Raw genomic sequence first — 137,205 nt, 5'->3', positions numbered from 1 at the left:
GGACCCAAGAACCTGGCCCTATGGTCATCGCCAGCCTCACCGTGAACACTGCCACCACCATCACCACCACTGCTGCCCTGATCACCAACACCAACACTAGCACCAATATTACCACCCATACCTCCACCATCATCCATTACGCCCAGTGCCTCTACCATCGTCATCACCAACAATATACCATGTCACCACTGTCACCGATACCATCACCACCCGTTCCCATCATCAATACCAACACCAACACCAACACCATCATTACCAAACCCACACCGGCAACACTGATAAGCATCACCAAGAACACAGCCTTTGTGATCAATACCAAAACCAATGCCACCATCATCACAAGCTTCAGCACTGGTACCAGCACTGCCAACACCAGAAACATCACCTTTACCCCCAGCACTCACATCATCACCCATCAGCACCACTACTGCCGCGATTTCCATACGTACGAACATCTCCGCCATCACCACCAAACCCCACACCAACAACATTGCCATTACGCCAACACCAACATCCTACCCCAAACCATCACCAATACCAATACAATAATTACCGATGCCCAGAACACTGATAATTATCACTAACACCAACCCTTCAAACTTCATCATCCGTACCACCAACAGCACCATCACGTTGGGTCCACCATTTTTATCAAAATCATCCCCACTCCACCATCCTCAATAATGCCACCACTTCCCTGCGAGCAGCTGCACACCACCACCATTATCATCACCACCAGCACCAGCAGTCATGCTGGCGCAGTCATACTCTCATCACCACCATTACCATCAGTACCACCATCACCAACTAACTCAGAATAGTTTCCTCTTAATTTGAAACACTTCTTTATCTCTGGCCTCTCTGTAACCTCCCTGGGCTCCCAAAAGTCAGGGAGGACCAGAAACAGTCATGGGTCATCCAGGCCTTTTGTGAATCTTGAAACAGAGAGGGCAGCTGAGCAGAAGCCCCAACCCCACTCAAGAGGCCAGGACCCTTGCCCCCTCCAGACGGTCCCTTGTGCAGACACTTCCTCCCCAGGGCAACAAGCCCCTATCTCCCCCACTCTAGGAGACACAGAGGGGCTCCGCCTTCCTCTCCCAGGCCCCCATTCCTGCCCCCATCTTCTGGCCTCACTCACAGGTACTGCAGGTGGGACAGGCCCGCAAACGCATCGTCCTCGATCATGGAGAAGGAGTTGGATGTGAAGAGGCTGGCAAGGAAGTTAGAAAGACATTTTTCCAGGGTTGCTGCTCCCTACCTGACACGTTAACCTTGCCCCCTCCCAACCCCAGCCCACGTGGGCACGGTCACACACACATACGCATGCCACGTGAGTATGTGTGTGACACGGATGCTTTCATGGACACGCACATACGTGTATGTGTGCACACTCCCCCACGCGCACGGACACCCCTCCCTCAGGTGGCCGTCGCTAAGCCGGGCCCCACTCACAGCAGGTGCAGTGACGGTACCCTCAGGAAGCTGCCGGCCTTCAGCTGGGTGACTCCAGTCCTAACGAGTGAGCTGGGGATGTGGGCAATGGTGGGCGAGGAGAAGACTGCTCCAGTGTGCCAGTCCCATCCCAGAGCTGTCTCCTGTGTCCGGGGGTGGGGGGAGGGGACCCTGGCATGCCACCTGGCCCTGGGTGTGTGTATTTCCCCTACATCCCAGGGGAGACAGGCATTTGCCCTCCTCGCTTGGCAAGGATCCTGGCAGCGCTCAGCCCACCCCACGGCTCTCCTTCTTCCCAGGCCCCGATGCTGACCCTGCCCTTTGGAATTTCCCTCCGGCTCCTTTCCAAATCCCAGCAGCCCCCTTTCAGGCCTCCCGACATCCTTTGCTGCCCCCCTCCCAAGATCCTGATGGGTCCCTGTTTCCTTGGGGAGCCAGCACCCTGCCCCCCAACCCCTGGGGTCCCAGGACTCCCATCCGCAGCCTGAGGCCTCCAGAGGGCCGGACACTCACAGCGACAGCAGGGTCGGGGAGAAGCTCTCGGGCAGGTCCGGGGAGCCCTCACACAGGGCACTGTCTTTAGAGCAGGAGCAACTCAGAGGACACTTTCCCTTTGGGGGTCTCCAGGCCCCCCCCACACCCACCCCAGCCAGCAGCAGCAGCAGAATTCCTGCCCCTCCCATGCCCCCTGACCTCCACTGAGGCACCGGCTTCTCTCTGCCCACCCAGCTTGGCCCAGGTCGCGGCCACTACATCTCCCACGCCAGGTGACCCTCCATGCCGCCCGCTGGCACGCTCTGCCCTGGCTTCTCTCTCCTCTTTCTTGGTCTCTCCTCAGTCTGCTTTGCTTCCTGTATCTCTTTAGTGTCTAATTTTCTGTTTATTTCTCTTTCCCTGTCTTTCTGTCTCTCTCCCTTTTTATACTTCTGACTCCGTGAGTTAGTCTGCTTCCCACTCTCTATTTCTGTCTCTCTATTTCTATCTGAATTGTCTCTCTGTCTCTGTTTCTCTTTTTCTCTGTCTCCTTCTGTCTGTTGGTCTCTCTTTCTGTGTGTGTGTGTGTGTGTGTGTGTGTGTGTGTGTGTCTCCCTCTGTCTGGTGTCTTTATTTCTGTCTCCCTACCCCCCCTTTCCAGCTCCTTGGAAGTTTCTTCCCCTCCTCCCACGTCCCTTCTCCCAGGAGGTTTGGGAAAGGGACTTGCTGGGCACCGGGTGCTCCAGGCAAAGCAGGGCAAGAAGGAGGAGGGCGTCAGAGGCCATAGGAAGAGCAGCCCTTGGGAAGGGGCCAGAGGGCCCCATGGGAGGGGAGGGGCTGCGGAGCATTGGAGCTGCCCTGGCCCCTCCTGGCCAGCCCCCTCCCCAGATTCCCCACTCCACCCCACTCATGGAGTGTGAGGAGGCTGTCACCTGGGTGGGGACCGGATGACTCTGCAGGCAGGAGGGGGGTGGGAGGAGAGACCACCAAGGGCTGGAGCCGCGGTGGCCACTCCCAGCCAGCCCCCTCCCCTGGCTCCAGTAGGGCTGGGTGGGCACTGGCACCCAGGCTTGGAGGGACCAGCTCAAGTCCAGCTGCTCCCTCTGGTGGCGACACTCAGCAGGGCAGCCGCCCTTCCCCAAACGCACAACCTCTTTTGCCCGAAATTAACTCCTTGAGTACCCACCACTCACTTAGGGGTAGGGAGCCAACCCAAGGGAAAAAGGATGGTAATGATGCCATCCCCTTCCTTCAGCACTGACTCTGTACCACGCCGTGTCCTACAAGTTCATCTATTAGCTCGTGCTGACCTCACTACAGCCCTCCGAGGCTGATACATCATACAGCTATTTTACAAATGGAAATACTGAAGCGAGGGGTCAGGTCATTTGAGATCTAGGTTATCGAGCTGAGGCAGAGTCAGGACTCAAGCCCAGGCAGCTGGCTGCACAGTCTCCCAGTATGATTTTGCATTCCTCCTTTGGAGATCAGAGCCCATGGATACTGACTGTTTTCGTTTGGACTAAGCTTTTAGCAGTTTGGATAGATTCTGTTCATTAAATAAGAAAAATAAATAAATGATATTACCCAAACTGAAGTAGTAGTAATGATACTCACTGAACCCTTACTATGCATCAGTCTTGACATGAATTTACTCAGTCCTCACAACAACCCCTTGAGGTGGGGAGTATTATTAACCCCCACTTTACAGATGGGAAAACTAAGGCATGAGGAGAACACACAGCCTCTCTTGGCACTGCTGCACACACCCAGAACACTTGGAGGACAAGGGACCTAACAGCACCAGCTAGGGGTCGCCGGTCACGAAGCAGGGCACGGGGTGGGCCTGGCACGCGGGCTAGTCGGGGCTTTGGAGAGCACCGGGCAAAGCTGCGGGCAGATGAGGCCCAGGCAGCGTTGGGTCAGCTTCGGGTCGGCATACTCAGGACTGTTCCACTAACGCCTTTTACAGAAAAGTAGAAATGTGTGTCTTACTGGTAAAGCATAAATTATTAAACTTGAATATTTTTTTAAAAGTATTGAAAGTGACCCCCCCTGACACCAGGTGGGGTCACTCAGATCAAGGTCATCCCTGATCCTCAGTTTGCCCATCTGTCAGATGGGGCAATCGTGTCACCCACTTCTCAGATGTGTAGAGAATTCCTCCTCTATCCGAGAGGAGAGAGAGTGTTCAGAGCAGGGTGGGCACTCCCCAGCTTGGGGTGGATTCCGGATCCAAGGGCTTGTCCTGCACCTGAACATCTCTGTGATTTGAGCGAGGCCCTTCAGGTCTCTGTTGCCTCAGCCATAAAGCAGGGATGATAAACTTCTTTACAGGGTCTTTGAGAAAGATAGATAAAGAGCTTTGGGCCAGGGACACCGAGGGGAGACAGATGGGCCTAAATCCATACTCACAGAGCGTTCAGCCCAGCAGGGTTCTCCCTCCTGTTTATGATGAGAAGAATGACAAGGATGATGATGGTGACAGCTTACTTTTTTTTTTTTGTGATCACTTACTGTGTGCCAGGCTTTGTTCTCAATATTTTCCATGGATCATTTCAGATAATCATCTCGACCTCCCTCTGAGTTGAATAGTATTATCATTTCCATTTTACAGAAGGAGAAACTGAGCCACAGAGAGGTTAAGTCATTGGCCCATCACCCAGCCCGAAAATGGCTGGGCCTCTCCACTCCGGAGCAGCTGGCCCTGTGAGGGGAGGGACCCCAGCACTGGCTAGAGCTAGCCAGGTGCCCCCCTCCCTGCTGGCCCCCCTTGCTCCTCTGTCATCCCTTCCCAGGGCTACATAAGTATTAGGGTTATCATTAACCAGGGACTGCTGGTGACTCTGGGGTATAGGGCCACAAGGGGCAGAGGCTCATGAGGGAGACTTTTGAAGGTGCCGGGGTCCTCTGAGACCACGTGCACACGTGCACGCGCGCGTGTGTGTGCGTGTGTGTGTGTGTGTGTGTGTCAGGGCCACCTGTGCCTGGGTGTGAGTCGTCTACCTGCTCCTGATCTGTGTCCTGCAGAGTGTGGTATCTGGGCCCAGGTCTCTTTCAGGTGGGGGCAGTTTCTGTCCTTAACCACCAGAGGGACCTTGGGAGAATTATCTCCACTTTGCTAAACATTGGTTTGCAGATATCTAAAATGGAGTTAATAATAAGACAGCATCAGGGGGACTTCCCTGGTGGTACAGTGCTTAAGACTCTGAGCTCCCAATGCAAGGGGCCCAGATTCGACCCTTGGTCAGGGAACTAGATCCCACATGCGTGCCGCAACTAAGAGTTTGTATGCCACAACTAAGGAGCCCACGTGCCGCAACTAAGGAGCTCTTGAGCTGCAACTAAGACCCAGCGCAACCAAATAAATAGTAATAAATAAGTAAATACATATTTTTAAAAACGACAACGTCAGGTTCAGAGACCTCTGAGCCTGGCCCAGGGTGATACATATTACCTTAGTGATTTCTCCATTTTGTAGGATGGGAAACCAAGGCACAGAGAGGTCTCTTGGGCTGCTCGAGCTCTCACAACTAGGAATGGCAGAGCCCAGAGCTGATCCCCCTTTTCTCTGTCACCAGTGCCTGGTAACCTGGTCTGCCCATGAGGACGCCAGGTGTGTTGTCCTCCAGGGGGTTTTAGGGGTCACATGAGCTCAGGGACGGGGAGGTTCTGGGCTAAACACATCAGCGTACATTTGGTGGTGTCTCCAAGTGTGTGAACACAGAGCGTAGGCCTGTATGTCTGCGACTGTATGACCAGCTGTGTGCCTGTTTGCCGGTGCATGAGGATGTGTGTGTGTGTGTGTGTGTGTGTGTGTCTGTTTTTATGGTTATGAAACCACAGCGTGGTTGGTTGTATGCCTGTGTCCTTGACAGTGTTTCTGCTTCTCCATGAGCCCACATAAATGTGTGTGTGTGTCTGTGTACAAATGTACACAGTTTTTGTGCCTTCACATGCCTGAGATTGTGTAGGAGTGCTGGCTGTGGCGGTGCCTTTGAATGTGTTTATGTTTAGTGTGCATGTGTTGGTGTGTTTCTGTACAGACATTTGTCAGTATTGTCCTCGCCGGAGTGTGTATCTCTGTGACCATTTGTAAGAGTGCACAGTTGCGTGGTTGTGTCTTTGTGCCTCTATACGGGCATCCATCTCAATGAACACGTGTGTGTTTTGTGTGTATACAAGTGTGTTTGTCTTGGTGTTTTGTGACTGGTGTGAGGAGTGCTGGTGAGTGTCTTTGGGCTTCTCTATGGGTGTGTCATTCTGGATTTGTATGTATGGACATGCATGTATTTGTCTTGTTTTGTGCCTGTTTATCCAGGTCTTTGGGTTTCTGTGTGTGTGTGTGTGTGGTGTGTACCCCTGGGGGACCTCACAGTCAGTAGAAGACAACCTACATACACGCTGAAATGCCCTCCAAACGGCCCTGTGGTGCTGACGAGGGCCCCGCAGGACCCTGGGGTCAGGGGTCAGTGGACTCCTAGGCACTCAGGCCAGGTGACCTTAAGCCCAGGCTGGGCCCAGTTCCCAGGGAGCAGCGTGGAAAATCATTGACACCCACCCTGCCCTCCCAGCTCCGAAGCCCTCTGAGGTGCGGCCGAGGCTCACGTGTGAGTGTGTGTGTGTGTGTTTGTGCGCCTGTAACACAGTCCTCCCTGCCGGCACCTCTTCTCCTCAGCTTTCCCCACGGCTGGCTGCCTACGATTCCTCCCTCTGAGCTGAGAGAGTTAACCTAGCGGGCCAGGGCGGTCTGGGCTGGGGGCCGCCCCCTGGCCCCCCTCCAGCCCGGCTCCAGTTACAGCTGCCGGTTGGGGAGGGTAGGGGTGGGGTGGGGCGGGGAGGGGAGACGGCTGAGGGCAGCGCGGCCAGCTCTGGGCCAGGGGGTCCAAAGTGCTCGGCCCCAGGGCACAGCCGGACGTTTGGGGCCTTCTTTCGGCAGGGGACAGCCTGACTGGGGTGAGCGTCCCCTGCCCCTCCCCTCCAGGCCTCACCCCTGGCCTGGCTGGGCCGCCTATTTTGGGAACAGGAGTGGCTTCCCAGGCAGGCCAGACCCAAGAGGAAGGGAGTGTGGTTGGGACGTTGGGGTTCTCCCAGGGGTGGAAGTGTGGGTGCAGCTCCTCCCTGCTCCTGCTGTGGCACGTGCACCCTGGCTGGGTGTGGGTTTTGGACACTCACGTGTGTAGGGTGTAGGTCGGGCTGCGTCATTGTTTGGGGGTGCAGAAGGCCCAGATAAGGAGTAACGTGTGCCTGGTTCTCCACCCCATGTCCTGCTCCAACCAGAAGTTTAGGGAGTGGGCGTCGTCTCCATTCCAGCCCCACTGTGTGTGTGTGCGCGCGTGTGTGCATGTGTGCGTGCGTTCCTGCCCCTGGCATCTGTCTTCTATCTCTCAGCCCCACTGGCTTGGGCCGCAGGTCACTCGCCTGGCGTTGTCCGTTCATGAAAGATGTCACCTAGAGGCAGGCAAAGGGGACGTTTTCCCTGTTCTCATCTCTTCCAGGAGAGGAGAAGGGGTGGCCTTTCCCACGGGGGCAGCCCATGGCAATGTGGCAGCCCAGCCTCACCCGGGCAGGGTTGTGCGTGACCCCCAAGGGGGGGGAGGAAGGCTGTTGCCATGGTGGCCTGTGCGAGGCAAATTCCTCCAGGGTGAAATGGGAGATATTTATACCCAGGGTCAGGCAGAGAGTGGGCCAGCGGCTGAGGGCAGGAGAGCTGGGATATTATGGACGCGGTGAGGCTGTGGTGTGTGGGCAGGTGGGCCCTTGGGCATGTCCTGGCTGCCTCTTCCCTGGCAGCGTGTCTGTCTCTCCACCTGGGTGGGGCAAGGCATCCAGGGTAGGCATGGGCAATCTGGGGCCTGCTGTGGGGATGGCCCTGGCCTGCGGGAGGTCCCTGTGGACTGTGTGTGTGTCTCACCCCTGTCCTTGCTGCTCTGTGACCCCCATGGTGTGGGTTGTTTTCGTGACGCTGTGTCCCAGTGAAGCAGGAGGGTGCCTCTGTTTCTCAGGGTGACCAACCTGGATGATGGACGCTTTTGAAATTAAGTCCCTGGACTGTCTCTGACTTAACAGAGACAGTCCCCTGAAGAGAGTTCAGGCCCCAAAGGTGGGGGAATGAGGGTACAGGTTTCCTGACCCTTGTTGTCCCCCAGGACAATGGCATCTCTCAGCCACATCTTGGTTCTTTGTGTGGGTCTCCTCGCCATGGTCAACGCAGGTGAGTCCGGGGAAGGCAGCCCACTACCCACTTCAGCCCCAAGGGTGGCAAGGGTAGGGGAAACACTGCAAGAGAAACAAGTTGGAGACTCCAATCTGAACTGAGTCAGTTGAGGCACCAGGAAATTGGGGTCTCACGTGGGGTTCAGTCACAGGCTGGTATCTGGGGGAGGGGAGAGGATGCCCCAGGTCAGGCAAAGGTGGAGGGCGGGATGGAGGCCTGTGAATGACGGAATCAGAGACAACCTGTAATGAGACGGAGAGCTGAGGCAGTTAGGTGCCTGCTGCTCCACCCAGGACAGTGCAGCGGGGCAGCTAAGACCCAGAGAGGGTAGGCAGCCTGCTCAGGGTCCAGCAGTCCCCAGACTCTCGGCCCAGGAATGTAAAACCCCAAAAGGTCTCGTTATGCCCCTCCTTGTCCAGGATCCCAGGAAGCATCCGACCCTGATTTCTTTCTCTCTTTCCAGAAGCGCCACAGGAACACGACCCATTCACCTATGGTGAGGGAGGGAGGGGCACCTTTCTTTGGGAATTAGGGGGTGCTGGGCTGGGTTTGCCTGTCCTCTCCTCATTCCTCCCCTCCCCCCACCTCTCTCTGTTTCTGTCTCCATCTATCTCTAGACTCTCAGTGTTTATGTCTCTGTCATTCTCATTCTCTCTCTTTCTCTTGATCTGGCTCTCCGACTCTTTCTGTCTTGATCTCCCTCTGTCTCTGTCTCTCTGTTGGTCTCTATTTCATCCCTCTCTGTATCTCTGAATCTTTCTCCTTCTACCTCTTAGTATCTTATGGCTCATCCTCTGCTGCCACCTGCCTTTCTCCTCTCCCTGATCCTCACCATCATCCTTCCCTACTCCCTTGTCTCCTCCCTCCTCCTTGCCTTGCCCACCTCCTCCCCTCCCTTTTCTTTACATCCTCTCTTCTCCCTGATCCCCCTTCTCCCACATCTCTCCCTACTCCTCTCATTGATTTCCTTTCCTCTTCCCCATCCTTCCTCCTTGCCCCTTCCTCCCCATTCTGCCCCTCTACTATCCTTCCTCCTCCCCTCCCTGCATTCACGCTCCTCCTTGCTGCCCACAGACTACCAATCCCTGCGGATCGGAGGCCTCATTATCGCCGGGATCCTTTTCATCCTGGGCATACTCATCATCTTGAGTGAGTACCCCTACCCAGACTCCAGTCGCGAATCTGCGGGTGTCTGTCCCAACCCCGTCCAGTCCCCGCTCCGCCTCCAACCCCGCCCCTATCAGAGCCCTTGGCCCCCGCCCTTATTTCTGCCCCCCACCGGCCTCACGCCCTCGGCTCCGCCCCTGTTTATGCCCCTCCCCTATCGCAGCTCTAGGCCCCGCCCCTTCTACTCCGCCCTCGGCCCCGCCCCCGCTTCTATCACCGCCCCCGGGCCCGCCCCGTTTACGGCCCCGCCCTCGGCCCCGCCCCTGTTTCTGCCCCTCCCTTTTCCCTGCCCTAGGCTCCGCCCTGCCCCTTCTACTCCTCCCTCGGGCCAGCCGCGTCTCTATTGCAGGCCCAGCACCCCCCTGTCCCTGCCCCACCCTTATCCCCCCCGCCGCTCCAGCCCTGGCGAGCGCGAGCTCTGGCTCGCTGTGCCGCGTAGAGCGTAATCTCAGCGCACTCCTCCCCACGCCCCCACCCACAGGCAGAAGATGCCGGTGCAAATTCAACCAGCAGCAGAGGTAAGAAGCCTCTCTGGGCTCTCACTCATCTACTCCCGCTCTGAAGGAGCACTGGGGGTGAGGCCGGAAGTCCACTCAATCCAGAGCCAGAGAGACCCCTCGGCAAATATGTATCAAGCACCTACTACGTGTCCAGCCCCAAGCCAGGCCTTGGGACCAAGCCACGAATTAACTGCCCTCCCTGCCTTGCTGAGCGTCCGGCCCAGTGGGGGCGGTGGCGATGGGCTCCAACAGACCCACAAATATAAAATCACGAAGCGCCGTAAGTGCTGTGAAAGAAAGAGCCGCGGCGAAATGAGATCACCTCACTTGGCGGCCCAGTTTAGCTCGGAGTCCTGTTTCTAGCTCTCTGATTCATCCTTAAATAAAAATGTAAAGCCCAGGCAATGTATGAATACCTTGTCGGTATTAAGATACTTGTAGATGTTATTATAAATAAAGGTAGTATTTATTGGGTGTGTCCCACGTGCAGGATGCTGTTTCATGATGTGTTAGTTACCCCTCACACCATATCTATAAGGCAGGTGCTTTTATTAACCTCATTTTACAGATGAGGAAACCAAGGCACAGGAAGGTGGTCACACGCCCCAAATCGCTCAACTGCAAGATGAAGGCTCTAGGTTTCTAACCTAGGCCGTCTCCAGGCAATCTGCCCTCAAGTCGCTTTGGCTATACCTCCTTTCCAAATTCGAGTTCCTTCTCCAGCACTCGGGGAGGTACTCTCTGTTACCGGCCTGGAGCGCCTCCTGCCAAACACTTAAACTGCTCCTGGGTGCACTGGATTTTCTGGCGGCCCGGAACCTGCTCCTCGCCCATCTCTGGGTCTCAGTACACAAGTCTGTGAAATGGGGGCTGCACTGGGGTTTCCCGGGTGTAGCTGCCTCTCTCCTTTTCCATCCCCAATTCCTTCTGCATCTCTTTTCTCAGGACTGGGGAACCGGATGAAGAGGAGGGAACTTTCCGCAGCTCAATCCGCCGTGAGTTTGGGGAGACTTCGGGTGTTTGGGGATGCAAGCTGGTTCCAAGAACCCCTTTCCTGGTCCTCCGTGGGCGCGTGGAGCGGGGGGCTTGATCTGAAACCCGAGGTCGGGGAGTTGCCCTGCTGTGCTCCCACCTTCCAGAGGAGCTGGGGTGCCCCTCCTGCTATCCGAACTCTATGTGTTCCCCCTTAGGTCTGTCCACCCGCAGGCGGTAGAGACACCTGGTGCGATGGAAGCCAGCCAGGTCCTGCAGCTCTGACTAGGCTGGAGGGGGGAGGGGGGGAGGAGGAGGGGGCGAAGGGCTGGGATAGGGGGCTTGGAGGGCTCTCCTGCCTCTTACCCTTTTCACCCACACAGAATTCCCCTGGCACCTGACGCCTCCCACCCACCTTCCGCGCGCCCACCTCCATCTGGACTGTCCTCTTTCCCAGCCCTGCCCCCACAGACTCCCGTCTGCCGCTCAGATTTCCAATAAAACGTGCTTTTCTGTCTTGACAGAGCGGTGTGGATCTGTCAGTCCCTTCGCGCGGAAAGCCTGGGCGCCCCCTTGGCCCCGGCAGAGGGCGCCCCCACCCTTGGGGAAAGGGCGGGGACGTCGGCAGTGGGCGGGGGCGGGGGCGGGGGTGGCCGGGACGGGGGCGGGCTCTCCGGGCCCCCATTGGCTACGGCCCCCTCCACACCAGGGCTCCCCCCATCTCCCCCCGACAACAGTCCGTCCCGGTTCCAGCTGCTGCAGCCGCGCCTTCACCGCCTCGGCATCCAGCCGACCCCTGCTCCGGCTTGGCATGGCGACCCCGACCCAGGTCACCACAAAGGGTGAGCGTCGCCTGGGGAGAGGGCGCAGGGGGGGCTCCGGGATCTTAGAGCTTAGGAGAGAGGATCTGGGGAGATTCCAGTACTGGAAGGGGAGGGGAATGGGGAAGGGGATGTCCCTTCCTACCATGGGCGGAGGCCCCTGCAGTGCACCCCTTGGCACCCCTCCAGGCCTCTTGGACACCTTCTCCCGGTGGTGTCGTTCCTGTGCGGGACCCGTGGTTGGAGAGCGGCAGTCCCCGGAGAAAGGATGCTCGGACCGGTAGCTATAGCAACCGGGTGGCTGGTCCAGCACAGCGGTGGTAGTGGACTCGAAGAGATGGGCTTCGAAGGTGGGAGCGGGTGGATCTGCAGCCACAGAGGTTCTCGCAGATTTCAGGAGGGTAAGGGGAGGGGGTCCATATGCCTCTTTTTTTCCTAGTGCTGGCACCTACGGTGGGTGTTTCCTGAAATCTCTGACAGGCAGGTTCAGTGGGAAGCAGGGAGAAAGAGGGACAGATAGGAGCTGGAGGAAGTGAGAGAGAGACAGAGAGAGACAGAGAGCAAGAGAGAGGGAGACCGAAAGGAATACAAAAAGAGACTGACAGAGAGCCTGAAAGAGATACAGACTGAGAGATGGAGGGACTGAGGCAACTATGGAGGGAGGCATAAAGACACAGAGGGGGAGAGAGAGAGAGATGGCCCCACAGCGTGAGAGGGAAATGGAAAAGAGAAGGGGAGGTGGCACAGGGTGGGGCCCGTACCACTGCAGTGAGCCCCCATGGGCAGGGATGGGTGTCAGGACCCTCCTTCCCAGCCCACATTCGGGGTGTTGTCTGGTCCGAAAGGTGCACTTGGGTGCGCACACAGATGCCCCTCTCTACCTCCATCGCCCACACAGATATTCACATTTCACACCATTAGCCCAATTATGCACCCCCGAAATACTGACCCCCCCAACAGCCCCCTTTCTTGAGCCTGCTTCTGCAGATGGGCAAGGGGAAGGATGCTTCCATGGTGGGGGAGAGGTGGGCAAGGGAGGGTCTCTTGCGCTGAGAGCAGGGCCAGGGGAGAGGCCAGCGGTGCTGAGGAACCTCTGGCAAGTGAAGGGAACCCCAATTCCACTCTGATCTCTCCTCCCTTGCCCGCTTTCCTGGGAGGTGGGGGCTGCTGCACTGAGCCATATCTGCAGAATTTGAAGCAGGGCGGGGGGGTGGGGGTGGGGGGGCGGCTGCAGAGGCTGGAAGCCACCCTAGGGAGAGGGGGCAGGGCTGAGGCAGCAAGCCTGGCGGGAGCCTAGTGCTTCCTTTCGCGGAGATGGTGGTTAGCAAGATCGATGGCAGCAGACAGGCAGAGGTGGGAGGACAGATGCCTCCACCTCCCCACACCCTTTCTCCAGTCACAGCAGGAGAGGGGACCACAGGTCTTGGGAAACCCCGGGGGAGGAAATGCATGTTGCCTGTTGCAAACCACTTAATGAAATTAATTAATGAATGAATGGATTGTTTGGGGGCGGGGGATGGCTCCCGCATCCCCCCATCCCCCACCCCATCAGAGAGCAGGAGGGTGTGTTGGGGAGAGACAGAAAGAAGATGCAGGAGCACAGCTGGGCCTGGGTCCCTATCCCTAAGAAGGACCCTCCGCTTGGCCAGAAGCCAGTCCTGCAGAGGCAACAACAGGAGGTACAAAGGGAGCAGAGGCAGTCAAGTTTGGCCCCAGAGTTAGAAACCCAACCCCCAAGTCCCACACAGGACCCTATCCAGCCTGGGGTACCCAGACCCATCAACTCTCTTCACCTCTCAAGATGCCCCAGTTGCCATAGTAACCACCTCCTTCCTGATGTCTCCTTGGCAACTGGCCAGGAGTGGTGCACATTCCTTCTCCTGCCTCCTGGCTCCACCCTTAGCTCAATCTCGTCCTGAGGACCCAGATTGCTGGGGCAGCAGAGACCAGAAGAGGAACTTCTGCATGGAGCAAGGAGCACCCAGGGAGGAACCAAAGAGGACTCTGGGGCAGGCGCTCACCCTCTGGGCTTCTGTGATGGTTTGGGGAGGCAGGATGTGTGGAAGCACAGGAGACAAAAGCAGGATAATTCAACTGCTCCACCTCTGATGCAGTCTCCCTGCAGCCTAGTAGGAGCTCATTCATTCATTCATCCATCCATTCATTCATTCTAGAAAACTTCTTTGAAAAACTTTATAAATGCCAGGATTAACAGTAGAGATGAATCCAATAAATTTACTCTCCATCTGGTGGGGGAGCTAAGACAGAGCACAGATGGCTCTAAAATGTTTCCCCATCTTGACACTTATGAGTACCACCTTCATGATTTCTGCCCTGTCCAAATGTTCCCCACACTGATATTTATTTAACATTTTTCCTTCAAAGAATTAACTTTTAAAAAACTTTGTTAGCTTTATTTTATACTGCCACCACAAATGGAAAATCAGGAATTTTTTTTTTTTTGGTCTTACACTGAAGGCAAGTATTAAAATGATCTTAAACAGGTGACTTCACTTTTCTGAGCCTCAGTGTTCCTCTTTTGTGGAATGAGGATGAAGATAGCGCCTATATCAGAGAGCTGCTGTGAAGATAACTGTGTTAATATCTGTAAAGTGCTTAAAAGAGAGCCTGGCATGGACTCAGTGCCATCAAATGCTGCCTAGATAAATAAATAAAGGAGAAAAGCAAATAACGTCATAACAGTCTATTTAGATATTGTTGCCTGCTGAAGGCCCTGAACCCAAGGCCTGTTTCATCTTGGGAGATTAACAAGGGTTGGAAAGTGTAGCGTCACATCAGCTCCTATTTAAGACTTGCTCTTTGAAGACTGGACAGGGAACTGAGAAGGTGAACTTACACACTGTGAGTCAGTGCTAATCAGGGTCTTGCCTGGGTGCCACCTGCATGAGTCAGTTTAAACGAGAGTATACTGTGGTAACAAAAAATCTCAGTGGCTTCTCACAATGAGGGTAGATTTCTCATTTAGACTACATGGCCACCACAGGTCAACTGGGGGGTGTCTACTCACCAAAGAAAACTGGAGAAGCCACGATCTTGAGCATTCGTATCACCAGGCCAAAGGCAAAAGAGAGCTCTTGCGCGGGCACTTAAATGCTGCAGAGTTCATTGGCCTGAATTAGTCATATGTCCCCCTTCCCAACCTCAAGGTAGCCAACCTTCCTGAGCCTGGATAGGGGAAGAACATTAATGACAACATCTGGCATCTCCCTGGCACTCCTGATACCCCACCCCCACCCCCACTCCCCTAGTGGTGCTTGTTTTGCAGAATCGTGCTCTAATCAAGGCAGAGTGTACTAAAAGCTGTCAGAGGAATTAGGGAAGCATCAGGGTGGGTTTCTTGAATGGGAAGGATGTTCTGAGCTCTCCTGAAGGGGAATATAGTTTGAGACAGGGAGGTGGGAGTTGGGGAAAAGTAAATCCACAGACACACAGACACACACACGTTTTATCCACATGTTAACGTTTTTGAAATCAGAGTGAGTCTTCCAATGGATGAGTATGTTTTATGTGGTACAGCTACACACATATGCGTGCATATACACACACACTGGGAAAGTTATTACAAAGTCAATTTTGAATCTTTAAATTGATGTCTGAGAAATAAGTAATATAGGATATATATATATATAATATAGTATGATATAATATAATATAAAATTTTGGACATCTCTGCTCTGCTGGGTTTGGTGTCAGGAGCAAGTGGATGAGAGCCGTAGCCACAGTGTCTGCCTTTTGGGGCTCTCAGATGGCTGAGAAGTTTCAGGGAGTGTTCAGGGGAAGCTGATACACTCAGCAGTCCACCCAGCAGTGGGATTGGAGTTTCAGCATCGTATGCAAACGGGAGTATATATGTGTATTTCAGGAAATGAGTCCATGCTTGCGTTAGACCTCCACGGGGGGCTAGGACCAGGACCGCCATGTATGGTTAGGTAGGTTGTACACTGTACAAGGGAAGGTATCGACCAATGGAATGAGTGGGGGCTGGAATCCAGCCTATGCTCCTCTCTTTAAGCTTTGTGTCTGGCCATGAGGCCATGATGGCCATGAGGCCATCATCCAGAGCAAGACGTCTCATTATCTGATTTCTACACAGAAACCACTGGACCAGTGGCCCCATCAGGATCCTCAAAAATGTTAAGAAGCTCATTGTTGAAGTTTTTTTCCCCTCTCTTTCTTTCTCTGCCTCCTTGCCACAGTTCCTCAGGAACCTGACCCATTTTACTACGGTGAGTGGCAGATGCTGTGCTGAGGGTACCCTGGGGCTGGATGGAGGGGTGGCTCTAGATCCCCATGGGTCACTGCTGAAGTGGCTTCAGCTATGGCTACACGCTACGTGCTGGCCCACTGGCCATGTGACCATGTGGATATAATTCACATCAGCTGGGCTCATGGAGGGCCGAGTCAGACTTGGGGAGGGGGTACCCTCTGTGGACCCTCTTTAGGCTTCAGCAGCACTCTGGGCTGGTGCACTGGGATCATCAGAGAAGCAAACAACTCTGACACCAGGCTGTCGGGATTTGAATCCTGGATTATCCACTCACTAGCTGTGTGGCCTTGAGCAAGAAACTTTGCCTCTCTGGGCCCTTCTGTAAATAAAGAATAGTAATGGTTCCTACCTATAAGGACTGTGGGAAAGAGTTACTCGGATGATATCATTAAATCTTCCCCACAGCACTGAAGCTCAAAAAATGACTCCAGGTCTAGCAGAACTGACCCCAGTTCTCCCTCTAAATACCCTCCTGCCCTCTCCCATTGCTCACTCATACCGCTTCTCCATACGCCAAGTTCTTTCCTGCCTCAGGGCCTTTGCACTTACTGTTCCCTCTGCCAGAATACTCTTCCTCTAGCTCTCCACACAGCTCCTTTTTCTTCTTCAGGCCTCAGATCAAATAATGACTGTCTACTAGGAGAAGCCCTCCTGACTCCCCAGCAAGAGGGGCCACACCCACATCTAGCCATGGTCACATGACTGAGGTTTTTGGTTTTCTTTTGTTTATCACAATATGAACGACAACTCCCTGAGGGCAGGGGCCTGGGCTGCTGCTGGTACGGAGTGGTTGCTTTATAAATTAATAATTTTATAAATGTTTACTACAGCATACTAGACAAGAATAATTCTTATGAAGGAAAATAAAAGAAAGAATGAGATTAGGAAATGTTGAGGAGAGCATGAAAAATTCTAAATGAGACAGTCAGAGAATGTGTCACTGACATTTGAATAAAGCCCAGAAGTTGGTAAGGGAGGGCTATTTGGGGGAGGAGCTTTCAGGCAGAGGGCCCAGCAAGTGCAAAAGCCCTGAGGTAGGACCAAGCCTGATAGGCTCCAGGAACTGCAGGGAGACTGGTGTGCCTGGAGTAGGGGATTGAGGAGGAGAGTGGAGTGGGATGAGCTCTGAGAAGGGATAGGAACTAGATGGTACAGGGCCTCATGGGCTGTGGGGAGGACTTTGGCTTTTCCTCGCAATGCAGTGGAAGTTGGAGGGGGTGGAGTGGTGTGCTCTGAACTCAGGGAGACCCTGATCAGACTCAGGTGTTAACAGGATCCCTATGGCTGGAGGGTTGAGTAGGGGGATGGGTGACAGAGAGACCACAGAGAAGGTTGTTTGCTGAAAAATATACATATATATATATATATATATATGCAATAGAGGAAGTTCATATCTTTATCTATATCTATGGCCAAACAATCCAGAGAAGGGTAAGAGAAGGGTAAAGAGGAGAGGTTAAGGGGAGCGCCCAACGCCCAAGGCCATGCACTTGATGCTCACATTGACCTACTGGAGGAGCCTGCAGCCTTGAACCCAGGCCAAGGCTCCGGGGGAGCTGAGGTGCTGCCCCCACTTTGATGTCCTCCCATATCTTCCCCAGACTATGACACTGTCCAGACCGTGGGCATGACTCTGGCCACCATATTGTTCCTGCTGGGCATCCTCATCATCATCAGTAAGTGTGACCCCTTCTTGGGCTCCAAAGCCCTGGGCACCTGCAGTTCCCCTGCTGGCTTTTGTCCAGACCCTTATGTCCTGTCTCCTTGTTCTGTTCTGTCTCTGTCCTAACAGGCAAGAAGATGAAGTGCAGGAAGGCGGACTCCAGGTCTGAGAGGTCCGGCAGCAGTGGGGAGAGACGGGGAGGGGTGGGAGCGGCCTGGGGCACAGGGGGGCTGCCAAACAAAAGGGCCCCCGGGGCCTGCCAGGTGCTTCCCAGAAAGCCTGCGCAACTGAGCCTGTTTATGCTTTTCTCTCTCATCTTTGCTTCCACAGCCCAACATGCAAATCCTGTAAGTCGGAGCTTCCCTCCTCAGGTGAGGGTGTGAAAGGGTGTGGTTCTGGGAAGATGGGTGGGAGCAGGGAGGGGAGTCAGAGGGGAAACTGCACTGGATGGCCCTAAGAATGGGGCCACCAGCGATGGAGCTGAGACCCTGCCGATCAAACATGTTAAAACATGAAGTTAGCGGGATGTGAAATGTCCTCAAGGGTCCTTGAAACAGCCCAGAAACAAGTACCTAATCTCATAAAAGCAAGGATGAACTAATTCCCCAGATGAGAAAGCCACAGCCTGTGGAGAGAGGGGTCCACATGGGAAAAGGATATTGGCAGTCAGAATGAAGGCAGAGTTGAGCACTAGAGAAGGCAGGAAGATAGAATGTTTTCCAGACTTTAGTGTTCAGTTGGGAAGATCTAGGATGAAATGACTGAGAAAAAGGGAGGAAGGAAGGAAGGAAGGAAGGCTTGTGAATAATTGTATCAAAAAACAAAAAGAGAGACATATAGAATACAGGTTTTAAAAATTGATATTGGAGAGCTTCCCTGGTGGCGCAGTGGTTGAGAGTCCGCCTGCCGGTGCAGGGGACCCGGGTTCGTGCCCCGGTCCGGGAGGATCCCAACATGCCGCGGAGCGGCTGCGCCCGTGAGCCATGGCCGCTGAGCCTGCGCGTCAGGAGGCTGTGCTCCACAACGGGAGAGGCCGCGACAGTGAGAGGCCCGCGTACAGCAAAAAAAAAAAAAAAAAAAAAAATTGATATTGGAAAAGAGACAATAGAGGAGAGAATATGAGTGTGAGGATGGAAAGATGGAAAGTATAGGATAAAGAGTGAAGAGAATGGGGGTGTAAGAGGAGGTGAAGGGTGCAGGAGGGGATAGAGGAAGAGGGGGAAGGAGTCCCTAGAAGGGGTGGGGAATGGAGGAGGAGGGTGGAATGTGGGAGGGGGTGGGGTGAAGGGGGGGTGGAGGGGGGAGGGGGTGGAGTGAGGAGGAGGGGGAGAGTGAGTGCAGGTGGATAGATGTAGGATGTAGGAGGGGGGATAAGCATGTAGATGAAAGATTGTGACTCCTTGGGGGTGTTAATTTTAATTATGTAAAAATATCTCGACCTGTTTTTAGTGGAACTGTGTCCTTTCCAGGGACTTTTAAAAAATCAGAGATGGGAAACTCTGCCTCTTATAAAGTTTTTAGAACTAAAAAAATGGGCCTTGGGGTACTCCATATTTGGAGGATTTGATGTGGAATTTCATGTGTTTAGTTTCATGTTTATTTAATGAGATTTAAGAACATTAATGGGTCACTTTGTGGATGATGGGGGGGTACGGTTGGCCTGGGTACCTGGCCACAGTCTAAGAATATGTACAGAATTCTCACCCATTCCACTTGAATGATGGGCCCAAGTGGGTGGGAGACATAGGAATTCCTGTTGTATCCAAATGTCCCAGAGATGGTGTGCTGGAAAGGAATGGGGGTATAGGAGGACGCTGGGAGCATGGGAGAGGGTTGGAGACTCCTTTTCTGGTGGGGGGACACCACAGAAAAGCCCAGGCTGGGCCAGGGGTCTTCGGCCTCGTCACAGATGTGTTCCTCTCATGACAGTGTCCTGTGGGACAGGACAAAAGCCCCAAAGGTATCCCTCTATGGACCAGATATTAGGATGCAGGGAGGCAAGACAACTTCCCAGGGCTAGCTCTAGGGTGACAGTCTGGAGATCTGACTTCCATGAAGGGGGCCTGGCAGTGTGTGGTGGGGGGCTGCCTGCACCCCTCTTGCTGCCACTGGAGCTCCATGGCTCTCTCTCTCTCTCACTCCCTCTCACCCCAGCCCCTGGAGGTGGCGGCGTGTAGACCAGCCCTGGGCACCTCCACTACTGTCCCTGCCTGATTGCGGGAGCCTGAGGACCAGGTGGAGGCGGTGGGGACCCCAGCCTTGCCCAGGAAGCGCTCCCCTGAATGAGCCGTCCCACCTACTCCAAGGCTGGAGCCGCTGCACCTCCCCAGGCCTTGGCAATTACGACCCCCCCAAAGAGCCCGTCTGCATCCCAGACCCAGGGACTCAGGCCTGCAGCTCCTGGGGTCCCGGGAGCCCACCCTCAGCCCCCCACAATCCCTGTGTGCTGCTCCCCGGCACCTCCCTGCTCCCCGCACCCTCAGCGTCTGTGTCTTGAGCTTAATAAACGCGCATTTGGTTTTCCCCTGTTCTGTCTGTGTGCTCTCATCTGTGGGGGCCAAACTGGGGAGGGGACAAAGCTGAAGCTGGGGAGCTGTCTCCCCCATCCCCAGATTTTCCCCCTTCCTCTCCTTCCCCTCCCGCAGCGCCACAGTGGCCGCCTTCTCTCTCAGAGCCCCTCAAGCTTCCCTTCCCTCCCTCAGCGCCACCGCCCCCAGCTGCCCCTTCCCTTCTCATCCCCAGACCCCAGAGTAGACCCCTCCCCCGCTCTCCCTCCCTCCCCACAGGAGCCCCACCCCGCCCAGACCTGCCCGCCCTGCTGTTCCCCACCCCCACCCTCCCCTAGGCCGGGGGGTTGGAGGCCTCCGCCCAGCCTCTCACCCCAGCCCCCCCATAGCCCTCAACGTCTCCCCCTCCTGCTCCCACCCCGGGCTCTGAAGCCAGGAAACCCAAGAGGAAATGACTGAGCCCGTCTCGGTCCCCGCCCGCCAGCGCTCCCCTGGCCACACCCTCCGCCTGGACTCAGCCACTGCAGCTGCCCTCTCCGCACGAGGCTGCCGGCGGCTCGGGACCACCAGCTCTGACGTGAGTCTCTCCTCCGATCTTCCTCCGTCCGCTCCCCTCTGCCCAGGGGCCGGGCTCAGGTGGGTAGAGAGCGATCTTCTTGGCGCCTCTCCGCGCGCCCCCCCCATGCATGCTCCCTGTCCCTCCGGCTCCCCAGTACCTCCGCGTGCGGCATTGCTTCTCTCCTCCTGCCTCAGTCTCCCCAGCTCGCCTCCATCCCTCTCACCCTCCCAGATCTGCCCAGCATCCTGCTCTATTGTCCCTGCAGGGAGGCCCCTAACACCAGCTCACTTTTTCCTCTGAGATCAGGAGCACATTACTCACTCTTCCTCTTTCCCCCTCCTAGCTGACTCCTCTGCTCTGAGGACTGCCCCGGAGGGAGGGACCGAGGTCCTCAGATCTCCTCCGGTGCCCCAGATCCCTCCCCTCGCCCTGCACGGTCAGTCCTGCCTAGCCCTTGAGTGCTTCTCTGCCTCAGCCCCGTGCAGTGGCTGCTACTTGAAGCCTGCTTTAGTCTGATGCTTCTTGTTTTCTTTGGGGACCTGCAGAGGGAAAGAGGGAGTGACTGCTGGCGATCCCCACTTCTGAGACCCTCCCCCTGGCCCTCCTTCCCGCAGCCAAAGACCCTGGCAGGGGTCTCTGAAGCCAGAGGTGCCTGCTCAGGGTAAGGAAGGGGGCTGCAGGGTCCCCGCGGGTTGCCCTGGGCCTGCCTCACTGACATCATGGCTGACCCCCGCTCTGGCTTGCTCTAGATGTCGCCCTTTGGTCGCCTGTGTCTTCTGGTCTTCGTTGGCCTGATTCTCCCCGCCAGAGGTAAGGCCCAGCCCTGACTCCACCCTGCTGCAGAGCCCTCAGCCCCGCTCCGGGTGCATGTGTTGCTGGGTGGACGGCTGGTGAATTTGGACGCTCTGTCCTGTGTCCTCAGTCCCCTCCTGAGCTGGCACCAGGAAGTGGGGGCCCCAATAAGGGGGCCAAGGTTACACCCTGTTTAGGTACCTCAGACCTGGGTGGCCGCTTCCAACGAGTCTGGCCAGGGCCTGTCCTGCTGAGCATTTCACCTCCAAGAAGGACTCAACGGAGTTTGATTTGGCGGGGAGGTGGGTGTCGGTTTCCTACTTGGCAGCCAGGAACACCGGACTCACAGCAGAGCAGCTCCCTGGGATCCCCGGGTGATATATGATTAGGGAAAAGGGTGAGCTGGGGCCAGTCCAGGAGTTGGAGATGTCTCACCCTTACCTGAGAAGTGTTTTCTGAAGGCAGTCCCTGTGGGGGGCCTTTGCAGGTGCTTTCTACATGACAGGTGCTTGTTTCAGCTCCAGCTCTACTCTGTGATGCTGTTGTCATGACCATTTTACAGATGAGGAAACTGAGGCCCAGTGAAGGAAAGTGCCCTGTGCCAGAGGCTAGTGAGTGGAGGGGCTGGGCTACAACCCTGGAACCCAGAGCAAACTCTGCACTGAAGCTGCCCCATTTCTCTTTGATAAAATGGGTTTCCTGTGTTCATTCAGTCATTCAACAAGCGTTCACTGAGCAGATCCTATTCTAGGCACTGGGGAAACAGCAATTGCATAAAACAGGAGCTCACATTCTAGTTGGAAAGACACACAGTAACTGACACATCAGTAAATTATATAGTATGCTAGAAGGTGAAAAGTGCTATAGAGAAAAACAGAGGAGAGAAATGAGGATTGTTTAAATAGGGTGATCAGGTAAGACCTCACCAGAAGGTGACATTTGGGCAGACACTTGAAGGAGAGGAGGGAACAAGCCAAGCAGGTATGTAAGGAACGAGTGCTGTCTGGAGAATGTGAGTGACAGCAGGCAGGCCAGGGTTCAGGTTCGGGTTTGGGTTAGGGTTAGGGTGGGAAAGGGCAGGGTGGTAAGAGGAGAGGTCAGAGAGGTGACAGGGGACCGGGTGGAGGGGGGACTTATGGGCCAGGTGAGGACTTTGGCTCTTACTAGGAGTGAGATGCAGCCAGAGGAGGGCCCTGATCTGACTCGGGTTCACAGGCTTCCTCTGGCTGTGTGTGGGGAGCAGACTGTAGGGGCGGGATGGGAGCAGGGACACCAGGGAGGAGGTTGTGTGATGGTCCAGGAGGGAGAGCATGGAGGCTGGGCCAGGGTGGGGGACAGTGGCTCTATCCAGCACTGACTGCATGTTAAGCAGTGCGGGAGACCTCCATCTCATTTCACCCTCTCTACAGTCCTGAGTAGTAGATTCAAGTATTATCCCCACTTTGCAGATGAGGCAGCCGAGGCTCAGAGAGGGGCTTCACTTGCTCCGGGACACACAGCAAGGAAGTTATTGGGAACAGATTTTGAGATCAGGGCCCTGGCTGAGTCTAGCACCTGGGCTCCTAGGCTAAACTGCCTCTCTCACCCCACAAGGATGGGTAGGGAGAGGCAGCTGCAGGTAGGGTGCTGGGGTATTAGCATTTCTTAAAACACTTCCACCAAAGCTGATCACACATCTGTCTGCTGCTCCAGGGCTTCCTGGTTATCCCCCAAAGTTTCAGGAGGGAGGGCGGGGTAGGGGTTTCGGTGAGAGAAGGGGGACCAGAGGCTCCTCCCTGACTTCTCATCCTTGATTTCCCAGGACAGACATTGGAGGAGGCCACCTCCGTTACTCTAGCAGACCCAGTCACTGAGAACGTTCATGCCCTGACTCCAGCCCCAGGTGAGGAAAGAGGGACAGGTCTGTCAAGATCCTGTCATTGCAAATAACAATGGCAACAAACATCTCAAACTTGGACCAAACGGGATTGTTTGGATTTGTGTAATTGAAAAGTTCAGGGGTAAACCTTCAGGCATGGCTCCGTCTAGGCTCAGATTATGCTATCAGGAACGTGGCTCCATCTCCTGGTTCTGTTTTCTCTGTGGTGGCTTCATTTTCAGGCAGATTCTCCTCTTATGGAGCAAAGATGGCCCATAGAGACCTGGAGCTTCTATCCTACCTGCTAAGAATCCAGAGGAAAGAGAATTTCCCCTTCCCCAATCCAGCAGATGCCCCAGAGCTGAGTGTCAGTGACCAGGCTCAGGTCACACACCCACCTGTGAGCGGATCATTGTGGCCACAGGCATAGAAAACTCATTGACCAGACCCGGGTCTTGTGTTTAACTTCCAACAGGGCTGGTGCCAGGCCTGTTGAACCAAGTGGACTGACAGTCAGGGAAGGATGGTTCCCCAAAGGAAGTTCAGGGGGCTCTTACCAGACGCGGGTGGGTGTTGAGTAGGGGAAAAGACATCTGTGGGAGGGGAGGGCCTGAGGCCAGGGAGATACTGGCATCCCATTTGGGCAGTTAGCAAATGGCTGGATTAATTCGTTTCCATGACATCAAATTTGAGTTGCTGTGGAAATCCCCCTGTACCTCCAGCCATGCACCTTCTCTGCATCTTCTCTCTTTTCTCTTCCTGTTTCCGGACTCCAGACACCGTCCAACCAGAACTCCAGCCCACTCCTCAGACTTCAACCCTGCAGGCTGGTAATGAGTTGGGCAGGGGCAGAGGGTGGGGAGGTGGGCCTGGGACAGACATTGTTGCCCCTCTTCCTCTGACACTCTGGGTCCTTGATTACCCATTTCAGTCCCCCAGTGCTGAATCCCCAGGTTTACTTTGTCGTGGGGCAGCCAGCTAACTCCATTCACTTCTTGTAAAAATTGTTTGAAATCATGAAAAATAACATGCCTATAGAAAAATATAAAAACCATAAGTGTACAACTTAAATTACTCTAAGTTGAACCCATGTAACCATCAGCCAGGTCAAGGAATAGAGCTTTGCAGACACCCCAGAAACTCCCTGTATGCCAACCCCTTCATTTTCTTCCTTTTATCTCTTTATCTTTTTCCTTTTTTGAATTTTCAAATCATTTCTTTCACCCTTTCTTGGAATATAACATCATTCAAAAAGTGTTCACCAGTTTTGTCCATTACTGTTTAGTGGTACCTAAACACGTTCTCCTTGGAAATAAAAAGAATATTGCAGGTAAGATGAAATCCCTTCATCCACTCCCCATTCTCATTCTCTTCTCCCTCTCTGAGAGGTCCCCACCGTTAGCGTTACATTGGGAGTAGTTCCCCAGTGATACTGCATCACGTGTATTAACTGGGGAAAACATACTAATTGGGAGGTGTCGTTGTGGGAGCTTAAGAGTACTGTATGACTGTTGTTCAGCAACTTGCTTTTTTTCCCCCATGCAATAATGTGTTTGGAAGCTCTTCCCACAGTCCTATAGAAGCATCCATGTGGGTCTTTTTCACTGCGTGGCATTCTGCAGGGTGCCGGTGCACAGCTGATGAAGCCATGCCCATCTTGATGAACATATTGGTTGCTTCCAGTGCTTCTTGTTGCTTGCAGTGCCGCAATGAGCAAGGCTGTCCCCTCCTCCTTGAGCACGTATAGCACAAATTAAGTGCCGGTCATGGTTCTAAATATTTCACCCTCATTCACTCATTCAATCCTCACACAAACCCTCTGAGATAGAAATGAGCATTAGCTTCGCTTTACAGGAGGCTCAGAGTAACTCACCCAAGGTGTCACCGAAAGTCAGTGACACGGCTAGGATGAGGGTCCAGGAACCTGGCTGTAAAGTTTACCCACGACACGGTGGGGCAAAGGCACACTGATTTGCCCTGCCACCAGCGGCGTGTGAGAGAGTCCCCCTCTCTCATCCCCACAGCAGCACTTGTACATGGATGTCTTTGATTTTTGCCAACTTGAGGAGGGGAGAGGGCCCCTTGCTGCTTTCTGCAGGTCCCTGATTCGCTTCTTTCTTACCCTCCCCTCCTTTCTCTTCCGACCTGAGTAGAAGCAACCCCGAACCAGATGGAGATCCACACCCAGCAACCGACGGAAATGGATGTGCTTCTAACACCAGGTCCGGGGACAGACAAGAGCAGCACGCAAGGTAGAGCCTGGGACTAGAACAGCAACATATGAGTTGTGTTTAATTCTCCATCTAGGTCGGCATTTCCCTGAGTACGTTTCTCAGAGCACCTGTTTGGGGAATTAATACATTTTTCAAAAAAATTTTCTCGGTTTGCGGTCAAAGGTATTCGGGAAACTCTGAGTTAAAGTTAAACACGTTTCTATCTGGCAGGACTTCTCGGAGTCGTAATAAAGCTTGTTTGTAGCAGACATCCCAAGAGGGAGCATCTAGCTTGCAGCGTTTTCCAAACTTGGTAGACTCAGGAACCCTCTTTATTCAGATCCCTTCGAAGGGCTGGTGCGGGAAATGTACCTGTAGGTGTTTCCTTGGTGTAGATCTTCTTAATGTTAGAGCAGGAGCTGTTCAGTTGCAAAACTCGGAAAACCCAACTGGAAAAAAAAAAAAAAAGATGTATTAGCGATATACGCTCTGTAAAGTACAGAGGCACCAATTTCAGGCACAGCTGGGCTCAAGCACTGTCATCATGACTGACTTGCTTCCTCTCTCAGCTCTGTTTTCTTCATTCTCAAGCGGCTTTTCCCCTCTTAGTGACAAAGGTGGTCCCGTAGCTCTAAGTTTAGGCTACAAACTCAGCAGCTAGAGTGCATCTCTAGCTGAAAGGCCTAGAGTTGACTCTCATTGGCCCAGCTGGGGTTATGTGCCTATGTCTGACCAATGGGAGCCTGGGAAATGAACAGCTCTGACTGGTCAGGCCCTGAGTCTGTGCCCCATGTCTGATCTGCATAGACCAAGAGTCAGGGAAGAGGTGGCTCCCCTCAGGACAAGGGAGTTAATGTTACCAGAGGCGTGGGAAAGGGGGGATGAGCAAAAATAAAGGTAATAGGGGGTCTCTAATGCCTGTGTGATGATCCATATTTGAGAGGCAGCCCCCACTAGAAAGTACTATAGATTAGGCCACTCCCAGGCTGAGTTGCACGCATGGTTGCTCAGACTGGGCACTGCACAAGAGCACTACCTAGAAGGTCACACCATTCTGCTTGTAGATTTTTTTATCATTGTTACAACTTCCCAGTGATGGCAGTAAAGCATCTCATTCTGAAAGAATCTGTCTATTAAAACAATTTTACAACAGATGGAAATACGGTGTCTTGGGGAAGGGAGCTTATTTTATTTTGTACAACAGTGGGGTTTGGGGGTGTAGCAGCTGTTTCCACATTTTCCAAATGAGAAAACATCTTCACATCTCCGGATTCACTCACTCTGAGTCCTTGCTGACCTGGGTTACCCTATGTGGTATTCCTTGTTCCTGGTTGTACGTGATGGAAATTCAACTGGGTCGAGGGGGGTCAAGGAGCCAAGTGGTAAAAGGCACTGCTGAGCCCAGCGCCCCCAGAGCCTCTCTCCCTTCTTCATCTTTGTCTCTCTTGCCCTGGAGCTTGTTTTCCACCTGGCAAGGAGATGGCCAGCTCAGAACTTCCGTCACCTAGCGTCCACTCAAAAGCCCTACTTGGAATTTGAAAGGTAGGGAAAGGTGAGACTGGGTCACATGCTCCCCCTTGTGGCTGGGTTACAACAGGAGACCCAGATGGTCTGGGGAAGCAGGAACATTTCCCCCCAAAGAAAGGGGACTGTTGCCAGAAGAAGGGAGGAGTGAGAGCCAGGTAGACAATAGCAACAACGTGCTAAGGGTTTGCTCCATGCGGGACACACTGTGCTAAGCTTTCACGTGGTCACTCGTTCACTGCTGACAGCTACTCTATGTGGGAGGAGCTGTCAGTACCCCATTTTACAGGGAAGGGAACTGAGGCCCAGAGAGGTTACTTGGCTGGCCCTAGGCCACACAGTGCAAAGTGGCAGAACCAGAATTTGAGCCCAGGTTCCCACACACCGGAGTGGCCGGGGTGAGGGCCGGGGGGCGGGGCATGAGCACCACATACCACTGAGGCTGTGTTTTATTACATGTCCTGTGGTCCCTCCATCTTTACCCTGGATCTGGCTCATCCCTTTTCTTGGAAGAACTTTTCCTGAACATCTCGTAATCGGTTCCTATTTAGGGAACGAGGTGCTGAGGCTGGCCTGGGGAGCCAGGTCATGAGGCAGCTTCTCTGCATGCTGACTTCACACCGGGGCATCAGGCAGGGATGGCCGCCTCACTGAGGACATTTCTCAGTGCCAGAGCGGCAGGTCTTCCCTTGGGTATTGAATTTTTTTTTTTTAAAGAGAGGAACCCGCTGGTGTTTCTGGTCTGGGAGCAGAGGCAAAATTCAACGTGTTTTCTAACAAGCATCTCCAGGCTCTGTAACTGGGTCAGGGTTCTGGAGGCCCCTGTGTGGCTCTGACAGATGTGACCCTTTATTCCTGATCACGGGGTGGTCCGGGAGGTCCTAGGAGAGGAGCCAGGGGTTCCTCGGGAGTCGGAGCTGTTGGTCCTAATCGGGGGGTGCAGGCTTATTGCAGTATTTCCATACCTGCCACTCCTGGCTGCCTCTGTGGGTGGGAGGCGGGGATACCTGGCCTGCGCCCTGAAGGTAGGCGTGGGAGAGGGGCTTCTCCCAGACGCAGACGTTCAGTTGTCTTTTGTTTCCCTCCACGGCTCACTCCTGCCCTCCACCATCTTCTGGCCACTCTCTCTGCTGATCCCACTCAAGGCCCCACGCCCCCCAAGACTCAACTCCCACGCAAAAACGCCAGGACGGACCCCGCCCTCAGGCAGACTGGTCAGTAGCTCCCTTCCCAGACTGGACACAGGCTATTTCCTACTCACTGTGTGTTTTTAGCGCCTCAGTACTGCCCAGCACAGAATAGTGCTCAGTAAACAGGGGTCGGGCGAATACCTGACTTCAGGGCTGGTGTTCTTGTGGGTGGGCACAGGGTAGACACACAAGAAATGTCTGAATAGATGAATGAATGCATAAGTGAGTGCTGCATGCCGACGACCCCCAAACCCAACGGCTTATAATGACAATCATTTAGGGACTTGCCTGGTGGGCCAGGGGTTAAGACTGGGCGCTCCCCACGCAGGGGGCCAAGTTGAATCCCTGGTCAGGGAACTAGTTCCCACATGCCACAACTAAAAGAGCCCACGTGTCGCAGCTAAAAGAGCCTGCATGCCACAGTAAAGATCACACATGCTGCAACTAAGACCGGACGCAGCCAAAAAAAAAAAAAAAAAAAAGATAACCATGTATGTAGCTCTCAAGTTTGCAGCTTAGAAGTTTAGTCTGGGCTTGGCTGGGTGCTTCTCTGGTCTCAGCTGGACTTACCTGTGCACTGGAGATCAGGTTGGGGTCAGCAGGGAGCTCAGTTTGCAGGGGCACCCTGATTCTTCCGCTCCCGGTCTTATCTTCCATTTCCTGTCCAGCCAACCCCAGTGAACAGATGGAAATCCTACACCCACGGGTCATATAGAGAGTTCATTCGTTCATTCAAGCAATATTCATTGAGCATTTATGGTGTGCTGGGCACTGCTCTAGGTGCCAGGGGTACAGCAGCGAATGAGACAGACAAAAATCTCTTCCCTAATGAAGGAAACGTTTTCATGGGGAGAGAGAGACAATACATAAGAATCATAATAACTATATATGAGGTGGTTTTAAGCTGCTGTCAAGAAAAACGAAGAAAAAAAGGAATAAAAAAGAAAAATGAAGCAGGGTTAGGGTGAGAGAACGACTGGAGAGTATTTTCTGTAAACGGCCAGGGAGACCTCACTGAGAAGGAGCTGAGGGGGAGCCATGTGGCCATCTGGGGAAGGGAGCTTCAGGCAGCAGGAGCAGCCAGTGCAAAGGCCCTGGGGTGAGAAAGGGTCTGCATGGTCACCAGCGGGGGTGGGGGGGGTGGGGATGGAGCCCAGTAAGTGAGGGGGCAAGTGAGGAGAAAAGGTTAGAGGTGAAGGGAACCAGACTGTGTGCTGAGTAAGGACTTCAGTTTTGCTCTAAGTGCACCAAGGCTGAAACCCAGGTGTCTCTGCTCTGACTCTGACTCTCACTCACCGATTCACTCCACAAACCTTTGCTCCCTTCTGTCCCCTCCAGGTTCAAGCGAGGACGACCCCTTCTCCTATGGTAAGTTACCCATGGGAGGCTGTGGGGAGAGGAGGGTGCAGGCCCCTCTCGCCACACGCTTCCATTTCTCTCTCTGCAGATGAGGGCACCCTCCGGAAACGGGGCCTGCTGGTGGCAGCCGTGCTGTTCATCACCGGCATCGTCATCCTCACCAGTGAGAACGGGGGTTGGGGGGGAGGGGCATCAGGACTGGGAGGGAGGAGGCCTTGGCTTGGACTCTGACGGAGGGTAGGTTCTTGAAGGCCCCTGAGCAAGGTTGTTTTAAAGGAGGCGTATCCATATAAGCCTCCCCAGAGTTCAGTGGCTTAAGATGATAACCATTTACTGAGTTCTCAATTCCGCAATTTGGAAACTTAGGCTGGGCTCAGCTGGATGTTTCTTCTGGTTGCAGCTGGATTTATTCACGTGTCTGAGGTCAGCCGCGGGTCAGCAGGGAGCTCTGCTTCTGTGGGCACCTCAGTTCTTCACCTGGTGGTCTTCTCCAGCAGGCTAGCCTGCGCTTGTTCACACAGTGGTGGCAGGGGAATGCGATGGTGCAGCTCCCCAGGATTAGCAATAGCGGGAAGCTTTGATGGCCCCGGGCTGCATGAGTGAGGAGAGGTAATGGCTGCGCCAGGGCCTGATGAGAGATGGAAGTGGAGGAGGGGGCCCCAGGCAGGAACTGTGGCTTCAGAGAGAGGTTTCCAGCCGTGCCTCCTGGGAAGCCCACCGGGAGGGAGCGGGGCAGGGGTCGAGGGGATCGGATACCTCAGCCTCTCTCTCCTCCTGCCCTCCTCTCTCCCTCCAGGGCCTGTGGGCTGCGGCCTCTCGAGTCAGCCTCCCAGGGCCCAGTGTCGAGCAGGGAAGGGGGGCAAAGGGAGATTAACAAGTGGAGAAACTAATTTTTTAAGAAGTTTAAAAAATGTTACAGATTAAGGGGCTTCCCTGGTGGCGCAGGGGTTGAGAGTCCGCCTGCCGATGCAGGGGACACGGGTTCGTGCCCCGGTCTGGGAAGATCCCACATGCCGTGGAGCAGCTGGGCCCGTGAGCCATGGCCGCTGAGCCTGCGCGTCCGGAGCCTGTGCTCTGCAACGGGAGAGGCCACAACAGTGAAAAGACCACGTACCGCAAAAAAAAAAAAAAGTTACAGATTAAGTAAAACACGAGGGCAACCAGTTTGCAAGCTCTCAGTTAAGCTGTACAACCCACGCCAAGTTTTATGAGTGACCTCTCTTGTCCAACTTCCTCATCAGGAAAATGGGCACAGCCTCAGCTTTTTGCTTTAAGGTGGGAGATGGAACACTGATAGAATTAAAAAGAGATCGCTGATGCGTGTCTGATCCTGTTGAATCAGGGAGTCAAGCACTGTTGCCTCAGTTGTTCAACTTGTGCTTATAGATCCTGACTTAGTGCCAGACCCTGTTCTCTCCCCTGTGGGAAAAGTGAGGCTCAGAGAGTTGAGAAGTTTGTCCAAGGTCACACAGCACAGAAAAATCAGGGAATGACTGGACCCAGGTCTGTGTGAGGGCAGAGCCTATATGTTAGCTCTGGGGCCATAAACTGTTCCAGTGACATTTGTGAGCACCTACTCTGTGCCCAGCCTGTGCTGTGATGCTGGGGGCCCTGGTCCCCACCCTCGGAGAACTCACAGCTGGTGGGGGGATGACAATAAACAGCTCAACACATTAATGAACAGAGTGGAGCAGAGGTACAGAAAAAGAGAATTACCAGGAGGAAAATAAAGATGGATTGAGAAGGACGGGGAGAGGTACTCCCTCTAAAGAGGTAAAATCAGAATGGATTCTGATAAGGAAGATGATTTTAAAAAACAGGTAGAGGGAGCAGGAAGTGCAAAGTCCCAGACACAGGAATGAGCTTAGCGTGTTGCAATAACCACGGGAAGAGGCTAGGGTGGCTGGGGCAGTGTGAGCGGGAGAGGGGTAGGAGGTGAGTCTAGAGGGACAGGGAGGTGTAGGTAAGGGTGGCAGCCAGGAGATGGGAGAGGGCTGTTTTCTGAAGTCCCCTTTGTTTTCTAAGATCCCCCTCATTTGCTTTGGCCCAGCCCCCTGGCCTTCCTGCTCTCCCTTAACCCCACCTGTCTACTTCTGCCTCAGGGCCTTTGCATTGACTGTGCCTTATGCCTGGAACACCCTTCCTCCATATGTCCATGTGGCTCCCCCCTCACCTCCTCATTGAGGCCCCTCTAGTCACTGCCATGAGGATGCCCTCAGCTCCTGGGTCTCCCTGCATCCTTCCTTGTTTTATTTTTCTTCCCAGCATGCATCACTGTCTGACACATCACTGTATGTGCCCTTGACTTAGTTCTTTTTCTCATTGTCGGTCTCCCCCACTAGAAAGCTCTACTAGGGCAGGGATTTTATCCATTCTTGCTCCCAACTGTGTTCCCAGTGCCTAGGTCACTGCCTGGCACAGAGTAGGTGCACAGTAAATGTTTGCTGAACACATGAATGACACAGAAGCTAGGGCTCCTCTGCGTAGGGGTGGGGGGAGGTCCCCCCTGCGGACCTTTGCACCAGCTCTTCCCCCGTCAGCTTCTTGTCACTTGCTCAGAGTTGCCTTGGAGCCTCCCGAGGGGAGGCTCGTCCTCCGGCACCCAGATCACCGCAATAATCGATATTGTTCCAACTCATGACTGAACCATTTCCTTCACCTACAGGTGGCAAGTGTAGGCAGTTGCCCCGGTTATGCCGGAGTCATGACAGATGAGTCCGTTGGAAGTGGGGGCTGATGACGCGATGGGCACCCCGAGACTGAGCCCCCGCCGGCTCACCGTGCCTGGCCTCCTCCCTCCCCTCGAAGGACCTACAGACTAGTCAACAAAGCCCAGCCTGAGAGGTAGGACGTGGATGGAGCCAGAGCCGGAACTGGTGGCCTGAGCCCCCTACTCTCCCAGCCCTGCCCTCCCTGAAGGCTGACTGGCTCCCCATTTATCCATTCTGTTCCGACAAGAAGTAAAGCACTGTGGTCTTTGCGCCATGGTCTCTGATCATTCCTGACCGGGGAGTGGAAGAAAGCAGCAGTGGCTGGGGCAGGGACCCCAGGAGTAAAGTGAGGGAGTCACGAACTCCAAAGCCAAGCTGGGGGCCGCAGTGAACGAAGCCAGCCTGGGTGAGGTGGGAAGGATGCGGGCAGGGGCGGGCCACAGGGGAATCTGGCCAATGGGAGGGTCAGTGTTGGATTCCACCCATGGCAGATCGAGACCCCTGGCCTGGTCCTTGTGCAGAGCCTGGTGTCCAAAGCCAGCTCACCCCTGACACTGAGAGGCAACCCTGCTAACCGGGCAAACACAGAGGGAGGGCCCAGGCCCACGGTGACCCTCTTTTTTCCCACTCTGGGTCCCTCAGCATATGAGTGTGGACACCCCACCCTGCACATCCAAGGTCCATCCACACCCCTGGTTGCCTCTTGGTCTTAGGGCTGTGCCCACAAAGAAAGCCACGCAGGCCCTGGAGTGGGCTCAGAGTAGCCTGGGTGGGGAATTCCAGGGTGCTGGGGGCCCAGAGCATGGCTGAGAAGGGGCACAGGCTCCTGAAAGCCCTTAGGTTCTGCAGCCCGTGGGGAGGGACTCAACCAGATGAGGTGGGAGCAGGCCCTCTGAAGTGCAGGGCCTGGGGTGGGGACCTCCGCTCAGGGTCAAGGGTCGTCATGCGGAAGCCAAGAGACAAGGTCCTGTTCAAGGCGGTTGCATAACAGTGTTTCACAAACTTCAGGTCATAGCCTGTTCCCGGGGTTACAAAATCAATCTAGTGGGCTGTGAATAGCATTAAAGAAAAAAAAGAAAAAGAAGTAATAAAACAGAAAATAAAATATCAGAATATATCACAAATAATATGACATTGTAGATAGATTCTTTTCTCAATTTTTGCCCCATTTTTATCCCACCTGTATTATTATTCATTTTTTAAGAGAAGAACACCCTTTTTAACTTAAATAAATATATTTAAAAAGGCATAGTGAGGGGGCCTTCCCTGGTGGCCCAGTGGTTAAAACTCCACACTTCCACTGCAGGGGGCACAGGTTAGATCCCTGGCCTAGAGAACTAAGATCCTGCATGCTGCATGGCGTGGCCAAAATAACCCCCCCCAAAAAAGGCACAATGATATATGGAAAACCAATACTGCTTCATATAAATAGAAGATAGCCAAAAAGATAAATTCAATGAAACAAATACATATATTTTATGCAATATATTGTATATGTGACATATATTATGTATAATATATGTATACTATCTATGTGATATACATCATACATGATATATATATAATATACATATGGGGGGATACTAAAAATATTTTTTGATTGGCACTCCCCACCTACGAATCAGAACAGATACTTAACCAATCAGGAGGGAATATCATTCATATATATATATATATATATATCATATATTACACATATATGTATATATTCATGTGTAATGTGTTATATCTATTAAATTGAAATATAAATTAAATATGAAATTGTCACTATTTAAATTTTTTTGACCTGTAAAAACAATTTCATGTGGTTCAACCTATTGATGATGGTGTAAAACAGATTTCATACTGCAGGTCACTTTTTAAACATATTGAAAAGCACTGGGGAGAGGGAGATATGCCTGTCACATATATGCTTGTCACATGTGGTTGTCACAGCGAAGGAACTAAGGTCCTTTCTCAGAACAGGAAGTGCTGGCAGCCACGTTTGCCCCCTGGCTGGATGGCCACAGGAGTATGTGGAAGATGTCTCTAGTATTTCCCAAACTTCAATCATCACGCATGCTCTTCACAATTTTTGCTGTATTTTCATCCTGCCTGTACTATTATTATTCACTTTTTAAAAAATCAGCTCCCTTTTTAACTTAAATACATTTATTTTAAAAGGCACAATCGTATGTGGAGACCTAGTACTGCTTGATGTAGATAGAAGATAGCCATAGAGATAAATCCAATGAAGACAAGCACGGAGAAGACAGACTGCATTCGAGCTGGATACTGAGTTGCTGGCTGAGGGCTCTGAGCTGGAGGCCAGAGTCTGCTCTGTTGGAGGAGAGCATCAGGTGTCAGGGCTGTGATTGTTTCCTTACCGCCCAAAGACACTGCAGAGTTTGGGAGGCCCAGAAGCACCCTCACTTCTGATGCCAACTATAAGACTGAGTGTGCCCAAGACCGCCCTTGGGTTTGATAATTCACTAAAAGGACTCACAGAACTCACTGAAAGTCATTATTCTCACAGTTATGGTCTATTACAGTGAAATACAGTGTTTTACAGTTCCCTACAGTGAAGGGAACCAGATTAGGATTAGCCAAGAAAAGAGACACATAGGGCAGAGTCTAGGAGCGTTCCAGACATGAAACCCCCAGTTGTCCTCTCCTAGTGGAGCTGTGGACAGTGCTATCTTCTGGCAACAGTGTGTGACAGTGCACATGGAGTACTGCCAACGAGGGCAGCTCCCACAAGCTTTGGTGTCCAAAGTTTTTATTGGAGCTCAGTCACAAAGACATGACTGACCACCCACGTGGTCACCTTACTTTCCAGCCCCTCTGGGGCTGATACCTGTGACCCAAAGGCCCTACCATAAATCCCATTGTTAAAAACTATCTAGGCTGGCCCAAGTCCCCCAGGTAAAGAAAGACACTCTTTTCAGGCAGGACATTTCAGGGGCTTAGAGATTACCTTCCAGGAGCTGAGCACAAAAGCCAGCCATCTCTTTACTAAACAGAGTCTTCCTCCCTCATATCATTTGATGGATTAAATGATATTCAAAAAGCAATTTACTCTCGTGATGCAATTCAATGTGAATTAATACTGTTTGGGGCCTAAAACCATTTCGCATGCCACCACTGGAGCAAAGCCTGAACTTGAGGAATCACCAACACACGAGCATGCCTGACAGCCTCCAGGGCAGAACTAGGGCAGTGCTGACCCACTTCATCATAACTGGGGAACTGGTGCTGGGCGTCCACTCCCCCCTCATTCCATCTTCCCATGGGGTAGAGATGAAAAAGCTGATACTGTTTTTCAAAGATGCCCTTGATATGGAGTTCTGGATGCAGATTCAACTCTGCTAATTAGAGGCCCTCGTATGAAATTGGAAAGCCAGAGAGATCATCCTCTGCTCTACTGGCTGCTTTCTGCTGACAAGTAGGGTTGCCAAGGTGATGAGTTTGGGACCGCACGGTTCCAGCGTCCAGTCGCTAGCTTCATGGGCATTAAGAGGCAGTTATGCACACACACACACAAACGATATCTAAATGGCCAATAAACACATGAAAAGATGCTCAACATCACTAGTTATGAGCAAAAAGTAAATGAAAACGAGAATGAGACACCACCACACACAGAATGGCTAAAATTAGAAAGACTACCAATACCAAATGCTGCAGAGGATGTGGAGCAAGTGGAACCTTCATACGTTGCTGTAAATTGGAGTGTAAATCAGTACAGTCACTTTCGAAAGCTATCCGTTCTTTAAAAGGGTAAATGTACACTTAACCTATGATCCAGCAGTTCAGTTCTTAAATATCTATCCAAGAGAAAGGAAACCAGATGTCCAGAAAAGACTTGTACTACACAAGTGTTTATAGCAGCAATATTTGTAATAGCGAAGGACAGGAAACGATCTAAATATCCATCAGCATAGGTGAGTGGATACAAACTGTGGCATACTTGTGCGATGGAATACTACTCAGCGATAAAAAGAAGAATGACTGGTACACACGACAGCATGAATGAATCTCAGAAGCATTATCCCGAGTGAAAGGAACCAGGTACAAGAGAGCACACACTGTATAATTCCACTTATATGAAATTCGGGAATAAGCAAAGCTAATTGATGGTGATAGAAGTCAGGATAATAGTTGCCTCTACTACTATCACGTTGCCTTTACTATGAGAGCAAGAGGTTGATGGAGAAGGGACATGAGGGAACTTTCTTGAAGGATTGAAATGTTCTGTGCCCTGACAGTGATGCAGATTAATTGAATGTATATATTGGCCAGAGCTGGCTGAACTGTACACTTAAGATTTGTGTACTTTACTACATGTGAATTATACCTCAACACAAAACACAACAGACTGGAAACCAAAAGGGCAGTTATGTCCTGGGCTGCGATGACTTCCGGGTCCTGGATCAGAGATAGAGCTACAAGATTCTGAAGATGCCATGTACAATGGGTCCTCTTGATTGGGGTGGAGGGAGAAGCTCCCCAGGTGGGTCAGTTTGGTCATTGTGAAATGAGAAAAATATATATATATATATTTATATTTGGTTTTGCTCCCAGTTCCCGGCACACACTTCCTAAAACCCTTGTAATTTCCTAAACGATAGGAAATTACATTAGGAGCATCTTTCGTTCTAATACTTGGTCTCTGATCCCAGTTCCTGATGTGGAGCTCCGAAATCCCTTGGAATTTCCTGGCTGATAGGAGTGTCTTTTGTTCTAATGAAGCAATGCCTGGTGGGCTCCTGGATGGGGGCTGGTCACCAGAAAGACCAAGGCACGGTTAGAAGCTTGGAATTTTCAGCCCCACTCCTTACCTTCCAGGAAGGAGAGAGGGGCTGGAAATTGAGTTAATGGTTGACCATGCCTACATGATGAAGTAACCTCTATAAAAATCCCAAAATTATGGAGTTCAGAGAACTTCCACGTTGGTGAGCACATCTACATACCAGGAGGGTGATGCACCCCAACTCCAGGGGGACAGAGGCTCCTATGCTCAGGACCCTTCCAGATCTTGCCTTATGAACTTCTTCATCTGGCTGTTTACCTGTATCCTTTATCACATCCTTTATTATATGATAAACTGGTCAGTGTAGTGTTTCCCTGAGTTCTGTGAGCTATTCTGGGAAACAATCGAATCCAAGGTTTGGGGGGAGTCATGGGAACCTCCAATTGTAACCAAGTTGGACACAAGTTGTGGATGACCTGGGGCCCTGCTAGTGATTGGCATCTGAAGTGGGGGGCAGTCTTGTGGGACTGAGCCCTTAACCTGTGGTGTCTGCACTAATTCTGGTTAGTGTCAGAACTGAATTGAACTGTAGGACATCCAGCTGGTGTCACAGAGAACTGCTTGGTGTGGGAAACCCCCCCCACCACACATCTGGTATCAGAAGTGTTGTGAGCGTGGCAGTAGTGAGAGGGTAAAGCAGAAATGCACAGGAGGAGGGATGAGTTTCTCCTTACAATCATGTTCTGGGAATCATCTACAAAGTCTTAACCTAGAGCCCATTCCACTAGCCTTTTCTTTTCTTTCTTTGCCACTAGCCTTAGTCAAAGAGCTTGTCAGTCCCTAATTCCCTGTATCAAGCCAGCCCATTTTTGCTTAAATATGACAGTAATAAACAATAAAATCTAAGTGGCTTACAACAACAAATATTGGTTTCTCACTCACACTGCATGTCCATCATGGGTCAGCCAAGAGCTATGATGTAACCTAAGATGATGGAGAAGCTATTACGGAAATATTCCTGCTTATCATTGACAGAAAGAAAAGAGAATAAGATGAAACACATATTGACTCTTGTAGCCTCTGCCAGGAAGGGACACTTATTATTTCTGCTGAGATTTCATTGGCCAAAGGAAATCACATGGCTACAGTTGAGTTCAAGAGAGCAGGAAACTACAACCTTCTTATAGGGAGGGAACTGTGATATAGTTCGTGAACAGTAATATAGCTTGCCGCAAAGGAAGTTAATTATCTCACATAGCAAGAATTGCGGAAGCAGAAACCGTATTCAACTGCAAGAGACATAAGCCAGAAACAACAGTGATGTAAGCAAGGTGATTTATTTCTCTCTCACATAACAGAACTCTGAAGCATGTAGTCCAAGGCTGGGGAAGGGGTTCCTTGATGTCATGCGAGACCAGGCTCCTACTGACTTACTGATCTGCCATCCTTAGAATGTGGCTGTAATCCTCAAGGTCACAAAATGGCTGCAGGAGCCTCAGCCATCATGCCACATTCCAGGGGAAAAAGCAAGAGCAAAAGAAAAAGGCAGGGTTAACCACTTGGCAACTACATTTCCCAGAGTCCTCCCCTTCCCCGTGTGCTTCTGGTTAGGGTGGGCCACGAAAGACATTCTAGTGGGAGGATTGCTGGATGGATATTAGAGCAGCAGCCATTTTCTGGCTCACATTGGTTGTCACTTATTTGCCCACTCACCACTGATGAGTCAGCTCCTTTTAAAGAGACTTTTCAGGATCCCTTCCCAAAGACTTCTACTTACTTCTGATTGGCCACTGCTATCTGCAAAAAGAAACTGGGAAATGTAGTCTTTTGGCTGAGTCTGCAACACTCTGAATACCGCCAGGGAAAGTGATAGCCCGGAGGAATTTGTGGATATGGTGAGGAGGATGCTGAGCTTCTCCCAAGTCAAGGGATGGGAGCTCAAGCAATTTTAATTCAAATACAAGAAGAGAAGGTAATTCTTAAGACTGGAGTCTGCCGAGACCTCCAGGGGACAGCAACACTGGATCTCAGACTTGGAAAAGACACTCAGAAACCTCTCCACTAGTGCCCCGGGGCTCCCCAAAGGCTGTTATCTGCTGCCCAAACCCCTTCTAGCACGACACCTTTTTCTGCTGCGTAGTGTCTGAACTGAAGCCTCTTCCTCCACTCTTACATCAGGGGTGAGATTTCTTGCCAATAGCTAATGCAGTGGTTCTTCCCATGCAGCCAGGCTCCTGAGTACGATACTGACAAGGTTCTTGTTCTGGAAGAATTAAGGCCAAATCACAGTAACTGGAAGAAATCTGCTTTGCTCATATGAGGCTAGATTGTGCTTTTCTCGGGGCGTCGGGAGCGTCCTCCAAATGCTTACTTCAGGCAGGGGTGCTGCTTCTGAAGGGGCTGGTGAGTGAATGAACTCCGGCTCCTGCTGGTGGGAGATTAAACAGGATTTGAAACGCCCTCTGAGTGGCTTTGTGATGTGTCCACTTGGTGAGGTTAACCTACATTTCCCAGAGTCCTCCCCTTCCCCGTGTGCTTCCGGGTAGGGTGGGCCACGAGAGATGTTCTAGTGGGAGGGTTTCTGGGTGGAGATTAGAGCAACAGCCGTTTTGTGGCTCACACCAGTTGTCACTAATCTGCCCACTCGTCTCGTTGGCGTCAGGCAACAACCGGGCCAGCAAATGCTCCAGCTTCCCCTGGATCCATCTTCAGCTTCTCCAACTCCTGGGCCAGGTGCGTGCTTAGCCCTGTGATCGGGACCCTCAACTCCACTGGACACCCGCACCATCAAGGTCAAAGGTGACAAGAATGACGGGGTTCACTTCCTACACTGTTGGTGGGAATGTACATGGGTGCAGCCTCTATGGAAAACAGTATGGAGGTTCCTCAAAAAACTAAAAATAGAGCTGCCGTATGATCCAGCCATCCCACTCCTGGGCATATACCTGAACAATACTATCATTTGAAAAGATACATGCACCCCAATGTTCAGAGCAGCACTATTTACAATAGCCAAGACATGGAAGCAGCCTAAATGCCCATCGACAGATGAATGGATAAACAAGATGTGGTATATATACAATGGAGTATTACTCAACCATAAAGAAAAATGAAATAATGCCATTTGCAGCAACATGGATGGACCTAGAGATTATCATACTAAGTGAAATAAGTCAGACAGAGAAAGACAGCATGTGATATCACTTATATGTGGAATCTAAAATAGGACTCAAATGAACTTATCTACAAAACAGAAATAGACTCACAGACATAGAGAACAGACTTGTGGTTGCCAAAGGGGAGGGGTTGGGGGAGGGAAGGTCGGGAGTTTGGGATTAGCAGATGCAAACTGTTATATATAGACTGGATAAACAACAAGGTCCTACTGTATAGCACGGGGAACTATAGTCAATATCCTGTGATAAACCATGATGGAAAAGAATATGAAAAAGAATGTATATGTATTACCGAGTCACTTTGCTGTACAGCAGAAATTAACACAACTTTGTAAATCAACTATACTCTAATAAAATAAATTAAAAAAAAATAAAGAATGATGGGGTTCAGTCCACCCTCGTGGCTTCCAGATTGTTCTTGCTCTCCCTGGCTTTACATCCGTCTGCCCTTCCTGACTTCTGGCCTGTGGATTTCAAGTTTCAGCATCAAGTACAGAGACAACAGCCTTACAGAGACAGCTTACCCAGCTCCCACAATGGGGAAAGGGCAAATCCCTGTAACACATCGTGTGTGTGTGTGTGTGTATCAGTGGTTCTGCTTTGCTGATATAGAATTGGGTCTAAGAGTGGGCAGACTCTTAGAAGAACAGACTCTTAAGGATGAGTTTTGGTTTTTTCTGGAATTGGTTCTCTGATCTAATCAGATTTGAAGTCATTAATGACCCTGTTTCCAGAGGTAAAGGGGACACTGAAAATCCATAGCATGAAGTGGCAGAACAGTTACTCAGATCGTGACCTGTAGCTTCCTGAATCAGTTCTATAGGAGGGAAGGTTCTGGGTGACCAAGCATTTACTTCCATGAAACATTTCAGTAAAACGAAGGAGCGTGCTGGATCGGTTGATTGTTTCTAACTGTGCTGGAAAACATGGGGGAAAGAAAATGATGAGCTCAGAGCTTCAAATTCCCAGTCAAGACCTGTATAAGAGACTCGAAAGCTTCTGTGACTACACTGAAACTTATTTCTCATGGTCACCGGGCCAAGAGTTCTGAAGGCCAAGCTCAAAGTCCGATCCTGTGAGTGGCTGAATTACAACACAAACTGAACTTCCAACCTCATGGGGTCTTTTTTGTTAAAGTTAGGGCATTGATTGGGAAGGACTAGGATCCTGAAAATTGGGATTAGGATGTATGACGAGATTCTAATAAGGCTGGGTACCTCAAACCCCTGAATTTTGCCATCTTCTTTGCCCAAAGCAGCAGTCTGCACCCCTGCTATAGTGGCCTCAGTTTCCCTGCAAGGCACTGCTGATCCTCGTCAGAACCTACTCCCTTTTCTCGCTTCCAACACCTCTAACTAGACTCAAGTCTCAACAGAAACCAAAGGCTGAGGTACAAAACATGACCCATGGGCTTCCCTGGTGGCGCAGGGGTTGAGAGTCTGCCTGCCGATGCAGGGGACACGGGTTCGTGCCCCGGTCCGGGAAGATCCCACATGCCATGGAGCGGTTGGACCCGTGAGTCATGGCCGCTGGACCTGCGCGTCCGGAGCCTGTGCTCCGCAACGGAAGAGGCCACAACAGTTAGAGGCCCGCGTACTGCAAAAAAAAAAAAAAAAAAAAAATGACCCATGAGGAGGTGCGATGTAATACCAAAACAATTGCCAATTTCTGTTTGCCAATTTATATCAAGAGAAAACTGGGGCATATGTATGGAAATGGGTCTTAAGAGTGATGAATCAAGGTGGAAGAATACAGAGTGGGTCAGGTCAAGTTTATTGACATTGGTCCACTAAACAGAGAGGTAGAGGGGCTAAGGAATGGCTCTGACGGTTTACTTGGTTATTTGACTGATGTATGTTCCCAAAGGTGGCCTATCCTGGGTGGAAATGTCAGAAGTTCCTTGGTAACCTGCCGAGCATGAGTCAGCAAACCTTTTCTGTAAGAGGCCAGATAGTACACATTTTAGGTTTCACAGGCCAGTGTCCGTTGTGACTACTCAATTCTCCCGTCATAGCCGGAAGGCAGCCAAAGACCATCTGTAAAAGGAGGAGCGTGGCTGTGTTCCAATACAACTTTATTTACGAACGCTGAAATCTGCAGTTCATATCATTTTTTTAAGTGGCACAGAATATTCTTCTTTTGATTTCAATTTCCATTAAAAATGTACAAACCCTTTTTAGCCTGTGGGTCATACCAAAACAGCCCTGAGGGCTGCTGGGCTGCAGTTTGCTGACCCCTCCTTCACCAGGAGGGTCAGGGGGAGGCAATTTTCACTGTAGCTATCAGAAATAGATTCATGAGGGAGAGCCTGAGCATCCTGGAAGAGCTCTGTGATGGTGCTTCTCTGTAGGTCAGAAATTCTAGCGGGAATGGCTACGATTAATTGGGATCTCTAAATGCAATAGGCATGCAGGAACCCAGAGGCGGCAGGGACCCTGGTGGCACTCATATGCCAAAGATAAGACGGGCGTGGTTACCATAGTGGATAGCGAAGCCAAAACAGTAACGAGCATAGTGTGACTCACAGATCTTTAGCATTCACTAGTTTATCATGGCAGTAGATGGGAAGCCTACTGAAGTCTTGCTTGAACTGAATAAGTGAATGAGCTCTGGGTCTGGCGAATGGAAGCCCGAGCAGAATGCTCAAAACAGAGAGTCATGGACCCTCAATCACTTCCCATGCTTGAGCCCTTGATTAAAGGAGAGGCCAGGTTCCTTGAGGAAGGACCCTGTTACACTGCCAAAAAATATGCTGTTAATCTTCCTCCCAGACTTCTCCAAAGAGACTTGTGGCCATTCACCCCGTGATTGTGCAAAGGGGAAAGGGAAATAGTCAGACTTTCCAACGATTACTGGACACAGCGTCTGAACTGACTCTAATTCCTGGAATTCCAAAACATCACTGAGGTTCACTAGTCAGAGTAGGGCTATGGAGGTCAGGTGATCAATGGAGTTTTGGGGAAGTTCTGTCTCACAAAAGGCCTAATCGGTCCCTGAATACACCTTCTGGATATTTCTTTTCTTTTTTTTTTTTTTGTGGTACGCGGGCCTCTCACTGCCGCGGCCTCTCCCGTTGCGGAGTACAGCCTCCGGATGCGTAGGCTCAGCGGCCATGGCTCACAGGCCCAGCCGCTCCGCAGCATGTGGGATCCTCCCGGACCGGGGCACGAACCCGTGTCCCCTGCATCGGCAGGCGGACTCTCAACCCCTGCGCCACCAGGGAAGCCCCTGGATATTTCTTCAATGCGGAAATGCATCATTGAAATAGACATCTTGAGCAACTAGAAGAATCCCATCATTGGTTCCCTGACCCATGGATGAGGGATTTTATCATAGGAAAAGGCAAGTAGGAGCCACTAGAACTCTCAATACCACATTGTTGGAGGGATTGCAGAGATTGATGTCACCATTAAGGACTTGAAAGATGCAGGGGTAGTGATTCCTACTGCAACCCCGTTCAAATTGCCTATTTGGCCAGTGAAGAAGATAAATGGGTCATTGAAGAATGACAGTGACTCATCATAAACTTAATCAGGTGGTGACTCCAATTGCAGCTGCTGTTCCAAAGGGGGTTTTGTTGCTGGAGCCATTAACACATCTCCTGGGACCTGGTATGTAGTTATCGATCTGGAAAATGCTTTTTAATCTATATCTGTTAGTAAAGGACATCAGAAGAAGTTTCTTTTCAGCTGGCAAAGCCAGCAATACACCTTCCCTGTCCCCCCTCAGAGGTATATCAGTGCTTCAGCCCTGTGTCATCATATGGTCTGGATTAACCTTACCTTCCTTTTCCACAGGACCTCATGCTGCTCCCTTACGTGGATGATATTATGAGGATTGGATCTGATGAGGGAGAAGTAGCAACCCCGTTAGCCACATTTGTAAGACACTCGCATGCCAGAGGATGGGAAGCCAATCCCACCCACAAAAATTCAGGGGCCTGTCACCTCACTGAAAGTTCTTGGGGTCCAGTGATTTGAGGCATGTTGATGGGGAAGGAAGAGTCGCTGCACCCAGCCCCTCCTAACATTCAGAGAGAGGCACAGACCTGGGGAGCCCCTCTGGATTTTGGAAACAACACATACCTCGTGCGCTGTGATTCAGTCACTGAGCGACCTGAAAAGCTGCCAGTTTTGAGCGGGATCCAGAACAAGAGAAAGTTCTGCCACAGATTCAGGCGGATACGGTGGTGCTTGATGTGTCAGTGGTAGATAGGGATGCTGTTGGAGACTACGGCAGCTCCCAGCTGGGAAATCACTGTGTAGACCTCCAGGATTTGGAAGAAAGTTATGTCACTCTTTGAAAATAATTACTCTGCTTTTGAGAAACAGTGTTTGGCTTTCTACTGGGCTTTAGTAGAGACTGAACACTTGACCACGGGCACCAAGATACCATGCAATCTGAGCTACCCATCATTAACTGTGTGCTGTCTGACCCAACAAGCCATAACATTGGGCACACACAGCAGAACTCCGTGGAAGTGGTTTATGCAAGACTGGGCTCTAGCAGGTCCTGAAGCACACGTAGTTTGCATGAGGAAGTTGCTCGGATGTCCAGATCCCTTATTCGTGATTCGTTGTCTTCTGTCTCTCAGACAAGACCGATGGCTCACGGGGAGTTCCCTGTGACCAGCTGATTGGGGAAGAAAAAGCTCAGACCTGGTTTACATATAGTTCTGCAGGACACGCAGGTACCACCCACAACTGGACAGCCATATCACTATAGCCCCATTCTGGAACATCCCCGAAGGACTGGCGTAAAGGGAAATTTTCCCAGTGGACAGAAATTTGAGCAGTGCATCTGGTTGTCCATTTTGATTGGAAGGAGAGATGTGCAGAAACATGGCTGTACATCAATTCACATGTTGGGACTAATGGTTCTCGGCTAGATGGTCAGAGACTGCTACAGAGTCTGGTGAAGAGGTATGTGGATAGATCTCTACAGAGTGGGAAGATATTTGTGTCCCGTGAGAATGCTCAACGAAGAGTGACCTCAGAAAATAAAATTTTAGGAATAACCCACACTGTGGGTTACTTTAGGGTAACCCACTCTGTGGACACCAGTCAGCCACTTTCTCCAGTGACTCCTGTATTTGCCCAATAAGTTCATAAACAGTGTGGCCAAGGTGGCGGCGACGGAGGTTGTACACAGGCTCAGCAACAAGAACTTCCAGTCGCCAAGGCTGATCTGGCTCCTGCCACTGATACGTGCCCCATCTGCCAGCAGCGGAGACCATCACTGAATCCCTGCTACGGCACCATTCATTCCTCAGGAGGATCAACCAGGTGGACCATGGCTGATTGATTACATTGAACTCCTTCCTTCATGGAAAGAGCAGCATTTTGTCCGTTTTTTTTTTTTGGTAACAGGTTTATTGTAATATAATTCACTTGTCATACAATTCACATCTTTAAAGTATACAAGTCAAGAATTTTTAGTATAACACTACTATATATAAAATAGATAACCAACAAGGACCTACTGGATAGCACAGGGAACTATAGTCAATATTTAATAATAACCTATAAGGGAAAAGAATCTGAAAAAGAATATGTGTATATATATATGTGTGTGTGTGTGTATATATATATATCTGAATCACTATGTTGTACACCTGAAACTAACACGACATTGGAAATCAACTATACTTCAATAAAATTTTTAAAAAAACAACAAAATAATAATTTTTAGTGTATTCACAGGTATGTACAACCACCACCACACTCAATTTTAGAGCATTTTCATCACCCCAAAAAGAAACTTCAGGAGCATTCTTGGAAGATGATGGAGTACGAAACAGCAGGAATGTCTGTCTCCCCGTCTAGACAACATTGTACTGGCAGGATCTGTCTGATGGAACTAATTTGGAACTCTGGCTCACAACTACCAGGGGAAGTCTTGGATGGTAAATTGCGGTTAATTTTAGGTAAAAGCATGACTTTGTTGCTCTATTTGGAGATTAAGTATGGTTTAAGGAGATGTGTATGTGCAAGTTGACAAGGGGAGTACTGTGGTGGCTTTGTAATGGTGGCTTTGTACTCACTTAGATTGAACTACATTTCCCCGAATTCCCTTTTTGGGATGCTTCCAATTATGTTGAGCTACAGGAGAGATTCTTTTTTTTCTTTCTAAAATTAATTTATTTTATTTATTTATTTTTGGCTGTGTTGGGTCTTCGTTGCTGCATGTGGGCTTTCTCTAGTTGCGGCGAGCGGGGGCTACTCTTTGTTGTGGTGTGCGGGCTTCTCATCGCGGTAGTTTCTCTTGTTGCGGAGCACGGGCTTCAGTAGTTGTGGCGCACGGGCTTAGTTGCTCCGCGGCATGTGGGATCTTCCCAGACCAGGGCTCCAACCCGTGTGCCCTGCATTGACAGGCGGATTCTTAACCAGGAGAGATTCAGGGATGGGGGAAGTAGCAGCCATTTAGTAGCTCATAATGCTTTCCCTTTTCTGCTGGCTCACTTCATTAGTCCTGCCATTGCTCCACCTCCGCCCCCTCCCCCCACCAATCCTTCTTCAGCTTCTCCACTTCCTGGGCCAGGTGTGTTTAGCCCCATGGTGAAGCGCCCTGGCTCCTGCAGGACACCCACGCCACCAAGGTCGTCAGAGGCAACAAGAACTGACAAGGGGTTCAGTCCAGCCTCACGGAGTCCAGCTTGGGCTCTGTGTTCCAGCTTATTATTAACTCTCATCGATCTTACATCCATCTTCCCTTCCTGACTGCCTGCCCTGTGGACTTCAAGTTAGAACATCAGACTCAGAGACAGCACCCTGACAGAGACTGTTTCACCAGCTCTCCAGATTACATAAGATCAAATCCAGGGACAAGTCCCTTCATAGCTATTTACCTATCTATAGATATATCCTAGTGGTTCTGCTTCTCTGGTTGAATCCTGATATACTCACCAAATTCTTATTATTTCAGAACCAGAACCTGGAACGTGGGCATGACCCATTGGGAGTAGGAGAGCTGGCCAGAGGAGAGCTTCTATTAGCATCTGACAGAAGCCTTGATCCAAAAGGAAAAAAAAAAAAAAAGGAGGTTGAAGTCTCAGAAGTCTCACAGGGAAGAGAGGAGGAACATCAGATTCAAAGTCTGGAAAGAGGGGACTGTAGGAGGAAGATTGAGAAAAGAGGGAGCAAAAAAGAGAATCTTTCACTCCCGACACCTTCCTTTCCAAGAGGCAAGCCTGGGTGGCTCACTTTCCTTATATGGTTCAAGGAAGCAAGAAAGGTGGATAAATTCACACCCTTGAGCCCTCCAAGCAGATATCTATTTGACTGTAGGGGATATCTTTTGCTTCCCCCTGCCCAGTAACCATTCTCTCCTCTTTGGGTAAGAGAACCCATATTTTCCTTTGGGGAACACTTGTCCACATGTTCAGCTCCTAGAGTTTGGGGTGTGACCCCCTTTCCTAGATCCAGGAATGGGCATATGCACCGTGCCTAATAAATTGTACCCCTGGCCACTGTCATTGTTTCTGCGATGGGTGCATTGTTAAGCTGGGCCAATGAAACAATTCTGGAACCTTTGCTGTTATTTTGTCTCGGTTCCTCAGCTGATAGGATCTGATCCTGGAGTTGCTGGGGGCCTTTGCTTCCCTCAGCAGGGAGGAATCACCCTGAGAATGAGGTCAGCATAGAGGCAGATTGAGCAGGTAAAAGGGACAGAGACACACTTCTAATGTGGTCCTCTGAGCGCCTGGATCCAACTATGCCTGAAGTCAAACACATCTGGACTTTTTAGTGTACCAATAAGTTCCATCTCCCTTGTTGTTGTTGTTTTTCTTTTGTTTAACTCTGTTTGAAAGTAGGGTTCTGATGTTTGTAGTAGAGTCCAAACTAATAAATTGACCCCTCAGTAAAAGAACTTGTGTGTACACGCCTCGCATATAAGATGTTTGGTTTGAGGGACAAGTAGGGAGGCTGGAGATACCACCAACAATGGCAGCTAACTTTATTGAGCACTTATTATGTGCCAGGTGCCCTTTAAATACTACGTGTATTATCTCTTATAATCCCAGAACAGCCCTATGAGGCGGCTACCAAGATGGCCTGCATGTTTCAGATGTGGCAGCCACCTCAAGGTTACACAGTAAGTAAGAAGCAACAGAGGGAAAGGGATGCCAACAACGTCTTGACAGCAGTGACTGAGAGGACTCCTCAGGTGTGGAAATAGGGAAAGGTCACATCCCCCGATTCCCCCGGTACAGGTTAGCCAAGAACAATGTCTTGCAAGGCAGAACTGAAGGAGTCCTGCCTCTGGCTGGTCAAGGAAAACCTTTTACATTTTGGGTGAAAAGCTGCCCCCTTATAATTGCCATCTGGCAGTCCTCATTCTGCCCTCTATGGTCACAGGTAAGTTGGCTCCTAGTCTCCCACACCAAGACTGGCTGATGCTGGAAGTAGTTTTCTCTCCATCGTCAACCCCTGGTTTCTTCACTGCTATTCTGGCTGCCCTCAACGGATATCACAGGTGTGGGCTGATGAGCTACCACACTTAATCACCTCCCGACATCACCTCAAAGCTCACCTTAGGCTAAAAGAAAAACCATAAAAGCTCCTCACTTCATTACTCTTAAGGAAACTCAGTTTCAGCCTTTCTCCATTGTGCCAGCAAAGTGTTGAGCTCTCCAGAGCTGCTGTTTGCTCATGATGGTCACTTCTGGCCTTCCAGAGGTTTATTTTAAAACGCAAGTCTTCCTCATTAACAAAAGGCGCATCAGGAAGACATGGAAACGTCTTCCCTGCCCTGAAGCGGCGTGCAATCCGCACCATAAATCTAGTTCACGGAATCTGATGGAAGAAGGTATAAAACAGGGCATTTACAAGAACATCTTCCATGCAACATGGGAGTCACCTTGTGTGATTTCCTCTTGGGGTAAATACCAAATGCCCTACCCTGCCACCAGCCCAGCTTGGCCTGGCAGCCCACACCTCCAGACCCATCTCCCCATATCTCTCACTGTCCCACGTGCTCTCTGCTCCAGCCAGATTGCTGAGTCACCATTCTCTCTCTTGACACAGGACTTTCACACATGCTATTCCTGCTCCCTGAAATACTTTTCCTTGCATTCTTTGTCTAGTTAAATCCTGCCATCCTTCAAGCCTCTGATCAAATTTCATGTCTCCAGGGAAGCTTTCTTGGAGCCCCCTTTTATATTATATGGTCTCATGGATTCCTATAGCATCCATAGCATTTATCAAGTTTATTTTATTTTTGTGGTTATTTCCGTAAACTATGCTCCTCACCCCACCCTCTTTAGAACATAAGCTCTGTCCAGGCAGGGACCAGGTCTTGGTCACTGCTGACCACCAATGTGCTCATGAATGTTTAACAACAGCCTCTGGGGCAAGGTGGGACAAGGTGGGGTGGCGGCGGGGTTGTGAGTGCTGATTGATAGCATTTGCTGATTTCCATGGTGTAAATCTCCCACCATGGACAATTTCAAGCCACCAATGTGATTTCAACCAAAATTCCTGAAAAATTTAACAATAGGCTCTTGCCACCTGGTAGGAGCGGGCTCCAGCACACCACTGCAGTCGACACCCCAGCACCCAGCACAGATTTGTTGAATGAGTAAATGAATTCATGAAATCAGTCCCACAGAATTAGCTTCCCCTCTCTGTGCCTATCCTTGCACGCTCTCCATCAGTGTGATTTTTTAAAAAGCAAACTATGGTGTTTTCATCAAGTACAATGTATTCAGTATAAAATGAACTTATATACAAAATAGAAACAGACCGACAGGCACAGAAAACAAACTTATGGTTACCAAAGGGGAAAGGTGGAGACGGATAAATTAGGAGTTTGGGATTAACATATATACACTACTATATATAAAATAGATAACCAGCAAGGACCTACTCTATAGCACAGGGAACTCGACCCAATATTTTGTAATAACCTATAAGAATCTGAAAAAAATAGATATATATGTATGTATAGCTGAATCACTTTGCTGTACACCTGAAACTAACACAACATTGTAAATCAACTATATTTCAATACAAAAATAAAATAAAGTACAAAAAATGTATTCAGTATAACGGAATATGCTTTGGGTCCAACCCTCCCACTTTTTCCTGGTGTTAAATCATCCTTTCTTTTTTTTTTTTTTTTTTTTTTTTTGTGGTACGTGGGCTTCTCACTGTTGTGGCGTCTCCCGTTGCAGAGCACAGGCTCCAGACGCGCAGGCTCAGCAGCCATGGCTCACGGGCCCAGCCGCTCCGCGGCATGTGGGATCCTCCCGGACCGGGGCACGAACCCATGTCCCCTGCATCAGCAGGCGGACTCTCAACCACTGCGCCACCAGGGAAGCCCTCATCCTTTCTTGCGTGTAGTTAGAGCTTTGCAAACTACAAAGTGGGTAGTGACTCAATAGTGGCTCACCAGATCCACTTAGAAGGTCACGACAAGCATTTTTAAAAAATGAAATCAAGGAGAAGAGAAGAGAAATTTTAAAGTATCAGTGTTTGTCTCAGGCTGTCAAGGAAGTGTTGTTTTCGGAAACTTGTTGTAATCCTGTGTTCCTCCTGAGTTATGACGTAAAGTGAGTTTCTTAGAGTCAAGAAAATTTGAAAGTCACTGTGGTTGATAGCAATTTTTTAAATTAATAACTTTGTTTTTTAGAGCAATTTTTAGGTTCACAGCAAAATTGAATAGAAAGTACAGGAAGTTCTCACATACTCCATCTCCCCACACAGGTACAACCTCCCCATTCATTATCAGCATCTCCCACCAGAGGGGTCTTTTTGGTACAATCGATGAATCTACACGGACACATCATAATCACCCAAAGTCCATGGTTTACATTACGGTTCACCCTTGGTGTTGTCCATTTTGTGGGTTTGGGCAAATGTATAATGACGTGTATCCATTATTGTAGTATCATTCAAAATAGTTTCACTGCCCTAAAAATCCTCTGTGCTGTGTCTATTCATCCCTCCCTCACTCCTCACCCCTGACTGATCTTTTTACTGTCTCTGTCATGTACCTTTTCCAAATGTCATAGAGTTGGGATCATACAGTATGTAACCTTTTCAGATTGGCTTCTTTCACTTAGAAATATGCATTTAAGTTTCTTCCTTGCCATTTCATAGCTTGACAGCTCATTTCCTTTTAGTGCTGCATAATATTCCATTGTCTGCCTGTCCCACAGTTTGTTATCCATTCATCTACTGAAGGTCATCTGGGTTGCTTCCAAGTTTTGGCAGTTATGAATAAAGCTGCTATAAACATCTGTGTACAGGATTTTGTGTGGACATGAGTTTTCAGCTTCTTTGGGTAAATACCAGGGAGTGAAGTTGCTGGATTGTATGGTAGAGTAGGTTTAGTTTTATAAGATATTGACAAGCTGTCTTAAAAATGGCTGCTCCATTTTGCATTCCCATCAGCAATGAGTGAGAGTTCCTGTGGCTCCACATCCTCACCTGTATTTGGTGATGTCAGTGTTTTGGATTTTGGCCATTCTGAGAGGTGTGTAGTAGTGTCTCACTGTTGCTTTAATTTGCATTTCCTTAATGACATGTGACACGGAGCATCTTTTCATATGCTTATTTGCTGTCTCTATATCTTCTTTGGTGAGGTGTCTGTTCAGGTCTTTTGCCCATTTCAAAATCAGAGAGCAATGCATTTTCGTTTGGTAGTTTTGTTTGTTTTCCATGTCTTTACTTGCAAATTTTTTTTCAAAAGTAAGGACACTATATCAGACTTCACATTTTTGTTGCCTGCGTTAACAGTTTGTGAAAAAAACAAACAAACAAACCACCAACGTCTTAAAAAAAAACAAACCTGGCCTTCCCAAGTCCTTGTCTCCCATCCCCCAGGGACCTAAGGGTTAAGACCACTAAGCCCTGAGAGACTGAGAGAGAGAGAGAGAGAGAGAGAGAGAATGTCTTGGAGGCCATGGAACTTCCGGTTCCGCTCCCCCACCTCACCCCTGCTCCCCTGGCGGTGAGCAAGAGCCTTTTCAATTCAGCGGCCCTCACCTGCCGACAGCATGGGCAGGGCAGGGGCTGATACTTGCTGGCCCCATCTTCCCTACACGCAGGGGACAGCCCCTAGCTGGCCCTTGAAAGCTGAAAGGGGAGGAGGGTTGGAGGTGAAGGCCATTACTGAAGTCACATGTCCCGCCAAGAAACATTTCTCCAGATTATAGGTGGCTGAACAAATTACATCATCCATCACTTCCCATTTACTGCCTGAAACGCTGCACTAACTTTTATCTGCATGAGCTCATTAACCTGCACAGCGATGTGTGCGTGCGTGCGTGCGTGCGTGTGTGTGTGTGGTGGGGAGTGGAGGAGCGTGGTGATGCTGCAGTGAGCTCCACTTTTACAATGAGAGAAATGGTCCCAGTGGGACTTCCCTGGTGGTTCAGCAGTTAGGACTCCGCGCTTCCACTGCAGGGGGTGCGGGTTCAATCCCTGGTCAGGGAACTAAGATCCTGTATGTCGCGTGGTGCAGCCGAAAGGTTAAAAGAAAAAAAAAAGATATGGTCCCAGTGTGAGGAGGTCACTTGAACAGGGTCACACGGCCAGGAAGCTCCAGTCATGGCTGGAATGTGTGCCCGACTCCCTCCCAAAGACTTCACAACAAGCCTGGGCTGGTAATATAATAATAATATTAATTATTATAATAATATTATAATAATAAAATATTATTATAATATTATAATATAATAATAATATTGCTGAGGCTGACCTTATGGGGCACCTACTATGAGCCAGGCTGCATGTGCTCTGTGCGCCTTAGATAGGTTGTCAGAGTTCGTGTCTATCGCTATGCCCATTTTACAGAGGAGGAAACTGAGGTACAGAGAAGGCACTAGCACACTGGGAAGAACAGGCAGGGAGCACAGGGGTGTTAGTCGCCGGCACTGAGGGGCTCTGAGCTGCTGGATCCTGAGCCCTTTGAACACCTACTCTGTGCCAGGGTTTGTGCTGGGCACTGGTGTGACAGCTGGGACTGCAACAGGCTCACAAAAGTTTCCAAGAAAGGAGGTAAAGCAGGGTGGTGTGATTGGGAAGGGGCTGCTGGGGGCGGGGGGGGGAGCGGTGATTCAGTTGGGGTGGTCCAGATGGACGGCTCTTAGGAGGGCACACTGGCTGAGACCTGAGGTCTAAGAAGGAGATAGCCTCCCAAAGCTCTTGGGGAAGGGTGTTCCAGGCAGTGGGACAGCAAGCACAAAGGACTGGAGGTGGGAGCAAACTTGGTCTGTTTGAGGAACAAAAAAGAGGAAGTGAGGATGCTGTGGGAGAGGGAGAGAGGGAGGAGAGGGGAAGCTTTGCACTGGGAGAGGGTTTCAGGGTAGCCCCAGGAGCCTCGGGAGTGGAGAGAGGGATGTGGGACGTCATCTCCAAGGTAGAGTCCACTGTCCACCCCTCCTCTTGGCTCTTGGAGTGTCTAAACACCCCTTCACCTCCTCCTCTCAGGCAACGTCTGCACACCCCACTTCCCCTCAAGGTCTATCCTGCTCCAACCCCAGCTCCCTCATTACTACGAGGGCCCATAGGTTCCTTCTGAGCAGGAAGCCGTGCTCTCATATACAGTCCCCATCTGTAGGCATCCATCCATCCATCCACCCATTAATTCATGTACTTATCCACCAAACGTTGATTTGCCTCAGGTCTTTTGCCCTTTTAGGTCTCTTCCCCTGGAACACTGTCTTTTATCCCTCAGGGCTCTGCTTCCAACATCGCCTTTTCCAACATGCCATCCCTGACTACCTCCAGCTAATTTAGCCCCTTATTGGCCTGTTGGCAACTTGACTGCTCTTCATGACAAAATAGGATGGGTCGGTACCCCCAAGGGCTGGCTCTCTCTACATAAGAGATATATTAGCCTTGTGGGCATTAATTTCCCCTCCTCATTTTCTTTTGGGAACCATCCTTTCCTTCTCTTTGTGTGATCTGGATGGGGCCAACCCTGTTCCCCAGCTTCAGAAACGAGTACATCATCCAAGTAAAGCCAATGAGAGACAGCTGCAGGACTTTTGCCAGAAGTGCTCAGAAAACTGAGTTTTTGTTCTGCCATGGTTACTTATCTGGTAGGCTGTAAGGCTGCAGGTGCTGGGGGAGGAAAGGACCTGCTTGAAAATGAAATCAATATTGAAGAAAGCGGAGGTGAGAGAGGGAGAGAGGCACAGTCCTGAGTGTGAGCACCTGGATTCAGCCATACCTGAAATCCAATTCCTCCCGGAGTTCTCCATTCTAAGAATCAATAAGTTCTTTTTGTGCTTAATCTCGTTTGGATTTCAGTCACCTGCAATAGAAAATCTGGTTGATAATAAAGGCTCAAAGATATGCAGACAGTCTAGCTTAGGTACTTTCCCCTTGAGGGATGTGGGCAGGTGCTTCCTTCACTCTTAAGCCACTCCCTCTTTAGAAGCTCCTATTTTATGAGGCTTGAGTGTTTGAGGTTCGTTCAACCTGAGAGAGAAAAGAAGAATCAAAGTGACAGGCCAGAGGTGGAGTGACTCCAGAAGCAAGCATGAAACCAGCAGGAGGAACTAGGAATCTTCATTATTAATAAGCAAATCCATTGTCCTTCCTTCTTTTTTTAAAAAAAATTATTTATTTTTGGCTGCATTGAGTCTTTGTTGCTGCGCGCGGGCTTTCTCTAGTTGCGGCGAGCGGGGGCTACTCTTCGTTGCAGTGCGTGGGCTTCTCATTGCAGTGGCTTCTCTTGTTGCGGAGCATGGGCTCTAGGCACGCGGGCTTCAGTAGTTCTGACGCACGGGCTTAGTTGCTCCGTGGCATGTGGGATCTTCCTGGACCAGTGCTCGACCCCATGTCCCCTGCATTGGCAGGCGGATTCTTAACCACTGTGCCACCAGGGCAGTCCCTTCCTTCTTTGTAGAGAGAGCCCTGATTTTATTTGCTTGTTTATTAGCCCTGTCCATGTGTTCAGAAAAAGTGGTCTAAGCCGGTCACAGCTCTCCAGCCTTTCTGTTAGTGATTAGTTCTGAAACGGGCTGTGACACACTGTTGGCCAAGATAATGTGAGGGGAAGTCAGCTGGGGAGTGGGTGGCGGGAGGTTTCTGGGGTAAACTTTTTTCTTTAAAAAGTAGTGCACGGGAAAGAAACTTCCCTCTTCTGCCTCGCACAGAAAGTGGGGCAATGTGAGGAGGCATTAATTGCCTTGGAATTCGATTCTTTCAGACTCTTAGTCTAAAGCGAAATCATAAGAGAGTCTATGTTTCGTTTTCCCCTCCACCCATGTGAGAGAAGAGTGGGTGGTAATAACATTCTTCTGGTTTAACAAAGAAAAAGCTCATAAATATTTCTTTTTCAGAATCTACATGCCAATTTAAGTATTATTCCCAGGACAATAAATTATTAAGTAGGACAAGAAATCAGAATTACAGATTTTGGAAGGTTAAAATTTTCTTTCATGGGATGTTCTAATCACCTCTGAAGCCCCTATAGCCTACAAAGAATATTTGTACGAGGGATTTAATGATGCTGAGGAGTGTCTGATTTTCTGAAGCTGCAAGGAAAGATACTTTTTCCACTTATCTTTCTGTAATTTTTTTTCACTGGCACTTAGAAGAGCCAACAGCCTCAAAGCCAAGGTCAAGAATTCCCGTGGTTGGTACCAAGAGCAAAATCAGAGAGGCTAAATGCTGAAAATATGGGGGGAAAGTGGGTGGAGTAGGATTTTAGCAAAAAGAAGTGTAAAGTTGTAATGTTTTGTATCTTTAGGAAATGAAGGCTGGAACAGTGGCAGCCATATTGCCACCTTGAGGGATGACACTGCCAACATGCCACGGAATCTTAGTCCATGAGGATACCATTCAACTGAGGCACTGACCTCTGTAGAGCCTCCCTACCTTGGTGGAACTAGTTGTTTTGTCAAATAATAAAGGCTTTTATTTTTAAGGTGTTTGGAATTTGTTCTTCCCTTACTTCAGCCAATAACATCTGATGCAGAACATCCAGGATAAAGTGATGCACACGAGATGGCACAGGAACTTTAACAGTATAGCTCATTCAGTGCTCAGACCACCGCCTTCAGCAGAATGGTCCTGGCTGTCAACACTGAAAGACCCTCATCCTCTCCAGTCCCAGGCACTGCTGGCATCATGGTGTTGACTATGGTCCCATATTCTGTAGAAGGGAACAGTGAATTTTTTTCAGCTCTAGCTACTAACCCACAAAATTGAATTAAGATCACTCCCAGAACATACATGTATCAACCTTGATAATTTAATGGTAAATGTATAAAAATATTAGAACCATGATTGCTTTGGGGGCTGGAAACTTTATGGGAACTTTAAAAGGGAACTTTATGGGATGATGGAAGTGTTCTTTACCTTAATAGGGGTTTGTACTGCACAGTATATGAACTAGTCAAAACTCTGCAAACATGTTTAAAATGTGTGCATTTCACTGTATGCAAATTTTACCTCACTTTTGAACTGTAAACATTGAACTCTAGTTAGTGACATGAATGCTAAAGTGTTTAAGGGTTAAGAGTACTGATGTCCGGGGACTTCCCTGGTGGTTCAGTGTTCCCTGCAGGGGGCACAGGTTCCATCTCTGGTGGGGGAACTAAGATCCCACATGCGTGGTGGGCCAAAAAAAAGAGTACTGGTGTCTGCTTTCAAATACTTCATTATAACTTATTTAAAAATCCATCAAAGAAACCATATGGATTGATGAATCAATAGAGGGAAAGACAGGTATACGATAAGGCAAATACGGAGAAATGTTAACAATTGCAGAATCTAGATGAGGCGTATATGCGTGTTATGGTAAAATGCATTTAACTTTTCAAAACTTTTTTTGAAAGTTTTCATAATTAAATGTTGGGGAAAAAGTAAAAGCCTAGGCAATTAGTTCCACTGCTGTGGCAGATACCTAAAGTAACGGCGGCTCAAACCAGGCCGAATTCTGGATCTTTCTTGGTGACAGCCCAGTTGGCCCTTTTGTCCTGCCGCAGTGTCACCCACGGATGCTGTCCTCAACGGCTAATGACGGCTATGCCCACATTCCAGGTCAAGGGGGAGAAAAGTTAAGAAGAAACGGAGATCTTTGTTACTGAGAGTTAGAAAGATAACTAATAGAGAAACCAGAAATGATGAAGATGATTATAACAACAGCCAAGGCCCTGTTCTAAGGATGTCACGTGAATGACTTCATTTGCTCCTCAAGCAAACTTACGAGGTACAGTTATGATTCTCATCTACGGATGTGGAAACTGAAGCCCCGGGAGGTTGAGTGGTATCCTTACATCAGAAGAGGGTGGTAGGAATCAAATCCTCATCTTCCAGGGCAGGAAGTCGACAGAGAATGGCATTGTGGGTAACACTGATGAATCAAAAGCCAGAGGCGTAATCATCTTGTTAAGAGACGTGGAAACTATGACAGAGGAGGAACAGCAGAAGCCCTGACTACCGCTCGCTCGCCTCTGGAGGGAGGAAGCGGTGGAGGGGGAAGCCCAGGGGCGGGGGCGGGGTAGGGGGCGGGGACAGGGCACTGCCACAGCGGCCGTCGGGAAATGAGGCCCGGAAGCTATGATTCTCAGAATCTGGCAGCCTCCGCTCATGCGATCCCAAGTGTCTGCACCTCTCGTTCGTGTGAGCGTCCACACGCCACTGATGGTATCTGGGAAGAGGGGGTGAGAAAACGAGAGCTGATGATGGAGTTTTGGAGGTCCGCATTGGAGGCTGGACAGCCTGACAGCCGGGAAGGCCCAGCCTGGAAGCATGTGGCCAGGAGTAGTCCACGTGGGCAAACCCACAGGGCTTCGTCCGGTGTCCTGCCCAAGCTCTCCAAAGCCAGGGTTGAATAACAATGGCGTCAGCTACCACAGCAAACACTGATGAAGTGCGTGTTGGGCCAGGCACTGTTCTAAGCCCTATACACCTATCAGTGCATTTGTTCCTTCCAACAATAAGGATGGGGGGGGAAACTGAGGCACGGAGCAGCACTTCCCCGCACCCCCCTGAAGAGCAATCACACTGGGGGCCACCAATGATCACTGCAGAGTAAGAATAAACCAAACGTCAGCTTCCTTCAAAGCTGGACGGTTTCTTGATTCATTTCTGGTGCCTCCTTGAGTATCAGCCACAGTGACGGGATCACGGGCTGGGGCAAGTGCTGAGAGCGTCAGCGGCAGGAGGGTGGCAAATCCTAAATGCACCAGGTGACGCAGCCTGGGGGAGCCACTTGGCATTCTAGCTGATGTGGGTGGATTACTCGCCTGATCTGTGAAATGGGGCTATGAATAGCATTTATTAGAGTCCGCTGAGGCTGGTGAGTTTCTGTCTGTGGAGGGCTGAGGGCACACCTGATCTCTCTCTCTAATGCTACCTACTGTATTATGATGATTGCCTTGATAAAAGGACATAAAGAAGAAAGAGGAAAACATTTTAATCTCGAAGAGGAAGGGAGAGTGTGGGGAGGAAGGGGTGGGTGAGGAAAGAAACAAGTGTGAGGTGCTACAGTGTTTCAAAGATTCCCAGGGACAACTGAGGAAAGAGTTTTGTCCTCAGAGGACTTGTTGGCAGGGTCCCGACCAGGCAGCCAAGGCGGTTTTCTGGGTGGGTTGAGTTCTTCTAGATTCCATTCCCAGCCCTGCCACGTCCCACCTATGAAGGATGAGAGAGGCTCGGTTTCCCCAGGACCACAGGTGGTCATGAGAATATGAGAGCCCGCGTGGCCAAGTGCCCTCGCTGTCTTTGCTAAGGGACGGGTGGCCTCACCTGGATTCTGCTCCTGGGATGTTCCTACACTTAGCCGGTTCTCAGTCGGCAAAATCAAAAGGCTATAAATAGCTTCTCATAAATGCATTCAATATGACTTGGCATCTTGGCCAGCCTCCCTGTCAGGGCAGTCAGTGGGCAAGGGTTGTTTTGCAGAGGTCTACCGGGGGTCAAAGTCGTGGGCTCCAGCCCCCAGCTGCCCCGTGACACCAGGTGGTGTCCCTCCCACCCCATGCCCACCTCGGGACTGCCTCACTCGGCCTCTCTTGGCCACTGCCTGTTTGTCCGGACTCAGCCCTCTGGCCCAGCCTGCATTAGGTCAGTCTGTTCACACGTGGGTTCTGGGAAGGCTGTGCCAGGCGGCGGGTGGAGGGGAGAGGAGGGAGGGGCAGACCCAGCTGGTGAGCGCTGGGCTGTCCTGGGGCCTCCCTCCATCTCGCTACATCAAGTTCTCAGAGGCTGACCTCACCCCTGGCTCAGGAGTGGGACCTAAAGGCAGCAGATACAGATTCTGGATCCTACTCTCTGGATTCAAGTTTCAGTTGCCCCACATGTGACCTTAGGGTTCTCTATCTTCTTAGTGCCTCAATTTCCCCATCTGTAAAATGGAAATAATAACAGTGCCTACCCCATACGGTTGCTGGAAGGATTACATGGATATTATTATTATTATTATATTCTGATGTTCCAGACAGTGTCAGAGTATCTGCTGTGAATAGCGTTTGCTGTTATTACTACTTTCCCACCAGACTAGGTAAGTAGATAAGAGCAAAAACTCTGGAGCCAACCTGGTTGGGTTCAGCTCCCAGCCCCACCACTTATTACCTGTGTATCCTTAGACATGGATCTTAACCTCTCTGTGCCTCAGTTCCTTCATCAGTAAAATGGGGATGATGATTATGCCTAATAGGGTGTTGTGAGGAGTGATAAGTTAATACTTGCTAAGTGCTTAGAACAGCACCTGGCACACAGCGAGTGCTCCATTGTTGCTATTGTTACAGGAGGTCTGCTCTCTTTCCATCGAGGTTGCTAAGCTGCTGTGATGTGATTCTGGAGTGGTCCTCATCTATTCTTTGGAAGCATTGCTTGAGGATTAAGGCAGCACAGAAAAAGGTGGAATAGAGAGATGAAGGAAGATAATATTGGAGTATGTCTTTGGAGCACCTGGATCTAACCGTGCCTGAAGCAGGACCTACCTGCTAGACTTCTTATTCCAAGAACCAATAAGTTCCTTCTTAGCTTAAACCACTTTGCTTGGATTTCTGTTACTTGCAGTTAAATGTGTTCTAATACAGAAAGCTATTGAAGGGCTCAAATAACAGATAGGGAAGATATTAGAGGAGGTGGAGAAGCTAAAGAAAGGACAGAAGTGATACACCTTGAGAAGAGAAGGCTATGTGGAAGCAGTCATCCTGGGTTAGAATCCCAGCTGTATTACTTACTGCCCTTGGTAAAGTGATTACATAATGGTCGTAATACTTCACTCCTTTATATATACATACTTACAATGTGACTTTGTCACTCTTCCCATCAGGAGATGTAGTCTATTCCCCCACCCCTTGAATCTGGCCTGACCTTGTAACTTGTTTTGGCCAACAGAACATGGTGAAAGTAATGCTGTGCTAGTTCTAAGGTTAGGCTTCAAAAAGCCTTCCAGCTCCCGCTTGCTCTCTTGGACTCTTGCCATGACCTTATGAACATGTCCGGGCTAACCTGCTGGAAGATAAGAGACTGGAGGTTCCCCAACCAAATGCCATTTATCCCCCCCTGAAGCAGAGCCATCTACCCACCCAGAGCTGACCACAGATGCATGAATGAGTCCAGCCAAGACCCGAAGAACTACCCAGCTGAGCCCAGCCTATACTACCAACCTACAGACTGAAGAGAGAAATAAATAATTGTTGTATTAAGCTACTGAGTTTTGGGTGGTTTCTTACGTAGCAGTAGATAACTGATATCTTGCCCAGGGGCCTCCCCCAAACCTGACCTTCAGGTCACATGGCAAGCCAAGGCCACCCTGTCCCAGTCCCTGGTCATGTGCTAGTTCTGAGCCTGGACCTCAAGAGGCCCTGTGGCTTCTATTCACTTTCTTGGACCCCTGCCACCACCTTGTAGACAAGCCTGGGTTGACCTGCTGGAGAATGAGAGACCACGTGGAGGACAGTCCAGTTTCCCCAGCTAATGGCACCTGGTCCAGCCTACAGACAGCCACCTCCCAAACATGTGAGAAAGCTCAACCAAGATCAGCAGAGCCAACCCCAGCCCACTGATGATCAGAGAAGCACGAACGATCGATCCCATCTGAGACCAGAAGTACTACCCAGTTGGTTTGTAGACTTGTAAGCAATAATGAATGCTTACTATTTTCAATCTCTGATTTGGGGTATGTTTTGTTTTGCAGCTGTAACTGATACACAAACTTTGTATCCGTGGGCAAGTGAATTCACCTCTCTGGCCCTTGGTTTCCTCCCGTGAAAAATAGAGCTACCACTACACGCCTATCAAAACGGCCAAAATCCAGAACATTGAACCGTTATGTAAACTATGGATTTTGGGTGATTATGATGTGTCAACGTAGGTTCATCATTTGTGACATGGACCCCTCTGGTGGGAGATGCTGATAATGGGGGAGGCCATGCATGTGTGGGGCAGGGGTATATGGGAAATCTCTGTACTTTCCCCTCAGTTTTGCTGTGAACCTAAAACTGCTCTAAAAATTGTCTTTTCAAAATTATAATATGGAAAGGAAAAGGTAGAAGAAGATGGCTAAAGATGGAATACGGGGCATGTCGTGTCTTACACTGCACTTGGAGGTGTGGGGAAGAGGTGGCATTTCTCCTGCTAGGTGATGAAAGCTTCTCATTGGCCAGTTGGCTACACGGAGAGTGGCTGCTACTCCCTGCTCCAACCTGTGGGCTGCCCCCACCCCTACCTGCAAGGAGCTCTACCTTGTCAGAATTACCTTTTTCAACGAATGTTAGATCATGTCCCTCCACTGCTCAAAAGCCTCCCATGGCTCCCATCTCACTTCAAATAAAGTCCAAAGCCCTCACCTTGGTCCACAGGGCCCTACACGATCTGGCCCCTGGCTATCTCCTTGGTAGTCCTCCAACCACTGCAGACACCCACCTAGAGCCCTTATAAATGCTACCTCTGCCTGGACTTGCTTATGGTAGGTTAAATAGTGGCCCCCCAAAGAGGGTCGCTCCTGATCCCCAGAACCTGTGAATGTGTTGCCTGACATGGTGGGAGGGACTTTGCAGGTGTGACTAAGGTAAGGATCTCGAGATGGGGAGATTAATTTGGATTTTTGGGTGGGCCCAATATAATCACAAGGGTCCTTCCAAGAGGGAAGCAGGAGAGTCAGAGAGAGAGAGAGAGAGAGAGAGAGACATCTGAAAATACAGTGTTGCTGGCTTTAAGCAAAAGGATTCTCCGCTTCAAGCCTCTGGAGGAATCCAGTTGCTGACACCTTGATTTTAGCCAAATAAGACCCATTTTGGACTACTGACCTTCAGAACTGTAAGATTATAAATGTGTGTTGTTTTAAGCCGTTAAGTCTGTGGTACTTCATTACAGCAGCTACGGGACACTAATACACCCTTCCTCCAGATCCCTGCTTGCCCAGTTTTTTGTTATTCGGGCTCATCTGAAATGTCATCTCTTCAGAGAAGCTGTCCTTGGCTACTCCAGCTAGCAAATATTTGTTGAATGAATAATCAAAAATGGAAATATACACTTGACCCCAATCAAGGTTGAAGCAAGCCCTCACAAACTAAGAGCCATGGGCTGAATTCAGCCTGCAGATATGTCTCATTTGGCTGGCACTGTGTTTGAAAACAGTTCTGAGCCAACATTCATAAATTGGATAGTTTCACTCAAACATCTCGATCTCTAGAATCACACGGAACTTTCAGAAGTACCAGGCCCGTCAATCTGGGGTAAGATCCCTTACATCGCAGCAGCCTCCCAAGGCCTTTTCCCTGACTTACGTTTCCTGCGTGGCTCATGGGGGCCACTGAGTTAGCAACGTTGGTGTCTCAGTTAAGGATTCCCTAAAAGCAAATATGAAAATAGAACATATCAATGAGGAGATAGAAGATCCTATAAAGAACAACCAGATGGAAATGTTAGGACTAAAATATACAATAACCAAAGTAAAAGGCTCGCTGGATGGACTGAACAGCAGAATGGCTATGACAGAGGAAGAAGCCTGTGAACTTGAAGACAGAACAGTAAATATTCTCCAACCTGAACAGCAGAAAAGATTGGAGGAAAATTAACCAAGTCTCAGGGACCTGTGAGACAACAGCAGCTCTAAATTCATGTCTTTGGAGTCCCAGGAGAGGGGAGGGAACGTGGGGCTGAAAAAATATTCGAAGAATATTTTCTCGGGAAGCAGAGGTAAGAGACAGTGAGGCGGGGCAGGGGATAAGCTGATAAAAGGTGCCTTAATGAGCTGGTTGTCGCTGTGCACACTGGGATCACTGGGGACCCTCCTAGAGAAGGTGTGGAATGTGCCTCTGAGTTGTACCGTCAAGGGCTGGGGAAGCTGGATGCCTACCCTCCCACTCCCACCCTTCATGAATATGGATTTCTCCTGGGAGCACTGACGGCCTGGCTACCAGCCTGCGCCACACCTGGCTCAGCAGGCTTCTCAGGGGAGTTAGGAAGTCACTGGTGCCTCCAGGAGCCATCCGTGTGACAGCTGAAGCTTCAGGGGACTTCATGGTGGACTGGGGCGTATGGCTGGGTGTTACCAGTTGCCTATCACTGCATAAAAAATTGTCATACGTTTAGTTGCTTAAACAGCACATATTCACGATCCCCTAGTTTCCGTGGGTCAGGAGTCCAGACGTGGCTTGGCCGAGTCCTCTACCCAGGGTTTACAAGGCTGCAGTCCAGGTGTCGGTCAGGCCGTGTTCTCATCTGGAGGCTCAACTGGAGAAGAATCTGCTTCCAAACTCATTCGAGTTGTCGGCAGAATTCATTCCCTTGCGACTGTGTGATAGAGGCTGTCACCCTCAAAGGGCGAACACTTGCATCTCCCGGAGGCTGCCCACAGCTCCCTGCCAAGCGGGTTTCCTCGACACAGCTGCCTACTTCATGGGGCCAGCAAGTCTCTCCTGCTCTAGCGGGCTGAGACAGAGTCTTAGGTAACGTAACCCAATAGGAGGAGCAACACCCAACACCTTCATAATAGTCCACTGGTTAGAAGCAAGTCACAGGTACCATCTACACGGAAGGCGTGGGTAGTCACACAGAGGCACGGACACCAGGAGCTGGGAATCACTGGGGTCACCTTAGGGTCTGCCCTGCACAGTAGGGCACTGACAGCCTTGGTGTGGGTTGGGCGGCCTTCAGTGCTGTGCAGACAGGCCTGGGCATTGGATCCACTTCCAGCTGCTACCCGATGGGCTGCTGTGGTTACAGGGCCCTGGGGGTTTCCTGGGAGCAGGGCTGGGGGCCGCCCAGAGGTCTCCTTTCACTCTTCCATTGCTGGCCCTTTCCCAACTTCACTATGTGACCTCAGGCAGCTTGCTTGAGCCCTCTGTACCTTAGTGTTCTCAGCTACAAAAAGAAGTTCATAGTAACCCCAGCCTCGTGGGTGGCTCTGAGGACATAACGTTTGCAAAGGGTGTGGGTTCTGACCAGACTAGGAGATCCCCAAATGTTTGCTATTATTGTTATTATTCTCTGCTTCTGCTTCCCAATGGACCCCCTTTAGTTCTCCATGAACATTTCCCCTTTCTGCAGGAATCTTTGCATCTCTGGGCACCACATGAAGCCTTAGGTGTTTTGGCAATGGTGTCTGGGATGTGAGGGGTGAGCGCTTCCCTCTCCTCGGGGGCAGAAGTTCTGGAAGTTTCAGATCTGCCTTGTTGTTGCTTCACAATGGAATAGCAGGGCCATGAATTTTACAAGGCATTAATATTTTACGTCTGACACTTGCACCCTGCTAAACCGTGTATAACATTTTTGGGAAGAGCTGGGACTGGTGATACCCACAGGTCAGCTTCCACCTGCATCTCAGGCCACATGCGTCTGTACTGCACCTTCTCTCTTGCAGATAGAGCCAACAGGGCATGGGTTTTTCCAGGGGCTCCTCGATGTAGCAGTACCCCAGGCGTTTGCGCTCACCTGGCTCCCCACGGCGGTTACAGTCCTGCCTGGGATCCCAGTGGGTGAAGATGAGCTCCTTGCCACCCAGACTCAGGGTCTCATTCTGCAGGGGCTTTTGGCCCAGGCCTCTGTGCGTAATGTGTAGGGTAGTGACATCTTGGAAATCAATCTCATACTCTACCACGAGGGCACTGTCATTGTCCTCACAGTGATAGAGGCCTGTCTGGGAGAGCTGAGGGTTGGTCAATTGGAGGCTGCCCCCAGGCAGTTTCTTTATGTTAGGCACTGAGGAGAGCAACAAGAGATCCTCCCCCAGAATGGAAGAGAAGTACCAGCGTGCCTTGAGATGGTCACACTGCAGGACAACATCATTGCCTGAGAGTAGGGCCTGCTGGCAGACTCTTGTAGGCACAGCTGACTGAAATCTGGGCCCACGAAGTGGGGAGAGAAAGGCTAAGCAGCCACAAGGTGGCCAACACGGCCACCTACAGACTACAGAAGGAGGCTGGGAACCATTGGGGCATTGTGAAGTCACCCACAGAACTCGGCATCAGCCCTGGGCAGTGGAATGGACCTTGATCCACTGCACTTCCGGGAGTCCAGTTCAGTTCATGTCATCAAATAGCTTAGTGTAGGCTGTAGAGTCAAAGACTCAAATGTCCGCAAGAGATGGGCAGGAAACACAATGAGTGAACCTATGTCAGAACGAGTGAACTAAAAAGTCAAATTATTTGACCTCCACATACCCAATATACAATGATGGAATGGGTCAAAATGCCCAACTGGAAAGGGGAATAAGGGAAGACACGCAGAAATCACTGGTCTGTATCATTTCTAAAATCTAGTGAAAAGATACTGTAAGGACTTCCTATCTTATAGATGGGGAGGGTTCCTTAATTAGTACCAAATCAACTCCTTAAGGGTGGGGAGCTTCCCAAATCTTTGCTCGCTGTAGTTTATGGCTTCACTCTCCAGGGACTTACCCCCTTTTCCACTATCTTCCTTGGCTACATCTCAGATGACATTGGAAGATGTGCCCTCCTTGGCACATGAGCAGTTTTCTCAGCCTGCTTTCTGTCTCCTAAAGTGTGGGACCTAAGGATTCTTATAAGTCTCCAGTTAACTCCATGTACAACCCCCCCACATCCACAGTTCTGTTCAAGATGTTCCTCATTTCTCTCTCCCTCTCGCTCTCCCTCTCTCTCATTGCAGGTACCTTAGAATCGATCAGGCATCCATGGAAAGCCATATTCTAAGCCATTCTGTCTACCTCAGACTATCTTAAGTGTTTCCTGGGAGTACCTTAATTTATTCAGAGATCTTAACAATGGTTAATAATGATTTGATTGGTGCTAATCCTTGATTTTATCCTTGACAAAATCTGAGTTCTAACTGGACTTTGACTCTCAAAGGTCTTCCTGATTTGAGGCCATCTTTGGCCAATATTCACTCCTAGTGTCCTGTGTTCCAACTGCTTCCCCTAAAGCTGCAAGTTCGTTAAGTATGTTATCTGCCTCCCAAAGTATTTCAGGCAATAATCTCCATCCTTCTGGCTTCAAATAATTTTCTTGTTCCCTTTGCTCTGTATCTAAGCCAATACCATGTGTTTTTTTTTTTTTTATTACAGCAGCACCCCACTCCTGATACTAATTTCTGTATCACTCAAGGTAGGCTATTTGCTATTATAATAAACTTCATCCAAATCTCAATGACTTACAATAACACAAGTTTACTTCCCATTCATGCTCCATGTCCCTTGTGGGTTGGCATTACAATCACTCAGGGATACAGGATGACTGAGCAACTGCCATCCCAAACATTTCCAGTTTTATGCCAAAGGAGGAGGAAAGCTCTGTAGGATTTCATGTCTGCAATTAAATGCTCTGGCCTTAAATGACACATGTCATTTGCTCACAAACAATTGGCCAGAAATGGTTACATGGCACTAGCAGTTCACCAACCCAACAAAGGAAATGGAATTCTAATATGTCCAGGAAACATTTAGAAAATGGCAGTCAGTAATAATTACTGCAGCTAATGTCTCCTACAAGCAGTATTCTTTTATATCATAAAGTTAAAACCATTCCCCAAATCCTCCCATCAGATCTCTCCTAAAGTTCCATTGGCCAGAATTAGGTCCCATGTTCAGATCAAAATCAATCTCTGAAAGTAAAGAAAATTTCCATGACTGGCTTAAGCCAATCAGAATTTGTTTTCCGGGACTGGGGAAGTATAACCTTCTCTGACCATAGAAGTCATTGAAGACTCCAAAAAAAATCAGGGCTTTGTATGCAGGAGAGATGTAGAAGAGAATGCTTATTTGGTATAACCAACCATGTTTGTCACAGCATCCATGGTTAGGAAATATCAGTTGTACCAGGACTGTGGTAAGCACTATGTGAGCTACACGACCTTTAGGCAAGTTGCTGAGACTTGTTAAACCTCACTTCCCCATCTGTAAAATGGGATATTAGAACTTTCCAGCACAAACTATGGTGTTATTAAGCTTTCCAGAGATTACTGATGTCAAATTCTTGGAACGGTCCAGGTTTGGATTAACACAGTGGTTAGTTAGTGGGAATGTGGCCAAGTGGCTTCAGTCCCAGGTTCTGGGATCAGTTTCATTTCTAGATCCACCTTTTATTAGAATAATCCATGCCCAGCAACTTCACCTTGTGCCTGGCATATCCAATTATTCCATAAATAAGTATTGTTTACTCATCTTTCAACAGGCACTAAGGATCCAGGCTAAGTCCCTGCCCTCTTGGAGCTTCCACTCTAGTGGTGGATGTATTAATTGCGATAAGTTAGGTTATGCTGTGTAACAAAAGAATTCTGGGATCTCAGTGTCTTAACACATTTTTTTTTTCTCATCTTACATGTCTACTGTGGGTTGGTGGAGAGCTCTGCTCTACACAGTCCCTTCAAATACCATGGCCAGTGGAGGCTGCACCACCTGCAGCATCATTAGCTGCTATGGAATAAGGAAGGATAGTCAAATGCTTTGACCTGGGAGGGATCTACATTACTTTTGTTTGCAGGCCATTAACCCTGCCAACACCTTGATCTTGGACTTCCAGCCTCCAGAACTGTGAAGAAACAAATTTCCGTTGTTTAAGTCATCCAGTCATTTGTTATGGCTGCATTTATTATGGCAGCCCTAGCAAACTAATACAGTGACTATTTTAAATGGGATGGAGAGAGAAGGGCTCTCTAAAAAAAGTGACATTTGAGCAGACTACATAAGATGAGCCAGAGGAAGCAAAGTCTGGACTAAGCACACAGCACATGCAAAGGCCTTGAGATGGGTACACATTTGGCAGGTGCCAGTGCACTTCAGCCAAAGACTAGGAACACACTTGTGGTTCAACAAAGTTGGATTTGTTGACTAACTGCAGTGAGGGAAGGTGCACACCATAAGAATGGTACAACATTTCAGTAAGAAAGTGTGAGAACAGATTTACAGAATTTGGGCTTGTCTTATGTGATTTGGGGATAAGTTCAAGGAAGTGGAGATTTTCTCTGAATGGGGTGCTGTCAGGAAGTGAGAGTAATTCTATCTTATCTGGAAGGTGAGAAGAATGGGAGAGGGAGATGTTTAGTCTTTTGTGGCTTGGACAGTGTTTCTGTTTGTCTGTGTTCAGACGTGATTATGGAGTGGTCTTGTTTTTGTCTTGGTTCATCACAGTCACAGAGAGACTTTGTGTGATGTTGGCGTTCTATGAAATTGTTTATGTTCAGTGACCTAGCTGTGAACTCTAGGCTGGCTCCTAGAAATACCAATACCCCGTTATTTGTGTCAGGTCAGCTCCCAGATACCAAGGGCTGTTTTTCTTTCTCACATATTTTATGGAACTGCAATGAAGCCTCTTCCTGAAATGAAGGTCTGGTCTAATGGCTTTCTCTCTGTGAACCTCAGTTTCCTCATTTTCAAAATAGGGATTTCAATGGTACTGGCTGCACAGCGCTGTTATGAGGATTGGTTGAGATGCTGTATATAAAGTGCTCAGGTGGTGTTATTATTGAGGGATGGGCAATAAGGACCTTGTCCTCCAAATATCAGGGTTCTGTGTTCTGATTGCAGATTACGGCTTCTGATCACAGATGTACAGACACAGAGGCAGGTCATCATTTTTTCAACCCCCACTGGCTAAAGTGGCTTCCCAGAGATTTAAAGGGACAGTTGGGTTTTCTCCCCTTCCCCCCCTATTGGGAGCAAGACATTTAGGGATTAGGACTTTCAAAAACAACTGATACACACACAATATGAGGGGATTTAGAAAGTCATTGCACAAACCCAGAGAAAGATGTGAGCTCAGAAAAGATCTGAGATGACCTTAAGCTTTCACCTCAAGCTGATCCCCAGCACAGACATAGTCTACAACAATAACAACCCCCAACACACCCTGGGAAGGGGGAAAATATGATTTCTAGAGTTACCACTTATAAGATTTAAATGTCCATTTTCAACAGAAAATCACAAGGCATAAAGAAACAGGAAAGTAACCCATTCAAAGGAAAACAAACAAACATCCCTGAGGAAGCCCAGGCGGCCGACACACTAGACAAAGATGTAAACTGTCATAAAATGCTCAAAAAGCTAACAAAGACATGGAAAAATACAGCAAAATGATGTATGAACAAAATAAGAATATGAATAAAGAGGTAAAAAATATAAAAAGAAACCAACAAGATATTCTGGAGCTGAAAAATACAATTACTAAAATGAAAAAATTCACTACAGGAGTTCAAAAGCAGATGTGAACAGGCAGAAGACGCAATCAATGAACATGAACGCAGGACAATTGAAATTACTGAGTCTGAGGAGCAGAAAGAAAAAAAGGTTGAGAAAAAGTGAGCAGAACCTAAGGGACCTGTGGAACACCATAAAGTGGAACCACATACATATTGTGAGAGTCCCAGAGGGCGATGAGAGAGAGAAAGCCACAGAAAGAACTACATTTGAAGAAATAATGGCTGAAAACCTCCCAAATTTGATGAAAGACACAAATCTACAAATCCAAGAAGCTTACCAAACTCTAATAGGATAAACACAAAAAGATCCACACCAAGACACATTATAATGAAACTGCTGAAAGCCAAAGACAAAAAGACAATCTTGGGGCTTCCCTGGTGGCGCAGTGGTTGAGAGTCCGCCTGCCGATGCAGGGGATGCAGGTTCATGCTCCAGTCTGGGAAGATCCCACATGCTGCAGAGCGGCTAGGCCCGTGAGCCATGGCTGCTGAGCCTGCACGTCCGGAGCCTGTGCTCCGCAACGGGAGAGGCCACAACAGTGAGAGGCCCGCGTACCGCAAAAAAAAAAAAAAAAAAAAGACAATTTTGAAAGCAGCAAGATAGAGGCGACCTGTCACATAAAGGGATCCTTATTAAGAGTATCAGCTGATTTCTCATCAGAAAACTTGGAAGCCAGAAGGCAATGGGTTGAATTATTCAAAGTGCTAAAAGAAAAAAATTTTCAACCAGGAATTCCATAACTGGCAAAATTGCCCTTCAACAATGAGGGAGAAATGAAAACACATCCAAATAAGCAAAAGCTTAGGGAGTTTGTTACCATTAGACCTACCCTGCAAGAAATGCAAAAGAGAGTCCTTTAGGTTGAAATGAAAGGATGCTGCACAGTAACTTGAAACTGTATGAAGAAATAAAAATCTCCAGTAAAGATAAATACATGGGCAATTATAAAAGCTAGTATTATTGTACTAAAATTCAATTTTAATTTTCTACATGACTTAAAAGAAAAGACATAAAAATAATTATTAACCTTTGTTACTGGAAAAACAATGTATAAAGGTGTAATTTGTGACCTCAATAATAAAAAGGAGGTAATGGAGAGGTATAGGAGCAGCGTTTTTACATGCTATTAAAGTTAATCAGGTATAGGGCTTCCCTGGTGGCACAGTGGTTAAGAATCCGCCTGTCAATGCAGGTGACACAGGTTTCAGCCCTGGTCCGGGAAGATCCCACATGCCATGGAGCAACTAAGCCGATGCACCACAACTACTGAGCCTGCATTCTAGAGCCCACAAGCCACAACTACTGAGTCTGTGTGCCACAACTACTGAAGTCCACGCATCTAGGGCCGGTGCTCGGCAACAAGAGAAGCCACTGCAATGAGAAGCCTGCGCACTGCAACGAAGAGTGGTCCCCACTCACCGCAACTACAGAAAGCCTGCAGCAGCAACAAAGACCCAATGCAGCCAAAAATAAATAAATAATTAAAAAATTATGTTAACCAGGTATAAATTCATATTGAAGTGTTATAGCTTCATGTAATCCCCACGGTAACCACAAAGGAAATAGCCATAAAATATACGCAATAGGAAATGAGAAGGGAATCAAAATATTTCACTACAAAAACATTAACTAAACAAAACAAGGGAGTAATGGGGAAAATGAGGGGCAAAAAAGCTATAAGGCATATAGAAAACAAATAGCAAAATGGCAGAAGTCATGACCAAGGGAGATTTATGCATGAATGGTGATTCAACATAAGGAAATCAACCAATGTAATACATCATGTTGATAGAATGAAGGAGGAAAATCATGTGATCATCTCAACTGATACAGAAAAGGCATTTGACAAAATCCAACACTCTTTCATGACAAAAACTCCTGGAAACTAAGAAGAGAGGGGAAATTCCTCAACATGATAAAGGGTATTATAAAAAAACAAAACAAAACAAACCCCACTTCTAATATCATTCTCAATGGTTAAAGATTGAATGCTCTCCTCCTCCACGAAAAAGACAAAGATGTCTACTTTCACCACTGCTATTCAACTTTGTACTGGAAGTCCTACCCACAGCAATCAAACAAGAAAAAGAAGTAAAAGGCACCCAAATTGGAAAGGAAGGGGTAAAACTATGCCTAATCTCAGATGACATGATCCTACATATAGGAAATCAAAAAGAATCCACTAATAAGCAAACTCAGCAAAGTTGCAGGGTACAAGATTAACACTGAAAAATCCATTGTGTTGCTATACACCAACATTGAACAATACCAAGAGGAAATTAAGAGAACAATTTCATTTTACAATCACATCCAAAAGAATTAAATACTTAGGAAGAAACCTAACCAAGTAGGTGAAAGACTTGTATGCTGAAGCTACAAAAGATTGCTAACAAAAATTAAAGAATATCTAAATAAATGGAAAGACATTCTGTGTTCATGAATAGAAAGACTTAAAATTGTTATGATGTCAATACCACCCAAGCAATCTGCAGATTCAACACAGTGCCTACCAAACTTCCAACAGCCTTTTTCAAAGAAATGGAAGCAAATCTTTCATATAGAATTGCACTGGGCCCTGCACAGCCAAAACAATCTTGAAAAAGAAGAATAAAGTTGAAGGACTCACACTTCTCAACTTCAAATTTACTACAAAGCTACAGTAATTAAAACAGTATGGTACTGGCATAAGGGTACATATAGACCAATGTAATAGAATAGAAAACCCAGAAATAAACCCTTACATATACAGTCAATTGATTTTTGACAAGGGTGTCAAGATCAATTAGTGGGTAAAGGACAGTCTTTTCAACAGATGGTGATGGAAAAACTGGATAACCACATACAAAAGAATTAAGGTGGACCCTTACCTTATACCATATACAAAAAATATCTCAAAATTGATCAAAGACCTAACTTAAGAGCTAAAACTATTAAGGTCTTAGAAGAAAGCACTGGAGAAAATCTTTATGACCCTGGATATGGCAACATTTTCATAGATATGACACCAAAAGCACAGGCAACAAAAGAAAAAATAGATAAACTGAGCTTCATCAAATTAAGAACTTTCGTGAATCAAAGGACACTATCAAGAAAGTGAAAAAACAATCGACAGGACAGGAAAAAATATTTGCAAATTATATATCTGACAAGGGATTAATATTCAGAATATAAAAAGAACTACAATTCAACAGCAGAGAACAAAACAACGCAATTCAAAAATGCGCAAACGTTTGAATAGACATTTCTCCAAAGAAGATACACAAATGGTCAAGAAGTAGATGAAAAGATGCTCAATATCATTAGTCACTAGGGAAATGCAAATCAAAACCCTGATGAGATGCCACTTCACACCAACTAGGATGGCTATAATCAAGAAAACAGAAAAAAATAAGTGTTGGTGAGGTGTGAACCCTTGTGCATTGCTGGTGGGAATACAAAAGGTGCATCGATATGGAAAACAATTTGGCAATTCCTCAAGTTTAAAACTAGAACTACAATATGACCTAGTAATTCCCCTCCTAGGTATATATCCAAAAGGATTGAAAACAAGTATCTGTACACCAATGTTCACAGCAGCGTTATTTACAATAACTAAAAGGTGGAAACAACTCAAGGATCTAACAGATAAATGGATACACATAATGTGGTATATACATAAAATGAAATACTATTTCAGCCATAAAAAGGACAGAAATTTTGATTGCTATATATGCTACAATGTGGATGGACCTTGAAAACATGTGTAGTGAAATAAGCCAGACACAGAAGACAAATGTCATATGATTCCACTTAAATGAGGTACCTAGAATAGGCAATTTGATAGAGAAAGAAAGTAGAAAAGAGGTTACCAGGTGCTGGGGGCAGGTGGGAATGGGGAATTATTGTTTAATAAGTAGAGTCTATACTGGGGATGATGAAAAAGATTAGATAGTGGTGATGAGTACACAACCATGTGAATGTAATTACTGCCGCTGAATTGTATACTTGCAAATGGTTAAAATGATTACTATTATGGTATGTATACTTTACCACAACAAAAAAGTGTGTGTGCGGGGGGGGGGGGGGGGAGGGGGGAGGGGGCGGGGGGGGAATGTGACCTGGTTGAAATTTTATAAAAAGTGGTCAGGGAAGGTGTCACTGCAAAGATGACCTTTAAGTAAAGCCCTAAAGGAGGGGAGGATCAGGTGGCCATCTGAGGGACGGGTGTTCCCGCAGACGAAGTAGTGAGGGCAAGAGGCCTTAAGTGAGAGGGTGAGAGGCACATTCCCAAACGCTGAGTTGGCCAGTTGAGTAAGCCAGGGGGAGAGTGGTGACGTCAGAGAGGGCTCAGGCCACTTCCCAGTATTTTGATTTCTGCTGGGAGGGGGAGACACGGGAAGGTTTTGAGCAGAGGGGCATGATCCAACTTGGGTTTTAACAGGATGCGGTCGAACAAAACATCCCTGGGTACGTAACCCGCCAGCCAGTAACCAGTTTGCGACCTCCGGGGGGACTCCTCAGAAGCTCCCAGAGTTCCCCAGGATGCACTTCCCCTAGCCGCCATCGGAGGACAGCAGAGCCGCGTAGAGCGCCTCGCGTTCCGGGTGCCTGGCCTCGCCCCACCCCGCCCTCGACGCAGGTGGCCCCGCTCCCTACGAATCCTTAGGCGGAAACCGTCCCTAGTCCTGCGCCTCCGCTCGGCCCCTTTAAGAGCCATAGTTTCCGGAGGCCAGACCTGGGGCGATGAACGCCCGGGGGCCAAACCAAAAGTTAGGAATTGTGGGGGGCGGGGAGGCGGAGAAAACTTCCAAAGTAGAATTACAACTTTTCCTGGGCCCCACTCCCCTCGGGCATCCCTAAGGAGGCACACTTGGTTTCCGAAAACTTCGCTTGGTTCTTTATATCGCCTAAGTGTAAAGCGCGCGAGGACCGCATCGCCTCAGTCCAGCCGAACGCGAGGACCCCGAGGTCTACCGGAAAAATCAGGCGCTAAAAGCAAGCTTCTTCCAGCCCAAGGCACGCTTAGACTCGCCCCTCCCCGCAGGGTGTACCTAGGCGGGTCCATCGCCAGGTGGGGAGAGGGGTGTGGGCGGAGAGGGAACAGGTGCGCGGCGGCGCCCGCCTCCCTCAACAGGTGAATCACTCCAGTTGAGTCTCGATTCTCGGTGATTCACACCCCGCGCGGCATGACCTGAGCAGAAGGGGGCCGGACGGGATCCCTAGTCTGCAGGCGCAGGCGCCCTCCCGGCAGGCTGGTCACTTGGTTGCGACCCTCGGGGGCCGGAACGCACCTGGGTCAGCCCACTTCCGGGGAGGGAGGTGGAGGAGCCCCTCCCCGCCGCCCACCCCCTAGCCCTGCCCTGTGTTCTCACCCTGTGTACCTGGGCCGATCCATTCCCCAGAGCCACGGGGGGTGGAGTGGCTCGGAGATCCACAGCGGGTCAAGCAAGTTTCTCCCCGAAAGCTGGAAGCATGCTCTTCGTCCACGATATGTCCTCTAGTTAAAATCCTAGAACAGGGTGGGCTTGGAATAGGAACAAGGAACGGAAGGAGGAAGGGGAGGAGCAGGCACCCCTCCCCGTCTTGGTGCGCGCCGCGCCCCCTACCCTCCGGGTACCTGGGAGGGGACGCTCGGGCCCAACTCGCCCAGACCGGCGAGATGGCGCCTTTGGCCCGCCGGCCCTTCTGGGGGCGGCTGGGCTCCTGCCCGGCCACCCCGGGCTGGGGTACTGTCGTCTTCGTGTGGCTCTTTCTCAGCACCTTGTGCACAGGTACGGAGAGCGGGGTCCCTGGTGCCGCGGAACGGCGGGAGGGCACTGTAGAAGGGCGATGGATGGAGTTCTCCACTGCCCAGGAGGCAGGAGAACTGGGGGAGGGGGAGCACAGAGACTAAGACCTCCTGATCCCTAAGTCTCCGGAGATCCCTTGTGTGCCAGAGAGGAATTCTCTATTCGTGCCTGAGAGCGCTCCCCGGCCCTTGTTCAGAGATAGCAGGAAGTGAAACTCCCGGGACAGCGAATCCGGGAGCGGCAAGGAGAATGGGACCCTTTGTGGGGTAGGGGTGAAGGACCACCGATCACTGGGAAAGGCCGGGATGAGGACTCGGTAGCCCGCCGAGATTTCTAAGTCTTGGGGTAACGGGGAGAAGGCACTTGAGCGTTGGAGTAGAAGATTCCTAGGGGGAGAGATCAAGAAACAGCGCCCAGGCATTGGGTGGGTGCGGTATTGGAAACTCCCCACCCCCCAACCCAACCATGTCCGAAGTATCTGTGCGTAGGAGTCTGGTGGAAGGGACTCAAGGACTTGTTTGGAAACCATCTTCTGCTGGATCTGATGTTTGTTTGGGTGGGGGTATCAGAGGTACTTTACTTTTCAGCAGGCACTTTGGGCGTGTTCATTTGAGATGCTTTTGGGTGGGCTGAGGTGGGAGGCTGGTGGAGACATTACAGGGGGGCTTTAACCATTGTATGCAAAGCAGTCCAAACAACTCCAAAATCCCCCCCTCCAAATTCACAGAACCCGGAGTAACTTGGAACACTTGGTGGTTGTTTTTGAAGGGGGGCCTTGAGCACTGTGGGCTTTGTGGGGGGCCATTTGGGCTTGCCTGCACGGGCCACAGAGAGGCCCTTTCCATGACAGAATGGGCAAGGGAAGAGGGGGCAAGGGCGGTTCCGAGGTCACACTCTGGGAAGAGGGGTGGACAGGATGTTCCAAGAAATCTGGCCAATGTGACCTTGCTCCGGCCGCTTCAGCCCCCTGGGTCTGTAAAATGGGCATGATTATCGGAGCCATCTCACCGGTCTTGGGGATTAAGGAACAACGTGTGCCAGGCGCTTTGTAAAACCGTACACTTGTGAATGTCAAGCTGGTGACAAGTAATGTTGCTCCTTCCTGCTGAAGCACCTCCTTGAGCTCACAGCGGTCCCTCTGCTGACTCTCCTTGCCCTCAGCCCCTGCCAGCGCCATACAGGTGACTGTGACAGACCCCTACCACGTGGTGATCCTATTCCAACCCGTGACCCTGCCCTGCTCCTACCAGTCGACCACGACCCCCACGGCGCCCATCGTGATCTGGAAGTACAAGTCTTTCTGCCGGGACCGCCTTGCTGACGCCTTCTCCCCAGCCAGTGTTGACAACCAGCTTAACGCCCAGCTGGCGGCTGGTAATCCGGGCTACAACCCCTACGTGGAGTGCCAGGACAGCGTGCGCACCGTCAGGGTTGTGGCCACCAAACAGGGCAATGCCGTGACCCTGGGAGACTACTACCAGGGCCGGAGGATCACCATCACAGGAAGTACGTGGGGTGGGGAGGGGGGAGGCAGGGGGTGGGCTGGGGCTGGACTGGGTGGTGGTGCTGGCTTCCTCATGTCCAACCTGGAGTCCCCACCTGGAAGTTCGTCAGCGCCAGTGTCTGAAAGGATTGACAGAGGGAGGGATCCTTTCTTCTACCCATCCGTCCATTCCTTTATTTAACAGCAAAGGTTTATTGAGCACCTGACATATACCAGGCACCGTTTGAGGCCTTGGATATACAGCAGTAAACAAAATCATCAAATCCCTTCCCTCCTGGAGCTTGAATTCCAGTGAGGGAGACAAATAAGATAAACACAACACATACTATCAAGTGCTTGAAGATAAAGAAAAGTGGGTAATGGAGAGAGAGGCGGGGTTCTATAATAATACTAGTAGCATCAGCAATAATAAGTAGAATTTATATAAGTAACAACTCTTAAAGAGCCTCCTGTGTGCCGGGCTCTAATCCAGTTTGACATGGATTAACTCATTTAGACCACAATAATTGAGTGGGTAGATTCTGTTATTGTCATTTTACAGAGACCCAGAGAGGTCAAGTGACTTGCACAAGGTCACACAGCTGGTGGGAGTCTAAGTCAGACACTTTGGGTCTAGTCTTCAAGCTAATAACCCCTTTGCTTGCCCAGGGAGTTCAGCAAAGAACTCACTGAGGAGGTAACAGGAGTGAACCAAAGGGGTGAGGGATTTTAATGGAGAAAGCCTACAACTTGCCAGGTGCTTTATGCCCACATTTTACACTCAGGACAGCTGAGGCACAGAGAGATAAAGTAGCTTGTCTTGGTGCACAGCCAGTGAAGGGCTGGAGCTGGGATTTGAATCAGGCAGCACTGAGAACCCTTGTCCTTCACCATAATGCTAGCTGCTGATAGGAGGTGCCTGTTGGAACCGGGTAAAGGGCAGTGGGGAAGCCGTTCATTCATTTATCCATTTATTTGGTATTTATGGGACATCTTCTAAGTGTCAGAAGCTATGGTAATCAGTGCTGGGGCTACAGGGGTGATCAGGGCAGCCAAGATCCCTGTCCTCAAGGAGGTGATGTTCTCGTGGGATGAGACAGGCAACAAACAAGCAGATAAAGAAGGACTAAGAGAATTTCAGAGAGTCCTGCAAAGTGCTACAAAGAAAACAGACCTGGGTGATATGTGATAATGACTCGGGGCTCACCCCTCAAAACCGCTGCAGATATGATTTGAAGAGGAACTGGGACTGTGCCCTAAAGAATCTAGCCGTCAGAGAGGAGGGTGATGGGCAGCAGTGGGTGAGGGACGAAGGCTCACCTGCTTCAACAAGGATTAGAGTTTCAATCATGGGCATGGGGGCCGAGGAGGGAAGGGGGCATCCCTTTACCAACTCCAAGAGACCAGGCCTTGGAACACAGTCCTCCCCACCCTCTGTCTAGACCATGGGCAGGGACCCAGCGTGTCAGTCTTGTTTTGGGGAGGGACTGGCCCTGCTGGCTCTGAATTTCCACGGGCAGCGAGCCCAAAGCCTCCTCCTGTTCTTGTGGATAAACGGCTTCTTGCGGGTTCAACCTGCGTAGGCCCCTACCCCATAATCCAGGGACTTCTCCAGCCTGGACCAGGTTATGACCGGACAGCCCTGTCAGGACAGCTTCAGTCCTGAGAGTGCCCTTGAAGACTGGCTGGAACTGTGCCCCATTTGCTGAGTCCAGAACTCAAGTGACCTTCAGGCTCTATCTGGGGCAGATTCTTCCTGCTCCAGAGGCCCCACAGGCCCAGGTCTTTCAAGTTGCCTTGACCTGGGCCCATGTTTGATATAGGCCATGATTTGTAAACATCCATTGTGTGTATGTCCTTTCAGGAAGCCCAGTAGCCATGGGAGCTTCCTCCATTTCAGCCTTGAGGATGGAGAAAAGCAGAGTTCTCTTTGGAATTCCTAGGGTCACCAACAGCCCAGGTTTTAAAAGTGAAAGTCATCCTGGGAAAACCAGAGCAGTGTCCCTCAGCTTGGGTGGGTCCCGCTTCCTCTTCCGTTCTTCCGTCCTTTGGGTGATGTGGGCGCCTGGATTGGGGCCCTGTTTCTACCTCTTCAGGCTGCTTGGGGCCCATGTGCCCCCAACTCAGTAGCACTGGACCTGAGAGCTCATGGGACCCCCTCCTGAGATCACCAGGGCCGCCTCTGCTGTGTGCAGATGAGGAATTAGAGGCCCAGGGAGGTGGAGGAAAGCCCAGCTCCTGTTCCCAATTGGAGGCCCGGCATTTTCTCCTTGCACCTAAAACAATTAGAGCAATGCCCAGCCCAGGTGATGTCAGGACCAGACATAGACTGGGAACAGGGTGCGCCTTGCAGGAAGGAGGTGGGCCCAGGCCTTAGAACTGATCAAAAGAAGCCGGAAAGTGGTATTTTTCATGGGTTTTGAAAACATTGTGCAGGCCAAACAAAACGCATTGAGACCCAGATCCGGCCCGCAGGAGCCCAGAGTTTAGCTTCTGGCCTAGGAGCTCTTGCTGGCCTAGGGGCTGCCTTCCCGCCCCCCTCCAGCTTTGGGCGGGGCCCTCCTCTTGGGTTCTGGTTTTGGAGAGGCATTTGTAGAGTCTGATTTAAAGATACAAGTGGAAAAAATGATGGGCCAAGAGGGTGTTATGGAGAATCTGGAGGATTTGGGAGAATGTAGGTTAGAGTTTTAGGATAATTCCATGAAAGAACATAGGCAGAGGGACCCAGCACATAGTAAGAGATCAATAACTGGGGGCTGGATACGTGACCACGAAGGAGTGTCTGCGCCCAGGGTCACCCTACCTTTCGGGTCACTTAAACTCTGCACGGTCCCCACCTCTACAACAGAGGCACTTCCTGTCTGCCTTCTATTACTGCTATCACCATCTGATCCTCGATATGTTTAAATTTTTTATTTGTCACTCTTTCCCAGTTAGGATCTGAGCCGTGTAAGGGCAGGGGTTCATACCTGTCCTCTACAGCAGTGGTTCTCAAACGTGTGGGTCTTAGGGCCTCCTTACACTCTTAATTACTGAGGTCCTCAAAGAGCTTTGTTTTTACAGCTAGAAAACTGAGAAGATAAAAAAATTTTTTTATGATGATAATGAACTCTATAGATTAGTATAAATAACATACTTTTATGAAAAAATATACTGAGAAGATAAAAAACTTTTTTAAATGATGATAATAAACTATAGATTAGTATAAATAACATACTTTTATGAAAAAATAACCGTATTTTCCAAATGAAAAACTCTAATGAAAATGTATGGCATTGATTTTATGTTTTTGCACATCTCAGAGTCTGGCTGAATAGAAGCTGGCTTCTCAAAGCTGCTTCTGCGTTTGATGTATTGTGATAACACACACGTGCAGCCTCTGGAAAGCTCTGCACTACACTCATGAGATTAAGTGAAAAAGGCAAATATCTTACGATTATTATGAAAATAACTTTGACCTCAGGGATCCCCTGCAAAGGCCTGGCGGAACCCTGGGTCCCACGGATCCCACTTTGAGAACCGTTGCTCTTCAGTCCACCAGGTGCCTCACTTACTGCCTGGAACATCATCAGATGCATTCAGTAATCGTGTGTCGCATATTGAATGACTATCGGGCGCCTATTCGGATATAGCCACATGCCCAGAGCACTAAGGAAGGTCAGCATGCGGAGGGAAGGGGTTCGTTCCCAGATCCTGGCCAGGCCCCGGAGGACTCAGCAGCGACCAGGACAGACCAGGCTCTGCTTGCCTGGAGCCCGCTTCCTCCTGGAGATGGGATCATGGCCAGTCAGCCCCTAAGCTGGCTGATACAATTAGGCAGTCTGGCAGGGGAGCTGTGCCAGCAGGATGGAACCAGCCCCCCGAGGGTCTGTGAACACAGAGCCAGGCAGAGGGAACAGCAGGAGTGCAGGCTGAGGCAGTTGTGAGCCCAGCACGTGGGGGGACAGTGAGGCGGCCAGTGTGTCTGGAGTCTAGTGAGTGAGGGAGAGTTGGGGGGATGAGGCTGGTGTGGTGACCAGTGGCCGTGTGTCACTGCAAGGGCCTTGTGAGCCAGGGTGAGGCGATTGGAATGGTGTAGATAGACATCGAGAGGAGGTTTTTCTATGGATGTGAGGGCTTCCTTCCGAAGAATGAAGGAGGCTCCGGGTCTTTCGTTCCTTTGGCAGTTGACTGATGCCCAGGTGCTGTGGACTGGGGCGCACGCAGTGGCTGCCCTCGGAACTGTCCTGGGGAAGGGCAGGGGTCCGTGGGGCAAGGTGGTAGGCAGGTCTGAGGGAGCCAGAGCAGCTGGGGAGAAAGGCTGTGGGCCTCTGGGGGTGCTGTCTCTGGCCTGTTCCTACCTCCTGTCCTCCCGGGGGGCCTAAGGTGGAGTTGCCCCGCAGCCCCATCTCACACCCTGTCCTGCCCTGGTGAATGGCTGGAGGGATTTAACTAATTAGGGCCTGAGGAGCAGAGAGGAAACTGGATGTGCCGAAACACTTTCTTTTCTGGTGTAATTAACAGGCTCCTTGCCCCGGGCTGCTTCACAGAGCGTCCCCAAGCCCTGGGCCTGACCTGGAAGCGGGGTGCCAATGGTGGCCGGAGGACGAGGGAACTAGTCTAAGAGACTAGTCTAAGTCTCTCCCTCACATCCCCGCCTTCTCATGCCTGCGTGACTCCTGATTCCTGGAATCTGGCCTGTTTATCTTTGCTTCCTTATCCAGGCCCCAGGCCCCTGGGTCTGCACTAGGCTCTGTGGTGGGTCGTGTCTTGGGGAGTCGACTTTTGCTTTGGGACATGCGACAGAGGAAGGCGTAAGTCTGAAGTGTTGGCTCTGGAGTCAGACCGTCCCAGCCCCACCACCCCAGTTTTTGCCACAATTGTACAGCTCATCAGTAATTTCACCAGACCTCTTTCTTTTCTCTACAAGACAGGGAAGGTAACAGCGCCATCTGACAACCTTCTTGAAATTCCCCGCATTAAGTGTTTAGAACCAAGCCTAAAAGGTAGAGCACCCTTGGTATGAGTGATTCAATTTTCACTCGTCTGTCTGCAGCCCCCTTCCCCATGTGCTCATGGCAGGGGCTGCGGGCATCAGGCACCCCTCCCCCGAGGTGCCCTCACGCGTCTCCTCCTGACGCAGATGCTGACCTGACCTTTGAACAGACGGCTTGGGGGGACAGCGGTGTGTACTACTGCTCTGTGGTCTCAGCCCAGGACCTCCAGGGGAACAACGAGGCCTACGCAGAGCTCATCGTCCTCGGTGAGTGGGCTGGGCCCTGAGGGACAGGGTCGGGGGCTTCTTCTGCCACTGCTGTATCTGCTCTCTGCCCTCCGGCTCACTCTCTGGGCTCTGTCGTCTGCTCTGTTCTCCCCTCACAGCACCACCAGTCACTTGGGCTCATTTGTACCCTGCACCCCAGGCAGAGTAGGGACCCCTCGCCCGCCACAACATTTCAAATAAACCAGAGCCAGAACTAAGAGTGGAGAGAAATGGGGACTCTACCTCTTCCCAGTCTCCGTTTTTAAAAATACAGAAACGGTTAGAGTTGATGGGCAGTGAGCGAGGAGGGTTGATGGCGTATATAATTGAGAGGAGGCTTCTGCCCCACCCCCAGAGCCACCTCTCACCCCGGAGTCCCTTGCCAGAGCACGGGAAGCCGGCCCTCTGCCCTGCTGGGATGGCACTGTGTGGCTTGTGTAGTTATTGCTCCCCTTAAGCTCGGCTGCCTCTACAAGCTCAGGGGCAGGCTGGGGTACCCGCCAGCAGCCTCCGCCCGGCTGTGAGCCCCCACCCCCCCGCCATGTGTGGAAGGGATGCTGCCGTTGGCCAGATGCTCTGTTCTCAGCCGACACATACAGTCTCGCGTGGTGTGTGCTCTATGTGAGATGTTGCCATCATCACATGCATGATGCAAGGTGACGCATGTGTGCACGAGCACAGGATGGGGGAGCACGCCCCAGGGTGCTCAGATCATGCAACAGAGTTCATGTCTGGGTGACAGAATGCATGCACCAGTGACCCAGAGAAATCTGTGTGTTCTTTGGTAAAATGCACAATCTACATCAGCATGTCTCAAGTTTAGTCACAGGACCCACGTAAAAGATTATTGAGGAGCTCAAAGAAATTTTGTTTACGTTTCTGTGGGTTATATTTATAGTTGTTTAACATATTATAAATTGAATCCGGCACACAGTCGATTACCATCAGAGCACATGACATCATCACATGTGATGGAGCCTGTGGAAAGCTCCCCTGCCTGCACCTCTACTGGCGAAGGAGAGTGAGGAGGGCAAACAATGGCTTAGTGTTACCAGGAGAGCGCTGGCGAAGGAGAGTGAGAAGGGCAAACGATGGCTTAGTGTCATCAGGAGAGCGGCTTGGCCTCCCAGACAGGACCACACTTTGAGAACCGCTGGTTTATATGCTAGAACCTTCTGGGGGCATGTGGCATGGGGTGCTGAGCTCTGGATAGAGCTTTGTTGGTGTACAGCCAGGTGTGTCGATGCCCCTGAGATACAGCACTCGCGGGGCACAGAGTGCCGGGTGGCACCTAAACGAGACACTAGCTGTGCCATGAAGCTTGCGTAGGGGACCCCGGTGGGCAGAGAACCAGGGCCATACTGTGACTTTTATGGGTTGTAGGCACTTTCGCCTTCAAGGGCCTCTTCCTCTGGATTAAAAAAACACATTTTATGATTGTGTTGTTATAAAGACAAGTCATTGTTATATATTCAGTATTGTCGTATTTTTTTCTTCAGATTTTAAAATAAAACATTTCTATGGGCCCTAGCATTACTGTGCCTCTTGTGCCTGGTGGAACAGGGACTGCCCCTCTCACCTGGGATGGAACCCTTTGGGGCAATAGGACCTGTGTGTGTGGAAGAGATGGAGTCCCAAACTAAGGTCGATCCTTCAGAACCCATGGGATACATCCTGGAACCCTTCTGGGCAATAGAATCCCCCATGGCGGGAGAGAGTGAGTGAATTACGTGATGGAAATCTTCTGGAAAACAGCACCCACATAGGATGGGGGGATGGGGGAGGAACCACATGCTCGGACCCTGCTAGTCCACCGACCCCACCTCTTCTGCAGGGCATACCTCCACCCTGATGACCCCGGAGCTGGGCTTCAGGGCAGGGGCAGCATAATCTGTCTCTCTTTTGTCCCTCCAGGCAGGACCTCTGGGGTGGCTGAGCTCTTACCCGGTTTTCAGGCGGGGCCCATGGAAGGTAGGGCGGGTGGAGTCCCCCATGTACCACTTACCGCTTCTGTCCGAGTACTCTCCCCCGCCCTAAACGCCGCTCACTCAGACCCCACTAAAAACGCCGCCTGACTCCGACTCCGGCGCATCTAGTGACCTGGCTCTGGGCCGTGGGGTGGGCTGGGCTGGCTGACGAGGGGCCTGGGGTGTAGGCAGGGGGCTCCTGTGACTGGTGCCTGCAGTGCCCTTCTGGGGGTCGGGATCTGGGCAGCTGGCTCTCTGTCCTCTCTCAAGGCTACAGCCTATCTTGCTCTGGCCGGGTCGCCTTGTGTTCACTGCCTCGTCCAGATGAGCCTGGGGCGAGCTCCCTAACTTTGGGGCCGGCCCGTGTTGTAGAGGAGCGGGCGTCCCTCTGCAGCTGCGCCCCAGCCCCTGGTGCGGAGACTCCAGCGAGAGCTGCAGCTTCCCGGAGAGCTCTGCAGAGGGCCCCTGCCCCACCCTCACTCCGCACTGCCCCCGGTGCCCGCATCCCTGTGCCCTCCCCGGCCTCCCAGCTCAGGGCCGGCTCTTGTCTCTCCGCAGACTGGCTGTTCGTGGTCGTGGTCTGCCTGGCTGCCTTCCTTGTCTTCCTCCTGCTGGGCATCTGCTGGTGTCAGTGTTGCCCCCACACCTGCTGCTGTTACGTCAGGTGCCCCTGCTGCCCCGAAAAGTGCTGCTGCCCAGAGGCCCGTAAGTGTCCCTCGCCCCTCGCCTGTCCGCCCCCGCTTGGCCTCCCTCCTGAGTCCAAGGAGAGGAGGTGGCCGTCTGCCTGCCTCCCGGGACGGTGCCACTCACCGGTCTGGAGGTTTTTGGCCCTGAGGCATGTGGGCCCTCAGATCCGCGACCCGCACTCTGTGCATTGGAAGGCAAAGTCTTAACCACTGGACCACCAGGGAAGTCCCGGTCTGGAGGTTTTAAGGGGAGCAATTTGGGAGAAAGTGGGCCAAGGAGGACCTGCTGTTTTAGATTATCATTTACATACTTCAGCTCTTCACTTATTTTTCACCTTTCATTTATTTTGAGTCTTTGCTTTTGAAAGTATAATTTATGCACGTGGTAAAAAAAAAAAAAAAATTCAAATAGTACAAAACATTATTCACCGGAAAGTAAAACTCCCTTTAAAAACAGATTCTTGGGGGCTTCCCTGGTGGTCCAGTGGTTAAGACTCCACGCTTCCACTGCCGGGGGCACATGTTTGATCCCTGGTTGGGGAACTAACATCCCACATGACACGCGGGGTGGCCAAAAAAAAATAAAAACAAAATGTAAGTGAAAAAGGTGAGAAACCAAACAAGGTTGACAGCCCCAGCAAACTCAAGCATCTTTTAACAACCCACATCCACACAAGCACTCCGGATTTCTCACGGATGCCGTTTAAGGACACATCCAGTGCCTCAGAGTGGGCACCTGCAGGCCTGGGATTAGATGTGGGACCAGAGATGGAGGGAGAAGCAGCAAACAAAACAGGGGTGGAAAGGAAGAGAGAGTCTCCCTCCTCTAGCTGCCCCGTTCCCCTTCCTCAGGGACCTCAGCACTGCCGGTTCCCTTCCAGAGAGCATCTGGGTGAACCAGCACCTCTGCACTCACTTGTTGGGAAGTTCGCATGACTATTTTCATCAACTCTGACATGGAAGTTTACACTGGCTACTTTCTTATATTCAGACATATCTGCTCTTTTGTTCCTTGTATTGAAAGTGGGCCATGAAAGCACACTTCCCTACTAGTTCTTAGTGAGGACACCTCACCTTTTCCTTCATCATTGTCAAGTTCACCGTATCTTTACTTGATGAACAGATGATGTTGGTAGATAGAAATAAATAACTTTACGTGTTAGGAGCACCTAGACTATGGGAGACCAAAAGAGGGACGGACCTGCCCCTCTCCTGGCACCCGCTGATTTCTAGGCCAAGGTGGTGGAAAGAATTACCCATGTAGCTCAGATGGCTGTGTGTTGGCATCCATATATTTAAGGCTTCCACGTGCCATAACTGCAGTGTAACATGGTCCAGGTAAAATCATAGGCAGTCGTTGCAAGCTTGGGCAGGTAGAGGTTTGAGTCCTGGCTGGACACCTTACCTGTTGGGAAGCCCAGTGAATGACCTCCCCTCTCAGCCCCAGTTTCCTCCTCTGTAAAATGGGGCCATGGTAGAGCCCGCTGTACAGGGTGAGTTGGGATCCGGTGAACTGGTGTGTCCCGCATTAACTGCGGGGCTTGGCCTACATAGAGTGTTCCCTGCCCACTGGCTGTTGGACCTTGCTGCTGTCAGCGTTGGTAAATCACAGCCCTGCCACTCACACCACGTGACCTCAGACGAGCAGCTGGTTTCCTTCTCTGCAAGGTCCTGCCGTCACGGGGGCGTCGTGAGCATCAAGGGAGCACTGTGTATGCAGGCCCAGCACGGGGCCGCATCTCAATCCATGCTGGCTAACTTTACGGTCACTGAACTCAGCGGTGGGCAACCTGCTTCATCGCGGCCCTGAAAAAAGAAATCCACTGCTCTCTGGAGGCCCGTGCTGGCCATCCCCTCTCCCTCTCATCATTTTTAGTGAGAGCTTCTTGCTTATTGCTCGGGCAGTGGGTGTTGGTCATTTCACAGGTCGCGTGGAATCCTCAAGGGCTGCAAACAAGTTCGCAGTTACCCCACTAACTAAGGCTGGGACCAGGACTGCAAATGCCAGGCCCAGGGCCCCATTTCCTCCATCCTGAGACCCTGTTACCCCAAAGTGAGGTCCCATTAACTCCCTGCCGGAGGCCCTGTCGTTTCTGTCACAGCCACAGTCCTGCTGAGCTGTCCTGGAGCAGCAGCTCCCACAGTTAATTATAAAAGGGCACATCAGCTGAGCCGCCGAAGGGCTTCTTCAGGGCTGGGTGGGGTGGGGCTGAGCACTGAGCCTTCTGCCTCCCAACTGAATCAGAGGTGAAGGGAGCTTTCTGAGCCCATCTCCCCACTCCATCTTCCTGTTGGAGTCCCAGGGAGGAAGTGACTTGCCCAGGCCCATGACTTTTGCCTCAAAGCAGCCACCAGAACCCAACCTCTTGCCTGGGGAGGAAGGTGGCAGGGAGAGGAGGAGGATTTGCCCTTGAGCTGTCAAGCCTAGAACCAGGCGGGGGCGGGGTGGGTGCGGCCCCCAAGTGGGAAACACTAGAGGAGACGCTTTGCTGCTTCGCTGAGGCAAGTGAACGCTGAGGCTCCCAAGATCCTGCCTCAGACTGAGTCCCATCACCTTTGGGTCTGCAAGACCCTGTGGGGAGGACGGGGCAGGCGTGAGAGGGGAGTAGGCATGGGATTCCCCCTGCAAGATGATCCATTTTTCTAGAGCAAGGGCTCAGCTGCCAAAGGGAATACTTGTTTACCGGCTATAGGGCGCCTCTGCCCCTGTTGCTCTGTAGGAATGCAGGTCCAGGGTGGCCGCATCTTGTGATAAGCTGGCAGGAGAGTTTGATGTAAAACCTTGTCAGATGTTGGCAAACCATCAAACTGTCTAAAACATACTGGCCTACCAGATCGGGGCCGCCGGCTGCCAATATGCACCCCCCCATCCTGAAACTTCTGTGAGGCATGGCACAGGAGGTGTGGACTCCATGAAGCTGATGTCCCCTAACCTCAGGGACCCTGCAGAAACCAACCAAGCACCTAGGGAAGCTCCTCAGCCTGGGGTGGCGGGAGGTGGGGTGGGAAGAAGGCATGTGGCCCCTGGGGGCCTTCTCATGCTATGCGTGTCCTCCCCAGTGTATGCTGCAGGCAAAGCTGCCACCTCAGGCGTCCCAAGCATCTACGCCCCCAGCACCTATGCCCACCTCTCCCCTGCCAAGACCCCAGCCATGATTCCCATGGGCCCTCTGTACAACGGGTACTCTGGAGACTTCGACAGGAATAGCTCAGGTGAGGTCGGGGGGAGCCAGGAGCAGCTGGGGCAGGGGCTAGGCTGGGTATTTGGCCACTAAGGGGTCTGGGGCTGGAAGGGGGGCTTGGGGGCTGGGAATGCAGGGTTTTCCTCCTGACAGCCAGTCTCCCCCAGTTGGTGGCCACAGCTCCCAGGTACCCCTGCTTCGTGACACAGACAGCAACGTGACCTCTGGTGAGAACCAATCCTTATGAGGTTGGACATGCCTATAGGGGAGGGGGCTGGGTCAGCATCCAACCTCCCGGAACTGATCACCTCCAACTCCTGTCCCCAGAAATCCGTAGTGGCTATAGGATTCAGGCCAACCAGCAGGACGACTCCATGCGGGTCCTGTACTACATGGAGAAGGAGCTGGCCAACTTTGACTCTTCTCGACCTGGTCCGCCAAATGGCCGTGTAGAGCGAGGTGAGGAGCCTTGGGGTCTGAGGGATTCTTGCGGGGGTTGGGGGAAACATGACTCCCTGATACCTGCTCCAAATCCTGGACACAATCCCTCATTCCCTACCATGGCCACAGTGAAGTGTACGATCATCACTAAATAGATGAAAAGCCTAGGGCCCCCTTGAGAGTATATGAGCCAAGTGGGTGACATTGCTGGACCACAGGGCTCCTGACATTAGGTCCTGACCTCCTCCCACCAGTGACACCTTCCTTCCCACAGCCATGAGTGAAGTCACCTCCCTCCATGAGGACGACTGGAGATCCCGGCCTTCCCGGGGCCCTGCCCTCACCCCGATCCGGGATGAGGGGTGGGGTCACCACTCCCCCCGGAGTTCGAGGAGGTGGGAACAAGAGCCCCCCCTGGACCGGCCAGGGAGTGGCTGGGGGGCCGGGCGGCCCCGAGCCCGTTCTGTGGATGCTCTAGATGACCTCGCCCGGCCGGGCTCCGCTGAATCAGGGAGGTCTCCCCCAAGTGGTGGGAGGAGAGGCCGGGCCTGTGCACCCCCCCGAAGCCGCAGCCGTGATGACCTCTACGACCAAGACCAAGACCAAGACGACTCAAGGCACTTCCCACACTCCCGGGATCCCTACTATGATGACTTCAGGTCTAGAGGCCGCCCTCATGCTGACCCTAGGGCCCGCTACCACCCCTCCCGGGACCCTCCAGGTGATGGCTCCAGGTCTGGGGACCCCCAATATGATGGGCAGCTACTAGAAGAGGCCTTGCGGAAAAAGGGGCCAGCGGAGAGAAGGAGACCTTACAGGGAGGAAGAAGAGGAAGCCTACTACCCTCCAGCGCCTCCCCCTTACTCTGAGACTGACTCCCAGGCCTCACGGGAGCGGAGGCTTAAGAAGGTGAGTGAACGGCCCTACCTGGCTCTAAGAGCCTTCCTGGACCCTCTTCTCCTGTCCTCCCCAGCTCACATCCTTCTTTCTTTTTCCCTTGCAGAACTTGGGCCTGAGTCGGGAAAGTTTAGTCGTCTGATCTCAACGTTTTGTATGTAACTTTTGTACTTTTTTTTAAATTTGAGTAATTATTGATATTCTCCTCCTAAGACTAATAAAACTTATGATCACAAGTCCTAAGTCTGGAGGAAAGCGTTTGTTTTGCTGCGCGAGGTGGGGAGCCCGGACAGCTGCTGTGTGTGTCTGCAAAAGGCCGCATGTCCAGTTCTCTCTTGGGACTTGCGTCCCGACCCAGGAGGAAAGGACCAGCTCTGCCTTCTCCGTCTCTCGGCGGCCAGGAATACGTGCCCCACGCTGGCTCCGCCCCGCCCTGCGTGCGCGCCCCCGGACCCGCCCAGACGTGCGCATGCGCCTCGGGCCCCCGCCTTCGCGCACCACAGCGCGGCCGCCGGGGGCGCGCGTGCGCGCTCCTCTCCCCTTCCACCCCATCCACTCTTCCCCCCGCCCCCGACCTACTTTTCTGTCTCCAAACCCCGCCGCCTGCCTCGTTCCCGGCGACCAGAGCCCCTCCTCCGGGTTCCCCGGCGTTCCATCCGGGCCCGCGTTCCACTCGGGCGGCCCGCCGGCGGGTGCCGGTGCGGCGGCCGCGCTGGCGGCGACGGCGACCTCGCGCCCAGCCGACACCCGGGCCCGCGCACCCGCCCTCCATCGGAGACAGACAGCGCGCGCGCTCCCCGGGGGCTGCCCTCCCCCCGCGCGCGTCGGCCCCGGGCTCGCGCCGCCGCCGCCGCCGCGCGCGCGCAGCTCAAGTAAAGGAGGAAAAAAAAGGGGGAAAAAATAGAAAGCGGCGGCGGCGGCTGCAGCAGCGATCCGCCGCCGCACTGGGCCAGGCCGGGCGGCGGACGCGCGAGTCGGCGACCCAGGGGAGAGGCTGCGGCCATCCAGGGCGGGCCGGGTTAAAAAAAGTCGCGGCGGCGGCGGCTATTCAGGGAAGGAGGCCCGAGGGCCGCGAAGAGCGGGCGGGGGGCGGCTGCGCTGCGTCCCGGAGCCTAGAGCCGCCGGGAGCCGGCCGGCGGGCGAGAGGGCGGAGGCGGCTGCAGGAGCAGCGGCGGCGGCGGCGGCGGCGGCGGCATCTCCTCCTCACATGACCCCACTGTTTGTCCCCGTGATCAGCGCGAGCGGCTCCCGTGTCTCCTCCGTCCCCTCCTGCCGCGCGGCGTGAGCGCCGGGCTCGGGGCCCCCCCGGCCGCCCGCCCCCTCCCCTCCCTCCCTCCCCTCCCCTCCCCTCCCCTCCCCCCCGGGCCCGGCGCCCCCCCCGCCCCCACCCCCCCCATGGACATGCTGGACCCGGGTCTGGATCCTGCTGCCTCGGCTACCGCTGCTGCTGCCGCCGCCAGGTAAGGGAGCCCGGCCGATCCGCGCCCCCGCGCGCCCTGGCCCCGGCCCTTCGGCCTGGCGGCCGGGCCGCCATGATCCCGAGCGGCCGCCGGGCCCAGCTCAAAATGGAGGCCGCGAGGGAGGGAGGACCCGCGCGAATATCCCTGGCCCCCGGACCTGGCGGTGCCGCAGCCCCAGACTGGGGCGGGCGGGATGGGGGCCCTGCACCTGGGCGAAGGGGCGGGGGCGTGGGCAACCTTGACCCCCTCTTCTTCCCGTCCTCCCCGCAGTCACGACAAGGGACCCGAGGCAGAGGAGGGCGTCGAGCTGCAGGAAGGTGAGTGCTCGCGGGGCCCACCGGGGCCGCGACCTGCGCCCGGGAGGGCACTGGGAGCGCTCTGGCCCGCGCCACCTCTGACCATCCCCCCTACCCTCCTCCGACCGCAGGCGGGGACGGCCCTGGGGCGGAGGAGCAGACGGCGGTGGCCATCGCCAGCGTCCAGCAGGCGGCGTTCGGCGACCACAACATCCAGTACCAATTCCGCACAGAGAATAATGGAGGACAGGTGAGCCTGCGGGCCCGGAGACCGGCGGGCAAGTGGAGGGTTGAGCCCCGGGTAGAGTGGGCGGGCTGGGAGGGGCTCGGACCTGGCCCCTACCCGGGCCCCAGCGCGGGTCTTCCTTCTCTGCTGCCCCCTGCAGGTGACATACCGCGTAGTCCAGGTGACTGATGGTCAGCTGGACGGCCAGGGCGACACAGCAGGCGCCGTCAGCGTCGTGTCTACAGCTGCCTTCGCGGGGGGGCAGCAGGCTGTGACCCAGGTGGGTGTGGATGGGGCCACCCAGCGCCCCGGCCCCGCTGCTGCCTCTGTGCCCCCAGGTCCCGCAGCGCCCTTCCCACTGGTAGGTGCCCAGCAACCCCCTGGGGGGATGGAGAAGGGACACTGCCTCTGTTCTTGGGGGAGCCCCAGGGGGTGGGGCACGTGGGACCAAGATGCTGCCTTCAGGCCCTCAGGTGAAATTTCTGTTCTGCACAGTGCAACCTGGGGCAAGATCTTTGGAATATTTTTTTTTTGTGAAAGGGGCATCACGGTAACAGGAAAGTCTCTTAAGAGTTAAAAGTGGGTCACTTCACTAAGTGATTGCTGAGTATCTGTCGAGTTCCAGGGCTGTGAGGCACAGGGCAGAGTGGCACACACAGAGGGGTTCCCCACTCTCCCTAGAGAATGCAGTAAACATCAAATATGGCAACTAGGGGATGGATTGGGGAACAAAGATGGCTAAGGGTGGCCTCTGTCCTCCTACTCCCTAGGCTGTAATCCAAAATCCCTTCAGCAATGGTGGCAGCCCGGCAGCTGAGGCTGTCAGTGGGGAGGCACGATTTGCCTATTTCCCAGCGTCCAGTGTGGGAGATACCACGGCTGTGTCCGTACAGACCACAGACCAGAGCTTGCAGGCTGGAGGTAAAGGAAGGAAGGGGCCAGGGCGGAAGGCAGGGGAGGCAACAGGCCTAGCAGGGAGGGAAGCTCCCCCGGCCAGGTCTGACTCTGTCCCCAGTTTTAGCACTAACCCCTGCTTTCCCTGCAGGCCAGTTCTATGTCATGATGACGCCCCAGGATGTGCTTCAGACAGGAACGCAGAGGACAATTGCACCCCGGACACACCCCTACTCCCCGTATGTGCAGGAGACCTGGTCCCAGGAGTAGGGGACACTGGGAGGGCCTGGTGTGGGGGCCCAAGGAAGGGAATGTGTTTCTGAAATCGGAGCCAGGCAGTTGAGTACACGGCAGGCAGTTGGTGTATTTTTTGGTCGGTTTTTGTTTCTTTAGTTTAAGTAAAGAAAATGCCATATTCTCTCCTCTCTCTCGTTTTTTCTCTTTCTCTCTCTGCGTATGGATACGTGTTGCAAAGATCATTTTTAAGTCTGACTCCTTAATAAACGTTTGGACCAATGGGCTGGAGGTAACATGCACCTATTTTTTTTTTTCTTTTCTAGGAAAATCGACGGAACCAGGACACCACGGGATGAGAGAAGGAGAGCTCAACATAATGAAGGTACGGTCAGGGTGGAGCTGCTGGGCCTCACGGGCACAGCCTGGCCCGGTGCTTGGAGTCACAGATCAGCAGGCATGCGACAAGTACGTGAGAGGTGCTTGTCGAATGCTGGAAAAGCAGAAATGTGGAGGTTCGCTGTCGTGAGCAAATAGGCAGGAGGTGTGAGCTGCAGTGTGTTTAACATCCTGGCTAGTGACTTTGAATTAATTACTAATATTTTAAATGGCAAGTTTCACATTCATGTATGGATTTCCTGCTCCTTTTGGAAAGTTGGGTTGGTCTGGCTCACCTGGACCTGCCTTCCCACGAAGCAGCTGTTTTGCTCAAGCCCTCCCACGCCTCTGCCAGCCTAGCTTCCAGGAGTAGCTCTGGTCTGAGAGAGAGTACATCTGAAGATGAAACTGCGAGAAGTCCATGTCTCTGGCTGAGGCCAGAGCATGTCCAGGGGACACTTCCACCCAAATAGCCATCATTCAGCGGATATTTCCTGAAGGTGTATACTAGGCTGGGCAGTACATGCCCCGTGCCACTAGTCTGGAGTGTCCAGGAAGCTCAGAGTAGTTCAGGCTGTTTGATTGAACACTGGGGATCAGGTGACGTTTCCCCCAGGGAAGTGGCCTTTGGGAGTGCCTGTCCAGCAGAGGGAAGCACAGGAAGGCAGGGTAGAGTGAGGTTGCTTCGTGGGTGCTGGTTTGGTTAAAGCAGAGGTTCTATGTGGAGTGCTTGGGAGGAGAGAGTTGGGAGGGTCAAGGAAGGCCTTGAACGTCAGGGTGAGGACCTGAGAGTCCTGAAGGTGTTTGATTGGGAGGTGGGCTTATGCGGCTGTGATCTAAGCTGCTCAGTGAGTTCAGGCATTCATTCAGCACATACGTACTGTGTGCCAGCCCCTGTTCTAGGCCTCAGATACAGCAGCAGATAATGGAACAGACACCTTGGCTCTTGCAGGGTGTTCATTCTGGTGGGAGAGACAGAAACTACAGAAAGCTACAATAAGACGTCAGGGAACATAAGTCATGTGTCACGTGAAGGAAGATAAGCCCGGGTAAAGGAGATGGAGGGTTATGGCGGCAGTGTGCTCTGTAGGCCTCTCTAGGAGTGACGGCTGAGCAGGGGCCTGAATGGGAAGAGTCCCAGGCAGCGAGGGACAAGCAAGTGCAAACACCCAGGCCTGGGCTGGAACAGACTTGGTGTGTCTGAAGAAGAGCAGGTTTCAGGAAAGATAAGAGGAAGTTGGTGGGGTCGTGGGTGGCCTGGCCAGGGCCAGATCACGTGGGACCTTGTCAGAGGCCTTTCTGGGGTCCCCATTCCTAGGTTTTTATTCTGCTTCGAGGGGAAGTAAGCAGAAGGATTGTGTGTGGAGGCTGGATGGTGAGGGTGGTGGGGCACCAGAGGTTAGGGAAACGAGAGTTGACTGCAGCTGTGGGCCTCAGACAGGGCGGGGCCTGAACGGGGCTTGTGGGGGCCCGAGCTGTGGGGCGGAGGAGCACAAGGCTGCAGAATCAGGATTTCGTGAATCAGGCTTTCATGACGGGGTCAGGTTCATTTAAAGGGGAGGGTTGAGTGTGAGCTTGGTTTTGGGTGTGATGGGTTTCAGGGGTCCCCAGTTGTCTACCTTGGGCAGTCCTGGCTCTACTGCGTACTGGTCGTATGACCTTAGGCTGGTTCTTAACCTCCGCGCCTGTTCAGTCCTCTTAAGAACGCGTTAACGCGACTGACTACCCCAGAGGCTCGTAGTGAGGGTGCAGCGCGCTGAGTCGTGAGCCCCCAGCAGGGTGGTGTGCCGCCTGGTAAGACCACAGCTAACGATCGGGAGACCAGCCAGCCACCCTCCACCCTCCTCGCACTCTGCCTCTCACTGGATTAATCCAGCTCCAAAGTCGTGACTTCTCCTCATCCTGTAAAAATCAGTCTCGCTGTGACCTTGCCCTTGCCCTCCAGCTGTGGCCTGCCCACTCTCTCCTAACCTGCAGTGTTTGACCCACCCTCTGCCTGGCCTCCCCGTACCCTTGGCAGTCTGGCTCATTTCTCTATCAAAACGGCTCTATTTAAGGTCACTCGTGATGACCTCATTGCCAAATCCACTGGCTTCCTTTCCTGTCTGCGCTCCAAGCATCTGACCCTGCCCATTCCCCTCCTTTCGGGAATGTTCCTTTCTGCTCTACCTGCTCTGATTCTCCTTTCCAGCCTGCTCCTGAGGGCAGGGCTTCACAGTCACGGCTGTCCTCACGAGGTGCTGAATGGGTAGGTCGGAGGGGGAGCTTGGGAGTCCGTGTTTCCACAAGTTCCCCAGGTGACTCTTCACGATGGGAGAGGTTTGGAAAGTGCTTTGGCTGTTAGCGTTTCTGGAGGTCCAGCCCCTTCTTCTAGCGGTCTCAGGAGAGTGAAACATCAGGCCCAGGGATGGTCAGTATCCCCGAGACCCTATCCCCGGTTGTCGGTGTTTGTCATTTCTCCCGGGAGTGCGTCTGCGAGCTTTATCCAGAAAAGTATGTGATTCCAAAAAGGAGAGACTGCCCCCTGATGCCCTCCCAGGGCTTCCCCTGCCCCCCGCACTGCACAAAGCTGTCTTTCTGCTCCATCTCTCTGGATCTCCTTTGCACCCATATTTTGAAGTGCCCGTTCAGAATCTCCATTTTTGGTTGTCCTTGAAACACCTCACACTCAACTTGTCCAAGACAGAACCTTCTGTCCCTCCTTCCCAAAGCCTCCCTTTTCCAGAGTAGCAAAAGGCACCCCTGTCCTGATTACCGCAGCCGGACTTGAGAGCCAGGCCATTTCGGCTCTGCCCTGTTCCCTCACATCCACAAGCCCTGAGACGCTGTGCCGAAGTGGACTTCAAATCAGCTCTGTCTCCTTTTTCCCTCTTTCCCACATTTCTTGGTACCACAGGGGCCCATCTCTGGGCCGCAGATGCTTCAGGGGCCTGAGGGAGTCAGGATACTTAGTGTGGCAGAAAGGGGAGTGGTGATCCCTGTGGAGAACTGGGGTCTGTGTGTCTGTCCTGCCTGAAGGGTGACTGCATGGTGCCAGCCATCGCTGCCGTGTCAGAATTTGGGCCCACTACTGCCAGAACCTCTGAGGAGCCAGAAATCTAGGTCTTTATATGAAGTCTGATTTTTGAGTTGCTTTTTCTATGCATCGGTTTCCACTCGTACTGTTACTAATTTATTTCTTCTGCTTAATATGGGTTTAATTTGCTGGGGGTTTTCCCCTGTCTCTCAAGATGATTTTAAGCCTGCCTTTTTTCTCAATTTAAGCCTTTACAGTTGCGAATTCCAGTCCAATGCTGCTTTAGCTCTATCCCATTTGGATAGGTTGTGCTCTCTTGTCATTCAATTAAAGATATTTCTAGTTTTCCTTATGATTTCTTTGAGCCATGGCTTATTTGGAAGTGTGTTGTTTAACTACAAATGTTTATGGATTTTTTGGCTATCTTTTTGTTATTGATTTTTAAGTGAGTTTTGTTGTGGTCAGAGAACATACTCTATGTATATAATTTCAGTTATTTGAAATTCGTTGAGACTTACTTTTACGGCCCCAAATACGGTCTATTTTGGTGAAAGTTTCTGTGTGTGTTTGAAAAGACAGTGTATCTGCTGCTTTGTGTGGAGTGTTCCGTCGGTGGTATAGGTCAGGTTGACTGACAGTGTTCAGGTTTTCTATCCTCATTTTTTTATCTACTTGTCCTGTCAATTGCTGAGGAGTGTTGATGTCTTACATTTGTGGATTTGCCCATTTCTCCCATTAGTCCTGGCAGATTTTGCTTCTAAATTGTGTTTTAAATGTTGTATGGGTGTGACTTAAGACTTCTGAGAAACGGACATGGCCTTGGTTTTAACTGGTCTTCCTCCATTTCGGTTGTGCCGAAGTGGTCTTCCCAAGCCACAGGCCTGACCGCATTGCCAAGAAAGGCCCTAGACTCGAGGGCCTAGACCCCTAGGGGAAGAGAAGACAAGGTCCAGACCTGCTAGCAGGGCATTCAGGGGTTCTCAACCTGTTTCTGCAATCTATTCCTGCCACCCTGCGCCACCCCCTGCACCCTCCAAGGTGTTTCCATATCACCGTTTCTGGGTTTCTTGATGCCTGTCGGCCTGATGTCCTTCCTCTCAGAAACCAGCCCAAATGTTTCCTTTCTAAATCCTTCTCTGAAGATATGCCCCACCTCACTCCATGCAGAATGCATCGTTCCCCAGGCACTCGGTACAGTCTTCAGTTATAACACACAGTCCTGTGGCGTCGGTGTCTCCTGTTCACGTGCATGTCACGCTGGTGCTGTGAGTGCCAGCAGGACAGAGGTTGAGTCCACCATGGACTTCAGCCTCGCGGAGTGCCCTGCACACAGTAGGGCAGGCGGTAAATTTTGAAGAAGCAAATGCGAACTGCTGTCCCCCGCCCCCGCATCCCTGCCCCCGGTGGCTTGAAGTGAGGAGTGTGTGTGGGATGCAGCTGCAGCACGGAGCCCAGGCTTAGGAATGTCGGGCTGCGGGAGGGTAGAGGAAGGAACTGGGCAGCCATCTGCTCTAGAGCTCCTCAGCTGAACCCCTAGAGTGGAGCGCGCTGCTGAGGGACGTGGTGGCCAGTGCTGCCAGACCTGGGCAGGCCCTTAGCTCCGCTGCTGTTTTGGACCACAGAGTCCCCAAAGACCGTAAGACAGGGTCGTCCTCGCTGGGAAAGTTCACTCACCACGGTAGTGATGGGGCCCAGGTCTGTGCACTCGCTGACCCCAGGGCCAGGGTCAGGTGAAGCTCAATACTGGGCATCATCTTACCGTGGTAGGGGGGAGGTTTCGGCGGAAAGAGAGGAGAGGGAGGGAGGAAGCGAGTCCACGTGGGAGGATGTTGTCACCGAGGCCGAAGTGGGGGGCTCTTGGAAGGACCGGTCAGCAGCGAGTGGGCAAAAGCAAGTGCCCGGAGAAGACAGCTGGATGTGCCTGTTAGTGGCCAGGCCCACCCTTTGAGGGAGAGTCGGGTCGGGGGGTGGGGCTGGCCTCAGCGGAGGAGAGGAGTCAGGAGCAAGCTTCTGGCCCACCCCATCTTTCTCACGCTCACCCGACCCCTCCCCCAGTCTCCCAACCCTGAGAAAATACCCCTTGGCCCTCCTTGCCAGGTCCCACCTACGGTCCCCGCTCCTCTATAGACACCACCTGCATTTGTCCATGGGCTGCCCTGGCAGGGGGATGAGAGTGTGTGGGTGAGAGTCACAGGGGCAGCTGGGCTTTCTTGTGTGTCCCCAGCAATTGCCTAGTACGAAGGGCTGGGATAGCTTTGTTCAGTGAGCCCCAAACCAGGGGTCTCAGGCTGCCATGCAGGCAGACCCCAGGCCGCCGTCATAGGTCACGACGGGCCAGATGAGAAGACAGGGCAAAGACACATACGAGTCCTGCCTGAAGGGGGCAGCTTCCCTGCAACTCAGCAGACAGAGTGAGGTTGTGGTGTTTTATGAAATAAATCACAAATCTGGACTTTTCAAGTGAAATATGCCAGTAGTTTGTCAAACCTGGCCTTCAAGAGAGGGTTCGTAGCGCTTCTTCCTGGGTGACCCAGTGCCCTGATGGGCCAGGCCCCTGAGAGCCGCAGTGCCAGCCAGGGAAGCTGAGACTTGCTGCGGGGGCCCTGGAAAAGGACTTCCAGTGGAGGTGAGACGTGGTCAGACCGTGATTTTAAAGATGAAAAGAGAAATAGGATCATGGGGCCCAGAGCTGTGGGGAGACCTGAGCACCATGGAGAATCAAATGGAGGGGCTGTGGGGACTGGAGAAGGGTGCCCGGGTCCTGTGTTAAGGGCTCTGGCCCATTCTTGCCTGCCAAGAACACGTGCCCACTGTGGCCACAACTCCAGTTTTCAAAAGAGGCCAATTGTTAGGTGAAGTTTCCTAATTTTTAAATGTTGAATCAGATTTTTGAAAACACGCTGGACGGGTAAAGCGAACCCTGCAGCCCCCCAGCTGTCGATTCTGCCTTGAGGTACGTGTGGCACTTGAGGGTTCCTCTTGAGGAGCGATGTGGAGTGGGCTGGAGCCAGCTGCCTGGGTTCAGATCGGAGCCCCGCACTTGCTGGCGGTGTGACCTTGGGTGGCCTCGGCTCTCATGGCACCTGCCTTAGGAGGTGAATCGCCCGGGCACAGAGGGAGTGCTGTGAACGTAGCCTCGTTCTTGCTGTTCTTGCTGCAGTGGAGCGGAGGCGGAGGGACAAGATCAACAACTGGATCGTCCAGCTTTCAAAAATCATTCCAGATTGTAATGCAGATAATAGCAAGACAGGAGCGGTGAGTGCCCTCAGGCCCTCAGTGCTGTTGCGGCCTATCCCCGACCCCTTGCGGAGAGTCTGCCTGGCCACCAGAGGCGGGAGCCGCCCGGGGCCGAGCCGGTGGGCGGCGGGCGGCGGCCAGCGGGCGGTGCTGACGCTCATGCCCACCCCCCAGAGTAAAGGAGGGATCCTGTCGAAGGCCTGCGACTACATCCGGGAGCTGCGCCAGACCAACCAGCGCATGCAGGAGGCCTTCAAGGAGGCCGAGCGGCTGCAGATGGACAGTGAGCTCCTGAGGCAGCAGGTGAGCGGCAGGCCTGGGCGGGTGGCGAGGCGCGCCCAGGAACCCCAGGACGCGGGGAGCCAGCCCCGGCTGCCTGTGCCCCGTCGTGTCTGGCAGATCGAGGAGCTGAAGAACGAGAACGCCGTGCTCCGCGCCCAGCTGCAGCAGCACAACCTGGAGATGGTGGGCGAGAGCGCCCGGCAGTGACGCCGTCCGCAGCGTGCGGCGCGGGCCGCCTCCGGGCCCCTGCCGTCCCTTTCCCCAGCCCTTAGCACAGAGAGGGACAGACGCCCCTCCCCCAGCTGCGTTTTTTATAGTAGATTTTTAACAAAAAACGGGGAGAAATAATGAATTTCTGTGGATAAGCACCCACTGCTCTCCTCAACTTGGAAACAATATCCTCCCTGCCCGTCTGTCTGTCTCCCTTCTCCCGGCCCCTACTCAGCCCTGGCACTTCTAGTGGCCTCACCTGGAGGCAAGAGGAAAGAGGACAGAGCCCCTGCCATACCCCACTGCCTCCTTGGACTCTAGAGGTACTGAGACAGGGTGCTTATGGGAAGGAGGGGAGCCTTTGGGGGGCCAGCCCTGGGGCCTGGACCTAAGCAGGGAGGCCATGTCCCACCCCACCTCTTGTTTCTGGAACCCTGCTCCCCTTTGGGTGTGTGAGTGTGTTCTAATTTTCTTTATGGAAAAAAATGGACAAAAAAAAATAGAGAGAGAGAGAGGTATTTAACTGCAATAAACTGGCCCCATGTGGCCCCGCCTTGTCTGTCTGTGTATCTGTCCATCTCAGGTGTGGGGAGGGAGTCTGGGGTCTGTGCAGGGCTCCTGAGGGCAGGGCTTCCCTCTTGTGTTGGTGGCTGTGTGCTGGTCCCTGCCATCCAGTACCGCCTGGTACCCAGTCTGTTGGTTGTGTGGATGAAGGAATTAAGGAATGAATGGCCTCGTGGAGGCCCCAGGTGTTGCATATGTGGTGTGGGGGACAGGGGGAGCCAGGGTCAAGGACATGTCCCATGTGTTTGGAGGAGAGGCTGGGGTCTTCGTGTCACCAGTTCCTAAACAGGACTGGCTCCTGGCCCTGCTCTTCTGGGCTGACGCCCTCCCCTCTGCATCAGCCAATGGTGGGGCCTGGCCTTGAGCACCCCCACCCCCAGGGAGGGCAGATGGCCAGGAAGCCAGGCTTGGCCCGTCAGCCTGTCGCCTTGCGCTGCAACTCTGGCGCCTGTGCTGTGACCCCTGCCCCTGGTTGATGATGAAACCTGGCCTGAGTTGAGATGCAGTGATGCCTGGCAGTGCTGGGTGATGCTGCTGTGTCTCCCCGTGCAACTCCAGCCACTCCCAGCATCTAGGCCTGGTCACCTGACTGAGCTCGCCACGCTGCGCCCATCCCAGATGCCCCCAGCTGGTTTCTTCCTTCCAAGGGCCCCGTCTCCTCTCCTCCTCTGTCTGAGAGTGAGGTTGTGTGCAGCTGGAGGGGCCTAACAGAGTGAGTGGGGAGGCAAATGGCAGGGAACAGCATTACTTCCCAGGGGCCCCCCACTTTTGTGCTCTTTGAGTGGGCCCTGGCAGCAGTTTGGGGCCAGGAAGAAGAGTTCATTCCTTGACAGCACCATCCCCAGGTTCGTAGGGTTAACACTGGATGGCCCTAGAGTGAGTCGGAGAGGGAAAATGGCCAAGGGGCCATCTCTGGAGTCAAGGTTTGCTGTTCTCCTGGGCCGTGTGCGCTCTAAGATGGTTCAGGTCATGGGTAGCAATGAGGTTGCCGCAGTCGGGCAGCCTCAGCTCAGCTCCCCTTCGCATGGTGGGCAGGGAGCCGGCCCTCTGAAGGAAAGCCTGGGTGGTTAGTGTTTGCCGACGTCTGTGGCGTAAGGACTCCCACATCAGTGGGTTTCAAGGTGCCAACACGATGCCCCTAACTTTGGAGTTGGGATGGGACGCGCACAAGCTGCTCGTTGAGCCATATGGGCCAGGTCCGGCAGACCCACCGTGCCCTCCTGTGTTTTCTGGGAGGCAGGAAAGCCTGGGGATGAGGGCACAGGCCCCAGTCAGGCTGCCCGGGCTGAAGTCCCGACTGCCTCTGGCTGGCCGAGCTTGGGCAGCGCCCTCACCTTTGCCTGCAGCTCCTCTCCTGAAAAGTGAAGAAAGTAAGTCTCAGGTGGGCATGGTGGACTCCTCTCTCAGGAGCAGGATCTAGGAAGCCTGGCCCCTGGGGTCAGTGGCTGAGAAGGCAGCTAGCACCCGGAATACAGAGCAGAGCCCAGGATGGGTCAGGTAGGAGCTGCCCAGAGGATAGGTGGCACAGGCCGAGTTAACCCAAAAGTGAGGCAATCCACCTGCCGGCTCATGAGGTGCAGTCAGATGTTAGCTATTACCGTCACCACTGTCTTTTTTGGCCCAAAGTTCGCAGGAACATTTCCCAGATACCAGGGCCACATCTTAAGTTTCTGACACTTGAAAAACCCTACAGGTGGGGCTTCCCTGGAGGTCCAGTGGTTAAGACTTTGCCTTCCAATGCAGCGGGTGCGGGTTCCATCTCTGGTCGGGGAGCTAAGATCCCACAGGCCTCATGGCCAAAAACCAAAACAAAACAGAAGCAATATTGTAACAAATTCAATAAAGACTTTAAAAGTGGTCCACATCAAAGAAAAAAAAAAAAGACCCCATACGTGTTCTGGGGGCTCCTGTCGACACAGACTCCTGCACGTGGCCGTCACGGTGTTCCCTGCCCGGCAAGTGACAGCCATATGGCATGTGAATGAGGAGGCCGGGGAAGGGTGGGGAAGGAGGGCGCCTCACTCCTGCTCATCGACCAGTTCAGCTGCTGGGGCAAAAGGTGGAATTTTTTCTGAAATCAACAGGGTGATGTCATGTTGGGGAAAGTGTTTCCCAGGTGGCTGGCAAGAGGCGTGTGTCTGTGGTCGCGTCTGTCCCACCTCCTGGACACACCTCTGCTGGCTGAGGGTGACACAACCCTGTTCCCTGTCACTCTGTTCCCGCTTATCTCTCCCGCCTTTTCGGCGCCACCACCTTCTTGGAAATGAGTTGGGCCAAAGGGGAGGGGGCTTAGCATCCCCGCCCCCCCTCCCCCAGGAGGCCCCATAAAAGCAACTGTAACTGGGCTCCCAGACACCAGAGCAAGTCCTAGACGTAACAGAAGGACAGCCAGACGGACGGCACAATGGCACTGAACGCGCAGATCCGGGCCACCTGCCTCCTGCTTCTCCTGGTCAGCCTGACCAGTGGCTTCGTTCTCCCACCCCAGGTGAGAGCCCACAGGGTCTGGGCCCAGGAGGGCAGCCAGAATCGCAACGGAGAGCCAGGCCCCTGGGAGGGGACAGCGGAGGGCAGCAGGAGACCCCAGCACGGGCCAGAGCTCAGGGCAAGCAAAGGGGGACAGACAGCTGCTCGAAGTGCAGAGATGGGGTACTGAGTAGCAGGGACTGGGGGCCCTGATCTAATTCCACAGTTATTTATTGAGGGCCTACTCTGTGTTAAGTCCTCTTCTAGACAGTGGTGACCAAGCAGTGAACAAGGTAGATGAGAGAAGACTCTCGTGGAGCTTACATCCTGGTCAGGGAAATTAGTCAGTGAACTTAAAACAAGTGAACACTTGTGTTCAGTAAATGCTATTCGTGAATAACATAAAAGATGGTGGAAGAGTGGTGATGTGGGTTGGCTTCTTTAGCTGGCATCAAGGGCTGGCTCTTTTGTGAGAAAATGTTATTTGACCTATGACAGGGAGGAGAAGAGAAGGGGGCAGCCAGCCAAGACCAAGGTGGGGCAAGCATGGTGTACCTGAGGACTAGAGGGCTTGGTAAGGGAAGGAGATGGTGCTTCGAGAGGAGACCAAGGGGTGGCCATGCCACGTCTCGTGGGCAACTGTGCAAACGCTGATCTTCCTCTAAGCACAGGGGAAGCCCTGCAGGCTTTTAAGCCGAGATCTGACGGATAACCCATGCGGAACGGGTTGTAAGGGACAAGATACAGGCAGGGACTGGCCTCCAGGCCACGGAGAGTGCTACGGAAGAGTGAGCAGCTGTGGAGAGAGAAGACAGATCTGGGATGTTTGTAGGCAGGAGAACCACCCGTGGGAAGGTGCGGAAAGGCCACAACGTAAGGCCACTCCTAGGATTCCAGCTGAACCAGCGGACCCAACCCCTGGGGAGGAGCTGGTCGGTAGGAGCGAGACTGAGAGCTCTGCCGGGGCCCTGCCGTCCTCAATTCCCCTTTTGCTTTCACAGACAAGACAGCTCGCAGACCTCCAGACCCAGGACACAGCAGGAGCTGCAGCTGGCTTGACGGTGAGGTCCCCTGGCACTCCCTTCAGAGCCTCCCACGCCTTCCCATGCCTACGCCCCGCTCACTGCCCTTCTTTCCCACAGCCCGTGCTCCAGAGGCTGAGACGAGACACCCACATCCCCATCTGCATGTTCTGCTGCGGCTGCTGTTTTAAAGCAACATGTGGGTTATGCTGCAGAACATAGAGCAGCCCCTGCTGCCCTGCCCCCAGTCCCTTATTTATTCCTGCTACCCTCCAACCCTCAGTGAACGGTCTTGGAATAAAATGTCCGGTTCTAGCTCTTATTTTCCAAACCAGAGTCCATTGTCTTTTCTCCCTGCCAAAGGCCTATGCCAGAGGCTCGTTGTGGCCCCTGTCTTGGGAGGGCCAGTGCTCGGTGGGGTGTGCGGGGTTGGTGTGTACTGGGGCTTGCAAGGAAGCTTGTTGAGGGATAGTTGGTTTCTGTTCTTCCCATCTTTCCCCACTTCAGAAAACGTCGAATTTATGTTGCAACAGCAGGGAATGAAAGTTAAAGTTTCCTCCTTACAATCTTCTGCAATTTACAGGGGTAAATTCACATGCCTAGCAAGGGTTCTCAGAGTAAGGTCTGGGGACTGCTCCAGGGCTCCACAAGGTGGAAACTACTAAGATGTTTCCCGTCTTTCTCACTCTCATTCCCTCGTGAGTGGACAGCGAGGCCCCATGACGTGTGAGGACGTCATCCTTCTGACGTCTGGTAGATTGTGTGCTTGTGTATCTTGTGCTTTAAAAATTTCTGTTTCAATTTCTAATAGATTAAGCACCTATAGGTATAACTCACTAGAACACAAGGTTTTTGAAGTTCTCAGTAAGTTTTCAGAGTATAAAGGGGTCCTGAGACCAAAACACTTGAGAACCACTGGCCTTCAGGGACCACTAGGTGACACAAATGAGTGAGATGTGATGGATTTGTTTCACAGGAGCATCTTCACTTATATTCTCTCAATAACAACATACTTTGCATAGGAGATACGTAGGACAATACTGTTCATCTCCACAAGCGGTTGAATTCCCTCCCTTGCTTCTTGAAAACTGTATCCCTCTCAATTTATCTGATTTCCCCACTTTTGATAGAAGAAATGCAAGATGCATTTCACTATCATCTTAGCCCATGAGAACACCTCTGCGCTAGCGTGACGATAAAGGGCCTCGGCCATTTGGCCTCAATGTTGCATAAAGATAGGGAGTGAGGAGGCCTGGGGCCCCATCTAAAGAGGGCTGCCAGACATAGCTGCCGTGCCCACAGGCAGGCGACACATGGCTAGAGCGCCTTTTCAAGAGAAGGTGGTGGGCTTCCCTGGTGGCGCAGTGGTTGAGAGTCCGCCTGCCGATGCAGGGAACGCGGGTTCGTGCCCCGGTCCGGGAAGGTCCCACATGCTGCGGAGCGGCTGGGCCCGTGAGCCATGGCCGCTGAGCCTGCGCGTCCGGAGCCTGTGATCCACAACGGGAGAGGCCACAACACTGAAAGGCCCGCATACCGCAAAAAAAAAAAAAAAGAGAAGGTGGCAATCCTTATTTTATGTGAAATTTCCTGATCTTTAAAATATTGACAACTGATGAAAGGAATCTGATTTTTTAAAAATCAACACCCTAGGAGCCAAACCAAACCCAGCTGGTAGCCAGATCAGCCCCGTACACTACCGACTTCTGCCTCGGAAGCCGCGAGAGGTTGGTTCTCTGGGAGAGGTTTTCCTGAACAGAGACCGAAGGATGGGGAGAGGAAGACGTGGGGAGCTCGGCGTCCTTTTAGCTGCGGGATCTCACAGGCATCCTCCTCTTGCTCTGAAACCCCACTTCCTCATCTGTAAAAGGACAGAAGCCTCTACAGTACTCAGATCGTTGGGCTGTTGAGATGCTCAGAGAGGGAGGAGTGTGAGTGGAAACTGTCAAATACCTCATCAATGCAAAGGATTCGTATTGACAGAGGAGGTGGAGGCCTCTCAGACCCTCCTGATGAATAAACACCGGGAGGTGGGAAACCCAAAATTGCTAATTGCACTTGATGATACCAGTGCTCTTCTCTCACCTTAGCCGGTCCTTCAGGTGGTCCTAGTGATGTGAGGCGGAGGCACCCAAACATTAGCGTGCACCCGACTCTCCTGGAGGGCCTGGTAAAATGCAGATTTGGCAGGTCTGGGGTGGGGCCTTAGAATGTGCATTTCTAACGAGCTCCCAGCTGATACTGCTGCTGCTGGCCTGGGGGCCACAGTTTGAAGACTCCTGCTGTTGAAGCTGCCAACTCTGGCTGAGGGCAGAGAGCGCCTCTGGGTTGGACCAACCACCCACTGCCCCTCAAGAGCACGTGCAACGAGTGGGCCTGGGAAGGCTTGATTCTGCCCTGAGATCAATTTTGCTTGGTCTGCACAATGTTTTAGACAAAAATTGGGCTAATATCTAAAGATAGAGGTATTTCACATAAAAATCTGAACTCCTGCTGTTATGGGCTGAACTATGTCCCTCTAAAATTTATACGTTGGGAATTCCCTGGTGGTCCAGTGTTTAGGACTAGGTGCTTTCACTGTGGTGGCCTGAGTTCAATTCCTGGTCGGGGAACTAAGATCCCACAAGCCGCATGGCAAAATAGAATAGAATAGAATAGAATCAAATAGAATAGAATAGAATAGAATAGAATAGAATAGAATAGAATAGAATAGAAAGAATAGAATAGAATAGAATCAAATAGAATAGAATAGACTAGAATGATCTATATGCTGAAGTCTTAATCCGCAGTGCGATTGTGTGGCATTTGGTGCTAGGGTCTTTACAGAGATAATCACATTAAAAGGAGGTCATTACGTTGGGTCCTAATACAATAGGACCGGTATGATTATAAAAAGTGGAAATTTGGACACAGAGACCCGCGTATAGGGAAAATACCATGTGGACATGGAGACTTCTATCCTCCAGCACTGTGAGACAATAAACTCTGTTTCTTCAGCCACCCAGTTCGTAAGACTTTGTCACAGTAGTCCTAGCAAACTAACACACCTGCCTTGCCTGGAAGGGCCCGGTGATCAGGCAGCACTGGTAGCGGGATCTGAGTAGCACCTCTCCTTTCTCCTGGCACATGCTCTCCGGTCCCCCAGTCCTCCCTTGGGCTGGAGACCCGAGTGCAGATCCCAGCGATAGAGCCCTCTGTGGGACTCACTCATGTGTACATCCCGCCCCCAGGGACAGCCGTCATTCAGTTCACACCCGGAGAGACGATAGACCCGCCCCCCTAAAATGCTCGGGCACAAGACCCCAAGGCGGCTGGCGTTGATGCTGAAGGCTGTGACATGAGTCCCCTAGGATCTCCGTGTCCTCTCCCAGAGCCCAAGCACCACGCCACGCTCTGGTCTGGAACCCTGGCGTTCAAGCCCCAGCCCACTCTCAGTGGGCCTTTGTCCCTGACTGGGAAAGGCACGGGCAGAGTCTGACATCATGAAGCCCGAGGTGGGGGTGGGACTCCCCATCCCCCTCCATCCCCAGTCTGAGGGATTTCCCCACCCATCACCCTCTGCATCTCCCCCCCTCACCCCCGGGGCCGGGCTCTCCCTTGGGAGAAAGGACCCTCCCCGCCTCCCTCCCTACTGCCCTGGCCTGAAGGAGGACAGAAGATGCCCCAGTGTGACTAAACAGCTCATGATCAAACCACTAGTCCACTTCATCACACCACCATCACCATGCAAAGGTCATGACCAATGGGAGGGGCTGGGGTGGCAGGAGGATCACCGTGGACTCTGCACACAGAGGGTCCCTACCCAGCTCAGAGAGTCAGCACAGCCCTGGCTGAGCACCCTCTGTGCACCAGGCACTGTTCTAGGGGATACAGTGGTGAACAAGACAGACAGACAGGCAGGCGGAGACCTGAGCTCAGATGCCAGTGGGGAAGCAGCTCACTGAGGGTGCAGGTTGGCAAATGGCGTGCTGAGGGCCACAGAGGGACCGGGCAGCATTTAAACAGAGGAACTTGGCTTGGTGAGAGGGGCCGGGCAGGCTTCCAGAGGAAGCAGCGTCCAAGCTGGGAGCCAACAGGCCGCACAGGCTACGGCCAGCAGCGGAGCGGGGAGTGGGACAGGGCAGGGGAGCTTTCTAGGAGGAAGGAAGAGGCGTCAAGGCCTCCGCTCAGGGCATTTGAGGATCACACCCGTGCACCCACTCTGTGTTGACGAATCTTAACTCTGCCAGGAGCCAGCCTCCCGGCAGGCTAGGTTGGGCATAAGCAGCCCATGGCCTGTCCTCCTGGAGATCATGTTATCACGGGAGGAGAGAGTCAACACATAAGGTTGTTTCCGATGGCAAGAAGTGGCTGGAAGACAATAGACCAGGATGTGGGTACCAAACGCGACACCCTCTAGAGAGGGTGGATGTGACTGGAGCCGAGGGTGAGATGTCCTGCCTCCTCCTCCTGGCCACACCGGCCTCTGTGGCCTCTCAGGCCCGGGGTTATCCCTAACACTGCCACCAAGATCCCCTAGACGCTGAGGACAATGCCTTCTGCTTCTCAGCCTGAGACTCCAGAGATCTTAGAGCATCCTCCCAGGGACCCAGAACCAGGGTACGCAGTGATGGAGGGGGGAATGAGTGAGGCAGCCGCCCCCAGCCCCTCCAGGAAGGAGCTCGTAGAACCCAGGCATCAGGCTGCCCAGTTCAAGCAGCGGTGACAAGGGCCCTTTGTGCCCCCCTCCCCCGGGGGCAGGGAGGAGCTGGGCCTTGGAGGCAGGCGGCCCCTGGCACCCAGGGGGAGGGGAGGGGCTGGTCAGTGGGGGCCTAGACCCTGGGAGGCCAGGGGACTGCGAGCGGGGCCTGCGGAGCAGAGGGTGCAGAAGCAAGAGCATCAGGTGAGTACTGCAGCCGAGAGGGCTGTGGGACGGGGAGGAGAACAGAGGACTGGGGCTGAGAGCACTGGGCAGGGCCGCCCGGGGCATGTGCAGTACGAAGCGGTCTGGGCCGTGGATGGTGGCTGGGAGCTGCCGCTAATTTAGGGTGGGGGAGGGTGCTGCTTAGGATTGCTCTGGGCGTGGGCTGGGACCGCGGCAGGGACAGTGACGGGGCCTTGGGAAGAAACCACAGAGAGAAAGAATGAAGAGCCCTCCTCAGCACCCCTCTGGTGGACGTTCTGCCCTGGGGCTCCTAAGTCTGTGGCAGATGGGTGGAAGTCATCCAGGGACAGGTGAAGAGTGGAGGGATGCCCAGGTGATCAGACGTCTGCCTCCTGCCATCTGGGAGGGTGCGGGCACAGGGGGCTGTGAGTGAGCAAGTTCCAGCACCTGAGCACCTGACGGGGGCGCGTGTGCACATGCACGTGCACGTCTCTTAGTGAGTCGTAATCCACATCCGTGTTTCTCCACCTTTATTTACACCCCACTAAGGAAAGCTTTTAGACCTGTTTTTCCTAATCCAGCTCCCCCCGTGAGATCTTAATATTACGGATAGACTGTATATGTTTATATACCGTGGTCCTTTAGAGAGCCACAAACCACTGTAATAACTAAGATTTTTCTGGACCCCACCCCAAGAACCAATTTTCACCCCCATTCAGATTGCATGGTCTACACACTTGTTTCACACGTCTGCCCAGGCCCCGTGGCCCTCACCTGTGTCTACCTCCTGTACCTTCCCGTCGCAGGTGCAAAGGTGGCATCTGCCGCGTGTCCATCCGCATGTGTCTGAGTGGGTCTGTCCATAGCCGGTCCGAGTGTCTTTGCGAGCATGGCACGCAGGCAGGTCCGTGTGTATGCCCGATTGCCATGCCTATGCCCGTCCCGGTGTGTGGTGGGCAGGAGGACGCAGGTGTGTGTGTGTCTGCCGCACGGGGGTCTCGGTGCCTGTCGGCGTGTGCAGAGCCCTGACGGGTGTTACGGTGCGAGGCTGCTTCTTCTGGCTGCGTCCAGATCCGTCACGTTTCATGGGGGCATTTGCATGTGTCTGACCGCATGCGTCTGTCCGTGGGAAGAGAGTGTCAAAGGCCAGGAAGAGCAGCCACTTGGAAACACTGGGTCCAGCCCTGAGGCGACCCACAGAGGAGCTGGGTGCCAGGGAGTCACTAACCCCAATCCCTGGTCCTTCCTGGCTCCACTCAGAGCCCAGCCAGGCTCGCCCAGCTCTTCCCTCACCCCCATCTACCCCAGAAGCCCCCCAGGACGAGGCACCCTCACCCTGAGGGAACAGGGCTCTTTTGTACCGGGCTCTCGCCTCTGGAGGGTGGGGACGCCAGGGGCCATCTGTAGGGTGGGAGAGGGCGGCAGGAATTCACGTGGCATGTTGGGAATGCTGATGATGTGAAACCCAGTCATTGATGGGGCTGGGTCCCTGCCTCCCACCCCCAGGCCTCAGCCGTGGGACATGTGCTCCCTCACCGCGTTCACTGCCCCTGCCTCCCCCCACCCCCAGAGCTCTGCTGCTTCCCTTTCCTTCCCGAGAGTTCTCCTCCATCGCAGTTTGCCTCGGGAGGTGACCACAGAGTAGCTTTCAGGCTGTGTGGGAGGGTCCCAAGCGTCCATGGGCCACAGAGACCGTGTGGGCAGCCTGCAGGATCTACTCACAGTAGATCCGGAAAGTGGACGGGGAGGGGCAGGGGACCCTCAGGCCCCCACCTCCTTGCGCCTGTCTGACTCTTGTTCCAGGTTGGCCGGCTGACAGCTTCAAGTGGGACCAGAAGACATTCCCAACTCAGGGAGACGGAGGTGAGGGGGAGGGTTCCAAATTCCCCTTCCTCCTGGCTTGCCCTGCTTCCTGATGCTGGTCCAGACTTGGCTCTATCCTTACTCTTTGGAGATCCCCAAGGGCAGGATGGTGATGAAGACAATTATTAGCACGTCACTACCACATAGAGTCAGGACAGTTTGGTGGTGAAATCTGCAGACCTGGACAGGCAGACAGGGCTTGAATCCTAGCTCTGCCACTTATGTGCTGTGTGGCCTCGGGCAAGTTACTCAACCTCTCTGGACCGCAGCTACAAAGTGAGGATAATAATTGCACCTACCTCAAAGAGATCAAATGAATCTGTGTCGTAAAGTACTGGGGGTGGTTCATGGTTGATGCCCATAGATGTGTTTGTGATTATACATAATAATAGCAGCAGTGGCTAACATCTGAACAGGCTGCTTCCTAAAGCCTTACTAGAAGCACCCTTTTCACTTCCCCTGGCCTTTAACCCTCTCCTCTCTTCTCCCCCATCCAGCTGTTGCTCACTTGCTGTACAAAATGATATTCCTCACGGCACTGCCTCTGTTTTGGATCATGATTTCAGGTAATGCCTGGGGGTCTGGGGCTCCTGGGGTCTTGGCCCCTGAGCAGGCTGGGGTTGATTTTGTGGGTCCCTGGACCCCGCCCCCGCCCCACAGGGCAGTGGAAGGTGATGGGAGCGGGGGGATTGGGGGCATCCGGGCAGGACGTGTCCCTCAGCCTCAGCGGTCCTGCTTGCCCACAGCCTCTCGCGGGGGTCACTGGGGGGCCTGGATGCCCTCGTCCATCTCGGCCTTCGAGGGCACGTGTGTCTCCATCCCCTGCCGCTTCGACTTCCCCGACGAGCTGCGGCCGGCCGTTGTGCACGGCGTCTGGTACTTCAATAGCCCCTACCCGAAAAACTACCCGCCGGTGGTCTTCAAGTCACGCACCCAAGTCGTCCACGAGAGCTTCCAGGGCCGCAGCCGCCTCCTGGGGGCCCTGGGCCTGCGCAACTGCACCCTCTTGCTCAGCAACCTCAGCCCCGAGCTGGGCGGCAAGTACTACTTCCGCGGGGACCTGGGGGGCTACAACCAGTACACCTTCTCCGAGCACAGCGTCCTGGACATCATCAGTGAGTTCCCGGGGGCTGTGCAGATGCCGTGGGGCTGGGGCCATGCAGGGGGCGCAGGGGGAGCAGGAAGTCCTCCTGGCACCTTTCCAGGGAGGTCTAGCTGGCAGGACCAGGGACTTGTTGGTTTGGCTGGGGGGAGGGGTGCAACCCCCCCCCCCCCGCCCACACGGCCCAGGCAGATGACTGAAACAGGCAAAGCAGGGCTCTCAGAGGAAAGCAGTGGTCTTACTCTTCCAGAAACACCTGGGGTAAAGGCAGCGGGCCCAGGGGTTGGAGCCAGGCCTCTGGATTCCTATGTTAGCTGGGCTACTGAGGGCAAGTTACTTAACTTCTCTGGGCCTTGTTTTCCTCTTCTGTAAAATAGGGTTAAGAACAGCACTCAAAGTTCAATGAGGGAACAGTTGTCAAGTGGGCAAAGCAGTGCCTGGTACCTGACGCCCAGCTCCGTCTAAGTGGTGCTGGGTGAGAAGGCAGGGTCATTGCTGTCAAGCGTTCTGAGTTTTCCATTTGTTTGTTTGTTTGTTTTGGTTTGGTTTTGGCTGTGCTACACGGCATGCGGTATCCTAGGGACCGAACCCGTGCCCCCTGCAGTGGAAGCACAGAGTCCCAACCACTGAAACGCCAGGGAATTCCCGAATTTTCAAAGGGAACTGTATTTTTCTATGTTTTTTCAGCATCAGCTGCTGATTCAGATATTTTTTTTAAAAAATACCCTAAATTTAGGTCAAATAAAATGCAGCTCCGGGCCAGTTTGGGCAATTAGAGTAGGGTCTACTGCCTCATTTCTGAGAGGCCCCGAGAGGCATGGAACCCTTAGACTCAGGTTTGCCATCAGCTCTGAGTCTACATGAGGGGCCAGATTACAGCCCTGATGCACAGAGAGGCCCCGCTTCCGCCGCTAGGCACAGCCAGACAGCTCCAGGACACACCACACACACACACACGCACGCACGCACGCACGCACGCACGTGGAAGCTAAACCAAAGCAAACGTGGGAAGGAGAGAGGTTTCTTGAGGAATATAATGTAGTGTCCAGGGCACAGACGATGAAGCCAGAGCGACAGGAATTGAAGCTCAGTTTTATCCCATGCGCGCTGTGGCCTCAGTTTCCTCATCCGCAAAATGGGCAAAATAACATTACCCACTTTCTACTTTCGGCATGGCTGGAAGGACGGGCAAGTTACACACAGTAAAGTACTCAGACCACTATATTGTTGTTTCCGTTATTATTACATCTGCGGTTGGATCTGCGGAGGGCTTCTGGGTGAAGGGTACCCAGGAGGAGAGAAGGTTGTAGGGAATTCTGCATCCAAGGATGGGGAGGGGAGCGGGTACCAGGACTGGAGTCGGACAACGTGGGGGTCCGATGCTGCTTCCTTCACCCTCCATCTCCCCGTCTCACTTAGACACCCCCAACATCATGGTCCCCCCAGAGGTTGTGGCAGGCACAGAAGTGGAGGTCAGCTGCATGGTGCCTGACAACTGCCCCGAGATGCACCCGGAGCTGAGCTGGCTGGGCCACGAGGGGCTCGGGGAGCCGGCTGTGCTGGGGCGGCTCCGCGAGGACGAGGGCACCTGGGTGCAGGTGTCGCTGCTGCACTTCGTGCCCACCAGGGAGGCCAACGGCTACCGGCTGGGCTGCCAGGCCTCCTTCCCCAACACCACCCTGCAGTTCGAAGGCTACGCCAGCCTGGACGTCAAGTGTGAGCTTGGGTGCGGGCCGGGGTGCGGGCCGGGGGCGGGGTCTGCGGCACGTGCCCGCTGACGTCCTGTGTCTCCGGTGCCGCAGACCCCCCGGTGATTGTGGAGATGAACTCCTCGGTGGAGGCCATCGAGGGCTCCCACGTCAGCCTGCTCTGTGGGGCCGACAGCAACCCGCCGCCGCTGCTGACCTGGATGCGGGACGGCACGGTGCTCCGGGAGGCGGTGACGGAGAGCCTGTCCCTGGAACTGGACGAGGTGACGCCCGCGGAGGACGGCGTCTACGCCTGCCTGGCCGAGAACGCTTATGGCCAGGACAACCGCACCGTGGGGCTCAGCGTCATGTGTGAGTCGCCGCCCCTTCCCGGGGCGGAGCTGGGGGCCCAGTGGGGGCGCGGTCGGGACCATGCCCGTGGTTGAGGTGGAGATGGAGAGGAAGTTGCAGGTTAAGGAGTTCCTTCATTTTCCCCACGAGTATCTGGTGAACACCTACTCTGCACCACTCTCCTCGCTAGGACAAGATGGGAAGAGGCAGAGGCAATCCCTGCCACCCAGGAAAGCCTGTTAAATTCAGTTTCCTGCGGGTAGAGCTGGGCCTGGCTCCGGGAATCTGCATTTTAAAATAAACCCCATTGCAGTTCTGATGGGAGGGCTGAGGAGAACCCAGGCCTCTCCCAGCCCCCGAACATTATGGGGCCCCAGGGAGAGGGGGCCCGTCAGACAGGATTCTTAACTAGGAGCCAAGGAGAGGTCATTCATTCATTCATTCATTCACAAATATTTATTGAGGCAAAGTGCCCAGGGCTGGGGATAATAAAAATGACAGCACCGGCCAACATTTACTCAGCAGTTTCTGAGTGCCTTCCAGAAATACTCTTCCCCTGGGGCCTCCCCACGGCTGGCTCCTACTCACCTCCTTCTAGGCTCACTGCAGCCCTCCCTCACCATCCTAGTGAAAACCGTCAACTACCCCGATTTCCCATCCCACCTTTATTTTTCTGCAAAGCACTTATCCCCGTCTTGCCAACTATATGTTTGATTTCCTTATACAGCATCTGTCCACACGGGCAGGGATCTTCATCTAACCTTGTTCAGGCTAAAACAGTGCTTGTCACAGTTGGTTCTCAGTGACCCCTATGAGGTTGGGAATATTATTAAGCCCATTTTCCAGATAAGAAAAATGGGGCCCAGAGGGGTTTCGACATGGGTCCACACACAGCTGGGAAGGGGTAGAGCCGGGATTCAAACACAAGCGCTGTCGCTGCAGAACCCCTGTCTTTGTAAACGAGACGCCCAGGCCTGGGGTTACCTGAGCCATCCTGAGCTGGTGTGCCCTGATTAGGGCGTCGGGGGTCACATTTGGGGGTGGGAGCTTCTGACCATCGGCCCCCTGTCCTGCCCCCCAGATGCACCCTGGAAGCCGACGGTGAACGGGACAGTGGTGGCCGTGGAGGGGGAGACAGTCTCCATCTTGTGCTCCACACAGAGCAACCCGGATCCCATTCTTACCATCTTCAAGGAGAAGCAGATTCTGGCCACGGTCATCTATGAGAGCGAGCTGCAGCTGGAGCTGCCCGCCGTCGTGCCCGAGGATGATGGAGAATATTGGTGTGTGGCCGAGAACCAGTACGGTCAGAGGGCCACCGCCTTCAACCTATCCGTGGAGTGTGAGTACTCCCCTGCATCCGCTGCCCCTGAGGAGGGCGGCCGGGCTTGACTCCTGCCCACCCACCCCTGTGATAGACGGCTCAATGGGGGACACCCAGGTGACCGGGAGGTACCCACGCATCCCAGCCAGGGGTCAGATAAGGATGAGGAAGGGAGGAAAGCGGAACCCACAGCAAGAAAATAAAAGCCCCACCTGAGAATACGGTATCCCCACATCCTGGTGTGGGCTTGTGACCAAGGAGATTTCTGAATCCTGTGGCCACAGCCCCTTTGCATTAACTAAAAGAATAACCATGACCTCCGACCCTTATGGAGCGTCGCTAGGCACCAAGCAATGTTGGAAGCTCTGTACAGGGACCCACTCTTTCGTTTTTGTTACATCCGATGAGGGAGGTTCTCTTACTGTCTCCAGTTTCCAGAGAAGGAAACTGAGGTCCTGAGAGGTTATGTCACTTGCCCAAAGTCACACAGCCAGAAAACGGCAGAACTGAGATTCAAATACAGTGGTCTGGTTCCACTCTTCTGTGCTGCCCATTGACCTCATCCTATGTTATGACATCAGAATACATTGATCAAGCCGTTGTTACATGCACGGCCGTGTGGCTCAGTGGGAGGCGGGGGGTAGGACCGAGAGGACACCAAGCATATTAACAGATAATGGTACAGCCAGAGAGATGAGACGGATGCATATAAAAAGCCAACTGTCTTGGGAATGAAGCCCATTGTTCCACTGCCAACCAGAGCCCTTCCCAACCTTCTGTGGACATCACCGCCAACACCCCACCCCCACCCGGCCGTCACTCGGGTCATAGCTCCCAAGTCGCAGTTTCCACTCCCCCTCCTCCAGCAACTCCCTCTGGAATGTCACCTTTGTAGTTCCATTGCCCCTGCTTCCTCCCCAGCTCCAGCCTGGCCTCTGGCACTTGTCTCCAAATGATTCCACCTACAATGGTCCCTACCACACAAGCTTGCCAGAAGGTTTTGGGCACAGTCCGTATATTCAATATGGCGTGTGGCCGTAGTCAGCAGAGACAGATTATTCCTGGAGTACCATCTTCCAGGGCAAGGTGGTGGCCACCTGCTAACCCTTCCTCTTTGGGCACCTTCCTTCCCAGTCTCTGCTCGCTCGCGGCATCCAACGTGATCACGCATATGGGTTGTGCGGGCACCCCGCCTTCTCCATACATGCCCACCCTTCTACCTCACGCTTTTCCCCGTTAAACCTATATCCCAAGCCAGGGGTTCTTAGGTGTAGAGTCAGAGAACCCCCTGAGGATCTGGTGGAAATGTCTGATCATACACACACCTCCAGCTCACGAACGTTTTCAGTCACAGACCCTGCTGTATAATAAGAGCGGTGGCAGCAAATGATCATTAAGGGCCTACTCTGGGCCAGGATTGCATCCCCTGCGCGTGTTATTTTGCTGAGCCCTTGTGGTCGCCCCTTGAAGCAGCTACGTGTTATCGTCGTCCCCTTTGAGGAGAAACTGAAGGTCAGAATTCCCCAAGGCCATGCAGCTGGAAGGCTGGCCAGTGCCAGGATTCTTCTGGACTCCTGTCGACCCAGTTCTTAAACCTCTGGCTGCTTCATCTCCCCTGCAGTCCTTGGTACCCAAGGTACTCAAGGCCTTCAGTCGGCCGGAGGGGAGGAGCAGCTGTGCCTCCCACCCCACCCCTGCTGAGCCGGTCACCGGGCTCCAAGGCCTGTGTCGCTGTGCTTACCCTCTGGGCGTTGGGCTTCAGGTCCCTCTCTGTCCCCAAAGTCTGCGTCCCCTAGCAACGGGGCTTCCATGCTCGCTGACGATGGTGGGTGCTCCTGAGCGGGGAGGGGGCGGGGGGGGGGGCTGTTGGGTCCCAGCACAGCATGGGACCTGCAGGGCACTCTCCTCACTGAGACCCTGTGATGACTAGAAGACTGGTTTCAGCCCTTTGTGCATATTGACCTATTTCATTCTCACAACAACGTGATTGGGGGCAGGGACTGCCCTTCACCCGTTTAATAGGAGGAAACGGAAATGTTACTGGTGCCCAGTACCCGACAGAGCTGAATCGACCTGGGTCCGAATCCCAGCTCTATCTCCATCTTGTGATGGAGATGTGCTGTGTGATCCCAGACAAGTGAGTTCACCTTTGCTGAGCCCCGATTCTCTTCTCTGAAAAACGGATATGACAGTATAAGGAAATTATGGTGAGCGCCCATAGTGCCCGACATGTCCCATGTGCCCCGTAAGTCTTAGACAACCTCTTAGCTTCCCACTCATCTCTCCTTTGAACTCCTGGCTGGGTATCCGCCTGCCTTCCTGCTGCCAAGGCTTTGCTCACTTGCTTCCTCTGCTGGAATGGTTCGATCCCTGCATGGGATGTTAAGCTTTCTTTTTCTTTTCTTTTCTTTTTTTTTTTTTTCTGCTGCATGGGGTCTTTGTTGCTGCGCGCGGGCTTTCTCTAGTTGTGGCGAGCGGGGGCTATTCTTCGTTGCAGTGTGCAGGCTTCTCATTGCGGTGGCTTCTCTTGTTGCAGAGCACGGGCTCTAGGCGCACAGACTTCAGTAGTTGTGGCTCTTGGGCTCTAGAGCGCGGGCTCAATAGTTGTGGCGCACGGGCTTAGTTGCTCCGTGGCACGTGGGATCTTCCCAGACCAGGGATCGATCCCATGTCCCCTGCATTGGAAGGCAGATTCTTAACCACTGCACCACCAGAGAAGTCCCTAAGCTTTCTTTTCAACAAGCTCATGTGCCCACTTCAGAACAGAGTCCCGTAGCCCCTGGCAAGTCAAGGACCATTACCCCTCTTTGCACACATGAGAAGTTCATCTCGGAGGCCCAGGAAGCTGAGTGGCCTGATCGGGGCGACCGGCCAGTAGATGGCAGAGCTGAGATTCAAGCCAAAGCTGTCTCACCCCAAACTCCCCATCCTTTGTGGGACCTGGGGCTTATCTAGTGTCAATCAGGGTTTCATAGGTCGCGAGGCTGCCGGCAATGCTGCAAAGATGCTGAGCACATGCAACAGGGTGTCAGCGTTCCCGCAACACTGTCACAACAGTACCAGTGGCGCAGTATTGAATGAAAGGATTTTTAAAAAATTAATCACTGTCCGTTCATGTTTGTCATTACTAATTTACTCTGTGGTGTGTTAATTTGTCAATACTACAGCAAGCATAGTGCACGTCTGCCTCAACAGAATTTGGAATACTTAACTGTTCATTTACTAGACGTAGAGATATGTACACATTGAGGTTCCAAATGGGATGATCCCTATTGCCACTACACGGCTCATGTGACTCCCTGCTCCGTCGCTGTTACCTGCATTTTCTTTTTTACTGGAAATTGAAAATAAGTGGGGTAGGTGGGCCAAAGATCTTTTGCCCGTGTGGAAGTGGGTTTTGCTCAGGGCTGAGAACCAGAGGTCAGTCTAGAGCAAGCAGAGGGGAATGCCAGACTCTCCATGAGGGAAAGAGAACATAGTTTAAAAAGCAACATTCAATGTTCTATTATAATTTCATATTTTGGAAAATGAAAGGAAAAAAAATACCAGTATCGTTTTTGTAATTTAAATGGCAGCAAAGCAAAGCTCAACAAAATGATATTGGGTGGAGGGTGGTACCTGGTACCACGGGGAATCCTGCGAGGGAGGGAGGGTCAGGATGCAGGGGGCTCCAGGGAGTGAGTAGGGGCATCTGTAGGATGGCCTGGAAGGGGAGCTGGCTGAACGCAGTAGTTCATCCAGTAAGTCTTCCCAGAGCTCCTGCCGGGTGAAAGGGATGTTCTAGGGACTTCCCTGGAGGTCCAGTGGTTAAGAATCTGCGCTTCCACTGCAGGGGATTTGGGTTTGATCCCTGGTCAGGGAACTAAGATCCTGCATGTCGTGTGGTATGGCAAAAAAAGAAAGTCATGTTCTAAGTGTGGGGGACAGAGTGGAGACTCTCGATGCAAATACAAGACCAGCCACATCAGTGTATAACCCGGGTAGGGATAAGTGCTGGGGAGAAAACTCGAGTGAACAGTTATTGAAGCGAGGTGCAACTTACATGGGGTGGTCAGAGAAATAGACATGGTCTGCGCAGAAGCTGCCTGGAGTGAGGGCGTGAGTTTGGCAGGTGTCAGGGAAGTGTTCCTAGCGGAGGGAGAAACGCAAGACCCCCCCACCCCCGCCCCGGCTGTTGGAAAAAGCTCCACAAGTATGAGAAACAAGCAAGGAGGCTCGTGTGGCTGGAAGGGAATGAGCCAGGGTGACAGCAGGAGATTAGAGCGTGGCTAAGTCCTGCAGGGCCTTGCAGGCGAAGGCAAAGAATTGGCGTTTTATTCTAAGTGACACGGGGAGCAATTGGAGGGGGGGAGGGCTTTGAGCAGGCAGCACCGTGATCTATGTTTCACAAGGTGAGCAGAGTTAGAGAGGACGTAAAAGAGAGTGCAGAGGGGAACAGGCAGCTCATCTCTGCGACGGCCAAGGAGCCCCCGAGGCCCTGTCTCTAGCCCGCGGGGTCTTGGTCTTGCCCCTGCAGTTGCCCCCGTGATCCTCCTGGAGTCCCACTGTGCAGCGGCCCGTGACACGGTGCAGTGCCTGTGCGTGGTGAAAGCCAACCCAGAGCCGTCCGTGGCCTTCGAGCTGCCCTCGCGTAACGTGACCGTGAACGAGACGGAGCGCGAGTTCGTGTACTCGGAGCGCAGCGGCCTCCTGCTCACCAGCATCCTCACGCTGCGGGGCCAGGCGCAGGCCCCGCCCCGGGTCATCTGCTCCTCCCACAACCTCTATGGCACCAAGAGCCTGGAGCTGCCCTTCCAGGGAGCCCGTGAGTGGTGTGGCCTGGGGCTGGGCGTCAAGGGACAGACAGGACCCCTCTTGGATCCAAGCTCCCCTCCCCAAGGCTGATCACCAGCGGCTGCGCATGGGTCAGGCTGCGCAGCGGATCGGGTGGTAGAGATGCCCTTTCCAGCCAGTTAGGAGAGGCTGCCCCGAGCTTGCCTGTACTTTACTGGCCCCTCCAGCAGCAAAGGCCTTCAGGCTAGCCAGTCAGTGCAAGGATATGCCAGCGGTGTAAATATTTTCCCTCTCACCCCTGCCCCAGCCTGTCTCCTAAGAACCCAGGTGTCCTCACTCCCACCGGCAGCCCTGAGGGCGCCTGGGTCTTCTCTTTCCTCAGATCGCCTGATGTGGGCCAAGATCGGGCCCGTGGGAGCGGTGGTTGCTTTTGCCATCTTAATTGCCGTCGTCTGCTACGTCACCCAGACGCGCAGAAAGTGAGTAGCCTTCCGGGCTGAGCTGGGGCGGGGCGGGGTGGCCTCCAAGGGCAGGGCAGGGGCAGAGCAGTTGGAGGCTGGGGGTGGGCAAGGGAGGGAGGATTCTGCTCTGAGAATGTTCAGCTGGATGGAGGAGAGAGGGCCCCGGCTAACGTGGGCCGCCGTGGTCAGGTCACGCATGCCAGTGCCTGGGCCGAGCACTTCTCACCAGTCGATACCTGTGCCCCGCATCCTGTGCTGTGGCCTCCTGCCACTCCGGTGTGATGGGGAGAGCCGGTACCCCTGGCTTGCACCCAGAACATCCGTCACAGTTGGTTCTGGAAGCCCCAATGATTACATATATCTGTGGTATCAAAAACGCTCCTCAGGGACTTCCCTGGTGGGCCAGTGGTTGGGACTTCACCTTCCAGGGCAGGGGGTGCAGGTTCGATCCCCGGTCGGGGAGCTGGATCCCACATGCCTCGTGGCCAAAAAACCAAGACGTAGAACAGAAGCAATATTATAACAAATTCAATGAAAAGACTTTAAAAATGGTCCACATCAAAGAAATCTTAAAAAAACAGAACAAAACAAGACAAAACAAAACGCTCCGCAGTCCCAAGCCACAGCCACCTGCCACAGGTGCGCCGCTGTTAATTTTCTGCCTTGTGGTGCGCACATCAGCTCTCCTGACAAGGAGTTAACCCCCCGCTCCGCATCGTGGCGGCAAGGGGGTGCGGATAGCCCCAGAGCGAATGAGGAGAGCCCGGAGCAGCCAGGCTGGGGTCCTGAAAGTGGCAGAGACCAGGGCCCAGGTGGCTCATCCTCAGCTGTGAAGCAGAGGAGGGGTGGGCAGTGGTGGACAGGAAGAGGCTGCTCACCAAAGCGCCTGCTGCCCATCTTAGAGAGGCGGGTGGGAGCAGCTCTGGGCTCCCTTGGGCCATACTCTTAGGTAGATGGGGTTGCAGATAGAGAGGGGAGTGGGGGGACCTGGGGGTCCCACTGGAGCTGACACGTCTTGCCCTGCAGAAAGAACGTGACAGAGAGCCCCAGCTTCCCGGCGGGGGACGAGCCCCCCGTCCTGTTCAGCAGTGACTTCCGCATCTCTGGGGCGCCGGAGAAATATGAGGTAAGGCCAGAGCCCTGCGGTGCGGGGCAGCTGGAGATCCTGTGCGCCAGGGGCCCCGAGGGCCTGGCGGGGGGCTGTGGAGCTCGGGGCCCAAGGGAAGCCCTCATCCACCCCGCCTGCGTCTATGACTGCATTTCCTTCTCCAATAGTCCAGAGAGCTCTCTACCCTGGAATGAGCACCCCAGGAGGTAGGTTCCGGGGGCCTCAGTGTGCCCACCTCTGGGCCCGTGTTGGGCCCTGGGGTTGGCGTGCATGTGTGTGCGTCCCCGTCAGGCGTCCAGGTTGGTCCCCACTTCAGTCTGGCTCTGCCCAGCACTCCTGGCCTTGTCTAGTCTGTCCCATTGCTGCTCCCCTCTGTATGTCTGTGGCCACTGTCCTGTGTGTGTGTGTGTGTGTGTGTGTGTGTGTCCAAAGGTGGGGGGTAGGGATGGAAAGCGTGACAGGGAAGCCGAAGTTGCACCTGCAGGATCTCCCAGGTGGAGGAGGGGGACCACACCAGACCCAAACGTACTGAGTCGGGCATTTACAGAACTTGGGGAAGGTGGGCACCCGGCCAGGTGGCTTTAATCTAAGGGCATGTTATGGACTGAATTGAGTGCCCCCCCCAAATTCCGATGTTGAAGAAGGCTTCCTGGAGACGTTGCATTTGTGGGCGACTTTCAGGCTTGGCGGCGAGGAGGTGGTTTTGCGTAGCGGGGATCGGCACAGGCAAGAGCTCCAGAGGGGGACTGGGGACCGTGGGGCTGGCTGGGCTGGTGGTCCTCACACAGGACTCAGCTCTGGGAGGCGCAAGCGACTCCAGCCTTTGCATCTGTCAAGGGTGGAACAGGACCTTCTAATGGGTTGGTTCCCTTCATAGAGTGAGAGGCGCCTGGGATCTGAGAGGAGGCTGCTGGGCCTTCGGGGGGAACCCCCAGAGCTGGACCTGAGCTATTCTCACTCGGACCTGGGAAAACGACCCACCAAGGACAGCTACACCCTGACGGAGGAGCTGGCCGAGTATGCTGAAATCCGCGTCAAGTGAGGGAGCCGGGGGCAGCCCGGATGGCCACCACCCCTTCAGGACCCTCACTGGCCCCCACTGGCTGTGGGCTTCCTTCCTCCCCAAAGTAGCGGGAGCTGGGGCAGGAAAGGGACGGGACAGGTGACAGTGAGGTCCTGGGGGCCTGGCCTCCCCCTCCCTCCCAGCTGTCCCCGCCCTGCCAGCGCCCCAGCTCCGCATTGTGGCTCCCCTGTAACCTCCTTTAACCTCATCTGTCTGGAGGGGAGCCCGTCTGTCCGTGTTATTTATTGCTACCCCTGCCTGGTCTCTTGTCCCCATACCTGGCCCCAGGGCCTGTGCGGAGGAACACGAAATAAATGCCCTGAAGCCAAACACCCGTCTAGATCCTGATGACTTCAGACCCGTCCTTGGGGACCCTGCCCCCCGCCTCCTTGCCCTTCCCTGGGTCCTCAGGGATCCTAGCCCTGAGCCCAGGCCAGCCGCCCTTAAGTTGCTTCCACTCCGAGCTGGCAGCTGGTCCACAGTAGGTCATGTTTGACTGCTGGGTGACTTCACATCACAACCCTCATTCCTGCTCCTGCCACAGGTGGAGCGACTGACAGCCCTGGGCTTGCGCTTACACACTGCCACATCTCACTGAAAGAGATGGTGGCTGCTTCCTCTGAAGGGGCCTGGCTCCTGACTTGCCACACTGCTCACCATTTCCTGTTGTCCCACACCTGGCTGGCTTCACTCCCTGACATCCCCCCCTGTACCCTGCGGGTCGCGGCGGGGGCCTCAGATCTCAGTGTTTCACGAGCCTGTTTGACCGCCGTGCCTCATATTCATGCTGTACTCTGCAGCTTCAATCTTTATTCCTTTCCTTTTTTAAAAAAAAAAAAATTTATTTATTTATTTATTTTGACCATGCTGTGCGGCATGTGGGATCTTAGTTCCCTGACCAGGGATTGAACCCGTGCCTCCTGCAAGTGGAAGCGCAGAGTCCTAACCACTGGACCACCAGGGAATTCCCAATCTTTCAAACTTCACTTGGTTCAAGAAATATCCATCAGGCATCAGCTGTGTATTGAAGCCCTTTAGGAAGCTCAGGCTATCCTGGGAAGGGACCTCCAGGACAGTCCTGTGAAGATGAGGACGCTGGGACTCAGGGAAGCCAGGTGATTTTCCCAGGGTCCCAGGGCCAGGAAACGGTGTGGCCAGACCCTGGACTCAGGTCTCCTTGAATTTAAGGAAGGCCAGACTCACTGGCATGAACTGGTATCAACAGCTAACATGTTTGTTGAGCACTTACTACGTGCCATGTGGTTCTACCCGGTTTATATGAATTCATCTCCATCTGCTTTCCCTAACGACTACGACAGTGCTTCTCCAAGTGGGGTCCCTGCACCAGCGGTAGCAGCCTCACCTGGGCACTTGTCAGAAAGGCAGATTCTCAGGCCCCACCCAGACTGCAGGAATCAAAACCTCTGGGCTGGGGCCCAGCAGTCTGTGTTTTGACGAATCCTCCTGGGGACTCTGAGCACTGACGTTGAGAATCTGGAGGAGGCGAGGCATAGAGGCTGCATCACTTCCTCGAGGTCCCCCAGCTGCAGCCCCGACTTGAGCCCCCGGGGCCTGGCTCTGCAGCCCACGTGCTGACCACTGTACGTCACTGCCGTTTCAGTGAGAAGCAGAGGAAGCTCATGGGTCTGAAGATGCCGAGGGGGTGGTAAGAATAGAGCCGCAGGGCTGAGGGCGATGCCAGCGAGCTTCCTGAGGAAGGTGGTCCTGCCCTGGTTTTTGAAGAGGGCGGAGGATACAACAGAGGCCAAAGTCAAGGTGTGGAGACAGAAATAACCAAACTGTGCTGGAAAGGAAGGTGACGAGGCCGCTTCGGCTGGAGTGGGATGTCCACGTGCATGAGAAAGGAAGGGAGGTGTGTGGTAACAGGGCTGTGGGCAGTGGGGCGGAACCGCACCCTGAGGCCTGCCCTTTCCTCACCGAGCTGGCAGTCATGCAGGGAGAAGGATATTAAATAAATGACCTCAGGCAGAATGGCTGGCTGCAAAGTGGGACCCCTGCTCCCAAGGAGAAGCACAGGGAAGGTTGGTAGAGCCTAGAACGGAAGTGTGACTTAGGGTCTCGGGGTTGGGGAGGCGTCCCTATGGAAGGAAAGCCACTCGGGGACGCCCTGTGTGAAGGCCCCAAGTGGGAATGTGTTTGGCAAAGTTCCAGGAGCTGAAACAAGGCTGGAGTGGTCAGAGAGGGTGGCAGAGAACAGCAGGGACTTCATAGCAGCCACACTAGACATTTCCACCAGAGCTCCTGCGCACGTGCAGGGGCCCCGCCCTGCCACACCTGTCCCCCGACAACAGGCACCTGGCTCCAGCAGGTCTGGCCTGGGAGGAATGACCCTACGGACTTCACCCTGAGAGGCAGAGGAGTGTCAATAACCAGGGACGTCCAGTCAGAGTAACCCTGTGCTGCCCGCGGTGCAGCCCAAGCGCCGCCCGGGTGAGCTGGGTGTCCCCAGGAGGGTTGTGGAGCGACTTTTGCATGAATAGTCATGCTTTATTTAGTCTGTATCAGAGCAAAAGGAAAGCAGCACACCAAACATGATTTTTTGTTTTTTGACGAAAGCTTAGGATGAGGCTGAGTTAAAAAACCAATCAAGTGTATTGATTTAAAGAAATGTATGAAATAAAAGTGTTTCTGGCGGTTCACAGACAGGATAAAAGTCCTGAAGGTCACAGGCAAACCTTTAACGTTTGGAAAGCAGTGATGTGATCTGACACAAAGACCATCTCTTAGGAGGGACTAACGTTCAGTGATGACCCACAATTCAGCTATCACACTCCGCCCAGCGCCTGGACCCCCCAGAATTCTGTCCACAGCGCCTGGACTCCCCAGAATTCTGTCCACACGTGGTTACTGAGCACCTACTCTGTGCCAAGCCAGTGCTGGGCTCTAGGGATGCCGCACTGACCAAAAGAACCACACTCTGACCCGGTGGAGCTGACATCCTGTGGAAGAGATAGACAGAGACCAGATAAACACATGGTTAGATAGCGAGTGTGCTAAGAAGGAAGCTAAGAGAGATAGAAGGACACAGTGTGCTTGCAAGGCAGCCGACTTAGAAAGCAGTCATCTGAGTAGAGACCAGAAGGAAGAGAGGGAGGGAGCTCTGTCGATTTCTGAGGCACGTGGGTCCAGGGAAAGCCAAGATCAGGTGCAAATGCCTGGAGTGGGAACGTACTTGTTATGTTCATGGAATGAGAAGGAAACCAGTGTGCGTGGAGTGGGACGTAGGAGCCAGAGCGGTTGCCCAAGGGAGCCCGATCACAGAGGGGCTTTAGGTCACAGTCAGGACTCAGGGTTTTACTCTGAGTGACCTGGGGAGCTGCTGGAGAGTTATATGCAGAGGAACGTTATGGAGGGGCCGGAGGTTTCAGAGCCCCTGCTGGCAGCTGTGTGGATAGTGAATGCAGGGGATCAGCAGATGCAGGCAAGGGGCTCAGGAGGCCACGGCTCTTGTACAAGAGAGAGGAGAAGTGGACATGTGAGAGGAAAGAGCATCAGGACCTCCTCTAGAGGGGGAACTTATGGGACTGGCTGGTATGGAGGGGAAGGAAGAGAGGAGTCCGAGACACTTAGATGCTTAGATCTAAGGCCACTTCCTTGGATGCTGGAGAGGCCAAAGGGAACTAGTTTGGTGGGAAACACAGCATGCTCTGCTCAGCACGTTCAAGGACAGGCAAGGCTGACGGGACCCCTCCCTGGGGATATTTCAAGCTGAGGACGAGTCAGAGTGACTCAGAGGGATGGGGACACGTGCAGGAGAAGAGGTCTGGCTGCGCTGGAATAGAGGCGAGCAGGTCTCACAGTTGTAGCCGTCGGGAGGGATGGGCCACCCGATGCAGGAGGGAGGATGGCCAGGCACCAGGCATGACAACATGGACCACTTTGTCCCTCGCCTCCCGCCAACATCCTGGGTCGCTCCTGGCTGAGAAGAGCCATCCCTGGTCGCCCCCCACGCTGTCCTGAGGACCAGTGCCTGGGGTGGGCAGCTCCATTATCACCATCAATGAAAGGGCTCCAGGCCATGCTGGCTGCTCCAAGTCTCCTCCTCTGGGGAGGGGTCTGGGGGGACTCACAGCTCTGCCCAGGAGGATCCAAGCCTCCTCCTTTCCCCACCTTCCTCACTCTCAGTTCCCGTCTGCTCCCTGGAGGGGAGGTGACAACCTCAGCTCATGGGCAGGGCAGCAGCCGAAGAGAAGACCCCTCCCCCCACCCCTCCCATCCCCAGAGCTCGGTCTGCCCAGAACATCTTCGCTGGAGAGCAGGAGGGGAACCACTGTTTTGTCTCAAAGGGCCTCTCTGTCAAACTCAGCCTGGAATCGAGCAGCCAAAGGTATGTGACGTCATGTCACCATGGAGTATTGGTCAAACAGAGCAAGGGACTGTTGGTAATAACGACAGCTCACTTTTACAGAGTGCTCATTTCACGACGGCCATGCTGCAAAGCGTTTCACATGCTCGCGGTTGCACACAGCACACTCAGGGAGTAAGAACCACCAATGTCTGCATCATCCTTAGACGGGAAACTGAGGGAGGTCACAGCTGACAGATGGTAGGACAGGGATTTGAGCCCAGGTGTGTTTACCAGGTGCTTGTCATTCACATGCGGCCGAGTGCAGCACGTGTGTGACCTCACTAACCCTGTGAGAAAGGCACTGTCATCCCCATCTTTCAGCCTGGACAGTGGGCTCAGAGGGGGCACACGGCTAAGTGCGGGAGGCAGCGCAGGCCTCACGGTGGTGCTCCACTGCTTCCAGGGCAGGGTGGGGACAGTCAGGCCAAGTGGCCCAAAACAGAGACCATCTACCTCTCTGGAGGGAAAGATGTGAAGGCACCAGAGCTACATTCTCAGGAGTCCTGCTTCCCCACCCTTTCCTCCTCCATGCAGCCCTTGGCCTCCAGAAATCACGGCACGTCCATGAACCCCCTGCCCAGTTTCCTCCTGTAGCGGGACCATCAGCAATGCCTGGAGCTGTACCAGCAGAGGCCTCAGACGCTCCTTCTAGGTGATGAGCAGGACTGTGGGTCCCCAGTGGGTCCCAGAAGACTTTTGGGATCTTGTCCCTTGGCCTGGGAGTCCCCCATTGAGATCGCTGGGGTTTGGGTTTTTTTTAACTTTTTCTTTTGAGATAACTATAGACTTACAGGAAGTGACAAAGATAGAAGAGAGGAGTCTGGTGTGCGCTGTGTTGAGCTTCCTCCCATGGTTACTTGTTACATAATTATGTTTAGTACAACCTGTGTGTAGTTCTAAGTCCTTTTATCTCTCGTCTAGATGTATGTAACCCTGCAGTGAAGATACAGAATTATTCCATTACCCCAAAGATCACCCTTGTAGTCACATCCACTTCCCTTTCCTCTATTGTCTCTAACCCCTGGCAACCAGTAATCTGTTCTCCATCTCTACCATTTTGTCATTTCAAGAATATTACATAAAAAGAATCATATGGTACATGACCCTTTAGCACTGGGTTTTTTTTTAACTCAGTAAAATGCTCTTCAGAATTTTCCAAGTTGCTGCCTGTTCAATATCTCATTCCATTGCTACACAGTACTCCACGGAATGGATGTATCACAATTGTTGAAACATTTAACTACCGAGGCACGTGTAGGTTGTTTCCAGTTTGGGGCTATTACAAAGAAAGCTGCTATGAACAACCGTGTACAGGCTTTGGTGTGGACGTAAATGTTCATTTCTTGGGCATCAATGCCTGGAAGTGCGATTGCTGAGTCATTCGGTAGGAATATTTCATTAGTCTTTCAAGAAAATGACAAACTGTTTTCCAGAGGGGCTGTACCATTTTACATCCCCGCCAGCCATGCGCGAATGATCCAGTTTCACTGCATCCTCACCAGCATTTGATGTTGCTATTATTTTTTATTGTAGCTGTTTCGTTGGTATGCAGTGATTTGCATGGTCTTGATTTGCATTTTCACTAATGGCTAATGGTGCTGAGCACCTGTTCACAGGCTTATTCGCCATCTGTGTATACTCTTCGGTGGAATGTCTTTTCTTGTCTTTGGCCCATTTTCGAATTGGCCATGCAATCCACCTACTTAAACTGTACCCTTTAATGGTTTTAAGTATATTCACAGCGTTGCACCACCATCACCACAGTCAGTTTTAGAACATCTCATCACCCCAAAGAGAAACCCGAGTCCATTAGCGGTCACTCCTGGTTTCCTCTCGACACCGCTACCCCAGCCCTAGGCAACAATTAAATCTACTTTCTGTCTCTACAGATTTTCTTTTCCTGGACATTTCATAGAACTGGAATCATACAATTTGTGACTTTTCGTGATTGGCTTCTTTCACTTAATGTTTTCAAGTTCATCATTTTGCAGGATCTCTACAGTACTTCATTTCTTTTTATTGCCAAATAATATTTCATTGTATGGATACGCCATATCTTCTTTATTCGTTCATCACTTGATAGACATCTCGGTTGTTCCCATTTTTTTGGCTTTTATAAATAATGTGCTATGAACATTTGTGTTCAAATTTCTGGGTGGGTGTGTTTTCATTTCTCTTGGGTATATACCCTAGGAGTGGAATCACAGAGGTAGATGGGAATTCTATGTTTAACCTTTTGAGAAACTGTCTTGAGATTGTTTTTCAAAGTGGCTGGAAAATATTACATTCCCACTAGCAATGTATAAAAGATTCCATTACTACACATCCTTTCCAGCATTTGCTATTGCCACTATTTTTTAATTTTAGCTGTCTAATAGGTGTGTAGGAATGATAGCTCATTGTGATCTTAACTGGCATTTCTCTAAAGGTTAATGACGTTGAACATCTTTTTATTGGATTACTTTTTAAATTGTATTTATTTATTATTTATTTTGGCTGTGCCAGGTCTTAGTAGCGGCACTCGGGATCTTTGTTGAGGCATGCAGATTTCTTACTTGCGGCATGCATGTGGCATCTACTTCACAGACCAGGGATCAAACCCGGGCCCTCTGCATTGGGAGCACAGTGTCTTACCCACTGGACCACCAGGGAAGTCCCTATGTGATTATTTTCTATCCATATAGTGTCTCCAGTGAAATTGTCTCTTCATGCTTTTTGCCCACCTCTTTTTTATTTTGCCCATCTTTTTTTTTTTTTTTTTTTTTTTTGCGGTACGTGGCCTCTCACTGTTGTGGCCTCTCCCATTGCGGAGCACAGGCTCCGGACGCGCAGGCTCAGCGGCCATGGATCACGGGCCCAGCCGCTCCGCGGCATGTAGGATCCTCCCGGACCGGAGCACGAACCCACGTCCCCGGCATCGGCAGGCGGACTCTCAACCACTGCACCACCAGGCAAGCCCTATTTTTTTCTTTTTTAAAATTAATTAATTAATTAGGCCACCTTGGGTCTTTGTTGCTGCACGCGGGCTTTCTCTAGTTGCGGCGAGCAGGGGCTACTCTTCGTTGTGGTGCGCGGGCTTCTCAGTGCGATGGCTTCTCTTGTTGCGGAGCACGGGCAGTAGGTCTGCCGGCTTCAGTAGTTGTGGCTCGCAGGCTCTAGAGCACAGGCTCACTAGTTGTGGCCCACGGGTTTAGTTGCTCCGCGGCATGTGGGATCTTCCCGTGTCCCCTGCATCGGCAGGCAGATTCTTAACCACTGCGCCACTGGGAAATCCCTACATATTCATTCTAGATATGAATTCTTTGTCAGATAAGTGGCTTGCAAATATTTTCTCCCAGTTTATGTTTGTCCTTTCATTCTCTTAGAAAACTCTTTCCCAGAACCAAAAAAAAAAAAAAAAAAAAATTAATTTTGGAGTCCAGTTTATTGAGTTTTAGGGGTCATGCTTTTGGTCGCATGTCTAAGAACTCTTCATCATCCCCTATGTACCCCAAATTTTCTCCTATGTTACCTTCTAAAAGTTTTATAGTTTAATGTTTCACATGCGAGTCTATGATCCACTTTGAGTTAATTTTTGTATGAAGTATGAGATTTAGGTTGAGGTTCATGTTTTGCCTATGGCTATCCCATTGTTCTACCACCCTTTGTTGAAAAGACTATATTTCCTCCACTGAATCATTTTTTGCTCTTTTATCCAATATCCGTTGGTTGTTCTTGTGTAGGGCTATTCCTGGGTTCTCTAATCTGTCCAATTGATCGACGTGTCTATCCCCCCACCAATACCACACAGTTTTGATTATTGTATATTCCTTTATAATAAGCCTTAAATCAGGTAGAGTGATTCCTCTCCCTTTATTCTTCTTTTTCAGAAATGTTTTCTATTCTAGTTCATTTTTCTTTCTGTATAAACTTTAGAATAGGGCTTCCCTGGTGGCGCAGTGGTTGAGAGTCTGCCTGCCGATGCAGGGGACGCGGGTTCGTGCCCCGGTCCGGGAGGATCCCGCGTGCCGCGGAGCGGCTGGGCCCGTGAGCCATGGCCGCTGAGCCTGCGCGTCCGGAGCCTGTGCTCCGCAACGGGAGAGGCCACAACAGTGAGAGGCCCGCGTACCGCAAAAAAAAAAAAAAAAAGTACACAATAAACTTTAGAATAATCTTGTCTATATATACAAAAAATCTTGCTGGGATTTTGATAGTAATTGCATTAAATCTGTATATCAGTTTGGAGAAAATGGAGATCTTTACTATGTTTAGTCTTCTAATTTATGAACATGGTATTTATTGAAGAAGTCTTCTTTGATTTTTTTCAGCAGTGTTTTGTAGTTTCAGGATACAAGTCTTACATATGTTTTGTTAGATTTATGACACCTAAGTGCTTCTTTTTTTAAGCCATTGGAAATAGAATTGTATTTTAAATTACAGCTTCCACATATGCATTATTAATATAAAGAAATGTGACTAATTTTTGTGTTCATCTTGTATTCTGCAACCTTGCTGAATTCACTAATTAGTTGTAGAATTTTTTTGGTAGATTCCTTGGGATTTTCTACATAGACCATTATGTTATCTGTAAATAGGTTTTATTTCTTTCTTTCAGATCTATATGCTTTTTATTGCCTTTCTTTGTCTTATTATGCTGTCTAGAACTTCCAGTATTATATTGAATAGGAGTGATTGAGAGTGGACATCCTTGCCTTGTTCCCAAGCTTAGAGGAGAAAGTATTAACACTGTTAAGTGTTAAATATGTTAGCTGTATTTTTTGTAGGTCAGTTGTAGGTAATCAAGTTGAGAAGTTTCTATTCTTAGTTTTCAGAGAGTTTTTATCATAAAAGGGTGGTGAATTTTGTCAAATGCTTTTTCTGCAACAATTTATATGGTCATGTGATTTTTCTCCTTTGTCCCATTAATGTGAGAGTACATTGATTGATTTTCAAATATTGAACCAGACTTGCATACCTGGAATAATCCCCACTTGGTTATAGTTGTATAATTCTTTTTATATGTTGCTGAATTCTATCTGCTAATATTTTTTGTTTGTTTGCTTGTTTGTTTGTTTTGCGGTACGCGGGCCTCTCACTGTTGTGGCCTCTCCCGTTGTGGAGCACAGGCTCCGGACATGCAGGCTCAGCGGCCACGGCTCACGGGCCCAGCCGCTCCGCGGCATGTGGGATCTTCCCGGACCGGGGCACGAACCCGTGTCCCCTGCATCGGCAGGCAGACTCTCAACCACTGCGCCACCAGGGAAGCCCTCTAGAGTATTTTTAATTTCATTTATTGTGTTGTTCATCGTTGCTTGTTTCATCTTTAGTTCTTCTAGGTCCTTGTTAAATGTTTCTTGCATTTTCTCTATTCTATTTCCAAGATTTGGATCATCTTTACTATCATTATTCTGAGTTCTTTTTCAAGTAGACTGCCTATTTCCTCTTCATTGGTTAGGTCTGGTGGGTTTTTATCTTGCTCCTTCATCTGCTGTGTGTTTCTCTGTCTTCTCATTTTGCTTATCTTACTGTGTTTGGGGTCTCCTTTTTGCAGCCTGCAGGTTCGTAGTTCCTGTTGTTTTTGGTGTCTTTCCCCAGTGGCTAAAGTTGGTTCAGTGGGTTGTGTAGGCTTACTGGTGGAGGGGACTAGTGCCTGTGTTCTGGTGGATGAGGCTGGATCTTGTCTTTCTGGTGGGCAGGTCCACGTCTGGTGGTGTGTTTTGGGGTGTCTGTGGACTTATTATGATTTTAGGCAGCCTCTCTGCTGATGGGTGGGGTTGTGTTCCTGTGTTGCTAGCTGTTTGGTATAGGTTGTCCTGCACTGTAGCTTGCTGGTCGTTGAGTGAAGCTGGGTGCTGGTGTTGAGATGGAGAGCTCTAGGAGATTTTCGTTGCTTGATATTATTTGGAGCTGGGAGATCTCTTGTGGACCAGTGTCCTGAAGTTGTCTCTCCCACCTCAGAGGCACAGCACTGACTCCTGGCTGCAGCACCAAGAGCCTTTCATCCACATGGCTCAGAATAAAAGGGAGAAAAAGTAGAAAGAAAGAAAGAAAGAAAGAAAGAAAGAAAGAAAGAAAGAAAGAAAGAAAGAAAGAAAGAAAGAAAGAGGATAAAAGAAAATAAAATAAAGTAAGGTAAAATAAAATAAGTTACTAAAATAAAAAAATAATTATTAAAAAAATTTTTTTAAGTAAAAAAAAAAAAAACCGACGGATAGAACCCTAGGACAAATGGTGAAAGCAAAGCTATACAGACAAAATCTCACAGAGACGCATACACATACACACTCACAAAAAAGAGGAAAAGGGGAAAAAATCATAAATCTTGCTCTCGACATCCACCTCCTCAATTTGGGATGATTCGTTGTCTATTCAGGTATTCCACAGATGCAGGGTACATCAAGTTGATTGTGAAGATTTACTCTGCTGCTCCTGAGGCTGCTGGGAGATTTCCCTTTCTCTTCTTTGTTCGCACAGCTCCCGGGGTTCAGCTTTGGATTTGGCCCCACCTCTGCGTGTAGGTCGCCGGAGGGCGTCTGTTCTTCGCTCAGACAGGACGGGGTTAAAGGAGGCGCTGATTCGGGTGCTCCGGCTCACTCAGGCCGGGGGGAGGGAGGGGTACGGAGTGCGGGGCGAGCCTGCGGCGGCAGAGGCCAGCGTGATGTTGCACCAGCCTGAGGCGCGCCGTGTGTTCTCCCGGGGAAGTTGTCCCTGGATCCCGGGACCCTGGCAGTGGTGGGCTGCACAGGCTCCCCGGAAGGGAGGTGTGGAGAATGACCTGTGCTCGCACACAGGCTTCTTGGTGGCGGCAGCAGCAGCCTTAGCGTCTCATGCCCGTCTCTGGGGTCCGTGCTGTTAGCTGCGGCTCGCACCCGTCTCTGGAGCTCCTTTAAGCAGCACTCTTAATCCCCTCTCCTTTTGGAAGGTCTGAGGTCTTCCGCCAGCGTTCAGTAGGTGTTCTGTAGGAGTAGTTCCACATGTAGATGTATTTTTGATGTATCTGTGTGGAGGAAGGTGATCTCCACGTCTTACTCTTCCGCCATCTTCCCCTTCTCCCCACATATCACTTTGATGAAAATAAAAATGTAAACAGTTCATCCTCAAGGTGGCGTCGGCGGCGTCCAAGGTCCGGCGGTACCAGAGCCCCTGCCTACCATACTGTCTTGATTACTGTAGCTTTGTAGTATAGTCTGAAGTCAGGGAGCCTGATTCCTCCAGCTCCGTTTTTCTTTCTCAAGATTGCTTTGGCTATTCGGGGTCTTTTGTGTTTCCATACAAATTGTGAAAGTTTTTGTTCTAGTTCTGTGAAAAATGCTAGTGGTAGTTTGATAGGGATTGCATTGAATCTGTAGATTGCTTTGGGTAGTATAGTCATTTTCACAATGTTGAGTCTTCCAATCCAAGAACATGGTATATCTCTCCATCTGTTTGTATCATCTTTAATTTCTTTCATCAGTGTCTTATAGTTTTCTGCATACAGGTCTTTTGTTTCCTTAGGTATGTTTATTCCTAGGTATTTTATTCTTTTTGTTGCAATGGTAAATGGGAGTGATTCCTTAATTTCTCTTTCAGATTTTTCATCATTAGTATATAGGAGTGCAAGAGATTTCTGTGGATTAATTTTGTATCCTGCTACTTTACCAAATTCATTGATTAGCTCTAATAGTTTTCTGGTAGCATCTTTAGGATTCTCTATGTATAGTATCATGTCATCTGCAAACGGTGACAGATTTACTTCTTTTCTGATTTGGATTCGTTTTGTTTCTTTTTCTTCTCTGATTGCTGTGGCTAAAACTTCCAAAACAATGTTGAATAAGAGCGGTGAGAGTGGGCAACCTTGTCTTGTTCCTGATCTTAGTGGAAATGGTTTCTCTTTTTCAGCATTGAGGACAATGTTGGCTGTGGGTTTGTCATATATGGCCTTTATTATGTTGAGATAAGTTCCCTCTATGCCTACTTTCTGGAGGGTTTTTCTCATAAATGGGTGTTGAATTTTGTCAAAAGCTTTTTCTGCATCTATTGAGATGATCATATGGTTTTTATTCTTCAAATTGTTAATACGGTGTATCTCATTGATTGATTTGCATATATTGAAGAATCCTTGCATTCCTGGGATAAACCCCACTTGATCATGGTGTATGATCCTTTTAATGTGCTGTTGGATTCTGTTGTTAGTATTTTGTTGAGGATTTTTGCATCTATGTTCATCAGTGATATTGGCCTGTAGTTTTCTTTCTTTGTGACATCCTTGCCTGGTTTTGGTATAAGGGTGATGGTGGCTTTGTAGAATGAGTTTGGGAGTGTTCCTCCCTCTGCTATATTTTGGAAGAGTTTGAGAAGGATAGGTGTTAGCTCTTCTCTAAATGTTTGATGGAATTTGCCTGTGAAGCCATCTGGTCCTGAGCTTTTGTTTGTTGGAAGATTTTTAATCACAGTTTCAATTTCAGTGCTGGTGATCGGTCTGTTCATATTTTCTATTTCTCCCTGGTTCAGTCATGGAAGGTTGTGCTTTTCTAAGAATTTGTCCGTTTCTTCCAGGTTGTCCATTTTATTGGCATATAGTTGCTTGTAGTAATCTCTCATGATCCTTTGTATTTCTGCAGTGTCAGTTGTCACTTCTCCTTTTTCATTTCTAATTCTCTTGATTTGAGTCTTCTCCCTTTTTTTCTTGATGAGTCTGGCTAATGGTTTATCAATTTTGTTTATCTTCTCAAAGAACCAGCTTTTAGTTTTATTGATCTTTGCTATTGTTTCCTTCTTTTCTTTTTCATTTATTTCTGACCTGATCTTTATGATTTCTTTCCTTCTGCTAACTTTGGGGTTTTGTGTTCTTCTTTCTCTAATTGCTTTAGGTGTAAGGTTAGGTTGTTTATTTAAGATGTTTCTTCTTTCTTAAGGTAGGTTTGTATTGCTATAAACTTCCCTCTTAGAACTGCTTTTTCTGCATCCCATAGGTTTTGGGTCGTCGTGTTTTCATTGTCATTTGTTTCTAGGTATTTTTTAATTTCCTCTTTGATTTCTTCAGTGATCTCTTGGTTATTAAGTAATATTCTTTTGTATACATTTTCTTTATCCAGTCATCCATCAATGAACACTTAGGTTGCTTGCATGTTTGCAGGGAACATTGGGGTGCAGATATCTTTTCCAGTTAGCGTTTTATTTCCTTCAGATAAATACCCAGAAGTGGCTTTGCTGCCAAAGAGAGATGGGGGGTGTGGCCAAGAAGAGTGAAAATCAGTCACTGGTGACTTTGCTGTGCTTCCCCTTTCACTCTTAGATGCTGCCAGGGTCCCTGAAGACAGAAGACACATGAGGAAACAGGTAAAAACTATTTTGTTCTCTTTTGCATTCGACAAGCAAGTAGGGAGCCGCTGCCATGTGCCAGGCACAATTCTAGGGGCTGGGAGCACAGTGGGACTCCCCTCCCTTTCTCTTGCCTGTGTGACAACAGGTAGTAATCCCCAGTCTTTGAGCATCTCCCTTGCCAGGCCTGGCAATTCTTCTGAGAGCAGGAGGCATCACTGGGTGCCCAGGAGGGAAGAATGGACTCAAGGAGGCCAGCTCTGAGGTTCTGCAAGGCTCTAAACAGGCTCGTGTTGAGCAGACCATGGGTCCAGAGCCTTTGTGCCCAATGCCGACTGTTCCCAGCGTCCCATGCCCCATCCTGCCTCAGCTGCCTTCCAAGCGCAGACCTGGGGCCCACTTCTTGTGCTCCAGAGACTACCTGGAGCTCCGTGGGGTAAGCATGCAGCCCTGCTCTGAGAAGCACCCCTCTTCCACTGGTCTTGGCATTCTTCAGCTGGTCCCCAATGAGGGTGTGACTGGTGGCTGCTGGCAGAGGGGGTACCCTGGCCCAGCTACTGGAGGCTAATCTTTGCCACGGGGAATGGAATCTGGCCCTGGCCATAGCCCTTGTGGAGACCCAGAGGGAGCCCAAAGTGCATCCCTCAGAACACTGACCCTGCAGCCCTCATGGAAAACATAGAATTGTTCCCATGGCTAAAGAGGTGTGTGTCGTGTACTCTACTCCAGCCCCCACGCTGGGAGATGCATGATGCCCATACAGCTGGTTAAAGGGCTCGAAAAGGCCTGCACTAAAGATTCCTGTTTCACTTTTTAAAATCCAGCTTCTCTCAAACGGATGTGACCTCGAGGACTTTTTTCTCTGTAACACTATTAGCACCTGCAGGGCTCTATGAGCTCTGTGTGGAGAGCCTGCCCTCATCTATGCCCAGGCCAGTCCAGCACGGCTGCCATGCCTGGGGACAGACCCCCTTCCTACTTTCAGCCAGCGGCCTAGCTTTCGCCACACCGGTCCTGGACACCCAACGGTCCTTTAGCATAAGTCGCGCAGCCAGAGGAGATGCACAGCCAGCCGGAGGGGCTTGGGGAGGGGACGCCGATGTGTGGGAACTGTTGGCTGGGCAGGCGGGACAGACGCATGTCTGTGCTGAGACAGGAGACACACTCTGTTGGCACGTCCTGCTGACTCCCCAGGGACACGCATTCAGGGCACGACCATGTAAATTGGGACTTAAATTTAACTCT

The 137,205-nt window shown here is 51.7% G+C and overlaps 8 protein-coding genes and 1 long non-coding RNA gene across 33 annotated transcripts in view; 6 read left to right on the top strand and 3 right to left on the bottom strand.

Moving 5' to 3' along the window:
* Positions 1-2,752, bottom strand: part of LGI4 (leucine rich repeat LGI family member 4) — an 8,324-nt gene extending 5,572 nt beyond the window's left edge. The window contains exons 1-3 of one of the 3 annotated variants that reach the window (XM_060288793.1): positions 1,966-2,752; positions 1,453-1,524; positions 1,139-1,210 (exon numbers count right to left, since the gene is read on the bottom strand). In XM_060288793.1, coding sequence (XP_060144776.1) covers positions 1,139-1,210; positions 1,453-1,524; positions 1,966-2,135 — 314 coding nt within the window. In that variant the 5' untranslated portion in view covers positions 2,136-2,752. Of the gene's footprint in view, positions 1-1,138; positions 1,211-1,452; positions 1,596-1,965 lie in introns of all 3 variants that reach the window. The other 2 variants (XM_030874689.2, XM_060288794.1) reach the window with 2 other exon arrangements.
* A 4,009-nt stretch (positions 2,753-6,761) lies between these two features.
* On the top strand, positions 6,762-20,083 carry LOC115862660 (FXYD domain-containing ion transport regulator 7). Of its 9 annotated transcripts, none has more exons than XM_060288873.1 (12): positions 6,762-6,882; positions 8,076-8,140; positions 8,607-8,639; positions 9,218-9,292; positions 9,792-9,828; positions 10,756-10,805; positions 11,520-11,624; positions 15,821-15,850; positions 17,493-17,567; positions 17,684-17,717; positions 17,885-17,925; positions 19,709-20,083. In XM_060288873.1, exons 2-12 carry the CDS (start codon positions 8,080-8,082, stop codon positions 19,729-19,731), a joined length of 564 nt encoding a protein of 187 aa, XP_060144856.1. In that variant the 5' UTR covers positions 6,762-6,882; positions 8,076-8,079; the 3' UTR covers positions 19,732-20,083. The 9 variants fall into 9 exon arrangements, 5 of the variants coding, with proteins under 5 accessions (XP_060144856.1, XP_060144854.1, XP_060144857.1 ...); XM_060288871.1 differs by having other exon boundaries at positions 17,684-17,726; XM_060288872.1 differs by lacking the exon at positions 6,762-6,882 and adding an exon at positions 7,608-7,655 and having other exon boundaries at positions 17,684-17,726.
* A 413-nt stretch (positions 20,084-20,496) lies between these two features.
* FXYD5 (FXYD domain containing ion transport regulator 5) lies at positions 20,497-40,284 on the top strand. 10 transcript variants are annotated; one of them, XM_070044213.1, is made up of 11 exons: positions 20,497-20,697; positions 20,964-21,056; positions 21,166-21,281; positions 21,370-21,430; positions 23,214-23,294; positions 24,047-24,100; positions 25,424-25,522; positions 28,153-28,221; positions 29,536-29,565; positions 29,645-29,719; positions 32,222-33,764. In XM_070044213.1, the coding sequence occupies exons 4-11, from the start codon at positions 21,370-21,372 to the stop codon at positions 32,269-32,271; spliced, it is 519 nt and encodes a 172-aa protein (XP_069900314.1). In that variant the 5' UTR covers positions 20,497-20,697; positions 20,964-21,056; positions 21,166-21,281; the 3' UTR covers positions 32,272-33,764. The 10 variants fall into 10 exon arrangements, 9 of the variants coding, with proteins under 9 accessions (XP_069900314.1, XP_030730646.1, XP_069900316.1 ...); XM_030874786.3 differs by lacking the exon at positions 20,964-21,056; XM_070044212.1 differs by lacking the exon at positions 20,964-21,056 and having other exon boundaries at positions 20,563-20,638.
* A 17,290-nt stretch (positions 40,285-57,574) lies between these two features.
* On the bottom strand, positions 57,575-67,697 carry FAM187B (family with sequence similarity 187 member B). The gene is made up of 3 exons (XM_060289509.1): positions 67,684-67,697; positions 64,945-65,436; positions 57,575-57,788 (listed from the first exon to the last, which is right to left on the bottom strand). Exons 1-3 carry the CDS (start codon positions 67,695-67,697, stop codon positions 57,575-57,577), a joined length of 720 nt encoding a protein of 239 aa, XP_060145492.1.
* Positions 67,698-75,136: 7,439 nt separating this feature from the next.
* Positions 75,137-89,670, top strand: LSR (lipolysis stimulated lipoprotein receptor). 3 transcript variants are annotated; one of them, XM_060288820.1, is made up of 10 exons: positions 75,137-75,517; positions 76,697-77,041; positions 82,141-82,260; positions 84,175-84,231; positions 84,786-84,932; positions 87,974-88,126; positions 88,263-88,322; positions 88,423-88,554; positions 88,811-89,445; positions 89,540-89,670. In XM_060288820.1, exons 1-10 carry the CDS (start codon positions 75,406-75,408, stop codon positions 89,573-89,575), a joined length of 1,797 nt encoding a protein of 598 aa, XP_060144803.1. In that variant the 5' UTR covers positions 75,137-75,405; the 3' UTR covers positions 89,576-89,670. The 3 variants fall into 3 exon arrangements, with proteins under 3 accessions (XP_060144803.1, XP_030730517.1, XP_069900294.1); XM_030874657.2 differs by lacking the exon at positions 84,175-84,231; XM_070044193.1 differs by lacking the exons at positions 84,175-84,231; positions 84,786-84,932 and having other exon boundaries at positions 75,275-75,517.
* LOC132593917 (uncharacterized) lies at positions 81,383-90,177 on the bottom strand. Its single transcript, XR_009560013.1, has 3 exons — positions 90,013-90,177; positions 87,598-87,669; positions 81,383-86,719 (listed from the first exon to the last, which is right to left on the bottom strand). It is a non-coding gene; the product is annotated as an uncharacterized lncRNA (long non-coding RNA).
* A 108-nt stretch (positions 90,178-90,285) lies between these two features.
* USF2 (upstream transcription factor 2, c-fos interacting) lies at positions 90,286-100,225 on the top strand. 2 transcript variants are annotated; one of them, XM_030874752.3, is made up of 10 exons: positions 90,286-90,893; positions 91,164-91,210; positions 91,321-91,439; positions 91,576-91,695; positions 92,186-92,336; positions 92,461-92,548; positions 92,870-92,928; positions 99,098-99,192; positions 99,349-99,477; positions 99,574-100,225. In XM_030874752.3, the coding sequence occupies exons 1-10, from the start codon at positions 90,829-90,831 to the stop codon at positions 99,661-99,663; spliced, it is 963 nt and encodes a 320-aa protein (XP_030730612.1). In that variant the 5' UTR covers positions 90,286-90,828; the 3' UTR covers positions 99,664-100,225. The 2 variants fall into 2 exon arrangements, with proteins under 2 accessions (XP_030730612.1, XP_030730610.1); XM_030874750.3 differs by having other exon boundaries at positions 90,287-90,893; positions 91,576-91,776.
* Positions 100,226-102,634: 2,409 nt separating this feature from the next.
* On the top strand, positions 102,635-104,040 carry HAMP (hepcidin antimicrobial peptide). Its single transcript, XM_030874821.3, has 3 exons — positions 102,635-102,718; positions 103,698-103,757; positions 103,839-104,040. The coding sequence occupies exons 1-3, from the start codon at positions 102,635-102,637 to the stop codon at positions 103,938-103,940; spliced, it is 246 nt and encodes an 81-aa protein (XP_030730681.1). The 3' UTR covers positions 103,941-104,040.
* Positions 104,041-108,507: 4,467 nt separating this feature from the next.
* MAG (myelin associated glycoprotein) lies at positions 108,508-122,652 on the top strand. Of its 3 annotated transcripts, XM_060288748.1 has the most exons (13): positions 108,573-108,597; positions 109,386-109,483; positions 110,383-110,442; positions 110,940-111,008; positions 111,189-111,557; positions 112,964-113,260; positions 113,347-113,604; positions 114,665-114,925; positions 119,424-119,711; positions 120,063-120,159; positions 121,168-121,267; positions 121,417-121,455; positions 122,127-122,250. In XM_060288748.1, the coding sequence occupies exons 2-12, from the start codon at positions 109,420-109,422 to the stop codon at positions 121,441-121,443; spliced, it is 1,890 nt and encodes a 629-aa protein (XP_060144731.1). In that variant the 5' UTR covers positions 108,573-108,597; positions 109,386-109,419; the 3' UTR covers positions 121,444-121,455; positions 122,127-122,250. The 3 variants fall into 3 exon arrangements, with proteins under 3 accessions (XP_060144732.1, XP_060144731.1, XP_060144730.1); XM_060288747.1 differs by lacking the exon at positions 121,417-121,455 and having other exon boundaries at positions 108,575-108,597; positions 122,127-122,652; XM_060288749.1 differs by lacking the exons at positions 109,386-109,483; positions 121,417-121,455 and having other exon boundaries at positions 108,508-108,597; positions 122,127-122,652.
* Positions 122,653-137,205: the final 14,553 nt, after the last annotated feature.

This window comes from Globicephala melas, chromosome 19 (assembly GCF_963455315.2).
Source record: "Globicephala melas chromosome 19, mGloMel1.2, whole genome shotgun sequence".
Taxonomy (NCBI): Eukaryota; Metazoa; Chordata; class Mammalia; order Artiodactyla; family Delphinidae; genus Globicephala; species Globicephala melas.
This window is presented reverse-complemented; position numbering and strand designations above follow the sequence as displayed.

Bases quoted from the DNA above. Each gene is read 5' to 3' on its own strand.
- LOC115862660 (XM_060288871.1), top strand. From the start codon at position 8,080: ATGGCATCTCTCAGCCACATCTTGGTTCTTTGTGTGGGTCTCCTCGCC. The intron at 8,141-8,606 runs GTGAGTCCGGGG...CTCTCTTTCCAG, and splicing joins CCTCGCCATGGTCAACGCAG to AAGCGCCACAGGAACACGAC. The intron at 11,625-15,820 runs GTGAGCGTCGCC...TCCTTGCCACAG, and splicing joins GACCCAGGTCACCACAAAGG to TTCCTCAGGAACCTGACCCA.
- LSR (XM_060288820.1), top strand. From the start codon at position 75,406: ATGGCGCCTTTGGCCCGCCGGCCCTTCTGGGGGCGGCTGGGCTCCTGC. The intron at 82,261-84,174 runs GTGAGTGGGCTG...TTGTCCCTCCAG, and splicing joins CGCAGAGCTCATCGTCCTCG to GCAGGACCTCTGGGGTGGCT. The intron at 88,555-88,810 runs GTGAGGAGCCTT...TCCTTCCCACAG, and splicing joins AAATGGCCGTGTAGAGCGAG to CCATGAGTGAAGTCACCTCC.
- USF2 (XM_030874750.3), top strand. From the start codon at position 90,829: ATGGACATGCTGGACCCGGGTCTGGATCCTGCTGCCTCGGCTACCGCT. The intron at 90,894-91,163 runs GTAAGGGAGCCC...TCCTCCCCGCAG, and splicing joins GCTGCTGCTGCCGCCGCCAG to TCACGACAAGGGACCCGAGG. The intron at 92,337-92,460 runs GTAAAGGAAGGA...CTTTCCCTGCAG, and splicing joins CCAGAGCTTGCAGGCTGGAG to GCCAGTTCTATGTCATGATG.
- FXYD5 (XM_070044211.1), top strand. From the start codon at position 21,960: ATGACCATTTTACAGATGAGGAAACTGAGGCCCAGTGAAGGAAAGTGC. The intron at 22,024-23,213 runs GTGAGTGGAGGG...TTGATTTCCCAG, and splicing joins GTGCCCTGTGCCAGAGGCTA to GACAGACATTGGAGGAGGCC. The intron at 29,566-29,644 runs GTAAGTTACCCA...CTCTCTCTGCAG, and splicing joins GGACGACCCCTTCTCCTATG to ATGAGGGCACCCTCCGGAAA.
- FAM187B (XM_060289509.1), bottom strand. The intron at 57,789-64,944 runs GTGCAGTACAGA...CCCTCTTCCCAG, and splicing joins CTCTATCTGCAAGAGAGAAG to ATACCATCAGTGGCGTGTGG.
- HAMP (XM_030874821.3), top strand. From the start codon at position 102,635: ATGGCACTGAACGCGCAGATCCGGGCCACCTGCCTCCTGCTTCTCCTG. The intron at 102,719-103,697 runs GTGAGAGCCCAC...TTGCTTTCACAG, and splicing joins GCTTCGTTCTCCCACCCCAG to ACAAGACAGCTCGCAGACCT. The intron at 103,758-103,838 runs GTGAGGTCCCCT...TCTTTCCCACAG, and splicing joins GAGCTGCAGCTGGCTTGACG to CCCGTGCTCCAGAGGCTGAG.
- MAG (XM_060288747.1), top strand. From the start codon at position 109,420: ATGTGTCTGAGTGGGTCTGTCCATAGCCGGTCCGAGTGTCTTTGCGAG. The intron at 111,558-112,963 runs GTGAGTTCCCGG...CGTCTCACTTAG, and splicing joins CAGCGTCCTGGACATCATCA to ACACCCCCAACATCATGGTC. The intron at 113,261-113,346 runs GTGAGCTTGGGT...CCGGTGCCGCAG, and splicing joins CGCCAGCCTGGACGTCAAGT to ACCCCCCGGTGATTGTGGAG.